The sequence below is a fragment of the Mustela putorius genome, unplaced genomic scaffold (assembly GCF_011764305.1).
Source record: "Mustela putorius furo isolate JIRA1106 unplaced genomic scaffold, ASM1176430v1.1 tig00002044_pilon_pilon_pilon, whole genome shotgun sequence".
NCBI lineage: Eukaryota > Metazoa > Chordata > Mammalia > Carnivora > Mustelidae > Mustela > Mustela putorius.
Window position 1 is genome coordinate 1,144 of NW_025421931.1, and position 118,025 is coordinate 119,168.

The 118,025-nt window shown below is 37.9% G+C and overlaps 2 protein-coding genes and 1 pseudogene across 6 annotated transcripts; 2 read left to right on the plus strand and 1 right to left on the minus strand.

Annotated features, from left to right (window-relative positions):
- The first annotated feature begins 5,342 nt into the window (after window positions 1-5,342).
- Window positions 5,343-73,422, plus strand: LOC123394223 (ankyrin repeat domain-containing protein 26-like). 5 transcript variants are annotated; one of them, XR_006608958.1, is made up of 13 exons: window positions 5,345-7,450; window positions 12,069-12,144; window positions 14,677-14,734; window positions 14,842-15,041; window positions 26,243-26,366; window positions 26,667-26,725; window positions 30,160-30,253; window positions 36,628-36,710; window positions 42,798-42,950; window positions 57,415-57,587; window positions 58,529-58,743; window positions 72,060-72,164; window positions 73,202-73,422. XR_006608958.1 is itself a non-coding variant. In XM_045087983.1 (11 exons), exons 2-10 carry the CDS (start codon window positions 12,139-12,141, stop codon window positions 57,556-57,558), a joined length of 921 nt encoding a protein of 306 aa, XP_044943918.1. In that variant the 5' UTR covers window positions 5,343-7,450; window positions 12,069-12,138; the 3' UTR covers window positions 57,559-57,587; window positions 58,411-58,562. The 5 variants fall into 5 exon arrangements, 2 of the variants coding, with proteins under 2 accessions (XP_044943918.1, XP_044943917.1); XR_006608957.1 differs by having other exon boundaries at window positions 72,060-72,105; XM_045087983.1 differs by lacking the exons at window positions 72,060-72,164; window positions 73,202-73,422 and having other exon boundaries at window positions 5,343-7,450; window positions 58,411-58,562.
- Window positions 7,457-9,183, plus strand: LOC123394224 (annotated as a pseudogene).
- Window positions 73,423-97,821: 24,399 nt separating the features above from the next.
- Window positions 97,822-98,037, minus strand: LOC123394221 (H/ACA ribonucleoprotein complex subunit 3-like). The gene has a single exon (XM_045087980.1). It carries the CDS (start codon window positions 98,035-98,037, stop codon window positions 97,843-97,845), a length of 195 nt encoding a protein of 64 aa, XP_044943915.1. The 3' UTR covers window positions 97,822-97,842.
- Window positions 98,038-118,025: the final 19,988 nt, after the last annotated feature.

Sequence of the window (118,025 nt, forward strand, 5' to 3'; positions counted from 1 at the left end):
GTTAGTATGTTTTATACTTCCTCTTTAAGCATATTAAAACAAATTGAACTTGTTATGAAAATGGATCTTTTAATTTTTACAAGTGGATTACATTTAGTAAATATTATTACATACTGATTTGTCTCATTAAAAAAGGAGCTATCCTTAAAAACTGGGAACTCTACAATACATTCCTGGTACCATAAACAAATGGCAAAAAATACGAACTGCAAAACTTAGCTAGTATGCAGCAATACCAGTGAGACTGTTTTTTTTTTTTTTTTTTTTTTTTTCTTTAAAGGTGACCGTCTATGGTACAGAAATCAGAAAAGAAACGCCTTGAGAAGCATAGGTTTTTTTTACATATTGTTGTATCAACAAGATCTCAACATTAACAACTATTTACTCATTTCTCACTACTGAAAGAGAATGAGATCTGTTGACCTTATTAGAACAATATTTTCTTCTTTTTGTTGCATAATTGTCATGATAGTGTAATTTTTTTAAAAAAGATTTTATTTATTTGACAGAAATCACAGGTAGGCAGAGAGGCAGGCAGAGAGAGGAAGGGAAACAGGCTCCCTGCTGAGCAGAGAGTCCAATGCAGGACTTGATCCCAGGACCCTGGGATCATGACCCGAGCCGAAAGCAGAGGCTTTAACCCACTGAGCCACCCAGGCGCCCCCGGATAGTGTAATTTTGTTAGAACACGATACTCTGTTGCCATTAGTAAAGAGATTATCATAAAAAAATTCAAATGGGGCAGCTGAGGCTCAACAGATTATAATAAAAGCAGAAAAATGGTTCACAATAACAAAAATGCTACCATTGCTCCCTACATGTGGCACCTAGTGTTGTACAATCTGAAATGCATGAAGAAACATTTAATTTAGTAGACTTTTATCAAAGAAAATCTGTAGGTTGGTTCGGTTTTGCAATTTACTCATTTTCATTTGTTCACTTAGCAAATAACTATCAAGTGTCTTTTAGCTACTGTCACTCTGATGTAGAATACAGACATTCAAAAAACACAATCCTTGCCCTCCAGGAGTTTGTTATTATCATTGTCATTTTTATTATCTACTCTATTTTTACTACTTTATTTTAATTATTTAGTTTATTCCATGCTTACTATGTGCCAGAGCCCCTAGTGTTTATAATTCTCATTGTTACGTTTTTATTGTATTTAATATGTAAGTCGATAGTATGCAGACTGAGTAGTAAGTTGGCCAGGTAAATAAGCAGAAGAACCATGTTTAACAGGAGGAACGTCCATCAAGATTACATGTTTTGCAGAGGGAACAGCAGTGCAGACGCTCAGATGTATGAGTGAACTTTGGAGCACTTATGAGCAGTTCAGTTTTGCTGGTGCAAAAAGTGTGCTATGGGAATGGTTGGAATGAGTGAATACTTAGCTAAGGCAAGCTAATGAAAGTTTTTCGGTACCATGGAAAGGTGTAGATCTTACCCTGTAGACCTTGGGAAATGTATCAGGTCGAATGCTTTTAGCTGCAAATAACAGGTGACTTATAACAGTGACTAAAACAGGGCCGCCTGGGTGGCTTAGTCAGTTACACGTTGACTCTTAGTTTTAGCTCAGGTCACAGTCTCATGGGTCATGAGATCAAGCCCCACATCCCACAGGGCTCCATGCTCAGCATGGAGTCTGCTTGACGATTCTCTTCCTCTGCCATTCCTCCCATTTGTGCACTCTCTCTTGCACGCGTTCACTCTCTGTCAAATAAATAAATCTAAAAAAAGCAAACCAAACCAAACAGTGACTAAAACGGTAGGAACCAGTATTGTTTTGATGGTTCAGTGATGTCTCCAGGATCCCAGTTGTCTCTTTTTAGCTTTGAGGTTGGCATTATTTTTTTATATGTCCTTTCCTGATTGGCTAATTAGCAACAATATCCAGTGACTGGAAGGACTGTTTTTCTTTATATATGTTTCTTTTCTTTTTTTTTTTTTTAAGATTTTGTTTATTTATTTGACAGAGAGAGACAGACAGAGAGGGAATACAAGCAGGGGGAAGCGGCAGAGGGAGAAGCAGGCCTCTTGCTGAGCAGGGAGCCTGATGTGGGGCTGGATCCCAGGACCCTGAAATCATGACCCGAGCTGAAGGCTGACGCTTAACAACTGAATCACCCAGGCTCCCCTATATGTTTCTTTTAAATAGGAAGAAAACTCAGAGGCTTGCAGCAACTTTCCTCTAACATCTTATAAGCTAGGTTATATCACATGCTTGTTCCTAAACCAGCCACTGGTAGACCAGGTACTGTGATTAGCTTAGAATAATCTTTTTTTCTTTTGAAGCTGTGGTAAGGCGGCTTCGTGTTTGGGACAATAAATATCCAAATAAAGTTGTGGTTTTCCAGCAAGAATGAAGACTATGGCATGGTTATTGGGGAGGGAGCCAGCAGTACTTGATGGAGCAGTACTTCACTGGAGAATGTGAAGCAGAAGGGTAACAAGATTAGATTTGAATTAGGGTCTTCTGGTTGTGGCACAAAATAGTGATCACCAAGATTTTTCTCTAAAGGGCCAGATAGTGAATATTTTAGGCCCTGTCGTTTTTCAACTACAACTACCACTATAGTGTGAAAGCAGCTGTAGCAATACGTAGGTGAATAGCAAGAGCCAACCATCTGGTTCTGTAAATAAAGTTTTATGGGGGCACAGGCACGTGACTGGTCTGACTTGGCCTGTGGCCATAGTTTGGTCACCCCTCATGTGGAGGATAGATTGGAAAAAAACCATGTAAAGAGACTGGAAGATAAAGGACGCTTATATTTCCTTAGTCTAGTATCAGTCCATTATGAAATGTTCACTCCTCTATACTGAAAAAGTCAGGAGGCTCAATTTATTCAATTTACAATGTTGTTCTTTTTCTAGGCCTTATGTCTTTCTCGTTTTTTAAAAATTTCAAACTTTTCAAAAGATTTTATTTATTTGAGAGAGAGCACAAGTGGGGCAGAGGGGCAGAGGGAGAGGGAGAAGCAGACTCCCCATTGAGCAGGGAGCCTGGTATGGGGCTTGATCCCAGGACCCTGAGACCATGACTTGAGGTGAAGGCAGATGCTTAACTGAGTCACCCAGGTGCCACCTTTCTCATTTGTTTTGCTTAAAAACTTTTTATTCATTTAATAAATAGCAATACTAGTTGGTGGGTTTTTTTCCCCTTCTGGAAGTCATCAATTAAGAGGTCATGTTTGTGTAGGGCAGTGGCAGGGGAAATATAAAGCAATGATAGAAAAGAAGTATAGTTAATACAGTTTCATGATTATTGAATGTAGAAAGAGGAGAGAGGGGGATGCCTGGGTGGCTCAGTCATTAAGTAGCTGCCTTCAGCTCAGGTCATGATCCCAAGGTCCTGGGATAAAGGCCCACATTGGGGTCCCTGCTCCATGGGAAGCCTGCTTCTCCCTCTCCCACTCCCCCTGCTTGTGTTCCCCCTCTCGCTGTCTCTCTGTCAAATAAATAAATAAAATCTTAAAAAAGGGGAGGGGGAAGAAGAAATCGTAGAAGAGTCATATATTTCCAGGTTGTGCACTAACATTTAAACTGGCCATGAAGAATGAGTAGGACTTTATCGGAGCGCAGTGGGAATAGGGAAGACCAGGGATTTTCTGTATATGTTGAATTTGATGGAATATCCATGTAGAATATTTTTAGTAACTGGATAATTGAATACTAGGAGTTTCTAGCTGGAGACAGAGCCTCAAGTTTGTAGGTGCTGATTTGAAATAAACTGATTAGAATTATTAGGCAAAGTCATAGCTTGGACAAAGATTGAGCTTGTCCATGATCGAAAACATAAAGAAACAGACGAAGGCCAGTGAACAAAGCCTGGGAATACCAATATATAAAGTATGGATAGGGGTGTAAGACTTGGTAGAGAAGACTGAGAAGTGGCTGGGGAAACTTAGGAGAGGAATTAGAGGAAATGTTGAAAAATTTGAAAAAAAATATTTCATGGAGTATTAATTGTATCAAAACCACTAAAAAAAGTTGGATTTAACTTTTAAAAGTTCTTTGGTGGTAACCTTTTCAAAAGAACCATTTTTGAGTTGTAAGGTCTGTTATTTATGTGACTGGTATATTCTGTGTTCAAATATGGAAAAATAACACAACAAGTGTTATTTTTTCTAACTGCCGTATCTACCTGGACAGGGTCAAGGGGAAATGGTCTGGCCTGGTGAGTAGACTGGCCAACATTTTTCCATAATTGTCAAAACCTAGGGGTCAAGTGTGAGGAAAAGTGTTGTCTTTCTTACCTGTTTTGTGTAGAGATACTTGAGCTTTTCTTCAAGTCCCTGGTACACTCTCGTGGATGAATACTAGGACAAAAATCTGGAAGCAATAGGCAGGAAGCCACTGTCAGGCCCTATCTCTGAAATGGAATCACGATGCAGCTGTCTTTTGACAGTTTCAAATTTGATCAGAAATACTTTATACAGACCCGCAGTTTGGGAGAAACTGACCTCTGTTAAGTATTTTATTGCAGAAAACTAGTATAATATCAAGGAGGAAATATAAGGTGATATGCTGAATATACCAGTTCTCACTTGCTAGGGATTCTGTGTCAGTAAAAAACGTCAGTACTGGACTATTTTTGTTAGTGCTGTCTCTCTCCATCCTCTTTAATTTGCCTTCTTCTTATATCTTTACTTTTACTGCTTCTTTCTGAATATCATCTGTAAAGAAAGCACTAAGGAAAACTGTCTTGGAATCTATCACTATTGGAACACATTTCTACTATATGTATATTTCCTCCTAAGGTAACAGGCTACCCCATCTAAAATGTATTTCATATTTTGTTGTTTCTTGTGCTTAACTTCTTTGTACCTGTACCACAGAGACAGAGTTATTGATGATGTTTAGCCAAGATTGAAAGCATTTTCTGGATTATCGGAAATTTTTACCTGATAACAGTTTTAATGTGACATGCTTTTGTATTTTTTCAGAAATTGGTAAACTATGGCTTAACAAGAATATGTGGCCAAATAGATTGACAAGTTTTTAACCATCTATGTATATAAGATAACTCACTTTGTTTTTCCCCAAATGAATTCTGTTGATCTCTAACGATCAAATCCACTATTTTCAGGCTGGAGTGGATAACTCATCCTACATTTTGAATGTAGTATTTCTGAGTTTTTGAGCAGATTGTCAACAACTGCCTTTAATAGGTGAACTGTTTCTAATTCTATAAGAAATTAAGAAAATGAGTGGAAACCAAAAACCTCTAGAACCAATAGTGTGTTATTATACTGTGTATGATATATTTTTCTATATATTTTATATATTTTATATATATAAAATATATATATATTTTTCTATAATTATTCCTTACCTTATCGATTCATAACTACAATAGAAGTGAATTAAGCCCTATTTAGTTGCAGAAAATTTATGTGACCTTTTAGTTTTTTTATAGGAACTTTTGTACTGTAGGACATATTGGTAATCATCAGAATTCTCTTTTTTTCCCCAATTAAAATACGATTGTTGCTTGTTTCACATTATTTTCTGACATTATTTCATCTATTCCTTTTATGCCTTTATTCAAATGGATTCAAATACAGCAGTCCCCCAGGCAAATTCTAAGAAAAACAGATTCAAGGAAAGGTATTCTGTGAAATAACCTTCTAACTGTAATCGTGTCTTAAAACATCAACCTTAATCATAAAAATTCCATATGATGCATTGGTATTAGAGACTCCCAAAATGATACCCAGGTTTGGTTATTCACTGGAGGAACTCGCATGTCTCAGCATATTTGTACGCATGCCTGCGGTTTATTACGGTGAAATGATACAAAGCAAAATCAGCAGAGAAAAGGTGCATGGAGTGAAGTCTAGAGGAAGCCAAGTGCAGGCTTCTAAGAATCCTCGGCCTATGGGTGTGCTTAATTCCTCCAGCATTAAATCACGACAACTCGTGTGAGATGTTGTCTGCCAATACAAGAATCTTACAGATACTCAGTGCCTGAAGTTTTCTTTAAGTGATAATCATGTAGGCATCTTCTCCCTAGCATATATCAAAATTATGGTTCCCGGAAGGAAATCAAATAGTAAATGCTTGATAAATCACCTGGTTTGTACCAACACTTAACAGTCTCAATGGATACCTTTTGTTTTTTTCCTTCACAGTAAATAGACCTTATTTTTTACAGCATTTTCAAGTCCTTTGCAAAATATCGCAGAAAGTACAGAGAGTTTCCATTTACCGCATGTTCCTCTACACGTGTAGCCTTCTTGTTGTCAACATCCTGAACCACAGTGGTACATTGTTATATTTATATTAGCTCATCTTTATCCTCCACAGTCCATAATTTACATCAGGGTTCATTCTTGGTGTTGTACATTCTATGGGTTTTAACAAATGTGTGATGACATGTATCTACCATGTGGTATCACATAGAATAGTTTCACTGCCTTAAAAGTTCTCTGTGCTGTGCCTGTTCCCCTTGTCACAACCCTTGTCTCCTAACTTAAAAAGTTTTACTTTTACCAGAATGTCATACAGTTGCAATCATACAGTGGATATCTTCTCCAATGTTTAAAAAATTAAAATTCCGAGGTAATTGAATATAGTGATTCAAGATAATCTTTGTCCTTGGTTATGTTCATCAGTGTAGGATCTGATGACATATGCCTTACAGACTGAAAAAGTGTGATTTCTACAGATGTTTGTCACATAGTGGGGAAGGTTGAGAACAATGACGTCATATCCTGCTACCTAGCACTAATCTTTGGTACCATTCTGGTCTAAGAGGTGGATCCAGATAGACTCTCCAGCAATGAAAGTAGGTCGACTCAAGAGGTTATACTTTATAGAACCAGAATCACTAAAATCGCTAAAAGCTTTCATACTTACCTTGCAATTGGAAATAAGGCCAGAGAGAGTCTGTTTGCTATGTTTTGCCATGCTGCAAAGTAGAGTGGCTGTAGACCAAACTTTGTGATGAGGTGTTTCACCCTAAACTTAACAGCCCCTGCTGGAGATCTGGAGAAATTCTGTTGTGTTACAGCAAAATAATTATAGTCTCTTTTAACTGTACCTCATAGTGAAAGTCCTGAAGAATCCAGAAGAATCCTGACTTTGTCAGTCTATGAGGATGATTCTGCTAATGACACCATTTTCTGTTAGTCTCAAGGGTTTGGTTAAAATTGTGGTCATAATAAACATCCACTTGTAGGTATCAAATTCCAATAAATACCATTCTTTTCTTCCATTTGGTAAATGTAGAGGAGAAAGTAACATATTTAGCGAGTTTCCTGCCTGCCAATAGTATAATTAATATTCACTCCAGTGTGGTTGCCAGGTTTGGTCCCGAAGAATACTTTTTAATACAACATCAGTCTTACAATTTGAATATTCTGTATTTTTCTGTTGTTGATTTAAAATGTACTTTGCTTTTTTCTTTAGTGGCGAATAAGACTTCTGAAGAAGACTCTTTAAGCAGGTAGGATTTTTGTGGATTTTTTTTTAACAAATTCTGTGTTAACAAGGGAATGCAGAGAAAAGCATTTGTTGAGAGTTCTACTGTGTGTTAGGCACTATATTATGTGCTTGACATTTATTATTATATAGTCATTACAATAGCATCACAAACTAGATGTGCTGTTACAGCCTATTTTTTTATTATTTAGTCAGCTGTGGTTCAGAAACATTGATTAATTGACCTATGATTCTATAGTTAAAGAGTAGCAGACCCAGAAACCGCCACTGCTGCTAACAAGAGCTTGAACGCTGTAAATTTTTGGTCTTGGAGGGTGCCATGGTGCCCCCCATGAGGCCTAAGAAACTAGTCAGCTACTCAGTTTGAAAATTCTTCAAATTTTCAAATGTGATGATGACTTTGTTTCTGCAACCTCACCTTTGAATAAGAAGCCCAGAACAATACCAAAGGAGTTAATACTAGAAACTGAAGAATGTCCAGAAAGAAGATATCCTACTACAAGAGAAAACACCTAAAAAAGGATGGCTATAGGTGACGAACTTTACCAGCGAGACTTAGAAGTGGCGCTAGCTTTATCAGTGAAGGAACTTCCAGCGGTCACCATTGATGGGGGAGAGGCTCGAGATACAAGCACCAAAAAAATGTGGCAGCAGCGAAATTGGGATAATGACTAAGGCTCCCCACCTCTCCGATTGCAGTGTACCCAGTGATGATTTAGATTGAGATAAGCTTACCGAGGGAGATGATGTATGCGGTGCTCAAGGGAAAAGAAAAGCAGCATCAAAAGCTGTGGTACACCCCTGGGGATAAAATATATGTTTATCAAAAATAAAAAATTAAAAAAAAAAAACAATAGCAATAGTTAAAAAAAAATTAAAAAAAAAAAAAAAAGCTCTGGTACAGCAGAGGAAGAGTCTTTCGGAAGGCAGTCATGGCAGTAGTGCTGACGACTCTGAACCAACCCACTGGTGGAGAGTCTGAGGATGAGTCTGATTTTAGGGAAAGTGAAGATGATGATGCAAACTTCACTGTGGGAGAAAAAAAGTGGAATAAATTAAAAAGAAAGAAGTGAAAGTAAAATCCCCACTTGAAAAAAAGGAGAAGAAACCTCAATCCAAACGTGATCCAAAGTCACTTTGGAAGTGACTTCAAGAGACCGTGCTCCAGCTGCCCTGAAATCAATCTCAACCTTCACCATAAAAGGCTTTATCAGTGAAGAGGCCATTTGGAAACCATTACAAATATGCAAACCTTCAGCTGGAAGCAGAAAACCTACGTAGATGCCACCAGCGCTGTCTGGAAGTAGCAACAGCAGCAGCAACAGCAGCAGGAGCCCACTGGCAGGGGTGTCTGTTAAGTCTCCAAATCAGAGTCTCTGCTTTGGCTTGTCTAGAGTAGCACAAGTGAAACCTTTGCATCCAAATGCTGCTAGTAGCTAATTGTGGTAGTCAACAAAGGTTTGATTAAGAGAATAAGAGTTTTACAAGTGTGTTTATATTTGAATTGTGTTTCTGTTTAAGAAGTATCATAATATAAACGAATCCTTTAATGTAAAAAAAAAAAAAAAAAAAGAGTAGTAGACCCACGATTTGCCTGTCAGCCTGCATGAGTCCCACATCAATTCTTTTGTCCCTCAGCAGCACTGAGGTTAAGGTACAGATCCTAGTCAGATCAGCTCAGAAAGTCAGATTTAGTTATGTGTTTGCTGATTTAGAGTTTTCCTAAGAAACCAGGTTAGTCCAGCATTTTTGTTCTAATATATTTGACAACTAGTGATAACTAGGGGTAATTAGTGCAGTGGCAACTAGTCTCTTGTTTTTACTGTCAAAGATTTTAGGATGGCTCTCATTACCTATGGCCATAGTACATAGCTTTTACATAAGCATGACCTAATCAGGCAAGTTCTTAGATAAAGAGATGTCTGCTCTCCTTGAGATGAATGCTTTTTCCAGAAGTGATGGATATGTAATCTAGGTGTAGGCCATGATACGTTAATTAATTTTATCATCTATTTAGAGGATATTTCTAAATGATTCCTGTTTACTGACTTCCCCGTCTAGTTTTCCCTTTAGACTTGTCCCTTGACCAGTTCCTTGAAGCCTTTCTTTTTTGTAGATTTTTTTTTCCTTTTCTCTCTTGACTTTTCTACAATCTTTTCTCATTTTTTTCTTTTTTCTTTCTTCTCTGCTTTTCTTGGTGTTTCTTTTGTTCCATCAATTTTTTCCCTTTCTTCCAGGTAAGTATTCTCTGTTTTTCTGTAGACAAAATCAAAAGCACATAGAATTTCATGATTTTAGGGCATCTTAGAGATGAATTAATCAAAATACCCTCTGGTACTACAACCTGTGTTTAACATCCTCACCAAGTGATTATTTAAATGGAGAATTTGAAATGCAAAAGAGATTAAAATGACTTACTTGGATATGATAAGTGACAGAAATGAGATTTACATTCATGTTTTTTCCTTTTTTCCTCATCGTAATAGGTGAATGTTTTAATAATAGAAAGATGGGGAGTGGGTCTAGTGAACACAGTGAAGGTGCGTAAGGAAGGAATTGGCAGGAGAGGTCGAGTTTCAAGAATAACGACACTGGGTTGGATGGGAATAAGAGTTTTAGAAAAGATGTCAGAATATTTGGGCTTATAAGTTAGATCAAGATGGCTTACAGAAATGAGGGACACACACACACAGAAAGGAATGAAGGATACGGGATATTGGGAGTTTAGAAAAGCACATTAAAATAGAGGGTTCAAGAGAATCATGAGCAGTTTTTTTGTTGGTTGGTTGAATTGAATGAACTAGCATACTTCGGGTTTTCTGTTGAGAGGTATTAAAATCATTTGAGCCACAGGGAAGGCTTTTTACAGCATATAGGAATGCTGTACTACTACTACTTCCAGCCCAATCTTGGATTAGATCCTCTCGAGTAATGGGGGAATGGAGATTCTGAACCACACAGATATATGGCCCAAGGTAGGGGTCTCCTCACTCCACCTCTTTTTCTAATACTCTGATGTCCTTCCCATGTACTTGTAGGGTTTGGTGGGCTAGGACTGGCTGTCAAATCAGTAACAGACTTCATTTGGGTAGTTGGTAACATGTCTACATTGAGATGATTACATGGATGACTTTCAGTTTAGCTTGTCATCCAGGAGCAGGAAATGGCTTCTACTCTTGATCATTTGATGCTGTGCTTGTTTTGGGAATCTGCTTTCATAGGCTAAAGATTTAAAAGTTTGGAGGGTACCACTGAGCCCTGCACTTGTTGTAGGGCTATGCTGTACTTGTATCCCTGTGACTTACTGTAACTGGAATCTTGAACCTCCCATTCCCCTTTACCCATTTTGTCCATCTTCCCACCCCATTCTCTTCGGGTGATACAGAATTCTCTGTATTTCTGGGTCTGTTTCTGTTTATTTTTGCTTTTTTTACTGCTCTTGCCTCAGGAGCAGTAAAAGCAAAGCAAACTGTTGGGACTACGTCAAAATCAAAAGCTTTTACACAGTGAAGGGATCAGTCCACACAATGAAAAGGCAACCTATGGAATAGGAGCAGATATTTGCAAATGACATAGCCAATAAAGGGTTAGTATACAAATAAAAAGAACTGATAGAACTCAGCACCAAAAACACAACCCAATTTAAAAATTATCAGAAGACATGAACAGACATTTTTCCAAAGAAAACACACAATGACCAACAGGCACCTAAGAAGATACTCAGCATCACTCAGCTTCAGGGAAATGGAAATCAAAACTACAATGAGATACCACTGCCTACCTGTCAGAATGGCTAAAATAAAAAACATAAATAACAATGTTGGCATGTATGTGGAGAAAAAGGAATCGTCTTGGATTATCGGTGTGAATGCAAACTAATGCAGCCACTGTGGAAACAGTATGGCGTTTCCTCCAAAAGGTAAAAACTGAACTACCCTACAATCCAGTAATCACACTATTGGGTATTTATGCCCCAAAATAGGAAAATACCAATTTGAATGGATACATGTACCCCTATGGTTACTACAGCATTAGTTACAATAGTCAGCCCGAGTGTCCATTGAGAGATGAATGGATAAAGAAGTGGCACATATATATACAATGGAATATTCAGCCATAGAAAAAATGAAATTTTGCCATTTCAGTGAAATAGAGGGAACTAGAGAGTATTGTTCTAAGTGGAGTTAAGTCAGAGAAAGACAAATACCATATGATTTTACTCATATGTAGAATTTAAGAAACAATAGAAATGAGCAAAGAAAAAAAAAAAAAAACAAAAAGCGAGAGACAGACAACCAAGAAACTGACTCTTAACCATAGTGAACAAGTTGATGGTTACCAGAGGGGAGATGGGTAGGGAAACAGGTGAAATAGGAGCTAAGGGTTAAGGAATGCACTTGTCGTGCTGAGCGCTGGGTGATGGAATTACCATATCATTATATTGTATACATGAAACTAATACAGCACTGTGTGATACTGGAATTAAAATAAAAACTTAATAACAAAAACAGAGGCTAAAGTTCAATTACATCAAGAAACTTCATTCAATAAATAAATAGATGACCTTTCACTTGATTTTTTTTTTCATTAACTTGTTTTTGTTGTATATTTTTGCTCTAAAGTATTTCCGTTAAACCTGGTGATGATAATGCTTCATGGCCTACATCAGATGATGAAGACTTAAGTTTCAATATGAAGGTAATATACTCTCTTGTGAAATTAATTTTTCTGCTCTGAATTTAGTCTTGTGTATTATTTTCTCTTAAAACTTAGCAGTGGCCTGCCTATCATCATTTTATGTTTGAAGTGGAAAGTTGGTCAGAACAAACCACTTGATAGAAATATGACAAGTTGAATTTTTTTTAACTCTGTTAAATATCAAAGTTAGAAAAAATGGGCTGGAAATATATAATGACAGGAAAATGATATCGGGAAAAGCTTTCCCATGATGGAGGAAATACGACATTTGGTCAAGGATAAGGATTCTTACTGTGAGTTTTAAATTATCTTATCATGACTTTTCTTTCTTTTCCTTTCTCTTTTTCTCTTTATCTCTCTTTTTCTTTTCTTCTAACATGACTTTTATAATACTCATTCCTAAATGAATCTTTAGTGGACCCAGTTATTTATTACAGATTGTTTTTTCTTGGACATTTTTTATTTTGGTAGCATACAGTTTTATGAAAGTAGGTTTTTTTTTTTTTTTTTTTTTTTTTTTTTTTTTTTTTTTTTTTTGCTATTTCTTTCCCTTGTTCTACATTTAGACCAAAATAAGATTGGAAATTGTGGAAATTTAGAAATTTAAATTCTACTTAACACATTCTACTGTGTTTTCAAAATAATTCCATAAAGAGTTTAGTTAAAACTCTTTATCTAAGTGAAGAATACACGTTTTGCCTAAAAAAATAATTAACACTAGAAGCAGAGGCTTTTCATACCCATATGGTAAAATGTCTAATTTCAGAAATCTTTTATATTACAGTTTTTCAAAAATATCTACTCATAATCTTAGTATCAGATTCTAAGATTCAAACTTTTAGTCACTTTATATTTATTTAAATATTCATGTTAAAGCTCCTGCATCATGGGACGCCTGGGTGGCTCAGTTGGTTAAGCAGCTGCCTTCAGCTCAGATCATGATCCCAGTGTCCTGGGATCGAGTCCCAGATCGGGCTCCTTGCTCCGCAGGGAGCCTGCTTCTCCCTCTGACTCTGCCTGCCATGCTGTCTGCCTGTGCTCGCTCTCGCTCTCTCTCTCTCTCTCTGACAAAAAAATAATAAAATCTTTAAAATAAAATAAAATAAAAAGCTCCTGCATCATTATAAGCTATTGGATTTTAGGAAACATAATTGTGCATCTCCTGGAACACCTAGAATAAAAGCTTGCTTGAAGAAGCAATTTTAATATTTTTTGAATGTGAATTAATGAGCAGACAGATGGAATTCTGTATAATGGAATGTTATATAAATAATGTAATGTGCATAATATGTCATAATTAAATATAAAAAATTTTTGAAATACATAATTTAAAAATTTATATTCCCTCTTCATGTTTAGGATGTATAAGTGCAAATGAATTATGTTGAGGAAATAAATGAGACAGAAGGTTACAATCTATTTTTTACTATTCTTTAATTGTGAGCTTAGAATTTTAGATAGAGAGTCTATCTTTTTTCTCCTGTATATTTTTTTTCATGCTTTGTTGAAGATTATTTGACCATAGAGTTGAGGGTCCATATATGGACTCTATTCTGTTCCACTGGTCTATGTGTCTCTTTTTGTGCCAGTTCCATGTGTTCATCATCATTAGACATCAGAGAGATTCAAAGCAAAAACACATTGAGATACCACCTTACACCAGTTAGAATGGCCAAAATCAACAAGACAGTAAACAACAAGTGTTGGAGAAGATGTGGAGAAAGGGGAAACTTCTTACAGTGTTGGTGGGAATGCAAGTTGGTGCAGCCACATTGGAAAACTGTGCTACCCGATGACCTTGCAGTTGCACTGCTGGATATTTACCCCAAAGATACAGATGTAGTGAACAGAAGGGCCATCTTTACCCCAACGTTCATAGCAGCAATGGCCACAGTTGCCAAACTGTGGAAAGAACCAAGATGCCCTTCAACGGTTGAATGGATAAAGAAGATGTGTGGTCCATATACACTATGGAGTATTATGCCTCCATCAGAAAAGATGTGTACCCAACTTTTGTATGAACATGGATGGGACTAGAGGAGATTATGCTACATGAAATAAATCAAGCAGAGAGAGTCAATTATCATATGGTTTCACTTACTTGTGGAGCATAAGAAATAACATGGAGGACATAGAGAGATGGAGAGGAGAAGGGAGTTGAGAGAAATTGGAAGGGGGAGAAGAACCATGAGAGACTATGGACTCTGAAAAACAATTGGAGGGGTTTTTGTAGGGGCTGGCATGGGAGGTTGGTTGAGCTTGGTGGTGGGTTTTAAGGAGGGCACGTATTGCATGGAGCACTGGGTGTGGTGCATAAACAATGAATTTTGGAACACACACATCTCTCCTAATCCTCACCCCAGGAGAAAATGTAGGCTAGTAAATGGCAGAACTGAGATTTGAATCTACATGTGAATGATTCCAAAACCCATGTTCTTTGTGTAATGGTGCTCATTTGACAATGGTGAATATTATAATTATTTTACCAAATGTGTTATTTGTAATCCTTAATACTATTAATTTCTTTTCTAGAATACCCCAAAACCAAACTTAAGAAAACTAATGAATGCTTCTCAGCTTTTCAAGAAATGTAAGCTGTTTGAAGACTTGTTATGCACTGATTTTTGTCCATTCTTGTGTTAGTAACTTGAAATTACAGATATTTTCATATACTCTTTATTTTGTTTTTTTACTAAGTGGAAATAGAACTTGGCCTTCTATCACCGGGAGATAAAACTTTATCTGAGCATGATAATTCTGAAAACAAATGTGACGATACAGTTGGTGTTTTTTCCAAACCATCTGGTGACATCTGTGACTCTTCTCCTCCTGCTTTGCCATCGCCTGATTCTATTCTAAAACCTCCTTTCACATCGTTAGGCCTTGGTCTTACAAAGGTAAGTTGTTTCATTTTAAACTTTTTCCCTGTTCATATTTTATTGTCTTGATCCTTCTAATGAAAAGAATCTTAGGAAGAAAGGGAAGTCCTCAAGATCATAAGAGAAAGCAGTGTCATACTGGAAGAGAGGTAATTGGATTGAGATTTATAAAGTCTGGTGGGAGTGAACAGTTCTTAGGTATGCCATTATGGGAGGAAAGAATTACAGAGCAACTGGAAAGAACAGCTATAGATGGAATATGAAGATGAGGGAGGAGGTGAAGGGAAAGAATTCATTTAAGAAGGGCTAGATGACTGTAAAGCTTGCAAAGCTCAGAGAGATTATTATAAAAACACAATAGCAGTTGTGGGGCTACGGGAGAGCAGATACTCTACATTATAAAATATGGTAGAAATCGGGGGAGGAGTCAAGATGGCGGAGAAGTAGCAAGCTGAGACTGCTTCAGCTAGCCGGAGATCAGCTAGATAGCTTATCTAAAGATTGCAAACACCTGAAAATCCATCGGCAGATCGAAGAGAAGAAGAACAGCAATTCTGGAAACAGAAAATCAGCCACTTTCTGAAAGGTAGGACCGGCGGAGAAGTGAATCCAAAGCGACGGGAAGATAGACCCCGGGGGGAGGGGCCGGCTCCCGGCAATCTGCGGAGCAACCACGCACAAAATCAGGACTTTTAAAAGTCTGTTCCGCTGAGGGACATCGCTCCAGAGGCTAAACCGGGGCGAAGCCCACGCGGGGTCAGCGTGGCCTCAGGTCCCGCAGGGTCACAGAAGGATCGGGGGTGTCTGAGTGTCGCAGAGCTTGCGGGTATTGGAACGGGAAAGCCGGCTACAGAGACAGAGCCGACAGTAATCTCGCAGCTCCGTGTTACCTTGAACCGGTCGCAGGCTCGGTGAGCTCGGAGCGCGGCCGGAGGTCAGGCAGACGGGAGTAACTGGGCGCTGTTCTCTGAGGGCGCACTGAGGAGTGGGGCCCTGGGCTCTCGGCTCCTCCGGGCCGGAGACCAGGAGGCCGCCATTTGTATTCCCGTCCTCTGGAACTCTACGGAAAGCGCTCAGGGAACAAAAGCTCCTGAAAGCAAACCCGAGCGGATTACTCACCCCGGCCCGGGTAAGGGCGGTGTAATTCCGCCTGGGGCAAAGACACTTGAGAATCACTACAACAGGCCCCTCCCCCAGAAGATCAACAAGAAATCCAGCCGAGACCAAGTTCACCTACCAAGGAGTGCGGTTTCAATACCAAGGAGAGCAGCAGAATTCCAGAGGAGGAGAAAGCCAAGCACGGAACTCATGGCTTTTTTCCTGTGATTTTTTTTAGTCTTGCAGTTAATTTAATTTTTTCTTTTTCATTTTTTTTTTCTCGCCTTCGGGTAAATTTTTTTTTTTTTTTTTTTAACTGTTACCTTTTTTCTTTTTTAACGATTTTTTACTAGTTTATCTAATATATATATATATATATTTTTTACATTTTTCTTAGGTGTTTTCTTTTTTAAAAATTCTTTTCTTTTCTTTTTTTTTTTTTTTTTTTTTTCTTTTTTCTCTCTTCCTTTTTGAACCTCTTTTTTTATCCCCTTTCTCCCCACTCACGATTTTGGATCTCTTCTAATTTGGTTAAAGCATATTTTCCTGGGGTTGTTGCCACCCTTTTAGTATTTTACTTGCCCCTTCATTTACTCTTATCTGGACAAAATGACAAGACGTAAAAATTCAACACAAAAAAAAGAACAAGAGGCAGTACCGAAGGCTAGGGACCTAATCAATACAGACATCGGTAATATGTCAGATCTAGAGTTCAGAATGACAACTCTCAAGGTTCTAGCCGGGCTCGAAAAAGGCATGGAAGATATTAGAGAAAACCCTCTCGAGAGATATAAAAGCCCTCTCTGGAGAAATAAAAGAACTAAAATCTAACCAAGTTGAAATCAAAAAAGCTATTAATGAGGTGCAATCAAAAATGGAGGCTCTCACTGCTAGGATAAATGAGGCAGAAGAAAGAATTAGTGATATAGAAGACCAAATGACAGAGAATAAAGAAGCTGATCAAAAGAGGGACAAACAGCTACTGGACCACGAGGGGAGAATTCGAGAGATAAGTGACACCATAAGACGAAACAACATTAGAATAATTGGGATTCCAGAAGAAGAAGAAAGTGAGAGGGGAGCAGAAGGTATACTGGAGAGAATTATTGGGGAGAATTTCCCCAATATGGCAAAGGGAACGAGCATCAAAATTCAGGAGGTTCAGAGAATGCCCCTCAAAATCAATAAGAATAGGCCCACACCCCGTCACCTAATAGTAAAATTTACAAGTCTCAATGACAAAGAGAAAATCCTGAAAGCAGCCCGGGAAAAGAAGTCTGTAACATACAATGGTAAAAATATTAGATTGGCAGCTGACTTATCCACAGAGACCTGGCAGGCCAGAAAGAGCTGGCATGATATTTTCAGAGCACTAAACGAGAAAAACATGCAGCCAAGAATACTATATCCAGCTAGGCTATCATTGAAAATAGAAGGAGAGATTAAAAGCTTCCAGGACAAACAACAACTGAAAGAATTTGCAAATACCCAAACCAGCTCTACAGGAAATCTTGAAAGGGGTCCTCTAAGCAAAGAGAGAGCCTACAAGTGGTAGATCAGAAAGGAACAGAGACCATATACAGTAACAGTCACCTTACAGGCAATACAATGGCACTAAATTCATATCTCTCAATAGTTACCCTGAATGTGAATGGGCTAAATGCCCCTGTCAAAAGACACAGGGTATCAGAATGGATAAAAAAAACAAAACCCATCTATATGTTGCCTCCAAGAAACACATTTTAAGCCCGAAGACACCTCCAGATTTAAAGTGAGGGGGTGGAAAAGAATTTACCATGCTAATGGACATCAGAAGAAAGCAGGAGTGACAATCCTTATATCAGATCAATTAGATTTTAAGCCAAAGACTATATAATAAGAGATGAGGAAGGACACTATATCATACTCAAAGGGTCTGTCCAACAAGAAGATTTAACAATTTTAAATATCTATGCCCCCAATGTGGGAGCAGCCAACTATATAAACCAATTAATAACAAAATCAAAGAAACACATCAACAATAATACAATGATAGTAGGGGACTTTAACACTCCCCTCACTGAAATGGACAGGTCATCCAAGCAAAAGATCAGCAAGGATATAAAGGCCTTAAATGACACACTGGACCAGATGGACATCACAGATATATTCAGAATATTTCATCCCAAAGCAACAGAATACACATTCTTCTCTAGTGCACATGGAACATTCTCCAGAATAGATCACATCCTCGGTCCTAAATCAGGACTCAACCGGTATCAAAAGATTGGGATCATTCCCTGCATATTTTCAGACCACAATGCTCTAAAGCTAGAACTCAACCACAAAAGGAAGTTTGGAAAGAACCCAAATACATGGAGACTAAACAGTATCCTTCTAAAGAATGAATGGGTCAACCGGGAAATTAAAGAAGAATGAAAAAAAATCATGGAAACAAATGATAATGAAAAAACACAACGGTTCAAAATCTGTGGGACACAACAAAGGCAGTCCTGAGAGGAAAATATATAGCGGTACAAGCCTTTCTCAAGAAACAAGAAAGGTCTCAGGTACACAACCTAACCCTACACCTAAAGGAGCTGGAGAAAGAACAGAGAAAGAAACCCTAAGCCCAGCAGGAGAAGAGAAATCATAAAGATCAGAGCAGAAATCAATGAAATAGAAAACCAAAAAAACAATAGAACAAATCAACGAAACTAGGAGCTGGTTCTTTGAAAGAATTAATAAAATTGATAAACCCCTGGCCCGACTTATCAAAAAGAAAAGAGAAAGGACCCAAATAAATAAAATCATGAATGAAAGAGGAGAGATCACAACTAACACCAAAGAAATACAAACTATTATAAGAACATACTATGAGCAACTCTACGGCAATAAATTTGACAATCTGGAAGAAATGGATGCATTCCTAGAAACATATAAACTACCACAACTGAACCAGGAAGAAATAGAAAGCCTGAACAGACCCATAACCAGTAAGGAGATTGAAACAGTCATTAAAAATCTCCAAACAAACAAAAGCCCAGGGCCAGACGGCTTCCCGGGGGAATTCTACCAAACATTTAAAGAAGAACTAATTCCTATTCTCCTGAAACTGTTCCAAAAAATAGAAATGGAAGGAAAACTTCCAAACTCATTTTATGAGGCCAGCATCACCTTGATCCCAAAACCAGACAAGGATCCCACCAAAAAAGAGAGCTATAGACCGATATCCTTGATGAACACAGATGCGAAAATACTCAACAAAATACTAGCCAATAGGATTCAACAGTACATTAAAAAGATTATTCACCACGACCAAGTGGGATTTATTCCAGGGCTGCAAGGTTGGTTTCAACATCCGCAAATCAGTCAATGTGATACAACACATCAATAAAAGTAAGAACAAGAACCATATGATACTCTCAATAGATGCTGAAAAAGCATTTGACAAAGTACAACATCCCTTCCTGATCAAAACTCTTCAAAGTGTAGGGATAGAGGGCACATACCTCAATATCATCAAAGCCATCTATGAAAAACCCACCGCAAATATCATTCTCAATGGAGAAAAACTGAAAGCTTTTCCGCTAAGGTCAGGAAACACGGCAGGGATGTCCATTATCACCACTGCTATTCAACATCGTACTAGAGGTCCTAGCCTCAGCAATCAGACAACAAAAGGAAATTAAAGGCATCCAAATCGGCAAAGAAGAAGTCAAATTATCACTCTTCGCAGATGATATGATACTATATGTGGAAAACCCAAAAGAATGCACTCCAAAACTGCTAGAACTTATACAGGAATTCAGTAAAGTGTCAGGATATAAAATCAATGCACAGAAATCAGTTGCATTTCTCTACACCAACAGCAAGACAGAAGAAAGAGATATTAAGGAGTCAATCCCATTTACACTTGCATCCAAAACCATAAGATACCTAGGAATAAACCTAACCAAAGAGACACAGAATCTATACTCAGAAAACTATAAAGTACTCATGAACGAAATTGAGGAAGACACAAAGAAATGGAAAAATGTTCCATGCTCCTGGATTGGAAGAATAAATATTGTGAAAATGTCTATGCTACCTAAAGCAATCTACACATTTAATGCAATTCCTATCAAAGTACCATCCATCTTTTTCAAAGAAATGGAACAAATAATGCTAAAATTTATATGGAACCAGAAAAGACCTCGAATAGCCAAAGGGATATTGAAAAAGAAAGCCAACGTTGGTGGCATCACAATTCCGGACTTCAAGCTCTATTACAAAGCTGTCATCATCAAGACAGCATGGTACTGGCACAAAAACAGACACATAGATCAATGGAACAGAATAGAGAGCCCAGAAATAGACCCTCAAATCTATGGTCAACTAATCTTCGACAAAGCAGGAAAGAATGTCCAATGGAAAAAAAAAAGACAGCCTTTTCAATAAATGGTGCTGGGAAAATTGGACAGCCACATGCAGAAAAATGAAATTGGACCATTTCCTTACACCACACACAAAAATAGACTCAAAATGGATGAAGGACCTCAATGTACGAAAGGAATCCATCAAAATCCTTGAGAACACGGGCAGCAACCTCTTCGACCTCTGCCGCAGCAACATCTTCCTAGGAACAACGCAAAAGGCAAGGGAAGCAAGGGAAAAAATGAACTACTGGGATTTCATCAAGATCAAAAGCTTTTGCACAGCAAAGGAAACAGTTAAAAAAATCAAAAGACAACTGACAGAATGGGAGAAGATATTTGCAAACGACATATCAGATAAAGGACTAGTGTCCAGAATCTATAAAGAACTTAGCAAACTCAACACCCAAAGAACAAATAATCCAATCAAGAAATGGGCAGAAGACATGAACAGACATTTCTGCAAAGAAGACATCCAGATGGCCAACAGACACATGAAAAAGTGCTCCATATCACTCGGCATCAGGGAAATACAAATCAAAACCACAATGAGATATCACCTCACACCAGTCAGAATGACTAAAATCAACAAGTCAGGAAATGACAGATGCTGGCGAGGATGCGGAGAAAGGGGAACCCTCCTACACTGTTGGTGGGAATGCAAGCTGGTGCAGCCACTCTGGAAAACAGCATGGAGGTTCCTCAAAATGTTGAAAATAGAACTGCCCTATGACCCAGCAATTGCACTATTGGGTATTTACCCTAAAGATACAAATGTAGTGATCCAAAGGGACACATGCACCCGAATGTTTATAGCAGCAATGTCCACAATAGCCAAACTATGGAAAGAACCTAGATGTCCATCAACAGATGAATGGATCAAGAAGAAGTGGTATATATACACAATGGAATACTATGCAGCCATCAAAAGAAATGAAATCTTGCCATTTGCAACAACATGGATGGAACTAGAGCGTATCATGCTTAGCGAAATAAGTCAAGCAGAGAAAGACAACTATCATATGATCTCCCTGATATGAAGAAGTGGTGATGCAACATGGAGGCTTAAGTGGGTAGAAGAATAAATGAAACAAGATGGGATTGGGAGGGAGACAAACCATAAGTGACTCTTAATCTCACAAAACAAACTGAGGGTTGCTGGGGGGAGGGGGCTTGAGAGAAGGGGGGTGGGGTTATGGACATTGGGGTCGGTGTGTGCTTTGGTGAGTGCTGTGAAGTGTGTAAACCTGGTGATTCACAGACCTGTACCCCTGGGGATAAAAATATATGTTTATAAAAATAAAAAATTAAAAAAATAAAATAAAATAAAATATGGTAGAAATCATTTCAAGTGTCAATTAAGAAAACGGAGTCAGGTAATAAAAAAAATGCTCACTCCTCTGAATGATTACAGCTTATTTCTATGAAGAAGTGGAGGAAAATTTTATTCTTACTTTTCAGTTGATAAAGTGTTATATTGTATATGTAATTTAGCAAATCCTGTGTTTATAGATAATGCAAAGTGAAATCTGTTTTAGGCCTTAATCAGATTTATTATGAATTTTGAATTTTGGCCATTATCCTTTTTTTAAAATTTTTTCAATTTATTTATTTTCAGTAAAACAGTATTCATTATTATTTTTACCAACCCAGTGCTCTATGCTATCCGTGCCCTCTATAATACCCACCACCTGGTAACCCAACCTCCCACACCCCCCTGCCACTTTAATCCCTCAGATTGTTTTTCAGAGTCCATAGTCTCTCATGATTCACCTCCCCTTCCAATTTACCCCAACTCCCTTCTCCTCTCTAACACTCCTTGTCCTCCATGATATTTGTTATGCTCCACAAATAAGTGAAACCATATGATAATTGACTCTCTCTGCTTGACTTATTTCACTCAGCATAATCTCTTCCAGTCCTGTCCATGTTGCTACAAAAGTCGGGTATTCATCCTTTCTGATGGAGGCATAATACTCCATAATGTATATGGACCACATCTTCCTTATCCATTCGTCCTTTGAAGGGCATCTTGGATTTTATTTATTTTTCTGTGTGTGTGAGAGAGAGTACAAGAGCAGGGGGAGGGGCAGTGGAGAAGCAGACTCCCTACTGAGTAGGGAGCCTGATGAAGGACTTGATCCCATGAGCCTGGGATCATGACCTTCATGAGCTGAGGGCAGATGCTTAACCAACTGAGCCAACCAGGTGCTCTTTCTTGTGGCTTCTAATTTATGTACTGTGTGGTGTAATCTTGGAAAGTTTTAGATCTTTTTGAGAATAAAGAGAGGAGAGAAGTAAACACCTTACGTAGTCTTTTCATTACTCAAAACTGAAATTTATGACTATGTAAGTGAGGTTCTTAATCTTTATCCATTAAATGAAATAAATTTTAAGGTGCAACACTCTTAAAGAAAAAATATAATTTTTTTAAAGATTTTATTTATTTATTTGACAGACAGAGATCACAAGTAGGCAGAGAGGCAGGCAGAGAGAGGAGTGGGGGGAATCAGGCTCCCTGCTCAGCAGAGAGCCTGATGTGGGGCTCAATCCCAGGACCCTGGGATCATGAGCTTAGTTGAAGGCATAGGCTTTAACCCACTAAGCCACCCAGGTGCCCCTAACATCTTGTTTTTTGATTCTGATTTATTTTTAATTGTATCTGCAATAGACACATGCACACAGATCAAATGAATAAACTAACAATTTATGGTTTTTTTCCTAATATGAACTAGTTGTCATTATAGAATCATAAGGAAGCAAAGGTTGCTAACAGAGTATACAGAATTATTTCTGGAAGATGATTTTTACTTTTTCAAATATCTCCAACAGTGGATACATTTTATATTATCAGGAAACGTTAGTATTCATAGCTATTAGTTTTGGGGGGTTCTTTTTAAATTTAAAAAATTTTAAGTAATCTCTATACCCAGCATGGAGATCAAGAGTCACACTCTCTTCCCACTGAGCCAGCCAGGAGCTCCATAGTTGTTAAATTTAACATGTGAATTCTTTCATATCTGAAATCCAGAAATGCTGGTGATTTTTTTTTTTAAATTTATTTATGTCCCTTTCTTCTTTCCTCATGTGAATATTGGGTCCTGCTTGATAATGACACATGTATTTGGAGACTTTAAAACCTTCAACTTGGATGATCATAATTATTATTATTTGTTAAAGATTTTATTTATTTATTTGACAGATGGAGATCACAGAGAAGCAGGCAGAGAGAGAGAGAGGAAGGGAACCATGCTCCCTGCCGAGCAGAGAGCCCGATGCGGGGCTCTATCCCAGGACCCTGAGACCATGACCTGAGCCAAAGGCAGAGGCTTAACCCACTGAACCACCCAGGCGCCCCGATCATGATTATTTTTTAATATTAGATTCTTTCTCTGGTCATTACCTACTGGTGAAATATGCTGTTCGCAGTGGAATAAGAAAATGATGTGAATTTTAAAATAGAGTTTTATATTTTTCTCATATATCATAGTAGTACTTAAAAATGCCTCAGAATTTTAAAATCCTATTATTTCTTTTATATAATACAAATCTTTTAAGATTAATTTTCAAAAATGAGTATTCCTACAAAATCTTGGTGTTTTGCAGTTAAATCTTTATTAATCTTTTTAATAAAATGTTATTTATTTATTTGACAGACAGAGATCACAAGTAGGCAGAGAGGCAGGCAGAGAGAGTGGAGGCAGGCTCTCTACTGAGCAGAGAGCACAATGCGAGGCTCGATCCCAGAACCCTGGGCTCGTGACCTGAGCTGAAGGCAGAGGCTCAACCCACTGAGCCACCCAGGCACCCGATATTTATCTTTTTCACATCATGAGTAATGTCATTTTTCCTACTCCAAATGTATTTGTCTAGAAATTTCTTCATAAGTCTTCTGGGTGCTTCAGGATGTCTGGGTGGCTCAGTTAGTTAAGCATCTATCTTTGGTTCAGGTTTTGATCCCAGGGTGCTGGGATTGAGTCCTGCATTGGGCTTCTTGTTCAGCGGGTAGCCTGCTTCTCTCTCTGCCTGCCCCTCCCTCTACTTGTACCCCCTGTCTCCAACAAACAAATAAATAAAATCTTTAAAAAAAAAACAAGGCTCTGGGGTGCTTCAAATTTGGTATGTCCCAGATTGAAGACATTGTTTCTGATGCTTTCTTCTTCCCTGGCTTTTTGTAATCTGCTCTGTCATTTGTTTTCCCCATCCTAGTAGATAGCACCACTGAAACACTGAAGTAGGAAAAATCCTGGACTCCAAACTTCCCTGAAATTACTACATCCAGGGACACTTTGGTGGCTTGCTCGGTTAAGCATCTGACTGTTGGTGTTGCTCAGGTCATGATCTCAGGGTCCTGGTATGAAGCCCCTGGTCGGCCCCCATACTGAGTAGGGAGTCTACTTGAGGATTCTCTCTCTTCCTCTTCCTCTGCCCCTCCACCTGCATGCACACCCTCTCCTTCTAAATATAAATAAATTATATCTTTTAGAAAAAAACATCGCATCTCTACCTTTGAATCCAATAATACATTATATGTTAATTAATTGAATTTAAATTAGAAAAAGGGACACCTGGGTGGCTTAGTCAGTTAAGCGTCTGCCTTCAGCTCAGGTCAGGATCTCGGGGTTCTGGGCTTGAGTCCCTCATTGGGCTCCTTGCTCAGCGAGGAGTCTGCTTCTCTCTCTGCCTGCTTCTCTTCCTGCTTGTGCTCTCTCTCTCTGACAAATAAATATAAAAAACCTTAAAAAAAATATTAAAAAAAAAAAAAAAAAGAAAAAAATCACCACATTCAGTCACTCTCTCCATTCACTATTTTGTATCTGCTTCCCATTTTTCATATCTTAATATAATTCCCTCTCTCTCTGTCCTATAATTTGAAATCCTCTTCTGGCTTGGGTTCCTTTTTTTTAATTCAAAGATTTTATTTATTTACTTGACAGACAGATCACAAAGTAGGCAGAGCGAAGAAGAGAAAGCAGGCTCCTCGCTGAGCAGAAAGCCTGATGCGGGGTTCGATCACCCGCATCAGGGATCATGACCTGATGATCCCTGAGCCAAAGGCAGAGGCTTTAACCCACTGAGCCACCCAGGTGCCCCTTGGGTTCCTTTATGTTCATCTCTACATTGCTATGAGAGTGAGCTTTCTAGAATATATTTGTGGTGATGTAACTCCTCTGCTTCTTTAGTGGATGCCCATTACCTGAAGGAGAAAGTTTATATTCCAGCATCACACTTGCCTTTTTTGTTTCAGTCCTGGTTTTCCAATTCTGTCTCTCTATCCCACTCCCAAAAATTGTGTTCCAGTTTTGCCACCTTCTGTAGTAGCTATAGTCACTTACTGTGTTATTCCATACGTCATCCTTTTGCTCATTCTACCTTTTCTAGAATGCCCTTCACACTGTCTTTGTGTAGTCTCTCTCTCCAGATACAGCCCTACCTTTGCAGCATTTCCTGAGCTTCCCATATACAACTGTTTTCCCCTTTGTGCCTTCACTGTGCTTTATTCACTTCACCTGTAGAACTAGTAAATGATACTCTTCTGTTCTCGTTTTTGTCCATCTCTACCCCTACTAGGATACATGACAGTCTCTTTTATTTATATTTCCAGCTTCTCCCAGGATAGTGCCTATGACTTGATGGACGCATTTGTCTTTCTGAGTGAGTGGGTGAGCACGTGAATTGATGTGATGTTTTCTGAAGTCGGGCTTTTGTTTTGTGTTGTTTTTATAGGAAGGAGAGGAGCGGCCAGCGATTGGAACAAAGGACGATGGTATCACTGAAAGTGTTCCACAAGCACAAACCTTTAATGACTGTTTGACTTCTGCTGACAGGGCAGATAAAAACGATAGACATGGTAAGTTAGTGAACATCTCCACATTTTTTTCTAGGCCTAAATGCTAGTATAAGAAATATCACAGTATGTAGATCTAGTTATATTCCCCCATTTCATTAAGATATTTTCTTTTTCTTTTTGCTGTCTTTCTTTTTATGTATACCAGCTTTTGGTTCCTGAAAATTCTTCAACCCTCTGAAAATCTTTACTGCTTTTACTTTTATTTTATTGAAGTATTCATGAAGGGGGGATAGGCTTGTATATACGTTTAAAATTCATAATACATGTTCTCATTAATTTATCTTTGACTGTATTTTATAGCTACGCTGTCAGCATTAGGATTTGCAGAACAAAATGAAGAATCACCTTGGGATTCTGAGGTACCGTTTTATTATTATTTTAAAAATAAAAGCAAGGAGTGATTTTCAAACGTAAAAGGGATGCTTAGACTTTACTCTCTCATCTCTGCATTTGCCTATAAAAACTATTTCCTTATAATTTTTACCTGTAATTGATAAAATATTTATGTGCTAAATATAATAATCCAGCAAATATAGTTCTATTAATTTACAAACTTAACCTAATGAAAACTGTGTAGTAGTAGTATTGCAGAAAACGGAGGCTTAGACGTGATAAGGAATTAGTTTGTGTTTTGAAATTAAGTTATCTAAATAACCAAAGAATTACTCCAGGCCACTTATGGCCAGATATATGATTCTCTGTGGTGTATATGGATGTGCAAAACTCCTAATGAGATCTAGAAAGAGTTTGGATTTTAGTTTTTCACAAGTTGGAATTTGAAAAGATGATACCTGGGACTTGAAACTGTATCTATCTATCTGTCTGTCTATCTATCTATCTATCTATCTGTATGTATGTATATGCATATGTATATGTATATTTTAAAAATATTTTGTGTATCTATGTAGTTGAGAGAGAGAGTTAGTGAGTGGGAGGGAGAGGGAGAATCTGAAGCAGACTCCAGTCTGAGCACAGAGCTCAACTGAACCATGGGGGGCCCCTGAAACTATTATATTTGGATTGTTAAGTAGATTTACAAGGAGCATTGTGATTATAATAAAAATTATAGTAATATAATGGTATTAGTGGTATTATTACCACTGGTTTAGTGGTGTTTTATTTATTTTTAAAAAGATTTTATTTATTTATTTGAGAGAGAGAGAGAGAAAGGGAGCATGAGTGGGGGGAGGGGCAGAGGGCAAGGGAGAAGCAGGCTCCCCACTCCCCATTTCTGGGGCTCTATCCCAGAAATGCCTAGGCATCCCTGGTTTAGTGGTGCTTTCAATAGGTAAAAACTATTTCAGATAGTTAAAATAGTATGCCTTGAGTATCTTTGTGGCAGCCTTACTTACAGAAACGTAAGTGTAAGGTAACGATGACCTTTTCTAAGGTGACAGACTATGGAGGGAGCTTAAAAGGGCCTGATCTCTTAGGACAGGTAGGTGCTATACAGTACAGCAAGCACTGTGTTTGAAGTCAAAAGATACAGTGGCATCCAGGTTCTGTCACTTGGTAGCTGTGGGATCCCAGAAAAACTTGTTTAACCTGTTTGAATGTCACAGAACTCATTCATAAAAATGGTTCTAATACCTACCTCTCAGGTATGTGTAATGAACAAGTATGAAAACACTTTGTAAACTGTTAAGGGCACTATAGAAACATGAGACAAAAATGATCACAGCAGTATTAGTGATTTACTAAATATCGAGGACCCTTTTTTGAAATGTGAAGATTTCTGAAGGGCAATAAAATAAATAGCAGTAGTGTTAAGAAAAGAAGGGGAAAGTTAGAATGGGCAGGTGGATTTCTAATTTGGGCTATGTTAAATTTCAGTGACATTGTGTAGGTATACAGTTGACCCTTGAACAAGATGGGTTTGAATTGTTTGTCCACTTACACTCAGATTTATTTGATACAGTACAGTACTGTTAATGTATTTTCCTCTTCCTTATGATTTTCTTCATAACCTCTTCTTTAGTTTATATTGTAGGAGTACAGTATATAATATATAGGACATACAAAATGTGTTAATTGACTTTACGTTATTGGTAAGGTCAGCATTAGGTTATAATTTACTCTGACCTTCCGTGCTTAGTTTACAGAGTCAATATTCAAATGAGGATTAAGAAGTAGATGAGATCTACAGATCTAATGATCTCTACTCTAGAGATCTAAGGTCTTCTATTAAATATTTTGGTTTTTAATATACACTTTTTCTATTTTTAAGTCTAATTGCTTTTGAAGTAGGAAGTTCAATAGGAGATGAGTAAAGTTTTGGGGGAATCCAAAGTTACATGTGGAGTTTGGACTGCACGGCTATCAATGCCCTTAACCCTTGCATTGTGCTAGGGTCGATACCTAGTATAGTGACTTGGCACTTGAGACCTTCTCAGTGAGCTTGTTGTTGTTACTTTTAGAGAAAAAAAAAGAGAGAGAGCATGTGAGAGGGGTGGGTGGGGAGGGGCAGAAGAAGAGGGACAGAAAGATTCCCAAGTAGGCTTTGTGCTCATCATGGAGCCCAACATGGGGCTTAATCTCCCAACCCAGAGATCATGAACTGAACTGAAATCAACAGTCAGTTGCTTAACTGACTGAGCCATATAGGTGCCCCCTCAGTGAGATTATTTTAGGTGTTTTGACCTTAAATACATTTGTTATTGAATACCAGCTATATACCAGGCTGTACAAGTTGAGGGGTTAGGCTGTAGTGGTTGATGCAGAAAAATGAGGAATAACAACCCACTGTAAGTCACTGTTAGTGGTTCATATAAAGAAAATGGGAATGTTAGGTTAGGGAACAGTGGGGGAGTTTGCAGTTAGAATGGGGGGATGAGAATGCGAGCGGAATTTTGTTGGTCAGAAAACAATCTCTCTGAGTGTGGCAAGAGCTGCCAAGTAAAGGATGAGAAGGACCAGTTGTGTGAAGGTCTTGGAGACCTTCTAGACATTCTAGACAGACAGAACCGTGGATCACACCTGTTCATCATTTCACTCTAATGTCTTGGAATGACCAGGAAGCAGGAAGATCCACCCCATTGTCGTAACCATTGGTATTATTGTTGTTTGTAGAAAAGAAAATGGGTATACTAAAATAAGTGCCTGGTACCTTTTAGGTAATTAACAAATAAATGTTCTTATTATTCCCTTATGAAAGCTTATTATACTTTTTGGAGAGTTTCATACCTATATCTAAAACTTTTTACTATTATTTAAACATAATTTCATGAAAAGTTTTTCTTCCTACTTTGCCATTGCATTTAACCATTATCCTGTCAATAAAGTTTCCAAGCCTTTGTATACAAATGAAGCAGCAGTTACCACACTGTATTCTTTATACTCAACATGATCTACTCCAAGGTTTCTTATGTCAGGTGTCCTATTTTACATGGAAAAAGGTTCTGCTGTTTGGAACAGTTTAAATTTGTAGCAAATATACTTACTAAAGAATTTATTTAAATACATATTTTTAATATCCTTTTATTTTGGTGGGGAATGCAAAGGAGAGTTAGGTGTTTTGTTAGTTCCTGTGGAAATGTACATATAGGTCAGTGTTCTGTCCAAGAAAATATTTACTCTAGCATTTGATGTTCAGTTTACAGCCGGTGGCCAAATGAAGATTAAAAATTATATTTAATTTAGAAAGCATATATGAGTTTTTAAAATGTTTTGGTTTTCAGTATATGCTTTTCTTATTTGTGAGTCTGATGACTATGAAAGTAGGAAGTTCAGATATTTTCTTAGAAAAGGATTAGGAAATCTTTATGCAACTCATTCTTGTTGTTCATTTTAACAGAGTAATTCTGAGAGTCTCCCAGAGACATACGTTCATCATTTATCTGGGCATGCAGATCAGAAAGGGGCAAGTACATTAAATCAGCAAGTAGAAGGTAAGACTTGTATTTTATTAAAAAGTCATTTGATAAAATATTGGTGTAAAATGGGAGCACTGACATATTTCAATATCCAAAGAAAATCACCTATTGAATTAGAGATAAAGAGAAAGATTGAAAAGGAGATAAGTTGAAGTCTTATCAGGTGTCAGTGTCAGTAACACATGAAATTGAGGGTGCCACAAAGGAGCTTACTTAGTGGTTCCATGTCAAGGTACTCTAAGACCAAAGGAACGCCAGGAAATAAGTGGAAAGGATAAAAAGGGTGACTGACGAGAAAGTCAAGAATACGGGGAGTAAATGAAGGACAATAAGCAGCTCTCAGAGTGGAAGGTGGTAAAGTAGAACAATTCTTTATTTTTTATTTTCTTTTTAAAATTTTTTATTTTTTATTAACATATAATGTGTTCTTAGCTACAGGGGTACAGGTCTGTGAATCTCCAGGTTTACACACTGCACAGCATTGACCAAAGCACATACCCTCCCCAATGTCCATAACTCCACCAAAATAATTCTTTTAAATGAGGAGCAGACTATTTGAAATGCAGGAATAATATCAGGTGAGCTTCCAGTACCAAAACCTGTCAGAGTAGGATACCAAAATTTTCCTGCTCTTACTGCTTTCCTCATGGTTGGGAAGACATTCAGGACTGCCCTGGTTGATGATGCAGAGCTATGTTCTAGTCACCGATAAGTGTGCGTATCTTAATGGCATAAAAATGGTGGTACTTCATAAATAGTCTCATTGAGTGCAAAGTAAGAGTACTGGAAGGAAGAAGGGAGGAGGGTCAGTTCGGGGGAAATCAAGGAAACTTTAGCCATGATAAAAAGTCCATTAGAAAGCTTACGACTTTTAAGACATTTCCAGTTTCGAAGAATTGATAGTGACACTCATAAGGCTTGCTTCTAGAAGGTGAAGTTAAGGTAAAGGAATGTGTGGTAGCAGACACAATATGGACTAGAATTTCTCCAACTTTAGTAATCAGAGACCTTGCTAAAAATGCAGATTGTGAGCAGCAGGTCTGGGATTCTGCATTCTGACCTCTCAGGTGATGCGTGTCTGTGGTCCCTGTGTCATGTGCTCTGTAGCAAGGGTTTTTCTGTAGAGAAGTCTGGAAGGGCCAGTGGATAGTTCAAGACACCATGGGATCAAGGAAAAGCATTATTTTGTTTTTATTTGTGAGCATGTTTTTAGCTAGAGGGGAGCAAGGAGATGCAGAAAGAGAGGTTATAGATGTGAGATACTAGTGCTAAATAGAGGAAAGAAGTGGTGAAGATAAACCCTAGTAAAATGGGTGTAAAATCAGAACAATCAAGACCATAGATCCAGAAATAACTCTGTTTTAAAGATTTCTTTCTTTATTTTATGGAGAGAGAATGAGAGAGACAGTGAGTGATTAGGGGGACGGGCAAAGGGAGAGGGAGAGAGATGCCTCAAACAGGTTCACTTCTGAGACTAGAGCCCGATGCGGGGCTCAATCCCAAGATGGTGCCATCATGACTTGAGCCAAAATCAACAGCTGGATGGCCAATTCACTGCTCCACCCAGGCGCCCCCAGAATTACTTTACTTAATGGCTTTAAAATGGTGGTACTTCCTAAGTAGTATCATTGAGTGCAAAGTAAGAGAATTGGAAGGAGAAAGAGAGCAGGGTCAGTTTGTGGGAATCAGGGAAGCTTAGAAAGTTAATGACTTTTAAGACATTTCCAGTTTTGAAGAATTGATAGTGACGAACATGAGGCTTTCTCTAGAAGTTGAAGTTAAGGTAACAGAATGTGGCAGTGACTCAGTATGGGCCAGAATTTCTCCAATTTTACTGAATCATCGGAGACCTTGTTAAAAATGCACATGGTGAGGGGCGTGTGTGTGGCTCAGTGGGTTAATACTCTGCCTTGGACTCAGGTCATAATCTTAGGATCCTGGGATTGAGCGCCACATCTGGCTCTCTGCTCCGCAGGGAGCCTGCTTTCACCTCTCTCTCTGCCTGCCTCTTTGACTACTTGAGATCTCTGTCTGTCAAATAAATAAATAAAATCTTTCAAAAATATAATGAACAGTATGACCACAGGTCTGGGATCCTGCATTCTGACCTGTCAGGTGATGCGAATGCCAGTGGTCCTTGGGTCATGTGCTCCATCACAAGGGTGTAGACTTCCACCTTCAGACACCTGGAAAGGCCCTGGATACTTCAAAGCACCACAGGATGAAGGAAATCATTATTTTCTTTTTATTTGTAAGCATGTTTTCAGCTTGAGAGGAGCAAGGGGATGTAGAAAGAGTTGTCATAAATGTAAAATATCAGTGCTAAGTAAGGAGGAGAGAAATGGTGGAAGTAATCCATAATAAAAAGGGGTGTAAAAGCAGAAAAATCAATACCATAGTTCCAGCAGTAACTCTGTTGTAAGGATTTCTGTATTTATTCTATGGAGAGAGAATGAGAAAGGCAGAGAGTGATCGGGGGAGGGGCAATGGGAAGGGTAGGGGATTCCTCAAGGAGACTGGCTTCCAAGCCTGGAGGCAGATGTGCGACTCTATCCAGGGACATTTAGATCATGATGGGAGCTGAAATCAAGAGCTGGATGTGCAATCTGAGGCTCGATTCACGTGTCCTCAGAAATTACTTTTTTTTTTTTCTTTTTTTCAGAAATTATTTTTGAGGAAGGGGACAGTGATGGGAAAAGGGAAAAAGAAAGGCACGTTAGCTGAGAAGTTTTGGAGTTGAGCAGGAAACTCCAGAGAATTCACTTAAGATGGTTTAAGGGTATTTGCACTAGAACAGATTTAATCACAGCAGCACCACAAAGAATACTGAAAGCAGATGGAGTGCTAGACATGGGGTAAATCATAGCCACATATTCATCCTCCTCAGGTCTATTGGACATCAAAGATACAGGTTATGTTGGTATTTATTATTCATTGCGATTCGGAAGCTATGGCTTTTTTTCTGTAAAGATATTTAATTTTTTGATAGGATAGCTGTTTCCAAAAAACCTTGAAAGACTGATATGATCTATCAAACCAAACTCCTTTTGGAAACTATAGAATTACAGGATTATTCCCTAAATGTTAAAATTTTTATCATCAGTAAGTGTGACACTAATTCTGAAATACCTATTTTTAAAATTTTAATAAATAGAATATTTTTTAAGAAAAGAATTAGGAGAAAATAATTTCTTTTAGGCTTTTTTTAGCATTCACTTGAGAGTGGGTGGCAGGATTATATTTAGATGTTTGTGCCCAGCTGGGAATACTAGGTAGAGGTCTAAAGATTGCTTATTGAAAACAAAGTTTCTTAGCCTTATTTTTATAGCTTTAAATTTACAAGTATTGGTCAAATTATATTCAATGTTACTACTAGAAAAAGCATCTTCCCAAGCCAAATATTAAAATATTTCCTATATTCTCTACAACTTTATTTAGAGTTGGCTTTCCCAGCAATAATGGGAATCACTGAGAATTTACTATACAGTACCATCTTCTCAACTATGTACGCATTGTCTATCTCCTTGTTTTATTATTTTTTATTTTTTTTTTAGAGAGCAAGAAAGTGGGGAGGGAGGGAGGGAAGGCAGAAAGAGAGGGAGGGAGAGAACCCTAAGCAGCAGGCTTCATGCTTATCATGAGGTCTGATGCAGGGCTCGAGATCATGACCCTGAGATCATGACCTGAGCTGACATCCAGAGTCAGACACTTAACTCACTGAGCCACCCAGATGCCCCTTTATTATTATTGTTGTTGTTGTGTTGTTGTTGTTGTTATTTTTAATTATTTTATTGATTTGAAAGAGATTGAGAGAAAAAGTGGAAGGAGGGGCAGAGGGAGAAGCAGACTCCTCACTGACGTGGGAGCCCGATGCAGGACTCCATCCCAGGACCCAGTCATGACCTGAGCTGAAAGCAGCCGTTTAACTGACTGAGCCACCCAGGTGCCCCCCTTCATTAATTTTGATGAATAGGTGGAATATTGGTTTTCAGGAATACTATATCATTTAAAAATAATATTCTCCTGATATTCTCCTATCGATTAACCATATCTAATTTGTGCTCTACTTAATGTACCAGTAAACTCAGGGCCTTTCATCAGTCATATGATCAGATTGGTACTAATAAATTGTACAGTATTTTTTTCACCCCTGTAGTTTTATGTTCTTTCTTTACTTGTAGAACTAACACTATATTTTCAAAAGATTTTCAATTATCTCCTAGAGTAGTGAATACAGACCATAAATTCAAACTTATTTACTTATACAAGTGACATGCTCCTGTTACATCCTCATGAGCTTTGTGGATCCAAGAAGCAGGACTTTTAAAACAAAGCACCTACAGGAAGATATGGAACAAAAATACTATAAAATAAATACATGCAACTTAAAACAGTTCATGTAGAATAATTCCCACTTGATGCCTTTTGTAAAGTAATGAGCAGAGTTGGTTGCTAGGGACCCAAGATTGTTTGTTTATTCATTTAATATAGATTTATTCTGTACTGGCTCTGATAATTTTATAGCCTCAATATTTCTAGAACGATTCTGTCAGTTCAGGTGTGCTTCATCTTTCTTTTGCATCAGTGCCTTCTTATTCATCTCCCATCATTTATTACAATGCCCCTCAAATTCATCCTTCCCCACAGCATTTAGAGTGATCTGTCGCAAATGCAAATATGACTGTGAACCATTGCTGAAAATATGTTTGTGTCCAGGTATCTTAAAATTACATATAAAGCTTTCCTAATTTTGAGTTCAGCTAAGCTCTCCAACCCTTTCTACTGTCTGCCCTTTTCTCTGGCATTCTGAACTGCTGGTGATGTCTTCCTCTTTGATTCCCATATTTTAGACAGGTATTTACCCTGTTGTGTGCATCTCTCCCTTGTCTTACTATGGGCTTGTATACTCCCCCCATTTCCCGCCCTTTAGCCCCTTTGAATCTGTCTGACCTCAGTGTTGCTGTCTCAGTTCAGGCATTATCTCTACAAAATCCATTCCTGACACCTTTTATCTACATGCTTCTTTAAACCTGGGTACCTAGCACTTACTGGGTACTCAGTAAATAAATAATTACTGAGTAAAATAAAAGAGTGTTTACACAGAGATGATTTATGAGATTATCCCACACAGGGACTCCTGGGGCCTCAATGGGTTGAGTGTCCAACTCTTGATTTTGGCTCAGGTCAGGATTTCAGAGTTGTGAGATCAAGCCCCATGTGGGGCGCAGTGCTGGGCATGGATCCTGGTCAAAATTCTTGCTCCCTCTTCTCTCCCTCCCCCTTAAAAAAAGAGAGAAGAGAGAGATTGTCTCATACAGTCTAGTAACAAAAGGAATATATATACCTAAAGAAGTATCTTACAGTTCATGTGGTGAAGATGCACTAGAAAAATCTGTATAGTACTAATGTAGCCCCCAAAGAAAGTGATCTATCTATCTAAGGAAGGGTAGCCTTAATCAAGGATGACTTTACATAGCAGTCTGTGTCCTATAAGATGTGAAGAAATTTGTCAAGTAGTAGAGGAAAACATTTTAGGAATCTATACATTCATCAGGGAAATACACCCCTAGGAAGGCTGTACACTGATACAGGCATAAAAAATACTAGTAATTTTGGAAACCATGAATAATGTTGTAGTTGAAGCTTAGGGTGTTGTTTAAGAGATACTACAACAAGATAAAGAATAGTCTATTGTGATTTTATATCTTTCTGCTGCATTTTTTAAAAATTTACTTATTTGACAGAGAGAGAGAGATCACAAGTAGACAGAGAGGCAGGCAGAGAGAGGAAGGGAAGCAGGCTCCCTGCTGAGCAGAGAGCCTGTTTTGGGGGCTTGATCCCAGAACCCTGGGATCATGACCTGAGCCAAAGGCAGAGGCTTAACCACTGAGCCACCCAGGTGCCCCTCATTCTGCTGCATTTTAAAAATTTGTTTCTGATTGTTTTGTTTCTTGATATTAGGTGGGCGAATTTGTGAATGATTCTTTGAGATGTTTGTATGCCTTTAACCTAGTGACATTTAGTATTTCCCAAATGGTTTGCTGAAATTTTTTTTAATTAATTTTTTTATTTTTTATAAACATATATTTTTATCCCCAGGGGTACAGGTCTGTTAATCACCAGGTTTATATACTTCACAGCACTCACAAAGCACATACCCTCCCCAATGTCCATAATCCCACCCCCCTTCTCCCATACCCCCTCTACCAGCAACCCTCAGTTTGTTTGGTGTGCTGAATTTTTTGATAATTAAAAGTATTTCTTAAATATTCAGCTAAAGATTAAGTTTAATTTAAACTCTTAATTGATAAGATGTTGTTTTCTATCTTTATGAAAGTTATAGTTTTTATCTAACCATTCTAATTTGTCCATTTTAATAAAATATATAGATTTTTCAGCAGAACTAGACTTAGAAATGACAACAGAAAAAGAGGAAGAAAGTTTTAATGAAAGTGAAAATAAACACCTGCAGGTATATACAAATTTAAATTTAAATTTCCAATTTTATATTGTTTTCCCTGCTTTAAGAATGTAACTTAGTTCAATTGAAATTATCTTCTGAACAGAATGTATTGAAGTTGATAGATTATAACCTAATATTTAGTTTTATGTAAAATTTTACAAGTTACCAAATTTAAAATATTGTTAGAATTTATAGTAGCTTATAGTTAAACTTTATCCTTGGAATTGGACCAAAAAAATTCCTGAATATTGTTTTCCTTCTTCCATTTTTGTAAGTTTTTACATGGTAAAAAGGTAACATCAAATACTGAACCCTATGTTTAAGCAGTTGAAATTATGAGCAGTATAACAATGATGACTACTGACTTAGACTCATGTAGAAGGAGTGGTTCTTGGTGGTTCTTAATGTGCAGTTCTCAGTGGTTCAAAATGTGCAGTTCTGTATTGCCTGTCACTAATGCCAAGATTAAAGATTTATTTTGCCTTGTGATCTCTGTGTAGTTGACTTCAGAGAGTAGGGTCATAAAATCAACACAATTGCCCATTGTAGAATCACACCTTCCAGGATGGGACGTTTGTAGTTGGGTAATAAACAGGCACATTTTCAGTTATTTCATTTCGGTATAGGGAATCTGTAAATATTATTAACATTTTTTCTTATCTACTTTCAGTGGACGTTACAAGAGCTGGATACAGGCAGATAATTTATAGTGATGTATAATACTATCATAGTATATAATTTGAATTAAAATTTAGGAATTTGTTTTTCTTTTCTGATTGATGCTTATTGATTTTGGCTCCTAATATTAAGTTTGCCTATTCTCTAGTTATTAATCTTTAAAAAACATCCTCCAAGGCACTATTGGGGCTCACTGTTTAAGGTATGGTAAGATAAAATGTTTTTAAGTTTGTAACATTGAAAATCATGTAATTCATTTTTTGGTAGATGTAACATGTAATGAATTGTTTAGTTTAAAAAACTGACAAAGTTAAGTTTATGGATTTGTGTTTTTCTTCTGTTTCAGGCTAGGGCAAGTTATTTTGCGCTTCTTAGTTACAATCCAGTGATTTCTTTTTTTATTATGGTATGGTATTCACCATACAGTACATCATTAGTTTTTGATGTAGTATTCTGTGATTTGTTGTTTGTGTATAACACCCAGGGCTCCATGCAACACATGCCCTACTTAATACCCATCATTGGGCTCACTCAACTCCCCCACCTCATTCCCCTTTAAAATCCTCAATTTGTATCCCAGAGTCCATAGTCTCTCATGGTTCATCTCCCCCTCTGATTTCCCCCCCTTCATTTTCCCCTTCCTTCTAATTCCTCCATGCTATTCCTTATGTTCCACAAATAAGTGAAACCATGTTATAATTGTCTCTGTTTGACTTATTTCACTCAGCATAATCTCCTTCAGTTCCATTACATTGATGCAGATGTTGATATTCACCATTTTTGATGGCTGAGGGATATTCCATTGTATATATGCATATTTCCATCACTATTATTTATAATATCACTTTGATTTAATGTATATTACTTAGGTATAAAATAGATAAAAAATTTAGTTTTATACTAATAGTAACTATGATATTTATAGCTAAAATCATTAATTTATTGGAATTCTTGGCTTCTCATATAAACCCTATGTATATTTTCTGAATGAAGGGATGGAGGGTAAATTGAGATAAATATGCATGTTGGCTATTTAAAAAAAAAAATACTTTATTTTTAGAGAGAGAGAGCATGAGTAGGGGAATGTGTAGAGGGGGAGGGAAAAGGAAGGATAAGAATCTCAAGCAGACTCTGAGTGCAGAGCCTGACTCAGGGTTGGATCTTAAAACCTTGAGATCATGACCCGACCTGAAACCAAGAGTAGGACACTTAAGCAACTGAGCTACCCAGGCACCCCAGTTTTGGATCTTTTATGTTAAAATATAGGCTAAATCACCTTGCGACTATGATGGAATTAGTTAAATGATTTGTAAAGAAAGTTTATTTCACATACTATATCTACCTGTATATCTATGACAAATTTAACTGTTATTTAAATTAAAATTTGAGTTATTCATGTAGGATAAAAATCATTGTATTTAAAAAGGCCATTTCTTTTTAAAATTTTTTTTAAGCTCTCTTAAGCTGTTGACTTTTTTTTTTTAACAGAGTCATCCAAAATCCTAATGAAAATATGTCTTTTTTGGTTGTGGAAGAACGGTATTATACTGAAAAACAACTTTGTCGAGAACAGGATGCCAGAATATTTTTCAGAGTCCATAGTCTCTCATGATTCACCTCCCCTTCCAATTTTACTCCAACTCCCTTCTCCTCTCTAACACCCCTTGTCCTCCATGATATTTGTTATGCTCCACAAATAAGTGAAACCATATGATAGTTGACTCTCTCTGCTTGACATTTTTCACTCAGCATAATCTCTTTCAGTCCCGTCCATGTTGCTACAAAAGTTGGGTATTCATCCTTTCTGATGGAGGCATAATACTCCATAGTGTATATGGACCATATCTTCCTTATCCATTCATCCATTGAAGGGCATCTTGTTCTTTCCACAGTTTGGTGACCTTGTCCATTGCTGCTATAAACATTGGGGTACAGATGGCCCTTCTTTTCACTACATACCCAGGAGTGCAATTGCAGGGTCATAGGGAAGTTCTATTTTTAGTTTCCTGAGGAATCTCCACACTGTTCTCCAAAGAGGCTGCACCAACTTGCATTCCCACCAACAGTGGAAGAGGGTTCCCCTTTCTCCACATCCTCTCCAACACATGTTGTTTCCTGTTTTGTTAATTTTGGCCATTCTAACTGGTGTAAGGTGATATCTCAATGTGGTTTTAATTTGAATCTCCCTGAGGGCTAATGATGATGAACATATTTTCATGTGTCTGATAGCCATTTGTATGTCTTCATTGGAGAAGTGTCTGTTCATATCTTCTGCCCATTTTTTTGATATGTTTGCCTGTTTTTGTGTGTGTTGAGTTTCAGGAGTTTTTTATAGATCCTGGATATCAACCTTTTTTTTTTCTTTTTCTTTTTTAAAGATTTTATTTTCCATTGGACAGACAGTAGTAGTAGAAACAAGTAGGCAGAGAGGCATGCAGAGAGAGAGGAAGGGAAGCAGGCTCCCCACTGAGCAGAGAGCCTGACATGGGGCTCCATCCCAGGATCCTGGGATCATGACCTGAGCCGAAGGCAGAGGCTTTAACCCACTGAGCCACCCAGGCGCCCCTGGATATCAACCTTTTGTCTGTATTGTCATTTGCAAATATCTTCTCCCATTCCGTGGGTTGCCTCTTTGTTTTTTTGACTGTTTCCTTTGCTGTGCAGAAGATTTTGATTTTGATGAAGTCCCAAAAGTTTATTTTTGTTTTTGTTTCCTTTGCCTTTGGAGCCATATCTTGAAAGAAGTTGCTGTGGCTGATATCGAAGAGATTACTGCCTATGTTCTCCTCTAGGATTCTGATGGATTCCTGTCTCACGTTGAGGTCTTTTATCCATTTTGAGTTTATCTTTGTGTACGGTGTAAGAGAATGGTCGAGTTTCATTCTTCTACTTATAGCTGTCCAGTTTTCCCAGCACCATTTATTGAAGAGACTGTCTTTTTTCCACTGGATTTTTTTTTCCTGTTTTGTCGAAGATTAATTGACCATAGAGTTGGGGATCCATATCTGGGCTCTCTACTCTGTTCCACTGGTCTATGTGTCTGTTTTTATGCCAGTACCATGCTGTCTTGGTGATCACAGCTTTGTAATAAAGCTTGAAATCAGGTAACGTGATGCCCCCAGCTTTATTTTTCTTATTGTTATTGTTTATTTTTATATTTTGTTTTATATTTCCTTAGTGATTCAGGGTCTTTTCTGATTCCATACAAATTTTTGGATTATTTGCTCCAGCTCTTTGAAGAATACCGGTAGAATTTTGATCAGAATGACATTAAAAGTATAGATTGCTCTAGGCAGTATAGACATTTTAACAATGTTTATTCTTTCCATCCAAGAGCATGGAATGGTCTTCCATCTTTTTGTGTCTTCTTCAGTTTCTTTCATGAATGTTCTGTAGTTCCTCGAGTACAGATCCTTTACCTCTTTGGTTAGGTTTATTCCCAGGTTTCTTATGGTTCTTGGTGCTATAGTAAATGGAATCGATTCTCTAATTTCCCTTTCTGTATTTTCATTATTAGTGTATAAGAAAGCCACTGATTTCTGTACATTGACTTTGTATCCTGCCACGTTGCTTAATTGCTGTATGAGTTCTAGTAGTTTGGGGTGGAGTCTTTCGGGTTTTCCATATAAAGAATTATGTCATCTGCCAAGAGAGAGTTTGACTTCTTCATTGCGAATTTGGATACCTTTTATTTCTCTTTGTTGTCTGATTGCTGTTGCAACGACTTCTAATACCATGTTGAACAAGAGTGGTGAAAGTGGACATCCTTGTCTTGTTCCTGATCTCAACGGGAAGGCTGCAAGCTTTTTCCCATTGAGGATGATATTTGCTGTGGGTCTTTCATAGATAAATTTGATGAAGTTCAGGAATGTTCCCTCTATCCCTATACTTTGAAGCATTTTAATCAGGAACGGATGCTGGATTTTGTCAGATGCTTTTTCTGCATCAATTGAGAGGACCATGTGGTTCTTCTCTCTTCTCATATTAATTTTTTGTATCACATTGATTGATTTGCAAGATGGAATTCTAAAGAATCACCTTTGCAAACAAAAGGAGATAGAAGTGGTAACAAAAGGAGTTCTGGGATATTTTCTTTAGTTATTTTGAAGTACACTTGTGTATGTATTTGTACACATATATTTTATTTTCGGAAATTATTGTTTTATTTATGTGTGTGTGTACATATATATATATCTATACTTCATGTGTATATATATATATGTATACATATATATGTATATATATATATATATATATGTCTTTGTATATATATATTTTCTCCATGTATATATGTATATATATTTTAAAAGCCAACACTGCAAGCATAGAGGATTTTTAAAGCATACATATTTTGAAATTGAGATTCAATTAAGTGAATTAACTTGACAGTTAGCTCCAGATTTCCCAAGTGAACTGAATAAAAAGTACAGTATCTCAGTACTTTTTATATATATATATATAAGTATATATTTATAAGTATAAATATATGTTTATACATATATACTTTTATATATTTATACATTTAGGCAAACTACACATAGTAGCTTTATATACATTTTAGGTTGGCATAATTTTATTCTTATTTATATAAATTTGAATTTTTAGTCTGAAATCATGTATCCTTATGACCTTTTAATCCTTTGCAGGCCCTTCCTTTTCATTAAATCATAATTTGGGCCAATTGTGATGAGCTTTAGCAAAACTATATTTGATTTAATCTTCCCACTGCTATTTATAATTTTGTAAGCGATTTTACAAATAATTTGCTCATTTTAAATCTCAGTTGCTATCATTTGGGCCTAAGTTTATCCAACACAAAGAGAGTTGTATCTCTGTAATTTATTAATTGGGCATTGGATCTCCATTTTCAGATTAATGAGGGGTGGCAGGATTCTTGTGTAGCAGGAATGGAGGTCAGGGAGAGAGGTGAAAGCCAGGTCATCTAGGGTCTTGAAGGCCCTTAGAATGACCTCACTTACATTCTGAGATAGTTATCTATTAAAAGGATTTGAGCAGAGGATTGAACATGTGGGGAATTCTGACATTAATTGAAGCCTCTAATAAAAAAGAAGGAAAACATTTCATACTGTAGAATTTACCAATGTTAGTCCCACCTATATACCCATTTCTTTTTGAGACTTCAGTCGATTGGGAAGCTTTGGGAAAATTCACCCACAAGGAAAGGATAGTGGGGCTGAATTAATTAACTAAGTAACATAATACTGACTAGGCAGAGAACATCTTTTTGTGTCTTTAGCCAAATTCATTAAACAGCCATAATGTGTACATGTTAGGAAAAGGAGATGAATTGATGTTTGTAGTGAAATTTTCCAAGTACATAGGTTCAAGTTATATATTGTTAACATAATTTAATAGTAAGATGATTTTATAAATCCAGTAACAGAAATGTCTCATTAGGTTGCTGTGAGACAACTTCAAGAAGAACTGGCCAATACCCTAAAGAAACTATCTATGTCAGAGGCTTCACTGGAGGTGACATCACGTTGTCGTATGAATTTAGAAGATGAGGTAAAAGACTTAAAGGAAAAACTGACTCAGAGTAGGAGTCAGGTATGTATGAAATGTCACATGTCAAGTTAATCTGTAGGTGGTTAAATAATATGAAGTGTTTTAGGATACTTATTTCCATGGATCACTTCTTCCCTTTTTCATTATAATTAATTTAGTATAATTTTAGTATCTTTACAATGTACTTATTTCTTAAACTTTGACTTTCATTCTGTTATTTGTTTTATATATTTTTTTCTTATAATAGTTACCCTTAGGAAAGTTGAAACTTATACATCATTCTTCACAGAAATTGGGACTTTTTTCCTCCTAATAAATTTTTTTAAAAGACTTACTTATTTATTTGTGGTGGGAGTGGTTGGAGAGGCAGAGGGAGATGGAGAGAATTTCAAGCAGACCCCTGCCCAGCAGAGAGCCCCATGCTGGCTTGATTCCATGACCCATAAGACCATGACCTGAGCTAAAATCCTGAGTTGGATGCTTAACCAGCTGAGCCACCCAGGTGTGCTAAATAATGTTTTTTAATGATCTCTCTGTTACCATCATGAGCTAAGCCATGTAAAAGCAGAAGATAATGTTGAATAGAATGTTTAAGAAAATTGTCTTATTTCTCATCTTCACTTTTTTGAATGGATACAGAATCTGTACTGATTTCAGGATAACTTGTACAGAAAAGTGATTTCACAAACCAGTTGAACTTCGGCATTTTCTTCATTTTCTTTTCCTTTTCAATTAATAAATGCACAGAAATATTTAGTTCATGTATACTATATACACCCAAAAGAGAGAATTAAGAAAATTATCTAGGCCTTCCCATTGGATTTTTTTTAAAGCTGTATTGAGATGGAATGCACATTCCATACAATTCACCCATTTAATATTTGTAGTTCACTGTTTGGGCATATTGATAGAGTTGTGCAACCATTACTGCCATCAAGTAGAACATTTTAATTACCCTGAAAAGAAACTCTTAATCCTTGCCCCCAGGCTCAAGCAACCACAAGTCTACTTTCTGCCTCTATAGAGTTGCCCATTCTGAATATTTCATATATGGGGAATCACACAATGCGTGGTCCTTTGTGACTAGCTTCCCTCGCTTAATGATTTTGGGGTTCATCTGTGTCATAGCATATATCAGTGCTTCATTCCTTATTATCAAACAATACTCCATTGTGGGCTAAAACCATTGTTCATTTATCATTTGATGCACCTTTGGGTTGTTTCCACTTTTTAGCCATTAATAATGCTGCTGTGAACGTTCATTTAGTTATTGTCTGGACATATCTTTTTATTTCCCTGGCATCACATTTTATCCTCTCAGTTAATTGTGTTGATTTCACCATCTCTCAGTTTTTTTTTTTTTTTAATTGACATTCACAGAAACCACTCTCTAGGAACAAAGGAACCAGCTGGTACCATTTCCCTCCAGTGCCCCTCAGCACAAGCACAGAGCCATCTGCGGGATGCAGTACAGCTCTGACACTGGCCGCCTAATCTGCTTACACCAAGCACCATCCCCTCGCACTCCAGTGGAACTGCCCTGCTCAATCATTCATGCCTCAGTTCCACCACAGCAGGCCTTTCCCCCAGAAAATCAGCACAAGCCCCTGCCCACACCTCATCTGACCAGATTCAGGAAGGCCTGAGTTCCAGTGGAGGTTGTGACAGGTCTCATTTCACAAGCACACAAGGGCACACCTAGTTAAAGGTTGCTACATTCAGGCCAGGTACCAAACACTGTCCACAGCAGTGAGGGAGTGCTTCTGCAGATGTCTGGCCTGAAGGATAGAGCAGCCAGAACTCAACAGCAGAGTGCATGCTGCACACACTCTACATACCCCCCCTACGCATGAGACCCTGGGTGCTACATCACGTCTTTTCTCATAAGTCCATTACTTTTGGGAGAAGACGACATAAATGGCTTTTCTAACACAGAGAAGCTAGCAGAGACTTAGATAAAATAAGAAAACAGAGGATTTTATCTCAAATGAGAGAACAGGATAAAGCCACGGGTCCAGAGATTGAAGTGAGACAGATGTAAACATCATGGCTGATGGAGGATTTAAAGCAGTGACCATAGGGACACTCACTGGACTTGAGAAAAGAACTACAACATCAGTGAGACCCTTACAACAGATAAAAGAGTTAAAAAAGAATCATAGTTGAAGAGTGGAATAAATGAGTTAAGAAACACACCTAATGCAATGAACAGTAGGCTGGAAAAAACAGAGGAACAAATTAACAACTAAGAAGTCAAAGTAATGGAAAACAATGAAGCCCAAGAAGGGAGAGAAAGAATTATGCAAAATGAGACCAGACCTAGGGAACTCAGTGACTCCATCGAATGTAATAACATTCATGTTATAGGAGTCCCAGTAGAAGAAGACAGAAAAAATGTGTAAGAAAACTTGTTTCTAGAAATATAGCTGAAAATGTCCCTAATCTAGGGAAGGCAACAGACATCAAGATCCAGGAGACACAGAAAACTATCCAAATCAACAATAGTAGGCTAACACCAAGACCTATTGTAATTCAATTTGCAAAATATACTGATAAAGGAAACATCTTAAAAGCAGGAGAGCAAGTCAGTAACTTTCAGGGGAAACCCCTTAAGGCTAGCAGGAACTTTTTCAGCAGAAACTTGGCAAGCCAGAAGGGAGTGGTATTATCTATTCAACGTGGTGAATGAGAAAAATCTGTAGCCACGAATACTCTATCCAGCAAGCCTATTACTTAGAATAGGAGAGAGAGAGTTTCCCAGATAAAAACTAAAGGAGTTCGGACTACTAAACTAGCCCCACAAGAAATATTAAAGGGGACTCTTTGAGTGGAAAGAAGAGACCAAATGTGACAGTATAAAGGCAGGAAACACAAAAGTAGCCAAAATGAACAATTTATATAAAAAATAAGGTAAGGAACTCAGGAAAAAAGGATATAAAATATAATACTTTACCTAAAGCATGGGGAGAAGAGAAAAGAATGGGCTCAAACTTAAAGACCAGCAGCTTAATATAGACTTCTATATGCAGAAGAGGTTATACACAAATTATATATCAAAACCCACTAATAGTGGTGCCTGTGTGGCTTAGTTGGTTAAACATCTGACTTGATTTCAGCTCAGGTCATAATCTCAGGGTTGTGAGATTGAGCCCTGCACTGTACTCTATTCCGGCCATGGAGTCTGCTTAAGCTTCTCTTTCCCTCTCCCCACTCCACTCATGCCCTCTCTAAAAAGAAAACAAAACCACTGATAAACACTCAAAGAGGAGAAAGAAATCAAATATATCACTAAAGAAAACCAGTAAAATATCAAAGACACAAAAAATGATCAGAGAAAATCTCTAGAAACAACCACAAAGCAAGTAGTAAAAGGACAAATACATGTCTATCAATAATTACTTTGGATATAAATGTGGTAAGTGCTCCAATCAAAATACATAGGATGTCAGAGTGGATTAAAAAGAAGAAGAAGAAGAAGAAGAAGAAGAAGAAGAAGAAGAAGACCCATGTATAAGCCACTTGCAAGAGTTTTATTTTTGTCATAGGGACACCTGCAGATTGGAAGTCAGGGGGGAAAAAAAAACATGTATCCTGCAAATGGATATAAAAAGAAAGCCTGCATAGTAATACTTACATTGGACAAAACAGAGTCTAAAAGAAAGACTGCAGTAAGAGACAAGAGCACTATATCATAATGAAGAGGACAATCTGACAGGAAGAAGAACTATCTATTGTAAATATTTATGCACCCAACATGGGATCACCCAAGTATATAAAACAATTAATGACTAACATAAAAGAACTAATTGATAATAATACAGTAATACTAGGGTCCTTTAATTTTATTATATATGTTTTAAATGAAATTCATTTCTTTTATTCCCAATTGCAAAAGTATCCATGAAGACAATGTACAATTTAGATATTTTAGGAAGGAATAGAAATAATCAATAGTTGGGTACTTTAACTCACCACTTACATCAAAAGACAGGTCAGAAAGTCAACAAAGAGACAGTGGCTTTATATGATGCACTGGACTAGATGGACTAAGGAGATATATTCAAAATATTCCATTCTTAAACAACAGAATACACATTCTGGAACATTCTGTAGAATAGATCACATATTAGGCAACAAAGCAAGTCTTTTTTTTTAAATTTAATTTTTTTTCAGTGTTCCCAAATTCAATGTTTATGCACCACACCCAGTGCTCCATGCAATATGTGCCCTCCATAATACCCACAAAACCGGTCTTAATAAATACAGGAATATTGAAGTCATACCATGCACCTTTTCTGATCACAATACTATTAAATTAGAAGTCAGCCACAGGAAACAGTCTGAAAGACCACAAATACATGTTGGTTAAGTAACATTCTACTAAACAATGAATGGACCAATGAGGAAATAAGAGAATAAATTTTTTAAAATACATGGAAGCAACTGAAAATGAAAACACAATTGCCCAAACTTTTGAGATACAGTAAATATGGTTCTAAGAGGGAAGTATATAGCAATGCAGGCCTACCTCAAGAAATAAGAAAAATCTACAACAACCTAACCATCACCTAAAGAATATAGAAAAAGAACAACAAATGAAGCCTAAGGCAGCAGAAGGAAGGAGATAATAAAAATTAGAGCAGGAGTAGTAGTAGTAGGTAGCTCAGTTGGTTAAGCAGCAGACTCTTGATTTCAGCTCAGGTCATGATCTCAGAGTCCTGGGATTGAGCCCTGCTTCTGTCTCTGTGCTCAGCGGGGAGTCAGCTGGAGGATTCTCTACTCCCTCTCCATTTGACCCTCTCCCCACCTTCTCTCTCTCTCAAATAAATTTTTTAAAAAATTAGAGCAGAAGTAAACACTATAGAAAATTTTAAAAGACAAAAATAGGAGAGACCAATGAAACCAGGAGCTGGTTCTTTGAAAAAATTAATAAAACCAATAAGGGTTTAGCCAGAGTTATCAGAAAGAAGAGAAAAAGGACCCCAATAAAATCACAGAAGAGAGAGTAGAAATAACAATCAACACCACAGAAATGCAGACAATGATAAAAGAATATTATGAATGAATGTATGCCAACAATTTGGACGATGTAGAAGAATGGATAAATTCCTAGAAACATATAAATTACCAGAACTGAAACAAGAATAGAAAATTTGAAGAGACTGAAAACCAGCAAAGAAATGGAATCATTAATCCAAAAACTATGAACAAACACAAGTCCAGGACCAGAGGCAAATTCTACAGAGCATTTTAAAGGAAGAGTTAGTCCTGGATTAGGTCAAGATGGCGGAGAAGTAGCAGGCTGAGACTACTTCAGCTAGCCGGAGATCAGCTAGATAGCTTTTCTAAAGATTGCAAACACCTGAAAATCCATCGGCAGATCGAAGAGAAGAAGAACAGCAATTCTGGAAACAAAAAACAACCACTTTCTGAAAGGTAGGACCGGCGGAGGAGTGAATCCAAAGCGACGGGAAGATAGACCCCGGGGGGAGGGGCCGGCTCCCGGCAAGCGGCGGAGCAACGGCGCACAAAATCAGGACTTTTAAAAGTCTGTTCCGCTAAGGGACATCGCTCCAGAGGTTAAACCGGGGCGAAGCCCACGCGGGGTCAGCGTGGCCTCAGGTCCCGCAGGGTCACAGAAGGATCGGGGGTGTCTGAGTGTCGCAGAGCTTGCGGGTATTGGAATGGGAAAGCCGGCTACAGAGACAGAGCCGACAGTAAGCTCGCAGCTCGGGTTTACCTTGAACCGGTCGCAGGCTCGGTGAGCTCGGAGCGCGGCCGGAGGTCAGGCAGACGGGAGTAACTGGGCGTTGTTCTCTGAGGGCGCACTGAGGAGTGGGGCCCTGGGCTCTCGGCTCCTCCGGGCCGGAGACCAGGAGGCCGCCATTTGTATTCCCGTCCTCCGGAACTCTACGGAAAGCGCTCAGGAAACAAAAGCTCCTGAAAGCAAACCCGAGCGGATTACTCACCCGGGCCCCGGGTAAGGGCGGTGTAATTCCGCCTGGGGCAAAGACACTTGAGAATCACTACAACAGGCCCCTCCCCCAGAAGATCAACAAGAAATCCAGCCGAGACCAAGTTCACCTACCAAGGAGTGCGGTTTCAATACCAAGGAGAGCAGCAGAATTCCAGAGGAGGAGAAAGCAAAGCACGGAACTCATGGCTTTTTCCCTGTGATTTTTTTTAGTCTTGCAGTTAATTTAATTTTTTTCTTTTTCATTTTTTTTTTCTCGCCTTCGGGTAAAATTTTTTTTAACTATAATCTTTTTCTTTTTTAATGATTTTTTACTAGTTTATCTAATATATATATATATTTTCTTTTTTACATTTTTCTTAGGTGTTTTTTTTTTTTTTTTTTTCTTTCTTCCTTTTTGAACCTCTTTTTATCCCCTTACTCCCCCCTCACGATTTTGGATCTCTTCTAATTTGGTTAAAGCACATTTTCCTGGGGTTGTTGCCACCCTTTTAGTATTTTACTTGCCCCTTCATATACTCTTATCTGGACAAAATGACAAGACGGAAAAATTCAACACAAAAAAAAAGAACAAGAGGCAGTACCGAAGGCTCGGGACCTAATCAATACAGACATTGGTAATATGTCAGATCTAGAGTTCAGAATGACAATTCTCAAGGTTCTAGCCGGGCTCGAAAAAGGCATGGAAGATATTAGAGAAACCCTCTCGAGAGATATAAAAGCCCTTTCTGGAGAAATAAAAGAACTAAAATCTAACCAAGTTGAAATCAAAAAAGCTATTAATGAGGTGCAATCAAAAATGGAGGCTCTCACTGCTAGGATAAATGAGGCAGAAGAAAGAATTAGTGATATAGAAGACCAAATGACAGAGAATAAAGAAGCTGAGCAAAAGAGGGACAAACAGCTACTGGACCACAAGGGGAGAATTCGAGAGATAAGTGACACCATAAGACGAAACAACATTAGAATAATTGGCATTCCAGAAGAAGAAGAAAGAGAGAGGGGAGCAGAAGGTATACTGGAGAGAATTATTGGGGAGAATTTCCCTAATATGGCAAAGGGAACGAGCATCAAAATTTAGGAGGTTCAGAGAACGCCCCTCAAAATCAATAAGAATAGGCCCACACCCCGTCACCTAATAGTAAAATTCACAAGTCTCAGTGACAAAGAGAAAATCCTGAAAGCAGCCCGGGAAAAGAAGTCTGTAACATACAAGGGTAAAAATATTAGATTGGCAGCTGACTTATCCACAGAGACCTGGCAGGCCAGAAAGAGCTGGCATGATATTTTCAGAGCACTAAACGAGAAAAACATGCAGCCAAGAATACTATATCCAGCTAGGCTATCCTTGAAAATAGAAGGAGAGATTAAAAGCTTCCAGGACAAACAAAAACTGAAAGAATTTGCAAATACCAAACCAGCTCTACAGGAAATCTTGAAAGGGGTCCTCTAAGCAAAGAGAGAGCCTACAAGTGGTAGATCAGAAAGGAACAGAGACCATATACAGTAACAGTCAACTTACAGGCAATACAATGGCACTAAATTCATATCTCTCAATAGTTACCCTGAATGTTAATGGGCTAAATGCCCCTGTCAAAAAACACAGGGTATAGGAATGGATAAAAAAACAAAACCCATCTAAATGTTGCCTCCAAGAAACTCCTTTTAAGCCCGAAGACACCTCCAGATTTAAAGTGAGGGGGTGGAAAAGAATTTACCATGCTAATGGACATCAGAAGAAAGCAGGAGTGGCAATCCTTATATCAGATCAATTAGATTTTAAGCCAAAGACTATAATAAGAGATGAGGAAGGACACTATATCATACTCAAAGGGTCTGTCCAACAAGAAGATTTAACAATTTTAAATATCTATGCCCCCAACGTGGGACCAGCCAACTATATAAACCAATTAATAACAAAATCAAAGAAACACATCAACAATAATACAATAATAGTAGGGGACTTTAACACTCCCCCCACTGAAATGGACAGATCATCCAAGCAAAAGATCAGCAAGCAAATAAAGGCCTTAAACGACACACTGGACCAGATGGACATCACAGATATATTCAGAACATTTCATCCCAAAGCAACAGAATACACATTCTTCTCTAGTGCACATGGAACATTCTCCAGAATAGATCATATCCTCGGTCCTAAATCAGGACTCAACCGGTATCAAAAGATTGGGATCATTCCCTGCATATTTTCAGACCACAATGCTCTAAAGCTAGAACTCAACCACAAAAGGAAGTTTGGAAAGAACCCAAATGCATGGAGACTAAACAGCATCCTTCTAAAGAATGAATGGGTCAACCGGGAAATTAAAGAAGAATTGAAAAAAATCATGGAAACAAATGATAATGAAAATACAACGGTTCAAAATCTGTGGGACGCAACAAAGGCAGTCCTGAGAGGAAAATATATAGCGGTACAGGCCTTTCTCAAGAAACAAGAAAGGTCTCAGGTACACAACCTAACCCTACACCTACAGGAGCTGGAGAAAGAACAAGAAAGAAACCCTAAGCCCAGCAGGAGAAGAGAAATCATAAAGATCAGAGCAGAAATCAATGAAATGAAATAGAAACAAAAAAAACAATAGAACAAATCAACGAAACTAGGAGCTGGTTCTTTGAAAGAATTAATAAAATTGATAAACCCCTGGCCAGACTTATCAAAAAGAAAAGAGAAAGGACCCAAATAAATAAAATCATGAATGAAAGAGGAGAGATCACAACTAACACCAAAGAAATACAAACTATTATAAGAACATACTATGAGCAACTCTACGCCAACAAATTTGACAATCTGGAAGAAATGGATGCATTCCTAGAAACATATAAACTACCACAACTGAACCAGGAAGAAATAGAAAGCCTGAACAGACCCATAACCAGTAAGGAGATTGAAACAGTCATTAAAAATCTCCAAACAAACAAAAGCCCAGGGCCAGAGGCTTCCCAGGGGAATTCTACCAAACATTTAAAGAAGAGCTAATTCCTATTCTCCTGAAACTGTTCCAAAAAATAGAAATGGAAGGAAAACTTCCAAACTCATTTTATGAGGCCATCATCACCTTGATCCCAAAACCAGACAAGGATCCCACCAAAAAAGAGAGCTATAGACCAATATCCTTGATGAACACAGATGCGAAAATACTCAACAAAGTACTAGCCAGTAGGATTCAACAGTACATTAAAAAGATTATTCACCACGACCAAGTGGGATTTATTCCAGGGCTGCAAGGTTGGTTCAACATCCGCAAATCAGTCAATGTGATACAACACATCAATAAAAGAAAGAACCAGAACCATATGATACTCTCAATAGATGCTGAAAAAGCATTTGACAAAGTACAGCATCCCTTCCTGATCAAAACTCTTCAAAGTGTAGGGATAGAGGGCACATACCTCAATATCATCAAAGTCATCTATGAAAAACCCACTGTAAATATCATTCTCAATGGAGAAAAACTGAAAGCTTTTCGGCTAAGGTCAGGAACACGGCAGGGATGTCCATTATCACCACTGCTATTCGACATAGTACTAGAGGTCCTGGCCTCAGCAATCAGACAACAAAAGGAAATTAAAGGCATCCAAATCGGCAAAGAAGAAGTAAAATTATCACTCTTCACAGATGATATGATACTGTATATGGAAAACCCAAAAGACTCCACTCCAAAACTGCTAGAACTTATACAGGAATTCAGTAAAGTGTCAGGATATAATATCAATGCACAGAAATCAGTTGCATTTCTCTACATCAACAGCAAGACAGAAGAAAGAGAAATTAAGGAGTCAATCCCATTTACAATTGCATCCAAAACCATAAGATACCTAGGAATAAACCTAACCAAAGAGACACAGAAACTATACTCAGAAAACTATAAAGTACTCATGAAAGAAATTGAGGAAGACACAAAGAAATGGAAAAAATGTTCCATGCTCCTGGATTGGAAGAATAAATATTTGAAAATGTCTATGCTACCTAAAGCAATCTACACATTTAATGCAATTCCTATCAAAGTACCATCCATCTTTTTCAAATAAAAGGAACAAATAATGCTAAAATTTATATGGAACCAGAAAAGACCTCGAATAGCCAAAGGGGTATTGAAAAAGAAAGCCAACGTTGGTGGCATCACAATTCCGGACTTCAAGCTCTATTACAAAGCTGTCATCATCAAGACAGCATGGTACTGGCACAAAAACAGACACATATATCAATGGAACAGAATAGAGAGCCCAGAAATAGACCCTCAACTCTATGGCCAACTAATCTTCGACAAAGCAGGAAAGAATGTCCAATGGAAAAAAGACAGCCTCTTCAATAAATGGTGCTGGGAAAATTGGACAGCCACATGCAGAAAAATGAAATTGGACCATTTCCTTACACCACACACAAAAATAGACTCAAAATGGATGAAGGACCTCAATGTGCGAAAGGAATCCATCAAAATCCTTGAGGAGAACACGGGCAGCAACCTCTTCGACCTCTGCCGCAGCAACATCTTCCTAGGAACAACGCAAAAGGCCAGGGAAGCAAGGGCAAAAATGAACTATTGGGATTTCATCAAGATCAAAAGCTTTTGCACAGCAAAGGAAACAGTTAACAAAATCAAAAGACAACTGACAGAATGGGAGAAGATATTTGCAAACGACATATCAGATAAAGGACTAGTGTCCAGAATCGATAAAGAACTTAGCAAACTCAACACCCAAAGAACAAATAATCCAATCAAGAAATGGGCAGAGGACATGAACAGACAATTCTGCAAAGAAGACATCCAGATGGCCAACAGACACATGAAAAAGTGCTCCATATCACTCGGCATCAGGGAAATACAAATCTGAAAACCACAATGAGATATCACCTCACACCAGTCAGAATGGCTAAAATCAACAAGTCAGGAAATGACAGATGCTGGCGAGGATGCGGAGAAAGGGGAACCCTCCTCCACTGTTGGTGGGAATGCAAGCTGGTGCAGCCACTCTGGAAAACAGCATGGAGGTTCCTCAAAATGTTGAAAATAGAACTGCCCTATGACCCAGCAATTGCACTATTGGGTATTTACCCTAAAGATACAAACGTAGTGATCCAAAGGGGCACGTGCACCCGAATGTTTATAGCAGCAATGTCCACAATAGCCAAACTATGGAAAGAACCTAGATGTCCATCAACAGATGAAAGGATCAAGAAGATGTGGTATATATACACAATGGAATACTATGCAGCCATCAAAAGAAATGAAATCTTGCCATTGCGACAACATGGATGGAACTAGAGCATATCATGCTTAGCGAAATAAGTCAAGCAGAGAAAGACAACTATCATATGATCTCCCTGATACGAGGAAGTGGTGATGCAACATGGGGGCTTAAGTGGGTAGGAGAAGAATAAATGAAACAAGATGGGATTGGGAGGGAGACAAACCATAAGTGACTCTTAATCTCACAAAACAAACTGAGGGTTGCTGGGGGGAGGGGGTTTCGGAGAAGGGGTTGGGATTATGGACATTGGGGAGGGTATGTGCTTTGGTGAGTGCTGTGAAGTGTGTAAACCTGGTGATTCACAGGCCTATACCCCTGGGGATAAAAATATATGTTTATAAAAAATAAAAAATTAATTAAAAAAAAAAAAGGAAGAGTTAGTCCTATTCTCAAACTATTCCAAAAACAGAAAAGGAAAGAAAAACTTTAAATTCACTCTATGAGGCCATTATTACCCTGATACCAAAACTAGACAAAGACACCACAAAAAGAACTCTAAGCCAGTATCTTTGGTGAACATGATTGCAAAAATCCTCAACAAAATACTCCAAACTGAATCCAACAATACATTAAAAAAATCATCACCATGATCAACTGGTATTTATTCCTAGGGATGGGGGGGGTGTTTTAATATCTGCAAATCAATCATTGTGATACACCAAATTAATAAAAGGAGAAGAATCATCTGATAATTTCAAAAGATGTAGTTAAAGCATTTGAGGGGTACCTGGGTGGCTCAGTGGGTTAAATCCTCTGCCTTTGGCGCAGGTCATGATTCTGGCATCCTGGGATCTAGCCCCGCATCAAGCTCCCTGATAGGTGGGGGAGCTTCCCCCCCCCTATCTGCCTGACTTGTGATCTCTGTCTGTCAAATAAATAAATAAAATCTTTTAAAAAAAGCATTTGACAAAGTGCAACATCCATTCATGATAAAAGAGTAAAAAAATCCATTCATGATAAAAAGCTTCAAAAAGTAGGTTTAGAAGGAATATAGTTCAACATAATAAAGGTCATATAAAAAAAATGCACAGGTAATGACACCCTAAATGGGAAAAAACAGAACAGAATTTTCCGTGAATACGACTGGATTTCATGCCATTAGAAAATCCATTCTCCCTGGTCTTTTGAGATAAGCTTTCACCTCAGGTTTCCTGTGCAGCTCTCATTTGATAATGCCTTTCAAATTCTCACACTCTTAAGATCCTTAAAGAAATTTGAGGCACACTTAAGTCCTTCTCAAGGACTTATAAAGGGTTTATAGTTTTGGCTTCATCCATAGGCCATGTCTTCCTGGATTTGCTTTTAACCCAGAAGCCATTTCTTTATTTTAGCATTATTTGACAATACAGCATGTGGAGAGGCTGTAAATGAGGAACAGATAGGTGAACCCAGTAAGTCCTGGTTCCTTCATATTGAATCGTCTTTCTTTAGCTTATCTCTCCTACCAGATTTACTGGTACGAGTTCCTTTTCCCTCTAGTGTCATTTTCTTCACTTGTCTAGAAACCTTTGCTGTAAGCCTCTCAAGGGCCATCAGGTTTCCACTCACAGTCTCTTGGAAGCCCTTTTGGTTTTCATTCTTACTCTTCTCTACTTCTCACTCTTACTCTTCTTTCAGGCTCCACCCACCTCCTGGTTCAAAGAAGGTTTAGTTTCAGTTTTTTGGTTTTCTTTTTTAATGGCAGCACCCCATTTTAATATCAGTATCTGTGCCAGTTATTTATTGCTGTATAATAAACAATCTCAAAACCTAGTGGCTCAAAACAGCATTCATCTTGTTCACAAATCTTCGAACAAGGTTGAGTCAGGCCAACTCATTTCTTCTTCATTTGGCATCACCTGGGATGACTGGACGCTGGGAACTAGAATCACCTAAAACCTTGTTCGTGCACGTTTGGCTGTTGAGGCTGGCTTTTGGCTAGGATGTTAGCTAGGGCAGTCTCAGCTAGTATATTTGCATGAAGACTCACTAGGTACCCTGGGCTTTCCCACAACAGCTGGATTCTAAGGGTGAGGTTTTCTAGAAGAAGAAAGTCAGATGGAAGCTATATCACATTTTCTAACCTTGCCTTAAAAATCACACCACAGCTCTGCCATATTCTGTTCACTAGGAACCAGTTACTAAGACCAACACATATGAAGTGGAGGGGTTGTCATGGGAGAAGTGTCAGTTTATAAAACCACCACATCCACTTGTCTTTCCAGTCATATCTAAAGGAAAGGAGATCTTCCCAACTCAGCATCACTGAGCTCCAGCAAGTTTTTTGGTTGTTTTCATTGCTTAGTATATTCTCTTTTTTATGGGAAGTAACAAAGGATTGTAACACTGTCGAGTTAAAGAATTTTTTTTTATCCAAAAATATATGGATAATCTCACTAAATTTTTCCCCACGATTTTTTTTTACTGAGAGATGTGATTTTTTAACCTTGTGAATCATTTCTCTTCAGAATGCAATTGAAATTAGCATAAAACAGTTGTAATTCAGAAAAAGGCTGATGGCAATAGAATCAGTATTTATAGATTCATTAATTAGAGTCTTATTTTCAATGTCTTATTTTGGTAAGCATTTATTGGCTCAGACCTACGTAAGTCAATATGGGATTGCTAAAACGTCTTTAAAAATTATGGAGTACATGGGCACCTGGGTGGCTCAGTTAAGTGCCTTTTGCTTGGGTCGTAATCCTGGGATGCTGGGATTGAGCCCCATGCTGGGCTTCCTGATCAGTGGGGAGTCTGCTTCTCCCTCTCCCTGCTCTTGTGCTCTTGCTGTCTTGCTCTCTCTCCCTCTCAAATAAATAAAATCTTTTAAAAAATTATGGAGTGTTAAGACGAGGGAAGGGTTAAGAGACTTTCTACTAAGATGTGACTTACAGTTATTTTATGGAGGAAAAATCTGAAACAATCAGAAAAGTAAAAGTATAAATATTAAATACAAATGTGTTGCAAAGAGGATGACAGCAGAGATCGATTTTAGCAACTCCTAGTGGTTTGAATTTTGTTCTTCATTTCTTAGTTATTTGAGGTTCTGCATTCCAAGACTGTACTACAATATAGATAACATTTTGTTGAAAATGAACTTATTTTAAAATCTGAGCACCTGCCCGGAGCAGTCAGTAACGTATGTGCCTCTTGATCTTGGGGGTGTGAGTCAAGCCCCATGTTTGGTGCAGAGATTTAAAATCTTTGAAAAAAATTTGGGGTCTTAGTTTTGCAGTAGACTCTTTTCACTCTGCTTCCAACTATATTATTTTATTCATGCAGGTTGATGATCTAACAGCAAAACTGGAAACTATGTCTTCAAGAAACCAGGTTCTTATTCAGGAGTTATCATCTATGAAAGAAACACCGACGAAATGTGAAATTCTAAAGAAGAATAAAAAGAAGTTGGGGAACAACAGGAAGTAAACCTCAGAAGTTGTGTAGAAGTCAACGTGGTAGGATATAGTAAAATAGAACAATATAAATGGGATTTTGAAGAAAGGACAAGATTGAATGTAGAAAAAAAATTAAAAGAAGTCGATCTATTTTTAGAGGTTAATTCATTTGTCTATAAAATGCTTTAATTCATTTTACTCCGAATTACATTTTGGTTATATGCAGTGTAGAGTTTTCCTCTACTTCCTTTATAACAATTTGGTAAATTTCTGAAAGCATTTGTTCCTTCCCTTTAAAAATTTCAGTTTTCATTATTATTCACACTAAATTGATCTTTCAGAATGATTCACAGTAGAAAGTCATTTTATTTTTTAAGACCAGTTAGTATAAAACAAGGCTATTGAGAGGAAAAGAAAAAACTGTGCTTTAAAAATTTTGACCATGGGGACCATGGGTGGCTCAGTCAGTTGCTTGTTTGGGCTCCATTCTGGGAATTCCTACATAAAAGAAATGGTACCGTACTTGGATTATTCCTTTTTTTATATTAAATATCTTATTTATTTATTTGGAAAGCCCAAGTGGGGGATGGACAGGTAGAGAGAAAATTCCAGGCATATTTCATTCTGAGTAGGACACAGGGCTTTCTCCCAGAACCCTGAGATCACTATCTGAGCAGAAACCAAGAGTCAAGCACTCAGATGACTGAGTCAGCCAGGCACCCCAGGTACCTCGATTATTCTGAAGTTGTATTGTTCACTTTTTAAAAATTTAAATGATTTTATTATTCTTTGAATTATCAGATTGCATGAGTTGTAATGTAAGAATGCAAATTATTCACATTTAATTCAGTTTCACATTAATGATAAATATTTTACATTTCAGATTTTTTTCCACTTTAAAAATTGCTCTCTGAATCATTGACACAAAACTAAAAGAAAGAAATATACTGTAATTACCCAGGTTGTAACAATTTTAAAACTATGCTTTTAATTTGCTTTAGACGCAAGTAGCATTTCAAGAAAGCATAGCACAGTTAAGAGAAAATAATAATGCTTCAGGAAGAAGTCAAATGGAACTCAGAATTAAAGATCTGGAATTTGAATTATCCAAAATGAAAAATTCTCAAGACGTTACTAAAACAGAATTGGACAGATACAAGCACCTCTACCTAGAAGAATTAACACATCGAATGTCATTGACAAATGAACTGAACAAGTAAGTTAATACAATCATAGAAAGTAGAGTTAGCTTATTAATTTGCCTCTAAACCATAATTTTTTGGAGCCACGTTCATGAGATCAGTAGTAAGTGAAAGCCAACTAGATAGTATAATTTTGAAAAATGATGTTTGTAAATGAACTTATTGTCAAAATGCTAGTCCAAGTTAGTTTGCATTTCTCTTTTTTTTTTGTTGTTTTAAATGATTTTATTTTTTTCCCTTGAATATTTTCAGTTAATCTGATCTCCTAATCTTTAAACTAATTGTTTGAAGGTTTATAATTTAGACAGCATATTATTATAAAATTTTCAGAATTACCCTAAATAGAAATGAGTTTATTAATATTTATTTATTAATGTTAGTTTATTTTTGGAAGAGTACATCTTTAACCCAAAAGGTCAAGATGGAAATGGTAGATTCCACCTCCAGTACCCTGGTATCTGTGCTATATCCTAATTGCTTCTGGAGCTGTTTCAGTTCTATCTGATCACGACTCTGCCATCTACTTGTCCTCTAGCAATTGTTCGTCTAAATTTTTCCTCAGTGCCAAATGCTCAATCTCTCTGAGGTAATGTGTGAAATATACAAGAGTGGTGAAAGCCAATGCTTGAAAAATGTCTTTGAGGGATTTTTAAAATTTTTATTTTCCTTTAAAGATTTTACATATTTATTTGACAGAGAGAGAGAGAGCGAGCAAGTGAGCACAAGCAGAGGGGAGCAGCAGGCAGAGGGTGAGGGTGAAGCAGGCTTCCCTCTAGCAAGGAGCCCAGTGTTGGTCTCAATTCCAGGACTGTGGGGTCCTGACCTGAGCTGAAGGCAGATGGTTAACCGACTGAGCCACCCAGACCCCAGGCTGGTTTATTTTTGCAGCTCTAAACTGGTTTACTAAATATAAGTATGTATCATGGCGTCCCCAAGAATCTTAAGTACAACCATTCCAGAAGGCATCAGGTATAACCTGTTAGGCCATGGACATCACTGATAGCCATTTCTCTCCCTCCCTAATTTGAATTACTTGTTAGTTAGGAACCCTAGAGATACATGGACTTCTTTAGAACAGTTTTAAACCTATAATTATACATAGTAGGTCTGCTCTGTCACATTTACCATGTTAAAACACTATTTTATGGCACATTTTGTTTACTATTATGGAGATTTAAAAAAATGCAAGTAATTTAGGACTGATTTGGGGAGAAATGAAATACTAAGTATTGTGTTTTGTAATCCTAACAGGACTAGTGAGAGGCTGGCAGAGACCAGTGCTAAACTTCTGGTGGAGAAACAGCAAAAGCAAACTTTGCTTGACACTATTAATATGAGGCCATCCCTAGATCTGCCTTATGGTAGAAATGTTAATAATAGTTCACTATTCAATAGAAACGTTGCTCTCTAGAGAAAACGTGGTGATTCCTACCTCAAACTCATGGCGTTCAAAAATAATGACCTCGAGACTTTCTTGATCAAGGTTGGTTATTTTATCTTACCTTTTTTTCCTTGGGTTTCAGATTTCTGATATAATTTTTGTTTTTAATTTGATAAGATTCTGAGTTGCTTAGCTAACTAATACACACTAAGTAAAAGTCATAATTATTTTTGCTGATAAGAAATGAGACCTAAATTTTGATTTTTTTCTTTGTTCCTGGAGCTCTTATGTTCAAGAGGTACCTATTATTACCTTTATTCAATAATTATAACTAAACTGACATTTATTATTTTTCAGTATTTTATTTATTTTAGAGAGAGAGTGTACAAGAGGGGGAGAGAGTGTGAGATTCTCAAGCAGACTTCCTGCTGAGTGTGGAACCCTACATGGGGCCCAGTCTCACAACCCTTAGATCATAACCCGAGCCAAAAACAAGAGTCAGACACTTGACTAAGTTACCCAGGCACCCCAAACGAACACACATTTTAAATTTCTTGAAAACCTACATCTAAATTCGATTTTAGAAAGTAAATATTATTGCTCACCAATGAAATCTATACTTAGATGCTTTGACTAATTTCCTGTTTGGCAGTTGTTCATAACAATTTTAAAGTTCGCTGTTACCCATTTTTCCCACCCCTATGTATAAGTCAACAATAAGAATCCAAACACTTACTCACATATGGATATTTATTATTTCAAGAATCCATGATAAGTCCTTTTTATTAATTAAATAAACTTGTAATGCTAAAAAGGTTAATTTTTCTTTTTAAGTTGTAATTGTTGTCATTTTATTACCTGAGAGTACATCCTTAATTTTTGTCTTATTTGGAGCATTTTTTTAAAGCTTATAACACTTCTATTTCAATTTTTACAAAATGTCTTGCTGAGCAACTGTAGAGCATTTTCTAAATGGCTAAATCAAGCAAATACTGCATTTTTTTTTAAAGAGAGAGAGAGGGAGAGAGAGTGTGTGTGCAAGCTGGTGGTGGGGGGTGAGGTACAGAGGGTAAGCAGGCTCCATACTCAGTGCAGTGCCTGATGCAGGGCTCAGTCTCAACGATCCTGAGATCATGACCTGAACCAAAGTCAAGATCAGATCCTTAACTGACTGAGCCGTGCAAGTGCCCCACAATTGGAATTTTTAAAATGAAGTTCACATATATCTACCCTGCCATCACTTTAATGATTGATGACTAAGATGGGAATAATAGGGAGTCTTTAAGTAGCAGCTAGTTTCCATTGTATATCATTGTTATTAAAATATCCATTTCAATCAATGTACATGGGTTTATGGTTTTGAAGGTATATTCATGTTCTTACTAATGTAGAGAAAAGTAGCATAGACTCCTGGTAAATGAGGCCTCAATCTTGTTCTTTCATTTGGTTTCCTTATTGTCTTGCTCTCTTCCCTCCTAATTTGAGGACTTTCTTTAGTGTTATGCTTGGTTGCCTTTCTTTTTCTTTTTTGTATATTATAGATTTTTGTGATCACAGTGAAGTTCATATATAACATCCCATATATATATACAAGTCTTTTTAAAGTTGATGGCTACTTAAGTTCAAACACATTTTAAAAACACTACATTTTTCGGCCCCACCTTGTTTTATGTATTTGATGTCTTAGTTTACACCTTTTTATTTTGTGTATCCCTTTACTAATTACTGTAGACACAATTGTTGTTACTACTTTTGTCTTTTAACATTCATACTGGCTTTATAAAAGTGATTGATCTATTACTTTTATTGTATGTTTGCTTTTACCAATAAAACTCTTTCTTTCATAATTTTCTTATTTCTAGTTATGGCCTTGTCTGTCTGTCTTTCTTTCTTTGTTTCCTTCTTTCTTTCTTTTAATCTATTTTTGAGAGCAAGCAAGAGAGAACACAGATGTGAGGGGAGGGCCACAGAGAGAGGGAGAAGCAGACTCCTTGAGCACAGGGCGTGGTGTGGGGCTCGATCCTAGGAGGTCTCTTAACCTGTCCTCATTTTAAAAATTCTTTTATCTTTTTGTTTTTTGGCTTGGATGATTTCTGCTACCCTGTCTTGTAGATCACTGATCTGTTTATCTGCAGCTTTTAATGTGCTGTTGATCCCTCTGGAGTATTTTTCATTTCAGTTGTTTTATTTTTCAGCTCTGATTGGTTCTTCTTTATATTTTCCCTTTCTTGAAGTTCTCACTGAATCCATCCATTCTTCTCCCAAGTTTGCTGAGCATTTTTATGACCATTACTTTGAACTCTTATTCAGGTAGATTACTTATCTCTGTTTCATTTCGCTATTTTTCTGAAGTTTTGTATTGTTCTTTCATTTGGAACATATTCCTCTATCTCCTCATTTTGTCTGACTTTCTGTGTTTATTTCTGAAATTGTTTTCAACGTTTTCCCTCTTTAAAGTATGTCGCTTTGAACAATGAATGTTAGGTATAAAGTCAAGGAAGAAGAAACCGTTTCTAAGTATTGTCTGATCATTTTTCTTGTTGGAGCTGTGGTGGAGTAGGTGGAAGATGACATTGCTCTTCTTTCTGAGTTGAGAACACAGGAGTCAGGCAGATGGAGATAAGCTTAGTAACTGTAATACATACTAACAGATTGGAGGATGTGGCTTAGGTATGTAGCCACTGCCAACTTCCTAATACTTTACTCCTTTACTCCAAATTAGGCACTTCCACACACAGTTGTAAATGGAAGGAAGAGATGTTTGATGCCCATCCCACAAAGATGAAAGCAGACCTCAATTCATGTTACTAGGGCAGGCATAGCTTTTCAAATAAGAGATCTGGAAGCATGTAGGCACTGCTTAGTGCCTTCTCCCAAATTCACCCATTAGGCGAATCTCTCTTCCTGTCATGAAGAAGGTAGAGAAATGTTCTCACATGGAAATGAAGGTTTACCTATAATTTCCGAGTGGATTTAATTTATAATTAAAGTTAATCGTGTCTTTTGTACATGTGAACTAATGGGAAGGCTAGATGGCAAAGAGAAATCTGTTCAGTGTTTTAGATTTTGCAATAAATAGCTCACAACATAGGTAACCATTTGTTGATTGACTTTGATAAACCAAGTTTTATTTGAAGGAAATGAATAATTCTTTTAAGGAAGAATTTCCTCAGTTTCAGGTTCTTTGGTTCAACCAAAGATTTTCTCCTTCAAGTTCCCTGTCCTTTCAAGTTAAAAAAAATTTTGCTTATAAATTCAGCATATTGACTGTTACTAATAGGAGTTAAGATAACTTCTCGTCCTTTATTTTTGTTCATGACTGTAAAAATTTATAGTTTAGTTAGAAAGCTGTTTTCTGTCTAATGCCTTAACTTTATGGAGCCACAGAACAAAGTTTTATGTATTCATTTTCTCTGAGTTCTAGTTAAAAATGCATGTATTTTTCCTGAATATGAGGAAGTAACTAAAATACATTCCTGACCTGCAACTAGGTGGTTTTTTGACCTCAGGCAAACTACAATCTCTCTCTGAGGCCTTTTTGTCTCTTATGTGAAATTAGGGATGTTGACTAAGTTAGTGACTTTTATACCTCTTGGGAAAAATTTGTTTTTTCCAAAGAATAGAACTTATCTTTTTTTTTTTTTTTTTTTTTGCATTAAACTGTAATATATAAAACAGAGACAAGTAGAGCTGTTTAACTAAAGGCGAGATAAGACTACACCTGTAGACTTCCTTGTCCCTCAATCCTGCTGTGTCCCAGGAGACCCTTAGATTTCTATGAGGCATAGTTTGAAAACTAACATTTATGAGAAAATACTTCATTAATAATTCTTTGAATTAAAATTTGCTGATATATTGCATGTTGCTTTTCTGTTTATAATTTTTTTATCCTCCTATTTTTTGGATAAATGGAAAGGTATAAATAAAATTGCAAATGCGTTCTCCTTATTAGTGGACTTCAAGCTATTTCCACCTTCTAAACACAGTTCTCACTTGGAAATAAAGGTCACAGAAGTAAATATTTAGGAAAAGACAATAACATCACATTGGTAATTCCTTAAGTCATGTCATATAACAAAGTGTCTTATATTTTACCTAGTATTTATTAATGCTTTATAAAATTGCTTCAATAAAAGTTTCTCCCATCAAGTGGTATTGAGTTATTAATTTTACAAGGCTATCTAGTAATGTTGTCATATTATTAATTTTACAAGGCCCGAATATAATGTTATTGTCAAAAAGTGTTATGATTCCTCAAAAAATTAAAAATAGAAATGCAGTACCATTCAGCAATTCCACTACTGGGTATTTACCCAAAGAAAATGAAAACACTAATTTGAAAAGTTATGTGCACCCCTATGTCTTTTGAAACATTATTTACATTATTTACAATAACCAAAGTATGGAAGCAACCTCAGTGTCCATCAATAGATGAACAGATAAAGAAGATGTGTGATACAGATACAATGAAATATTCATTCAGCTATAAAAAAAAATGGGATCTTGCCATTTGTGACAACATTGGTAGACCTAGTATTTTGCTAAGTGAAACAATGCAGAGAAAGGCATATACCATATGATTTCACTTCTGCATGGTATCTAAAAAACTAAACTACTAATAGCCTACTAGTGACTGGAAGCCTTACTGATAACATAAATAGTTCATTAATACAGTTTTTTTTTTTTTTTACATTACATGTATTATATACTATATTCTCATAATAAAGCTATATTTTAAAAAGTTATTGAGAAAATACACTAAAATACTGTATCAAAAAAAGTCCATGTGTAAGTAGAGTAGACCTGCACCCTTCAAACCCATGTTGGTCAAGGGTCAGCTGTATATTACAAGTATTCTCATCTAGAATTTTCTTACTTAGAGCTTTCTTATAAAAGGTACCCTCTCATTGAATGTCCAAAATGGGGTCTAATGTAGGGTACTAAGGGGTGCCTGGGTGGCTTAGTTGGTTAAGTGACTGCCTTCAGCTTAGCTCATGATTCCTCTGTCCTGGGATAGAGCCCCATTGCAGGTTGTCTGCTAAGTGGGGAATCTGCTGTTTCCTCCCCCTCTGCCTCTTCTCCCACTCGTGCTCTCTATATCTCATTCTGTCTCAAATAAATAAATCAATAAAATTGCTGATATAAACCTTGGGCTGCAGATGCCTCTTTGGATCAATATATTTATATCTTTGGGGTAAATCCATAGTGGTGCAATTGCTGGGTCATTGGGTAACTCTATTTTCAGCTCCTTGAGGAACCACCATACTGTTTTCCAGAGTGCCTGCACCAGTTTACATTCCCACCAACAGTGTAAGAGGCTTCTGCTTTCTCTGCATGCCTGACAACATCTGTTGTTTCCTGACTTGTTCATTTTAGCCATTCTGACAGGTGTGAGGTGATATCTCATTGTGCTTTTGATTTATATTTATTTCCCTGATGCCAAGTGATGCTGAGCATTTTTTCATATCTGTTGCCCATTTGTGTGTCTTCTTTGAGAAATGTCTGTTCATTTCTTCTACCCATTTCTTGACTGGATTGTTCTTTGGGTGTTGAGTTTGATAAGTCTTTATAGATTTTGGATACTCGCCCCTTATCTGATATGTCAATTACAAATACCATTTTCCATTCTGTAGGTCATCTTTTAGTGTTGTCAGTTGTTTCCTTTGCTATGCAAAACCTTTTTATCTTGATGAAGTCTTTGTTTCCCTTGCTTTTGGAGACGTGTCTAGCAAGAAGTTGCTTTGGCCAAAGCCAGAGAGAATACAACCTGTGTTCTCTTCTAGGATTTTGATGGGTTCCTGTCTCACATTTAGGTCTTACATCCATTTTGAATCTTATTTTTTTTGTGTGTGGTGTAACAAGATGGTCCAGTTTCATTCTCCTGTTTGTGGCTGTCCAGTTTTCCCAACACCATTTGTTGGAATGACTGTCTTTTGTTCCATTGGACATTCTTTTCTGCTTTGCCACAGATTAGTTGACCATAGAGTTGAGGGTCCATTTCTGGGCTCTTTGATCTATGCGTGTGTATTTGTGGCAATACCATACCGTCTTGATGATGACAGCTTGGTCATAGAGCTTGAAGTCTGGAATTGTGATGCCACCAGCTTTGGTGAGCTTTTTCAACATTCCTTTGGCCATTTGGGATCTTTTCTGGTTCCATACAAATTTTAGGAATATTTGTACCAGCTCTGAAAAAATGTTGATGGTATTTTGATAGGGATTGTGTTGAATGTATAGATTGCTCTGGGAAGCATAGACATTTTCACAGTGTTTGTTCTTCCAGTCTATGAGCATGGAAGGTTTTTGCCATTTCTTTGGGTCTTCCTCAGTTTCTCTCATGAGTGTTCTATAGTTTTCAGGGTACCAATCCCTTGCCTCTTTGTTTGGGTTTATTCCTAGGTATCTTAATGGTTTTTGGTGCAATTGTAAGTGGCTTTGACTCCTTAATTTCTCTTTCTTCTATCTCATTGTCGGTGTATAGAAATGCAACTGATTTCTGTGCTGCCACTTTGCTGAATTCCTGTAGAACTTCTAACAATTTTTGGATGGAGTCTTTTGAGTTTTCCATGTAGAGTATCACATAATCTGTGAGGAGTGAGAGTTTGACTTCTTGCTGATTCAGATGCCTTTATTTCTTTTTGTTGTCTGATTGCCGAGGCTAGGATTTCCAGTACTAGTTGAACAACAGTGGTGAGAGTGGTCATCCCTGCCGTGTCCCTGACCTTAAGGGTAAAGCTCTCAGTTTTTCCCCATTGAAAATGATACTCACTGTGGGCTTTTTGTAGATGGCTTTTATGATATTGAGGTATGTTCCCTCTATCCCTGAACCATGAATAGTTTTAATCAAGAAGGGAAGCTGTACTTTGTCGGGGGTGTTTTTTCTGCATCTATTGAGAGTATCATATGGTTCTTATCCTTTCTTTTATTAATGTATTGTGTCACACTGATTGATTTGCAGATGTTGAACCACACTTGCAGACCAGGAATAAATCCTACTTGGTCACGGTGAATAATCCTTTCAATGTACTGTTGGATCCTGTTGGCTAGTATCTTGGTGAGAATTTTTGCATCCGTGTTCATCAGCAATATTGGCCTGTAATTCTCCTTTTTGTTGGGGTTTTGTCTGGTTTGGGGATCAAGGTAATGCTGGCCTCATAGAAAGAGTTTGGAAGTTTTCCGTCGTTTTTATTTTTTGAGACAGCTTCAGAAGAATAGGTATTAATTCCTTTTTAAATGTTTGGTTGAACTGTCCAGGTTTTTCTCTTACCATTTCTTCCAGATTGCCTAATTTGTTGGCAAATAGTTGTTCATTATACATTCTTAAAATTGTTTGTGTTTCCTTGGTGTTGGTTGTGATCTCTCTTCTTTCATTCATGATTTTATTAATTTCGGTCCTTTCTCTTTTCTTTTTGCCAAGTCTTCTCAGGGGTTTATCGATCTTCTTTCTTCTTTCAAAGAGCCAGCTCCTAATTTTGTTGCTATATTTTACTGTACTTTTGGTTTCTATTCCTTTGCTTTCTGCTCTGGTCATTATTAATTCTCTTTTCCTGCCGGATTTAGGCTTTCTTTGCTGTTGTTTCTCCAGTTCCTGTAGGTGGAAGGTTAGGTTGTGTATTTAGGACCTTTCTTGTTTCTTGAGAAAGGCTTGTATCACTCTATACTTCCCTCTTCAGGACTGCCTTGGCTGCATCCCAAAGATTTTGAGCAGTTGTGTATTCATTTTCCTTTGTTTCCATGAATTCTTTTACTTGTTTGTTAATTTCCTGGTTGACCCATGCATTCTTTAATAGGATGCTCTTTAGCGTCCATGTTTTTTATTTTTTCCCAAATTTCCTCTTGTGATTGAGTTCAATTTTCAAGGACTGTGGTCTGGAAATATGCAGGGAATGATCACAGACTTTTGGTACTGGTTGAGACTTGATTTGTGACCCAGTATGTGATCTCTTTTGGAGAAAGCTCCATGTGCACTGGAGAAGAATGTGTATTCTGTGGCTTTAAGATGGAATGCTCTGAATATATCTGTGAAGTCCATCTGGTCCAGTGTGTCATTCAAAGCCCTTGTGCCCTTGTTGATCTGCTTAGATGACCTGTCCATTGCAGTGAGTGAGGTGTACAAGTCCCCTACTATTTATTGTATCATGCTCGATGTGTTTCTTTAATTTTGTTATTAGTTGGCTTATGTAATTGGCTGCTCCCATGTTAGGGGCATAAATCTTGACAATTGTTAGATCTTCTTTTTGGAGAGACCCTTTAATTATGATAGCGTCCTTCCACATCTCTTATGACGGCCTTTGGCTTAAAATCTAATTTGATAAAAGGATTGCCACCCCAGCTTTCTTTTGATGTCCATTAGCACAGTAAATGGTTTTCCACCCCCTCACTTTCAATCTGGAGGTGTTATTGCGTCTAAAATGAGTCTCTTGCAGACACCATATTGATGGGTCTTGCTTTTTTATCCAATCTGATACCTTGTGTCTTTTGATTGGGGAATGTGGCCCATTCACTTTCAGGCTAACTATCGAAAGATATGAATTGAGTGCCATTGTATTACCTGTAATGTCATTGTTTCTGTATATTGTCTCTATTCCTTTCTGGTCTATGACACTTTGGGTCCCTCTCTTTGCTTGCAGGATTCCCGTTAGTATTTCTTGAAGGGCTGGTGTGGTGGTCACAAATTTTTAAATTTCTGTCTGTCCTGGGAACTCTTTATCTCTCCTTCTACTTTGAATGACAGCCTTGCTGGTAACATATTCTTGGCTGCATATTTTTCTGGTTTAGCACCCTGACTATACCATGCCAGTCCTTTCTGGCATGTCCTGAGCTGCTTTCTGGATTTTCTCTTTGTCTCTGAAATTTGCAAACTTCACTACTATATATCAAGGTGTTGGCCTATTCTTATTGAAATTGAAGGGGGTTCTCTGTGCCTCCTGGATTTGAATGACTTTTTTTTCTTCCCCGGATTATGGAGGTTCTCTGCTGTAATTTCTCAGGTACACCTTCTTCCACACCCACTTTCCTCCTCTTCTGGGATCCCTGTTATTCTAATATTGTTTTGCTTTATGGTATTACTCATCTCTTGAATTCTCCCCTCCCCTTGAATTACTGATCCAGTAATTGTTTACCTCTCTTCTTTTCTCAACTTCTTTATTCTCCATCATTTTGTCTTCTTTGTCACTACTTCTCCTTTCTGTGTCATTTATCCTAGCAGTTAGAGCCTCCAATTTTTAAAATTTGAAATAGCTAATATATATTAGTTAATTATAGCTCAGTAAGTCTGTAAAAGATAAGTAGGGTTTTATTTCTCCATTACCCATTATGTACATGATGAATTTTTTAGAATTTCTATTCAATTAGCTGATATATGATATATGTTTCAGATATAGTGTTCAGTTAACCATCTGTTGTATGTAATACCCAGTGCTCTACACATCACATGCCCTCCTTCATGCCCATCACCCAATTACTCCTACCCCCATCCCACCTCCCCTTCAGCAAACGTCTGTTTCCAATAGTTAAGAGTCTCTCATGATTTGTCTCCCTCTTTGATTTCTTCCATTTAGTTTTCCCACCCTTCCACTATGATTCTATGCACTTTTTCTTATATTCCCCATATGTATGAAACCATATGATAATTGCCGTTCTGTGATTGACTTATTTCACTCAGTATAATACCCTCTGTTTCCATCCACTTCAATGTAAATTGTTGAGTTTATCCTTTTTGATGGCTTTGTAATATTCCATTTGCAATATCCCACATCTTCTTAACCCACTGAGCCACCCAGGCGCCTGGTAGCCACATCTTCTTTATCCATTCATCTGTTGATGGACATTTGGGCTGTTTCCACAGTTAGTCTATTGTGGAGATTGCTTCTATAAACATTGCTGTCCAGGTGCCCCTTCAGATCAGTATGTTTGCATCTTTGGGGAAAATACCTTGCAGTACAATTACTGGGTCATATTTTTAACTTCTTGGAGAACCTCCATACTGTTTCCAGAAGTAGAGCTTCCATTTTTTTTATTGCATCCCCTTAATAACCTTTTGATTTCAACTTGGTAATATTTTTGTTCTTTTATTTCTCCAGAAGGGGATTCTCCAGTGTCCTTTGTGTTTTGTTCAAGCCCAGCTAGTATTTTTATACTTGCTATCCTAAACTCTAATTCTGCCATCTTAGTTATATCCATACTGATTAGGTCACTGACAGTCAGTAGTACCTCCTGTTCTCTTATTTCAGGTGAGTTTTTCCATCTAGTCATTCTGTCTAGAGAAGAATAGAAAATGAAGAGAACAAAATACTAAAATAACAACAACAACCCCAGAGAAATATAATCTCTATAAAGCAAATCTCTATAATCTCTATAAACCAAAATAAATAAATAAATAAAATAAAAATTTAAAAAGTGAAAATATAATCAGATGATGAGAACAGAGCAATACACTAGATTTGGGTATATTTTGGTCTGTTTCTTAGAGGAAACTACATCCCAAAATTGTAAAGAAAGAAAAAATATATATATGCAAAAATAAAGTTAAGCACTATGAAAGGACAGAATGTAACTATAAAAATTACAATTAAAAATGTTTAAAAAACCCGAGTTGATAAAATGAGAAATTCGTTGAAATGGAAAAAGATAAAGAAAATTAAACTTGAAAGTTTAAGGAGCCATGGATTCTATATAGTATTTTCCCCCAGCACTAGAGTTTTGCAGTTGTCTGTGATTCCTTAAACTTGATCTTAGCGGGAAGTTCTTGCTGATTTTCTGGGGGAGGGGCCTGTTGCGCTAATTCTCAGAGGTCCTTGCCCTGATGGTATTGCACTGCCCTTGCCAGGGGTCCAGGCTAATTTAGGGCCTCCAGATTCCTCTTTGTGGCTTTCGTTCCCTGACGGTTTTCCACACTGCTTGAGAGGATTAGAATGAAAATGTGAGCCTCCCAGTGTCCAGCCCTAGAGCTGAAAGCAGGCACCCTCCACTCTTCAGTGTGCCCTCACACAGGAGCTATCAATCACTCTCGTCTCCCTGGTTTCTGTATGCACTCTGTGTACACCCAGCCTTTGAACATTTTTATCTGTGGCTGCATTCATGCCAGTCCTCTGGGGGAAGGAGGAGGTCTTGCCCTGGTTCTTCTGCATGTTTGGCCCTGTTCTGAGAGTGGTTACCCAATGGGCTGGGGTTTGTGATTAATGGAAACACTGAGCTGAAAGCCCCCTCCTCTGCTCTTTGATTGCAGCTGGATTCCCTGCTGAAACTCCTGGGAACTCTCCCATACTCAGGCACCCCATTCTGTGTGACCCTGGGGATCCTGAGTTCAGGCAGTTCTACCTAGGATTCTACCCCACTTCTCCACCTGAGTGCTTTTCAAGCAGGGATGTCCGTCACCGGATTAGACTTATAAAAGTTCCTGTTTGCACACCACTGCTGTATCACTTTCTGATAAGCAGTTTATGCATCCCCCCCAACAGTTTATCTTCCCATGTATCCCCTTCGATTCATTTCTCCATCCCACACCTCCTACCTTGCAGAATGTGGTCACTTTTCTATTTGTAGAATTAGAATAGTTCTTTTCTCAGATCTCAGGTTGAGTTCACAGGTGTTTAGAATGATTTGAAAGCTATCTAGCTGAATTCCAGGGACTGGACAAAACTATGGCCCCCTATGCCTCTGCCATATTCCTCTTCTCCCAGAAATTATATATATTTAATAGACCAATATTACTTGTACTTTTTATCAGATTTATCTAAATAGTGTTACATCTCTTTCTTCCATTACCTAAGATTAAAATAAGTAGGGATTTATTTTATTTATGTGATTATCTTTCTATTTAAGCAATCCCTAACTTAGTTTTAGTCTCTAATAGTGCTATTTTAAGTTCACATTTCATAAGCTATATATAATTCCTACAATTATGTGTCTTGTTTAACTTGAACATTATAAATATTTGACTTATTTCAGATGCAGCAGGAGTTGGAAAAAAATATAACTAGAGAACTAGAAGAAGGTATGTTGCCAAATTTCCGAATTAAGATGGTCATTGATTTCTGAAATATCCTATGAATGGTAAATCCATTGTTTTCTCTTGTTTGTATAACAATAGGTACTATATTAATTTTTTAAATATATATCTAATAAAAATAGAAAACATAAACATAATGAGGAACATACTTATTCCTCATTTAGTCATCGTTTTTCAGACTTAAAGAAAAAATCTCCAAATGTCCATTTATCTGTTATTTCAAGCTGTAATCTTCCTTCACTTCTGCCATCCCTCTGGAACTGTCAACCTGAATATGCGGGCTTTCTTAAATCCTTGTTTCTGCTAATGATATAAAACCAAAATTAAAAAAAGAAAAAAGAAAAAAGCAGTCTTGTCTTAGGTGATACTTAGTTAAGCAATTATGGTTCAAATGGCCTTTACTTGACAGGTGACATTTAAACCTCCAGCCGTTGATTTTGTCATTGATTTACCTTTTGCCATTGGGTAAAATTCCAAGCTCCATACATGGAATAAAAACACCCAAATCAGTTTGGTTCTTGTCAGCTTTTTCAGCCTTCTTTACCACTAACATTTACCCTACTCTGCTGCTTTGCTCTTGCACCTCTTCAGCATTGACTTCTTGCAATTCCACAAGTGTTCTTCCTCACTCTCTGTATATGTTCTTTGTATATGCATCTTCCCTCCACCTGGCATGCTTCTTCCCTGTCCTTCAGATATCAGCTTACATATCCCCTCCACCAAAAAGCAGACAATATTCATAGAAAACAAGGATTTTCCTTCTCTGTGTTCTTCTGTTCAACTCTGAAAATTGCCTGTTTGATTTTTCAGTCTGTCGTACATGATTATTCACGGGTGGGCTCTGTTATCATCTTGTAATGAGAAAAACAGAAGCTCTGATATTTATCCACAATAGCAATTACCTCAGTGGGCAACTGTGAGCAAAATATATTTAAAAGTAATCTTGTATTTTATATTGTAGCTGTATTAGATGTTTTTCATTCCTCATAACACTCATAAGGCTTCAACTTTGTTTTTTTTACTAACATTTAGTTAAGAATGAAGTATTTTAGATAAAGACTGTAATTATTTTCCTTTTCAGGTTTTGCTGTATTGGAATCAGGCTCATCTGGTGGGGCCACCTCTTTAGAATCTACTTTTGAAACACATATAAATTGTGATGACGTACTGAAATCACACAGAGAGTACTCAGAGTTTCTGAAGAAAAAGTATAGCATCTGAAACATAAATAGTAGAAATTTATTTTCTGGATGGTTATAAAACATTTTAATAGTTTCCTATTAAATGGATGATATGCACAAATCTTTCTTAAAGGAAAATATTTTTGGATCATGTGTGTAATGAAAGTTTATATAATATTTTAAGCTATGTTTCTTGGTAGCTAATTAACTTTTAAACAGATTTTTTTAATATGGGAATCATCATTATTGGGTTTTACATGCTTCAGGCTCCAAATGCCAGCTTTCTAAACAGCACCCAACCAACCAAGTTTTCATGAATACTTCAGTCATGTTAATTGATAACTTTTTGGTATTTTCCAATGTTTATTACTACATATGAACCTAGAGATTTAGACAGACATTAATTTTAAGACAGAGAGTCTTAAAATTAGAGGAAAAAAAATAACATTTACCCCAGAACCATTTGCAAGACAATTGTTAAATTATGCCTGATTCCCATAGCATTTATATCCTACAAATCAGTACATTCCACATAACTACTGTACAACCTTTTCAATCAGACAATTCTAAAACAGTTGACCCTTGAATAATTGCAGGGGTTAAGGGCACTGACCATTTGCAGTCAATAATATGTGAATAACTTTTGACTTCCCAGGCACTTGAGTACTAATCTGCTATTGACCAGAAATCTAACTTTTACAAAAACAGTTAATTAGCCTGTGTTTTGTTTGTTATATGTATTCCATATTATATTTTTATAATAAGCTAGAAAAGAAAGTGTTATTAAAATCACAAGGAAGGGGGGACAAAATGGCGGGGAAGTAGGAAGAGGTGTCTTTTCAGCCTGTACCCCAAAGTGAGCTGATTACCTAACAAAGAACTCTAATCACCCATGAAATCAGCCTGAGATCAGAATTATACACGTCTGGATCTCTACAGGGGCAGAAGATGCCAGTGGGCAGATAAAGCTGAGTGGGAAAGTTGGACTGATATGGGAAGATAAACAAAAGGGGGAGGGAGCCACCAGAGGTGACTGGTTGGAAAGTAATACCCCAATCAAGCAAGAGTGCCCTGCATCTGGGATCCAGCATTAACTTAGAGACTGGTTGAAAGCACTCCAAAAGAGCAAGGAATTGTGGGGGGAAATTGTCGGAATCGGGGTTGCTAGGGACAGGGGCTTAAGTCCCCAGTCCCAAGACGGCCTCCACTGGTTCTAAGACAGAGAGAGTGGGGAGGAGAAACCAGCTCTTGGTCCCTAAGCCGCCAGCGCACCTGAGAACCATGGGGTCCATTTCCTGTGAGGAGATGGGAGCCACGCTGGGAGGCAGAATGGGGGAGCCCTGCTATAGAGTCTGAGATACTCCCCTGAGAGAGATACAAAGGCCCAGCCAGTGCTCTTTGATACCCGCCATTGTTTCAGACCAAACTCTCCCCCCAGAGAGGTTCACGGAGGGCCCAGCCAGTGCTCTTTGATATGCGCCATTGTTTCAGACCAAACTCTCCCCCCAGAGAGGTTCGTGGAGGGCCCAGCCTGGTGCTTTAGGACCTGCACCCCATTCTCAGAGCCTGAGACCCATGGTCGACCCACAGTCTCCCCTGAAATTGGTGCGTGCAAGCAAGCCGGGCGCTCTTAGACACAGAAAGACCAGGCACTCCCAGCCTGGGCCAGCGGGAAAATTTCAGTGTGCTATTGCTGCTTGGAACCTCTCTGGTGGTCTGGAGCTGCCCAGACAGCTGCCACTGCCTTGGCTTTGGGTACAAGGAAAAGATCTTATATCCCCAGGGACCGCGACTTGGAACCTGCTCTGCCAGCAGCCAAGGGGGAACTTATTTAGGCTCTGCAGCCAGACTGAGGCTTCTCTCTGAGAGGGAGATCAGGGTACGGTTTGCTTTCCTGTAAAACTACAAAAACCATCAAAAGCAGTCAAAGTGAGAGAAAAAAAAAAGTCCACAAACATAAGAACCGCCAGAGAACAAAACAAAAAAAAAAAAAAAAAAAAAACAGTTTCCTCAGAGCCCACCCCCTTGAGGGCAACGGGAGGACTTAACACAAGGAACAACATTGACTGAAAACCCACTTGGCAGACCCTTCCCCCAGAAAACAAACCAAGAAAGAAAAAAAGAGGGGGGAAATAATACAAGAGAACAACCACTAACTCATAGGAAAACTTTTATTTTTCACTTGTTCCCACTATTCTGGTTCATTTTTTTATACATAGGTAATTTTTTTAAACCTATTTACCATCACAGCGAGCTGTACATCAAATTTCATAATAACCTTATAACCTGAACTTTTTGATACATACACCTATGTTTTCCTTTTGCATTTCTATTTTTTGAATTCTTTTTTTTTAATTTTAGTTTAGCTTAGTCTAGTTTATTCCTTTTTACTTTTATCTTCTAATATTCATACAGAGTTAAACTTCAAAGTAAGTTTGAATCAATACTACCTTTCCCCAATCAATACTACCCCTATAGGTAAACCAATTTTTAATCCCCCTTTATCTTAGGAAAGTTGAGTCCTTCAACAAAGATACAGGATACATCCAGGAATAATCAAAACAAACTTCCTCACACACACTGAGAATTTATAACCACTCTCCCATCTTTTTCTTCCACCAGTGTTTCTGTGTTTTTGTGTTTGTCCTGATAGCATATAAATCTTACACTTGGGGTTCCTTTTGATGAGGTTCTTCCTTTATTTGCATATATATTTTTTTTCTCTTGTCATACACTTGTATCAGTCTTTTTGTTTGTCTGTTTTTGTTTGTCTACTTCATAATTCTTACCTTGGGGCCCATTTATGCTGAACCTTCTCTTTCATCTTCCCTTTATTTTCTGTCTCTCTCTCTCTCTTTTTTTGCTTTTCTTCTTTTTTTTTCTTTTTCTTTTCTTTTGTCTCTCATTTGGGTGGGGAATCTTGATTACTCAGAAGTGTTCCAGGGTGCACCTTGACTGCACCACAGTTGATACATCCAGCTACATCTGTTCAGTCATCTCCCACCAAAATGATTAGGAGGAGGAATGCCCAATAGAAGAAAAATACAGAGGATGGACCTTCTGCAACAGAGCCAACGGCTATCAACATAGACAATATGTCGGAAAGAGAATTGAGGCTAACAATTATCCAGGCAATAGCTAGGTTGGAGAAAGCCATGGATGACCAAACGGAATTGATTAGGGCCAAGCTGAAAGCGATGAGAGATGATGTTCACAATGTTAGGGCGGAGCTTAAAGCTACCAGGGAGGAGGTTCACAATGCTCTCAATGAGTTCCAATCTAATCTAAACTCTCTCAAAGCTAGGGTAACTGAGACAGAAGATAGGAATAGTGATCTGGAGTACAAACAGAGAGAAAGGATCAGGAGGAAGCCTGGAACAAACAGCTTAGAAACCATGAAAACTTCATCAGGGAAATAAATGATGCCATGAAGCGTTCCAACGTCAGAATTATTGGAATCCCTGAAGGGAAGGAGAAAGAAAGAAATCTAGAAGATATAGTGGAACAAGTCCTTCGTGAAAATTTTCCCAATTTCGCGAATGGAACCAGCATTCATGTACTAGACGCTGAACAGTCTCCACCCAAGATTATACATTCCAAAAAAAATCACGACACCTGATAGTCAAATTGAGTAATTATAATTGTAGGTATAATCTCTTGAAAACCGCTAGGTCAAAGAGGCTCCTTACTTACAGAGGGAAACCCATCAGAATAACATCAGACCTGTCCACAGAGACCTGGCAAGCCAGAAAAGGCTGGCAAGATATATACAGGGCACTAAATGAGAACATGCAGCCAAGAATACTTTATCCAGAAAGACTGACATTCAAAATAGATGGAAATATAAAGAGTTTCCAAGACTGGCAATGCTTAAAAGACTATGCAACCACCAAGCCGACACTGCAGAAAATATTAAGGGGGGTTTAATAAAAGAGTAAAAATACTAAGAATAGCATTGAACAGAAATATAGAGACAGTCTACAGAAAGAAAGACTTCAAAGGTAACACAATGTCAATAAAAACATATCTATCAATAATCACTCTCAATGTGAATGGCCTAAAGTGCCCCTAAAACAGCACAGGGTTGCAGATTGGATAAAACGACAGGACCCATCTATATGTTGTCTACAAGAGACCCATTTTGAACCTAAAGATATACCCAGACTGAAAGTGAAGGGATGGAGAAGCATTTTTCATGCCAATGGGCCTCAAAAGAAGGCTGGGGTAGCGATTCTCATATCAGAGAAATTAGACTTCAAACTAAAGACTGTAGTCAGAGATAAAGAAGTACACTACATAATCTTTAAAGGGACTATCCACCAGGATGATCTAACAATTGTAAATATCTATGCTTCCAATATGAGAGCAGCCAATTACTTAAGAAAACTGTTAATCAAGATAAAGAGTCATATTGATATGAATACACTAATCGTAGGAAATCTTTTTTTTCTTTTTTTTAAAGATTTTATTTAATTATTTGACAGAGAGAGATCACAAGTAGGCAGAGAGGCAGGCAGAGAGAGGAGGAAGCAGGCTCCCTGCTGAGCAGAGAGCCCAATGCGGGACTTGATCCCAGGACCCTGAGATCACGACCCGAGCCGAAGGCAGCGGCTCAACCCACTGAGCCACCCAGGCGCCCTAATCGTAGGAAATCTTAACATGCCTCTCTCAGAAATAGACAGATCATCGAAGCAGAAAATCAATAAAGAAACAAGAGCATTGAATGACACATTGGACCAAATGGACCTCACAGATATATGCAGAACATTCCACCCTAAAACAACAGAATACTCATTCTTCTCAAGTGCACATGGAACCTTCTCCAGAATAGACCACATACTGGGTCACAAATCATGACTCAACTGATACCAAAAGACTGAGATGATTCCCTGCGTATTCTCAGATCACAATGCTTTGAAACTGCAGCTCAATCACAAGGAAAAAGTTCAGAAGGAACTCAAACACCTGGAAGCTAAAGGCTACCTTGGTTAAGAATGCTTGCATCAACCAGGAGATCAAAGAAGAACCGAAACAATTCATGGAAACCAATGACAATGAAGACACTTTGGTCCAAAACCTATGGGATACAGCAAAGGCAGTCCTAAGGGGGAAATACATAGCCATCCAAGCCTACCTCAAAAAAACAGAAAATCCAGAATACACCAGCTGTCTCTACACCTTAATTGAAGAATCAACAACAAATCAAACCAACTCCACACATAAGAGGGGAAATCATCAAGATTAGAGCTGAGTTTGATGAGGTAGAAACCAGAGATACAGTAGAACATATCAATGAAACTAGAAGCTGGTTTTTTGAAAGAATCAATAAGATCAATAAACCATTGGCCACACTAATCCAAAAGAAAAGAGAGAAAGCCCAAATTCATAAAATTATGAATGAAAAGGGAGAGATCACTACTAAAATCAAGGAAGTGGAAACAACCATCAGAAGTTATTATCAACAGTTATATGCCAATAAGCTTAGCAACCTAGATGAAATGGATGCATTCCTGGAAAACTATAAACTCCCAAAATTGAACCAGGAAGAAATCGACAACCTGAATAGACTGATATCTAGTAACGAGATTGAAGCAGTGATCAAAAACCTCCCAAAGAAAAAGAGCCCAGGACCTGACGGATTCCCTGGGGAATTCTACCAAACTTTCAAAGAAGAAATAACACCTATTCTCCTGAAGCTGTTTCAAAAAATTGAAGCAGAAGGAAAACTTCCAGACTCTTTCTATGAAGCCAGCATTACCTTGATCCCCAAACCAGGCAAAGACCCTACCAAAAAGGAGAATTTCAGACCAATATCACTGATGAATATGGATGCTAAGATTCTCAACAAGATCCTAGCCAACAGGATCCAACAGCACATTAAAAAGAGTATGCACCATGACGAGGTGGGATTCATCCCTGGGCTACAAGTATGGTTCAACATTCGCAAATCAATCATGTGATAGAACAAATTAATATGAGAAGAAAGAAGAACCACATGGTCCTCTCAATTGATGCAGAAAAAAGCATTTGACAAAATCCAGCATCCGTTCCTGATTAAAACGCTTCAAAGAATAGGAATAGAGGGAACATTCCTGAACCTCATCAAATCTATCTATGAAAGACCCACAGCAAATATCATCCTCAATGGGAAAAAGCTTGCAGCCGTCCCGTTGAGATCAGGAACAAGACAAGGATGCCCACTTTCACCACTCTTGTTCAACATAGTATTAGAAGTCCTCGCAAAAGCAATCAGACAACAAAGAGAAATAAAAGGTATCCAAATTGGCAATGAAGAAGTCAAACTCTCTCTCTTCACAGATGACAGGATTATATGGAAAACCCAAAAGACTCCACCCACAAACTACTAGAACTCATACAGCAATTCAGCAACGTGGCAGGATACAAAGTCAATGTGCAGAAATCAGTGGCTTTCTTATACACTAACAATGAAAATATAAAAAGGGAAATTAGAGAATCTATTCCATTTCCTATAGCACAAAGAACCATAAGATACCTGGGAATAAACCTAACCAAAGAGGTAAAGGATCTGTACTTGAGGAACTACAGAACACTCATGAAAGAAATTGAAGACACAAAAAGATGGAAGACCATTCCATGCTCTTGGATCAGAAGAATAAACATTGTTAAAATGTCTATACTGCCTAGAGCAATCTATACTTTTAATGTCATTCTGATCAAAATTCTACCAGTATTCTTCAAAGAGCTGGAGCAAATAATCCTAAAAATTTGTATGGAATCAGAAGAGACCCCGAATCACTAAGGAAATGTTGAAAAACAAAAATAAAGCTGGGGGCATCATGTTACCTGATTTCAAGCTTTATTACAAAGCTGTGATCACCAAGACAGCATGGTACTAGCATAAAAACAGACAGACAGACCAGTGGAACAGAGTAGAGAGCCCAGCTATGGACCCTCAACTCTATGGTCAATTAATCTTCGACAAAGCAGGAAAAAATATACAGTGGAAAAAAGACAGTCTCTTCAATAAATGGTGCTGGGAAAACAGGACAGCTATATGTAGAAGAATGAAACTCGACCATTCTCTTACACCGTACACAAAGATAAACTCAAAATGGATAAAAGACCTCAATGTGAGACAGGAATCCATCAGAATCCTAGAGGAGAATATAGGCTGTAATCTCTTCTTTATCAGCCACAGCAACTTCTTTCAAGATATGTCTCCAAAGGCAAAGAAAACAAAAGCGAAAATAAACTTTTGGGACTTCATCAAAATCAAAAGCTTCTGCACAGCAAAGGAAACAGTCAACAAAACAAAGAGGCAACCCACGGAATGGGAGAAGATATTTGCAAATGACATTACAGACAAAAGTTTGATATCCAGGATCTATAATGAACTCCTCAAACTCAACACACCTGAAACAGGCAAACATATCAAAAAATGGGCAGAAGATATGAGCAGACACTTCTCCAGTCAAGACATACAAATGGCTATCAGACACATGAAAAAGGGTTCATCATCACCAGCCCTCAGGGAGATCCAAATTAAAACCACATTGAAATTTCACCTTACACCAGTTAGAATGGTCAAAATTAACAAAACAGGAAATAACATGTGTTGGAGAGGATGTGGAGAAAGTGAAACCCTCTTCCACTGTTGGTGGGAATGCAAGTTGGTGCAGCCTCTTTGGAGAACAGTGTGGAGATTCCTCAAGAAATTAAAAATAGAACTTCCCTATGACCCTGCAATTGCACTCCTGGGTATTTACCCCAAAGATACAGATGTCGTGAAAAGAAGGGCCATCTGTACCCCAATGTGTATAGCAACAATGGCCACGGTCGCCAAACTGTGGAAAGAACCAAGATGCCCTTCAACGGATGAATGGATAAGGAAGATGTGGTCCATATACACTATGGAGTATTATTCTTCCATCAGAAAGGATGAATACCCAACTTTTGTAGCAACATGGACGGGACTGGAAGAGATGATGCTGAGTGAAATAAGTCAAGAGGTACCAAATGCTGCTGAGAATGTGGAGGAAAGGAACCCTAATTTATTGTTGGTGGGAATGTAAACTGTTACAGTTACCACTGGAAACCATACGGAGGTTCCTCAAGAAATTAAAAACAGAACTAACATAGGATCCATGAGTCCCACTTCTGGTATATGTACCCAAAGAAAATTCAATTATCTCAAAAAGATATCTATTCTCCTATGTTCACAGCAGTATTCACAACAGCAGTATTCACAACAGCCAAGGTACAGGAAAAAGCCTGTTTTCATTAATGGATGAATGGATAATATATATATATATATATATATATATATATATATATATATATATATATATATGGAATATTAGCCTTTGAATAAAGGAAATCCTACCATTTGCAAGAACATGAATAGATTCGAAGGCATTATGCTAAATAAAGCAAGTGAGAGAAAGACAAATACTGCATGATACCATGTATATGTGGAACCTACAAAAGTTTTTTTTAAGTTGAACTCATATAAAAAGAGCAGAATGGTGGTTGAAGGGGCTGGAGAGTGGGGAAAATGTGTAGAGGTTTGAGAGAAGGACACAAGCTTTTAGTTGCAACATGAATGCAGTTTGAAGATCTAATGTGTAACATGGTGGCTATAGTTGATAATTCTGTGTTGTTTAATTGAAATTTGCTACGAAACTAAAACAACTGTTCTCACTAAATAAATAAATAAGTAAATATGTGGGGGGGCAGAATGTATTAATTAGATTGTGAGAATCCTTTCAATAGTATACATATATCAATCTGTCACACTGCACATTTTATTTTTTTTTAGAGTTTTTGTTTGAATTCTAGTCAGTTAACATGCAGTGCAATATTAATTTCAGGAGTAGAATTCAGTGATTTATCACTTACATAAAACACCCAGCGCTCATCACACCAAGTGCTCTCTTTAATACCCACCATCCATCTAGCTCATCCTCTATGCACCTCCCTCCATCACCACTGTGTTTGTTCTCTATAGTTAAGAGTCTCTTATTGTTTGAGGCACACCTGGGTGGCTCAGTTGGTTAAGCACTTGCCTTTAGCTCCAGTCATGATCTCAGGGTCCTGGGATGGAGCCCCACATTGGGCTCCCTGCCCAGCTGGGAGCCTGCTTCTCCTTGTCCCCTTGCCTCCTCCCCCCTGCTCATGCTCTGTCTCTCTCTCTCAAAGAAATAAATAAAATCTTTAAAAAAAAAATAGAGTCTCTTATGGTTTGGTTCCCTCTCTTCTTTCCCCTCCCATATGTTCATCTGTTTTGTTTCCTAAATTCCACATATGAGTGGAATCACATGGTATGTCTTTTTCTGACTGATTTATTTTGATTATCATAATACACTCTAGTTCCAACCACATCTGTGCAAATGGTAAGATTTTATTCTATTTGATGGCTGAGTAATATTCCATTATACATATATACTACATCTTCTCTATCCATTCATCAGGCAATGGACATAGTTTGACTATTGTTGATAAAGCTGCTATAAACATCAGGAGAACTCTACCTCTTTGAATCTGTAGTTTTGTATCCTTTGGGTAAATAACAAGTAGTACAATTGCTAGATCATAGGGTAGCTCTATTTTTAACTTTCTGAAGAAACTCCATACTGTTTTCCAGAGTAGCTGCACCAGTTTTCATTCCCACCAAAAGTGTAAGGGGTTTCCCCATTCTCCACATCCTTGTCCATTGTTAATTTTAGCCATTCTGGCAGGCATGAGGTGGTATCTCAATATGGTTTTGATTTGCAATTCCCTGATGGAGAATGATCTTGAATATCTTTTCATGTGTCTGTTAGTCATCCAGATGTCTTCTTTGTAAAGGTGTCTATTCATATCTTCCTCCCATTTCTTAGCTGGATTATTTGTTTTCTGGGTGTTTAGTTTGGTAAATTCCTTATAGATTTTAGATACTACCCCTGTATCAGATATGCCATTTGCAAATATCTTCTCCCATTCCATAGGCTGCCTTTTAGTTTCATTGTTTCCTTCACTGTGCACAAGCTTTTTATCTTGGTGAAGTCCCAATAGTTCATTTTTGGTTTTGTTTACCTTGCCTCTGGTGCCAAGGTCAAAGAGGTTCCTGCCTATGTTCTCCGCCAGGAGTTTGATGGTTTCCTATTTCACATTTCAGTCCTTCAACCATTTTGAATTAACTTTTATGTATGGTGTAAGAAAGTGCTCCAGTTTCATTCTTCTGCATGTTGTTATCCAGTTTTTCCAAGCCATTTGTTGAATATCCATTGGATATTCTTTCCGGCATTATTTAAGATTAGTTCACCATGTAGTTGGGGATCCATTTCCAGGTTATCTCTTCTGTTCTATTGATCTACATATCTGTTTTTGTGCCTGTAGTATACGGTCTTGATGACTACAGCTCTGTAATGTAGCTTGATATCTAGAATCACAATGCCTTCAGTTTTGCTTTTCCTTGTTCAGGAGTGCTTTGGTTACTCAAGGTCTTTTGTAGTTTCATATGAATTTTAAGATTATTTGTTCTAGTTCTATGAAAAACACAGGTGGTATTTTGATAGGGATTGTGTTAAATGTGTAGATTGCTTTTGGTAGCATAGACATTTTAACAACATTGTTTCCAATCCATGAGCATGGAAAGTTTTTCCAATTATTTTTGTCTTCTTCAATTTAATTCATAAGTTTTCTGTAATTTTCTGTGTACAGTCTCTAGTTTTCTGTATACAGTCTGTAGTTTTCTGAACACAGACCTTTTCCCTCTTTGTTTAGATTTATTCCTAAGTATCTATTTTTTATGCAATTGCAAATGGTATCAATTCCTTAATTTCTTTTTCTGCTGCTTTATTGGTGTATAGAAATATAACAGGTTTCTGTATATTGATTTTATGTCCTGTGACTTTGCTGAATTCATGTATTAGTTATAGCAAATTTTTTTGGTGGAGTCTTTTCGGTTTTCTTTTTTTCAGATTTTATTTATTTATTTGACAGACAGAGATCACAAGTAGACAGAGAGGCAGGCAGAGAGAGAGGAGGAAGCAAGTTCCCTGCTGAGCAGAGAGCCTGATGTGGGGCTCGATCCCAGGACTCTGGGATCATGACCTGAGTCAAAGGCAGAGGCTTTAACCCACTGAGCCACCCATGCGCCCCTCTTTCAGATTTTCTACATAGGGTATCATGTAATCTTCAAATAGTGAAGCTTGATTTCTTCCTTGACAATTTGGATGCATTTTATTTCTTTTTGTTGTCTGATTGCTGAGGCTAAGACTGCCAGTACTATGTCAAATAGTAATGGTGAGAGTGAATATCCATCTTGTTCCTGACCATAGGGGGAAAGCTCTCAGTTTTTCCCAGTTCAGGTTGATATTAGCTGAGCGTCTTTCTTATATGACTACTATGATATTGTGGTATGATCCATCTAATATCTACTTCGTTGAGGGTTTTTATAAAGAACAGATGCTGGGGGCGCCTGAGTGGCTCAGTGGGTTAAAGCCTCTGCTTTTGGCTCAGGTCATGATTTCAGGGTCCTGGGATGGAGCCCCGCATTGGGCTCTCTGCTCAGCAGGGAGCCTGCTTCCCCCTCTCTCTCTGCCTGCCTCTCTGCCTACTTGTGATCTCTGTCTGTCAAATAAATAAAATCTAAAAAAAAAAAAAGAACAGATGCTGTATTTTGTCAAGTGTTTTTTTTTTCTGCCTCCATTCAGAGAATCATGTGGTTCTTATCCTTTTATTAATGTGGTGTATTATATTGATTTGTGAATATTGAACCATTCCTGCAACACAGGAATAAACCCACTTGATTATGGTGAACACTTCTTTTAATGTATTATTCAATTTTTTTGCTAGTCATGTTCATCAGAGACACTGGACTGTAGTTCTCCTTTTTAGTGGGGTGTTTGGCTTTCACATTGTACATTTTAAAGATAAAAAAATTTTTTAAAAAGAACAAAAATGTAGTCATTCCCATTGTCTGCTTAGTGGTCCCTACCCTTAACCTTTATTTCTTTTTAAAAGCAGATCCTCAGGCACCTGGGTGGCTAGTCTTGAGCACCTGCCTTCAGCTCAGGTCATGATCCCAGGGTCCTGGGATCAAGTCCCACAACAGGCTCCGCATTCTGTGGGAAGCCCCACTTCTTCTCCCACTCCTCCTGCTGTGTTCCCTCTCTCACTGTGTCTCTGTCAAATAAATATATAAAATCTTAAAAAAAACCCTCAGTTAATGAACTAAAAAAAACATATTCTCAAATAATGAAAAACTAATTATTTTAATAGATTTTTTAAAAACCCAAAGAAAATGTATTTTAAAATACAATTACCCCAATTTAAATTCCTATTCATAGGTCAGACAGTAGCCTGGATACATCAGAGTGACAACTAGGAAAATGGAAGAAATAATTGAGAATATAAGGAGAAAGACCAAAAACAACCGTGGAAACATGAAAAAGAGGTTAAGAGATATGAAGTTTAGATTAAGTCTAAATATCTTTTGAGACACCAAATCATAGATTCAAAAAGCCAAATGAAATTTATCATGTTGTTAGACAGGATACAGTATATCATAAATTTTTGTTGTACTGTTCAATGATTTATTAGTTGCACATAACAGCCAGTGCTCATCCCAACACATGCCCGCCTTAATACCAATCACCCAGTTTTTCCCTCGTTTGTTTCCCGGAGTCCAGAGTCTCTCATGGTTTGTCTCCCTCTCTGATTTCATCCCATTCCATTTTCCCTCCCTTCCCTGTGGTCCTCAACTCTATTCTTTATCTTCCACATATGAGTGAAACCATATGGTAATTGTCTTTCTCTGCCTGACTGATTTCACTTAGCACAATCCCCTCCAGTTCCATGTCAATGCAAAAGTAGGTATTCATCCTTTCTGATGGCTGAGTAATAGTCCATTGTATATATAAACCACATCTTTATCCATTCATCTGTTGAAGGGCATCATGGTTCCTTCCACTGTTTGGCTCTTATGGACATTGCAGTTATGAACATTGGGGTGCTGTGCCCCTTCATTTTTCTACATCCTTATCTTTGGGGTAAAGACTTGGTGGTGCAATTGGTGGGTCACAGGGTAGCTCTACTTTAAACGTCTTGAGGAACCTCCACACTGTTTTCCAGAGTGGCTGTACCAGCTTGCATTTCCACCAACAGCACAAGAGGATTCCCCTTTCTCCATAACCTCACCAACACTTGTTTCCTATCTTGTTAATTCTGGCCATTCTAACCGGTGTAAGGTGGCATCTCATTGTGGTTTTTGATATGAATTTCCCTGATGGCTAGTGAAGTTGAATATTTTTTCATGTGTCTGTTAGCCATTTGGATGTCTTCTTTGCAGAAGTGTCTGTTCATGTCTTCTGCTCATTTCTTGACTGGATTGTTTGGTTTTTGGGTGTTGAATTTGAGAAGTTCTTTATAGATCTAGGATATCAGCCCTTAATCCAAAATGCCATTTGCAAAGATCTTCTCCCATTCTGTGGATTGTCTCTTAGTTTTGTTGACTGTTTTCTTTGCTGTGCAAAAAGTTATCTTGGTGCAAGTCCCAAAAGTGCATTTTGCTTCTGTTTCCCCTACCTTTAGAGAGGCATCTTGAAAGAAGTTGTGGCCAGTGTCAAAGAGGTTACTGCCTATGTTCTCCTCTAGGATTTTGGTGGATTCCTGTCTCATGTTGAGGTCTTTCATCCATTTTATCCTTGTGTACGCTGTAAGAGAATGGTCTAATTTCATTCTTCTGCATGTTGTTGTAGAGTTTTCCCAGCACCATTTATTGAAGAAAATATCTTTTTTCCATTGGATGTTCTTTCTTGCTTTGTCGAAGATTAGTTGATCATAAAGTCCATTTCTTGGCTCTCTATTCTTCTCTTTTGAGCTGTGTGTCTGCTTTTGTGCCAATACCATACTGTCTTGATGACAATGGCTTTGTAATATAGCTTGAAGTCAGGCATTGTGATGCCTCAGTTTTGGTTTTCTTTTTCAACATTCCTTTGACTATTTGGGTTTTTTTCTGGTTCCACACAGATTTTAGAATTATTTGTTTTAGCTCTGTGAAAAATGTGTATGATATTTTGATAGGGATTGTATTGAAAGTGTAAATTGTGCTCTGGGAAGCACAAACATTTTAAAGATGTTTGTTCTTCCAATCCATGAGTATAGGATGTGATTTCATCTCCTCAATTTCCTTCAAAAATGTTCTGTAGTTTCTAGAGTATAGATCCTTTGCCTCTTTGGTTAGGCTTATTCCTAGGTATATCATGGTTTTTGGAGCTGTTTTAAATGAAATTCTAATTGGATCATTATTAAGATAAATAATAAGACACCCAAATCTAGACACATAAGAGCATACCTGCAGTAAACAAACAAAAAAAAATTTTCCCCATAAGTAAAATCTTTAAAGTAACCAAAAATTGTGGGAAAAAGGAGCAGAGTGGGGAATAGATTATGTGCAAAGGAGAAACAGGTAGACACCTGATTTCTAAAGAGCAATTATGAAAGACAAAGGGCAGTGTAATGACATTTTCTGTATGATTAAAGAAAATAACTATTCACCTAGGATTTTCTATGTAGTGAAAATGTATATTGAAACTAAGAGGAAATAAAGACATATACTTATTTTTAAAAATATTTTATTCATTTGTAAGAGAATGAGAGAAGAAAAGAGAAAGAGGGAGCACAAGTGGTGGGGAGGGGTAGTCAGAGAGGAAGAAGACTCCAGGCTGAGCAGTGGGCCTGAAGTGGGGCTCAAACCCAGGACACTGAGATCATGACTTGAGCCAAAGCCAGACATTTAATCAACTGAGCCATCCAGATGCCCAATAAAGACATTTTTAAGCAGAGGTTCATTACCTGGCAGTTCTCATTATGAAAATTTTAAAGTATGTATATGATGTATGTACCTAAAGTATGTACATAAAGTATGTATATAATCCCAAATAGAAATTCTGAGATGTAAGAAAAAAGAAAAAAACTAAATACATAGTTCAACTTAAATGAACATTGAGAGTATCATATAAAAGTTATAAAAATGGTCGATTATTTTTTAAAGATACAAGACAGAAAACACAAAGCAACAATACACATAAGTTTGAAGCCAAGTAAATTGAGTTAAATGTATTCAAAATTCCTTGTATTAACATTATCCATGGACAGGAGAAATTCCTCACTAGGATATTAGCATATCATATCAATAGTAGCAATATATGAAACAAATGAATGAAATCACAATGAAATGAATGAAATTCAGTTTCCCTGAGAAATGCAAGGTTGGTTTAACATGAGCACATAATGTAATTCAACACATTGACAAATTAAAACAATTATCTCAATATATGCAAAAGAAACATTCATTCAACATTCATCCATTATAAAACTTAGAAAACTAGTAGTATAAGGGATTTGTTAATATAATTATAAAATAAAGACCCTCGGTGACCCCATAATAAATGCTCTTTGGTGTTCTCACCTTTTATAATCCTTTTCCCTTAAGTGTAGCCAAGATCTGTGACTTGACTCTAGTCATCAGAACATGGCAACTGTAAAGAAATCTTGCAGATATAATTAATTGTTAATTTTGAGTTAATCAAAAAGGGATTTTTCTATGTAAGCCTGATTCAAGCAGGTGAAATCCTTAAAAGACCACTGAGCCCTCTCTGCAGGGGAATTCTCATTACTGGCCTCACGAGTTAAAAAGCCATATTGGAGAGGTCTACCTGGCAAAGAACAAGGAACAGCCTTGCTACAGACTGAATATTTCTGTCCCCCCAGCTCCCAAATTAGTGTGTTAAATCTTAGTGTTCAATGTAATTGTATTTAGAGGTGGAGACTTTGGGAAATGATTACTCGTGAAGGTGGAACCCTCATGAATGGGATTAGTGCACTCATAAAGGAGTCCTGAGAGAGCTCCCTCGGCCCTGTGCAGTACAAAGAAACAGGAGGAAGGCCACCATCCATGAACCAGGAAACAGGCCCTCACTGGACACTGAATCTGCTACTGCCTTGAATTTGGACTTCCCAGCCTCCAGAACTGTGAGAAACAATGTCATAAGATAGTTTAGCAAGATAGGTGAATCTAAGCTCAATATGCAAAATAATTTTATTTCTATAACATAGCAACAGGAAATGAAATTGACTTTTTAAAATAATATTTATAATAGGATCAAAAGTATTAAATAACTGGGAATAAATCTAAAAAATATCTGCAAGATCCTTATAGGAAATATTTTAAACATTGAGAGTTAATCAATTAAAATAGTATTTGGAAAACTCAGTATTATTAGAGAGAAAACACAAGCAGGGGGAGCAGCAGGCAGAGGGAGAAGCAGGCTCCTCAGTGAGCTCAGAGCTCGATGCAAGACTCAATCTCAGAACCCTGGGATCATGATCTGAACCACCCAGGCATCCCTAATCTCAATTTTATCATAAGGAAACATAAGAAAAACCTGCACTGAAAGACATTCTACATTACTGGAATTAACACTTCAAAAAATTAAATGTCATGAAAATCTGGGAAAGACTGACTAAGGAACTGTTCAAAACTGAAAGAGACTAAGAGACACAACATCGGAAGTAAATACATGGCTCTGAACGGGACCTTCCTTGCTGTAAAGGATATTACAGACAAGTGACAAAAGTTAAAAGAGCATGAGAATTAAATGATTAAATGATAGAACATAAAGAATGCTTAGGTGGCTCAGTCAGCTAAGCAACTTCCTTGGGCTCACGTCATGATCCCAGGGTCCTGGGATGGTGTTCTGTATCAGTCTCTGTTTTCAGCAAGGAGCTCGCTTCTCCATCTCCCTTTGCCTGCCATTCTGCCTACTTGCACTCTGTCTCTCTCTCTGTCAAATAAATAAATAAAATCTTAAAAATTGTATAGTTAACACAGTTTGAATGGGTGGAGCTATATGTAGATTTTTTCAATAAATACATGACAGTATTGTCAGTGTATTTTCTCTTCCTTATGATTTTTTTCTTTTTTTATTAAATTATTTATTTTAAGAAAAACAGTATTCATTATTTTTTCACCACACCCAGTGCTCCATGCAATCCGTGCCCTCTCCAATATCCACCACCTGGTACCCCAACCTTCCATCCCCCCGCCACTTCAAACCCCTCAGATTGTTTTTCAGAGTCCATAGTCTCTCATGATTCACCTCCCCTTCCGATTTACCCCAACTCCCTTCTCCTCTCTAACACCCCTTGTCCTCCATGCTATTTGTTATGCTCCACAAATAAGTGAAACCATATGATAATTGACTCTCTCTGCTTGACTTATTTCACTCAACATAATCTCTTCCAGTCCCATCCATGTTGCTACAGAAGTTGGGTATTCATCCTTTCTGATGGAGGCATAATACTCCATAGTGTATATGGACCACATCTTCCTTATCCATCCGTCCGTTGAAGGGCATCTTGGTTCTTTCCACAGTTTGGCGACCATGGCCATTGCTGCTATACACATTGGGATACAGATGGCCCTTCTTTTCACGACATCTGTATCTTTGGGGTAAATACCCAGTAGTGCAATTGCAGGGTCATAGGGAAGCTCCATTTTTAATTTCTTGAGGAATCTCCACACTGTTTTCCAAAGTGGCTGCACCCACTTGCATTCCCACCAACAGTGGAAGAGGGTTTCCCTTTCTCCACATCCTCTCCAACACATATTGTTTCCTGTCTTACTAATTTTGGCCATTCTAACTGGTGAAAGGTGATATCTTAATGTGGTTTTAATTTGAATCTCCCTGATGGCTAGTGATGATGAACAAGGGCCCTCTTTAATTCCCATCACCTATTTCACCCACTTCCCCACCTACCTCCCCTCTGGTAACGATCAGATTCTTTTCTATATTTAGGAGTCTGTTTCTTGGTTTGTCTGTCTCTCTTTTTTTCCCTCTTTGTTCATTTGTTTTGTTTCTTAAGTTCCAAAAATCATATGGTATTTGTCTTTCTTTGACTGACTTAATTCACTTAGCCTTATACTCTCTAGGTTTTTTTTTTTTTTTTCTGTTTGTTTTTGTTTGTGTTTTTCTTTTTTACATATAATATAGTATTTGCTTCAGGGGTACAGGTCTGTGAATCATCAGTCTTATGTAATTCACAGCACTCACCATAGGACATACCCTCACCCATGTCCATAACTAAGCTACTCTATCCCTCCCCTCCTCCCCCCCCCAGCGAACCTCAGTTTGTTTCCTGAGATTAAGAGTCTCTTATGTTTTGTCTCCCTCCGAGTCCCATCTTGTTTCTTTTTTTTCCCTTCCCACCCCCCATAAACCCCTGCCCTGCCTCTCAAATTTCTCATATCAGATAGATCATATAATAATTCTTTCTCTGATGGGCTAATTTTGCTTAACCTAAACTCTCTAGTTCCATCCACAACATTGTAAATGGCAGGATTTGGGGCTTTTGATGGTTGCATAGTATTCCATTGTATATACCTCATCTTCTTTATCCATTCGTCTGTTGATGGACATCTAGTCTCTTCCCATAGTTTGGCTATTTTGGACATTGCTGCTATAAATATTTGGGTGTGTGTGCCTCTTCAGATCACTACACTTGTACCTTTAGGGTAAATACCCAGTAGTGCAATTGCTGGGTCATAGTATAGCTCTATTTTCAACTTTTTGAGGAATCTCCATGCTGTTTTCCAGAGTGGTTGCACCAGCTTGCATTCCCACCAATAGTGTAGGAGGGTTCCCCTTTCTCCACATCCTCCCAATGTCTGTCATTTCTTGACTTGTTAATTTTAGCCATTCTGACTAAATGAGGTGGTACCTCATTGTGGTTTTGATTTGTATTTCCCTGATGCTGAGCAACTAAAAAAAAAAGATAATTGATAAGACAAGTTGGTTAAAAAAAAAATAGGAAAGAATGTGAGCAGGCTGGAGACTAAAAAAAAATCCATGCACTAGATTTAAGGTATATTTTGATCTGTTAGAAGAAACTGTATCCCTGAAGAAAGAAAAGCCTATATGTATACAAAAAGTAAGGTTAAATACAACGAAGGGATAGAATATAACAATGAAAATTTAAAAAGATTTTTAAAAAAGGTATAGATAAGATAGAATAGTTAAAAAGTTTAAAATAGGAAAGAGGAACAATTTTAAAAACTGAATAAGAAGAAAATAAAATGAAAAATATTTAACTTTGAAAGATTAAAGAATCATGGAGGAAAATCCATGAATTCTATGTGTTGCATTCCAGATTTCTGCAGTTCTCACTGATCTGTTAACATGGTCTTGGCTGGATTTTCTTGCTGATCTTCTGCGGGAGGGGCCTGTAGCCAGGATTCTCAAATATCTTTGCCCAAGCCGGAATTGCACTGCCTTTGCCAGGGGCCAGGCTAACTAATCTGCACAATTTTGGTCTCGGGAGATTTTGTTCCCCGAATGCTTTCTGTAGAGCTCTGGAGGACAGGAATAATGATACCAGTCTCCCAATCTCTGGCTGGAGGAACCAAGAGCTCAGGGTCCCACTCCTCAGTGTGCCCTGAGAGAAAAGCAGTCAATCTCTCATATCTCTCTGGTCTCCAACCTGTGTCCAAGCATTTCTATCTCTGACGCAGGGCTTTGTTTGGAGTCTCCAAACCCAGCAGATTCCTGCCATCCTGTTCCTCCCAGAAGAGGAAGGTGAGTCTCTCTGGGTCAGCGACTTGTGGGGTCCATGCTCTTTGAGATCACAGTTTAAGGTAACCCCAAGCTGAGAGCCCCCTCCTTGGCTTCATCTCTGCTGCCAGCTTCCCTGCTCTGATACCTTGGAGCTCTGCCACACTCAGACACCCCTGTTCTTTCTGTGACCACACTGTTCCTGCGAGGGCTCTAACTCCTGCTTAACCTCTGGAGTGAGGTCCCTCAGTGGAGCCAACTTCTAAAAGTTCTGATTTTGTGCTCTGTTGCTCCACCGTTTGTTGGGAGCCAGCCCCTCCCCCCACAGTCTATTCCTGTATATTGCCTCAGATTCACTTCTCCATACATCCTAACTTGCAGAAAGTGGTTGCTCTTCTGTTCCTAGAATTGTTGCTCTTCTTCTATTCGATCTCCTGTTGAGTTTGTAGGTGTTCAGAATGGTTTGATAACTATCTAACTGAACTCCTGGGACCTGATGATTTTAGGTCTCCTCCTCCTCTGTCATCTTGTTTCTTCTCCCTCTATACACCCTTATACTCTCTAGTTTTAACCACGTTTGTTCTTTTTTTTATGGCTGAAAAATATTCCATTTTATATATACCACATCTTCTTTATCCATTCCTCTATCAATGGTCACTTGGGTTGCTTCCATATCTTGGCTATTGTTAAGTAATTCTGCAGTAAATATAAGGGTGCATGGTCCCTTTGAGTTAGTGTTTTTGTAATCTTTGGTTAAAAACTCAGTAGTGCAAAAACAAAAACAAGAACAACCCCCCCCCCCCAAAAAAAACAAACCCCAGTAGCGCAATTACTAGATTGTGGCATATTTCTATTTTTAACTTTTTGAGGAACCTCCATAGTGTTTTCCACAGTGGCTGTACCAGTTTGAATTCCTACCACCAACATTGCAAGACTTCCTTTTTTTCCACATCCTCACCACTCCTGATATCTGGTGTTTTTTTTATCTTGGCCATTCTGACAGGTATGAGGTGATATCTCATTGTAGTTTTGATTCACATTTCCCTGATGATATATGATAATGAGCATCTTTTCAAATGTGTGTGTTGATCATCTGTAAGTCTTCTCTGGACAAATGTCTGTGTCTTCTGCACATTTTAAAATAGCAGCAATGTCCACAATAGCCAAACTATGGAAAGAACCTAGATGTCCATCAACAGATGAATGGATCAAGAAGATGTGGTATATATACACAATGGAATACTATGCACCATCAAAAGAAATGAAATCTTGCCATTTATGACAACATGGATGGAACTAGAGCGTATCATGCTTAGCGAAATAAGTCAAGTGGAGAAAGACAACTATCATATGATCTCCCTGATATGAGGAAGTGGTGATGCAACATGGGGGCTTAAGTGGGTACGAGAAGAATAAATGAAAGAAAATGGGATTGGGAGGGAGACAAACCATAAGTGACTCTTAATCTCACAAAACAAACTGAGGGTTGCTGGGGGGAGGAGGTTTGGGAGAAAGGGGGGTGAGATTATGGACATTGGGGAGGGTATGTGCTTTGGTGAGTGCTGTGAAGTGTGTAAACCTGGTGATTCACAGACCTGTACCCCTGGGGATAAAAATATATGTTTATAAAAAATAAAAAATTATATAAAAAAATTGATTATTCATTTTGTGTGTGTTCAGCTTTGAAATTTCTTTATAGATTTTGGATTCTAACTCTTTTTTACGTATGTCAACCCTTTATCAGGTGTGTTATTTGTAAATTTCTCCTATTCCATAGTTTGCCATTTAGTTTTGTTGATTGTTTCTGTCACTGCACAAATGCTTTTTATTTTGATGTAGTTCCCATAGTTTATTTTTGCTTTTGTTTCCTTTGTTTCAGGGACCTATCTAGAAAAAAAGTTGCTATAGCCAATGCCAGAGGAATTATTGTCTTTGTTCTTTTCTATGATTTTTGTGGTTTCGGGTCTCACATTTAGGTCTTTAATCCATTTTGAATTTGAATTTATTTTTGTGTATGTTGAAAGAAAGTAGTCTAATTTCATTCTTTTGCATGTTGCTGTCCAGTTTTGGACCCCATTTGTTGAAAGGACTTTTACCCATGGGTATTCTTTCCTGATTTGTCAGAGATAATTTAATTGGCCATATAATTGTGGGTTTATTTCTGTGTTTTCTACTCTGTTCAGTTGATCTCTATGTCTATTTTTGTGCCAATACCATACTGTTTGGATTACTACAGCTTTGTAATATAACTTGCATTTCAGAATTGTGATGCCTCCAGATTTGCTTTCCTTTTTCAGGATTGCTTTAGCTATTTGAGGTCTTTTGTGATCCCATACAAATTTTAAACCTGTTTGTTCTGGTTCTGTGAAAAATCATATTGTGGGTTTTTTTTGATAGGATTGTATTAAATGTGTAGATTGTTTTGGGTATCAAAGGAATTTTAACAATATTTCTTTTTCCAATCCATGAGCATGGACTGTCTTTCCATTTCTTTGTGTCATCCTCAATTTCTTTCATCAGTTCTTTTTATAGTTTTCAGAGTACAAGCTTTTCATCTCTTTGGTTTATTTCTAGGTATCTTATTATTTTCATTGCATTCATGAATGGGATTTAAAAAAAAATTCTCTTTCTGTTGCTTCTTTTTTGGTATATAGAGACACAACAGATTATGGTGCATTAATTTTGTATCCTGCAACTTTACTGAATTTGTTTATCAGTGCTAGCAGCTTTGTGCGGAGTCTTTTTTGTTTTCTACCTACATTATCATGCCATCTCCAAATAGTGAATGTTTTACTTTTCCCTTACCAATTTGGATACCTTTTATATGTTTTTGTTGTCTGATTGCTGTAGGTAGAACTTCCAGTAATATGAAGAATAAAGGTGGTGACTGGACATCCTTGTCATGTTTCATAGCTTGCCTTTTGCTTTTGTTGTGGTTTTCTCTGCTGCATAGAGCTTTTTCTTTTTTAATTTTTTAGAAAAGATTTTTTTTAAGTAATCTCTATACTCAAAATGAGGCTCAAACCTACAAACCCAAGATCAAGAGTTGCATGCTTTACTGACCAAGCCAGCAAGGCACCCTTGCACAGAGTTTTTTAGTGTGATGCTGTCCCATACATGTATTTTTCATTCATTGCCTTTGTTTTTGGTATTAAAAAAAAAAGTCATTGCCAAGACATTAAAGAGTATATAAAATATACTTCTTATATTTTCTTCCATGAATTTTGTTGTTTAAGGTCTTACCTTCAAGTCCTCAATATATTTTGAATTGATTTTTTTTGTGTATGATGAAAGGAGTCTAGTTTATTCTTTTGCATATGGATATATAGTTTCCCAAGTATCATTTTTTTGAAGAGACCATTTTTCCCTATTTTATATTCTTGATGTTTTGTCAAAAGTTAGTTGACTTTAACTGTATGGGTTTATTTCTAGGATCTCTTTTCTGTTTATTTAAATGCCTGCTTTTATGAACAATAGTACACTGTGTGATTACTATAGCTCTATTACTACATATAGTTTAAAATCAGAAAGTATGATGTCTCCAGCTTTGTTCTTTCTCTGGATTGCTTTGGCTATTCACAATCTTTTCACCTCCTTAGTTAAATATATTTTTAAGAATTTTATTGTGTTTGATGTTATTGTTAATGGATTTTTAATTTCTTTTTCAGGTAATTTGTTGTTATTGTATAGAAACACTACTGATATCAGTATGTTGATATTGTATCCTGCAACTTTCCTGAATTTGTTAATTACATCTAACAGTTTTTTGGTGGAATGTTTAGGATTTTCCATATATAAAATCATGTCATCTGCAAATAGACAGAACTTACTTTTTCCTTCTGATTTAGAAAACTTTTAGTTTTTTTTTCCTAGCCTGATTGCACTGAGTTGGTGTGGTAAGAGTGGGCATCCTTGTCTTGTTCCTGATATTAGAGGAAAAGCTGTTAAGCTTTTGTCATTCAGTATGAAGTATGGGTGCTTATCCAGTATGGCTTTTATTATTATGTTGTGGTATGTTTCTTTATCTAGTTTGTTGAGGGCGTTTATCGTGAATGGATGTTGAATTCTGTCAATTGCTTTTTATGAATCTACTGAGATTATCATATGATTTTTATCTTTTATTCTATTAAAGATGTTATTTATTATTATTATTATGTCCTTCTTCTTATGATTGTTCTTATTATTATTATGTTTTTTATTGATTTGTATATATTGAACCATCCCTGTGTCACAAGGATGAATCCTGCCTGATCATAGTGTATGGTACTTTTATTGTGATTTGAATTTTGTTTGCTAATATTTATTGTGAATTTTTCATCTATGTTCAGAGAAGATATTGGTCTGTGGTTTTTTGTCTTGTTTTGTTTTGTTTTCCCTTGTAGTGTCTCTTTTTTTAAAAGATTTTATTTATTTATTTATTTGACAGAGAGAGATCACAAGTAGGCAGAGAGGCAGGCAGAGAGAGAGGAGGGGAAGCAGGTTCCCCGCTGAGCAGAGAGCCCAATGCGGGGCTCAATCCCAGAACCCCGGGACCATGACCTGAGCCGAAGACAGAGGCTTTAACCCACTGAGCCACCCAGGCACCCACCTTGTAGTGTCTTTATCTGGCTTTGGTATCAGGACAATGCTGGACATGGAAAATGAATTTGGGAGTATTCCTTCCTCTTCAGTTTTTTTGGAAGAGTTTGATAAGTATTGATGTTAATGCTTCTTTAATTTTTTTAGCGTTTTCAAATCATTTTAATAACCTAGCAGTGATTCAAAATAGGGAAAGAAAATTCAAACTTGTTCCCTTAAGAGGGAGGCTACCATAACTGCTCTGCACAAGCACGACCAAGGGAAACGATGAAACCGGATTCCAAACAGCAAGGGTGGTAAGAAGGCTTCAAGGCTCACAGTTTGAAGAGCTTGGTTTGGGAAAGTCTCTGAGGGGTAGCAGAAGAAACGTGAAGCTTAAGAGACCCTCAGAGGACAGGGCGCTGTTGCTGGGTCATGAGCACCTTGAAGCATTTCTTGACGGTGATTCGGTGTTGAGAATATTTGTCATCTGGGGAGAACAAAGCAGGATGCGCTGAGCAGGTCTGTTGTCTCATAGGGTCAAGCTTCTTCAGAGTATAGACTTGGTCTCCCTGCTCATTGAGGTAATACTGGAGAAACATGACAACGCTGAAAGGAGATGTTCCCAATGCTTCTTTAATGTTTGGTAGAATTCAACCAATATAATTATCTGGTGCTGGGCTTCTTGTCATTGAGAGGTCTTTGATTAATGATTCAGTGTCTTTACTCATTCTTGGTGTGTTCATATTTTCTATTTCTTCATGATTCAGTCTTTATAGGTTATATGTTTCTATGAATTTATATATTTCTTTTTGGTTTCCGATTATTGCCATATAATGGTTCACAGGGATCTGTTACGATATTTCTATAGTTGTGGTGTCAGTTATGTCTCCTTTTTCATTCTGATTTTATTTAATTGTTTTTTTCTGTTTGAGTAGAGTTAACACAATGTTTCATTAGTTTCAGGTGTACAACGTCATTCAATTTCTCTATATGTTATGCTATGCTCGCCACAAATGTCGCTACCATGTTTTTTTTAAACCACTCAAAAAAGAAAAGATTATTTATTTGAGAGAGAGAGAGAGAGAGGGCACAAGCCAAGAGGGAGGGGCAGAGGGAGAGAGGGAGGGAGATTCCCTGCTGAGAAGGGACCCAATGCAGGTCTCAGTCCCAGGACCCTGAGATCATGATCTGAGGTGAAGACAGAGGCTTAACTGATCAAGTCACTTTGGTGCTCCTGTAGTTTTCATGTTTAACTATACGATGCATAAAATTCTATTTTCCCTATGCTGTGGCTTTTATTTCCATGACTTATTTGTTCCATAGCTAGAAGTTTATATCTTCCACTCCCCTTCATACGTTTTCGCCCATCCCTTCACTCCTACTCCCCTGGCAGCCATCAGGTTATTCTCTGTATTTATAGGTCTAATTCTGCATTTTTTCTGTTTATTCATTTGAGTTTTTTAGATCCCATATTTGTCTTTCTCAGTATGACTTAATTCACTGGGCATATTACCATCCAGGTCCATCCATTTTGTTGTATATGGCAGGATCTCATCCTTTTTAAGGCTGCATAAAAGTCCATTTTTTTCTTTCTTTCTTCCTCCCTCCCTTTCTTTCTTCCTCCCTCCCTTCCTTCCTTCTTCTCTTCTTTCCTCCCTCCCTCCCTCTCTTTCTTTCTTCCTTCCCTCCTTTCTCCCTTCCTTTCTTTTATGTTGTGTTAGTCACCATGCAGTACATCATTAGTTTTGATGTAGTGTCCCATGATGCACTGTTTGTGTATAACACCCATTGTCCTCCTTAATACCCATCACCATCCCCTCACCCTCCTCTCCTCTAAAACCCTCAGTTTGTTCCATTTTCTATTTCTTCCCTATCCATTTGTCTACTGATAGAAATGTAGGTTGCTTTCATATCTTGGCTATTGTCAATAGTGCTGTAATAAATATAGGGATGTATATGTCTGTTCAAAATTAGCATTTTCATTTTCTTGGGTAAATAGTCGTGAAATTCCTGGGTCATATGGTATTTCTATTTTTAATTTTTTGTGGAACCTCCATATTGTTTTCCACAGTGTCTGTAGCAGCGTGCACTCTCACCAACACTGCACAAGAATTCCTTTTTTTTTTTTTTTTTTTCACATCCTTGCCAACACTTGGTATTGCTTGTGGTTTTGATTATAGCAATTCTGACAAGTATAAGATGATATGTCATTGTTATTTTGATTTGCATTTCCCTGATGATGAATGATGTTGAGCATCTTTTCATGATCTTTCGTCATCTGTATGTCTTCTTTGAGAAACTCCTTTTCAAGTCTTTTGCCCATTTTGAAACTGGAATTTTTTTAAGTGTTGAGTTATAGAAGTTCAATATGTATTTTAGATATTAACCGTTTATTGGATATGTCTCTTGGAAACATCTTCTCTTATTCTGTAGGTTGTCTTTTTGTTTTGTTTATGGTTTACTTTGCTGTACAAAAGCTCTTTATTTTGATGTAGTCCCAAAAGTTTATTTTTGCTTTTGTTTCCCTTGCCCTAGGGAACATATCTAAAGCATATCTAAAAAAATGTTGATATGACTGATATCAGAGAAGTTACTGCCTGTGTTCTTTTCTAGGATTTTTATGGATTCAGGTTTCATATCTAGGTATTTAAGCCATTCTGAGTTTATTTTTGTGTATGGTTTTGGAAGGTGGTCCATTTTTATTCTTTTACATGGCTGTCCTGTTTTCCTATACCATTTATTTAAGAGACTGTCTTTTCCCCATTTTGTAGTCTTGCCTCCTTTATCATAGATTAATTGAGCTAATGAGTATAGGCCTATTTCTGAGCTCTCTTCTGTTCCACTGATCTTTTTGTGACAGTACCATAATGTTTTGATTATGGAAATCTGGAATAGTGATATCTCCAGCTTTGTTTTTCTTTCTCAAGATTGCTATGTCTATTTGAGATATTTTGTGACCAAGAAAAAAAAAGAGAAAGGACCCAAATAAACAAAAACAGAAATGGAAGAGGAGAAGTAACAACTGATGCCACATAAATACAAAGTATTATAAGAGAATACTGTGAAAAATAATATGCCAACAAATTGGAAATGGATAAAATCCTAGGAACATATAATCTTCCAAAACTGGATCAGGAAGGAATAGAAGATCATTTCTGATTTTATTTATTTGAGTCTTCTTTCTCTTTTCTTCTAATGTAGCTGAAGTTTTGTTTGGATTTTTTATTCTTATTTTTTTTTTTTTTTGAAAGATTTAATTTATTTTATAGAGAGAGATCACAAGTAGACAGAGAGGCAGGCAGAGAGAGAGAGAGGGAAGCAGGCTCCATGCCAAGCAGAGAGCCTGATGCTGGACTTGATCCCAGGACCCTGAGATCATGACCTGAGCTGAAGGCAGTGGCCCAACCCACTGAGCCACCCAGGAACCCTGTTTTTTTTTTTTTTTTTTTTTTTTTTTTTTTTTTTTTTTTTTTTTTTACAGAGAAAGATGACAAGCAGGCAGAGAGGCAGTCAGAGAGCAGGGGTGGGGGCAGGGGGGACAGGAGCAGACTCCCTGCTGAGCAGAGGGCTGGATGCAAGGCTTGATCCCAGGACCTTAGGATCATGACCTGAGTGGAAGGCAGATGCCTAACCCACTGAGCCACCGAGGTGCCCCTATTTTAGTTTTGTTAATCTTCTTTATTATATTTCTTGTCTCTGTTTTATTTATTTCTGCTCTGGTATTTACTATTGCCCATTTTACCCCAACATTTATTCATTTGTTGGTTTTCTGTCTGGATGGTTTATCTACTATTGAAAATAGGGTATTAAAGTCTTCCACTCTTATGGTATTGTCTGTTTCTCTCTTCATACTTTTTAAAAAAGATTTATTTATTTTTTTAAGATTTTATTTACTTATTTATTTCACAGACAGAGATTACAAGTAGGCAGAGAGGCAGACAGAGAGAGGAGGAAGCAGGCTCCCTGCTGAGCAGACAGCCTGATGCGGGGCTCTATCCCAGGACCTGAGATCATGACCTGAGCTGAAGGCAGAGGCTTTAACCCACTGAGCCACCCAGGTGCCCCAAGATTTATTTATTTTAGAGAGAGAGCATGGGGTAGGGGCAAAGGCAGAGGGGACGGAGGTCTTAAGCAGGCTCTGCATTGAGTACAGAACCTGATGCAGGGCTCCATCTCATGACCCTGATCATGACCTATGCCCAAAACCCAAATCTGGATGCTCTACCAACTGTGCCAGCCAGGTGCCCCTCTCTTCAGATCTAGTAGTATTTGCTTAATATATTTCGGTGCTCTCGTGTTGGATGCATATATGTATTTATGATTGTTATATCTTCTTGATCAGTAGATTCTTGCATCATTCTATGATGGCCTTCTTAGTCTTTTGTTACTATTTTTGGCTTAAAGTCTCTTTTGTCTAATGTAAGTAAAGCTACTCCTGCTCTCTTTTGGTTTCCACTTGCATGGAATATCTTTTTCCATCCATTCACTTTTAGCCTATGTGTATTAAAGCTGAGGTGAGTCTTTTGTAGGAAGCATATATGTGGGTCTTATATATTTTATCTGTTCAGCCACTCTGTGTTTTGTTCCTGGAAGAATTCAGTGCATTTTCATTTACAGTAATTATTGATAGGTAAAGACTTACTTATGCCATCTCATTGTTTCCTAGCTGTTTTATAGTTCCCTTATACTTTTCTTTGTCTTTGACTTCCTTCCTTTCTGAATTGATAATTTTCCATAGTGGAAGCTTTTTTTTTTTTTTAAGATTTTTATTTATTTATTTGATAGACAGAGAGAGATCACAAGTAGGCAGAGAGGCAGGCAGAGAGAGAGGGGGAAGCAGGCTCCCCGCTGAGCAGAGAGTCCGATGTGAGGCTCGATCCCAGGACCCTGAGATCATGACCTGAGCCAAAGGCAGAGGATTAAACCACTGAGCCACCCAGGCACCCCAATAGTGGAAGCTTTGATTCTCTTTTACGTATCATTTGTGAATTTATCATAGGTTTCTGCTTTTTGCTTACCATGGGGATTACAAGAAACTTCTATATGTATAGCAGTCTATTTCATACTGATAACAATTAAACTTCAATCACATGTGAAAACTCTACACTTTTGCTCCCCTTTTGTATTTTTAAGGTCACAGTTTACTTCTTTTTATATTGTGTATCCATTAATAAATCATTGTAGCTGTAGTTTTTAATTTCATTTCATTTTGTTTTTTTAGTGTTCCAAAATTCATGGTTTATACACCATACCCAGTGCTCCAGGCAATACGTAGCTCTAGTTATTTTTAAAAACTTTTGTCCTTTAACTGTTAAACTAGAGTTAAATGGTTAACATACCAGTGTTGCGTATTTATGTGCTTTCATGCTACTAATTATCATACATTCACTTCAGTTTCAAGTACTCCTTTCAGCATTTCTTCTAAGGCAGTTCTAGTGGTAGTGAGCTCCATCAGCTTTTGTTTTTTAGGCTAAGTCTTCATTTTGCCTTCCTTTCTGAAGGCAACTTTGCCAGGTTAAGTATTATTGGTTAGCAGTTTCTTCCTCACAGGATTTTGAATATATCATCCCATTCTCTCCTGGCCTGCAAGGTCCCTGCTCAGAAATCTGCTGTAGCCTTATGCAGCTTACCTTGTATGATAGAGTTTTTTCCTCTTCTTGCTTTTGAAATTTCTTTCTTTGTCTTTGATTTAGTGAGTTACATTATAACACATCTTGTAGATCATTTTGGGTTGAAATTTTGTGGTGACTTATTATTACCTTCATTAACTTGGATCTCCAAATCTCTCCCCCCAGGTTTGGGAAGTTCTCAGCCATTATTTCTTTAACTAAGCTCTTTACCACATTTTTCTCTCCTCCTTCTGGGACTCCAGTGATCCTTACATTGTTTTTTGCTTTGTTTTGTTTTGATGGTGCCCCATAATTTTCATAGGTTTTCTTTATTCTTTTTCATTCTTTTTCCTTTTTGCTCCCCTATTTGGATAATTTCAGTTAATCTCTCTTTTATGTCACTGATTCCTTATGCTGCTTTGTCAAGTCTGATATTGTAGCTCTCTATTGAACTATTCAGTTACTGTATTCTTCAGGTCCAAAATTTCTCCTTGGTGTTTTTAAAAAATGTTCTCTCTTTTCTGAGCTTTCCATTTTTTTCTTGTATTTTGTTGTTAATATGTGTTTTTTTAATAGTTTCCTGAACATCTTTAGAACAACTGTTTTGAATTATTTGTTGTGCAATTGTTGGATCTCCATTTCTTTGGGACCGGTTACAGGACATTTACTCTATTCCTTTGGTGGAGTCATGTTTTCCTAATTTTTTGTTATTCCAATAGCCTTTTGAAGTAGTCACCTGAACTTTATGGCCTGACTTGGGTAATATAGGACGTTGACCTCAGAGGGGGGCATGCTGATGCAGGGCACCAAGTGTGGGGTGTGGGTGGCATGGTTCTCTTTGGCTAAGGCTATGAGAGTCCACAGCATTGACAACACTGTTGTCCTTGGTAAGCCTTGAAGGGATCCATAGTGGTTTCAGCGGCACCTAGGGCCCTCAGTGACACTTCCTGGTACAATGGTTAGGGACTAGGCATGTAGTGGTTGTGGCCAGAACTTGTGGTGGCATACTTGGCTGCAGAGTCCAGATGCAGGTGCCTGTGTCATGTCATGTGTCAGTTGGGCATGTCATGCAGTGGTGAGGTCATGGAAGGCAGCAAAGGACAGGCCCAGCTACAGGCTCCCTGGCATGCACTACTGTGGCTGTTGGGTATTACCATGGGTGTACAGCAATGTAGACTCTTGACAGGATTCAAACCTGGGATGTGTGGGTGCACAGCTGGTGGGGCTAGTGACAGAACACAGGGCCTAGTCCAGGCCCACAAGCAATTACAGAATCCCTGGCTGTTGGTGTGCTCCCCTATGTCTCCACAATCGTACTCCAAGGCCTGAAAGCTTCAGCAGAGGCCAGTGACAATTATCAGGCTTGTCAGGGTTGCAGTGTGCAAGTGCACAGCTAGATAGGCTGGCCCTAAGTGCACACATGTTGGTGGGGTCAGTGTCGGGGGTCTAGACTGGCATCTTACACTTGTGCAACAACAGAGGCCTGGGCTGCCTGCTGGTGCGGTTTCCAGGCTCTTTTCACAGCCAAAGAGGGGAATTAATGGGAAGAGACATTACTTCCATGGAGGCTAAGCTGGCAATTGATTTTTTCACTGGCTAAACCTGCCTGGCTTCTCTGCAGTGGGTCCTTCTATGTGGCTGCTATTAGTAGCTACTGTTTCTTCTTGTTCCTAGTCATCTCTGTATATCTTACTTTTGTTGGTCTCTGGGTGGGGTAAAACTGAATCGGGACCTTTGTGTAGTACCCTGAAAGCCTGGAGAAGCTGGTCACTCACTCTGCTTTTCCTTTTTTGGTAAGTGGAACTCTCTCTGCCTGGGGCCCTTGGCACTGAGCAGTTCCAACTTGAGGGGTGAGATGATGCAGGCAAAATGAAACGTTCTTCTTTTCTTGTGTAATTATTCTCAAGTGTTTTTGCTTTACTATGTTACTAAAATTTTTTAAGAGGACACCTGAGCTCTCCAAGAGCCATTTATATTCATGGATAGCTTTATGATTATTGATCTTTGTGCAGTGATGGAGGTCTCCTATATTGATATTTTGGTGATGTCACTCCCAACTTTCCCAGATTTTTAAATTCACTCCAAAATTTGTGAATCATTGTGCTATATAGTAACAGAGGGAGAAGTCAAGAACCATGTTTTATTGATCCTGAGTTAGCACAATACCTTATATTGACAGTCATTAAAAATTTACATTATTTACTTATTATCACTGTTACCATTATAATTAATTTTGGAAATAAAAGCTATAATATTTTTATTATTTCCTTTATCAAGCTCTAGAAGGCCATACCACAGTCTGAGGAGTCATCAGTGGCATCGCTGTCCATCAAAGTCAGGTAGCTTATCACCAGACCATCTCAGAAGAGCAAGAGAGGCCCCTGAAGAGCATCTATTTGACTCATGTTGACCCATTAAGAGTACAGTACAAGACTCACAGCATGGGGATGTCTGCTGGAGATCCCACTGAAGTGGAGACCTTGGCAAACACCATTGGAAGAAATAAGCAACAGGGGACTCCTGTTCTGAAGGTGGTTCAGTGAAAGGCAGCAGTGGCCACACCGAATCTGCATTGGGAATAGTGGGCCTCATTAAGCTGCACTATGTAAAGATCCTTCCATATTTGCACTATTTAGACAGTGCCAGCAGCATAAACACTAAGAGTTTGAATCTGTCCATTCCAGCAAGACTGGAGGCTTGCAAAGAGTCCCAAGAATTTATCAGGGGAGCTAGGGTTAACAATTTTAGATTTGGGGGGAACCAATGTTCATGTTGTCATTAGATGGTTGAAGCAGTAATCTTACGAAGCTAAATGAAACATTTCTACTGTCTATAGGTTCAAGGAAGTCCCTATAGCTCCCAATGGAAGACATGGCCAAAGAATTTGGATAGATCCTTAATTGGCCATACTTTTATGAAGGTTTTGAAAACAACTCCCATAGGTTATCTAAAGTATTGGTTTGGTCAAAAGAATCTCAAGACTTATTTAAAAATTCTTCAGTTGTAGCACAAAAGTAAAAGGGGAAAGTGCAAAGATCTGAGGTAACAAAGAAATATATTTAAAAAATCAAATATATGGATATATAGTAGAAAATGAAATTGTAAACTAGATCATACAGGGTGCTTTGTAGACTATCTTTAATAATTTGTGTTTTAAGTATGATAGGACATCACTCAAAGATTATTTTAAGATTTTATTTATTTTTATTGAGAGAGAGAGAGAGAGATCATGAGAGCACAAGCAGAAAGGAGAGTAAGAAGCAGGAAGCCAGAAGTGTGGCTCCATCCCAGGACCTTGGGATCATGACTTGAGCTGAAGTTACACTCTTAATTGACTAAGCCACCCAGTCGCCTGTCATTGAAAGATTTTAAGCAATAGAGTGGCATTATCTAAAGTTATGTTTTCAAACTTTGCCTTTTGGAACATAAGGAGGCCAGAATGTAAAGTGAAAGATCTTTTAGAAGACAATTGGAATTTTCCAGGTAAGGTATGTTGATAGCTTGGACTAGGGTAGAGATAAGATATCTTTTCAGGTCTGAGTCAACTAGACAGTGCTAGATTGGACTGGGAGGCCCAGGAAAGGGGGAATCAAAGATGACTCCTAGGTTGGGGCTTGAATAGCTGAATATGTAATGGTATCATTTGCTGAGGTGGTGAGGAATAGAAAGGAACATATTGAAATGGGAAAGGGAAAGAGAAAGGGAGTGTTCCATTAGGGACGTAGGAAATTTGAAATGCTCGATAGACAGCCAGTTGGGGGTGTTGAGTAGTTTGGTCCATGAGACTGGAACTTGGATGAAAGTCTGACCCAGAAATATAAGTCAGTGTCTGTATATGGTCTTCCAAGATATGCAACTAGATGAAGTCATTTGCAGAGAATTTGTATAGGGAAGAGGACCAGAACTGAGCCCTGAATCCCTGAAGCCCTGAAACATTCATTGTTTCGGCAGTAGGGAAGCCAGCCAAGGAGCCAGGAAGAAATTTTCCAAAAGGGAGGAGGAAACCAGGACTATGTGGTGGCAGAAAGACAGTGGGGTCAACATTGAATACAGTTGAGGGCAAGAAAGTCCCCATTGAATCTGGTAACCAGGAGGGCAAAAGCAGTTTCAGTGGCTTGTTGGGGAAAGCTAAGGAGGGACAAGGGAGATGAAGAAGAGACAGTGGGGTTGGAGGCAGGCCCGTGCCTCTCTCCTCTCCTTCAGGACGCTTACAGAAGAGGGAGGGCTGGTTTACCCATCAGTGGAGGGAAGGGAATTTCAAATTATTACTTCAACTGCTTTTCTTACTAGGTGATGGGGAGATGACTCAATTTTTTTTTTAATCCATACATTGATAAACATTGAATGGGGCTGTGTATGTGCATATACCGCATGTTGTACATCATGCTGAGTTCGATTTAGTTTGACCAAATATTCTTTTAACTTTAAAATGTATCTTTATAGACTTCACCATGACAGTAAACATCTATTTAGTGCCTGCTGAGATTTCTTCTAGTTCAGCTAATGCTCTAAATTGAAATTGATCATAGCCCCATCTTGTGAACTTGTTTAGCGAGTGAAGGTACAACTGTGTCCTGTTCTCTGTTCTCTATCACTCTCTCTGGAAGACAGTCAAGGCTTTAGTGAGCTTACTGGCTATCTGGTAAATGAAGACAAATCCAAACATTTGGCCACTTTGCTTTATTTTTGTTTGGCTTATAATTTCAGAGATTCTATGTTAAACCCATAATTTCGTGGGAGAAATAGAGGCTCCTGAGCTAGCGGTGATACAGTGTGAAATCCAGACTCATTCCAATGTCAGGAGGCTGTAGCAGTTTCTAGGAAGTGTCAGAATTCTAATCATCCCTTGGTTTCTGAAGGTAGAAGCAGGAGGTGTGGCCCTTCCATGACACAGTCAGTTAGGGAATTTTCTGATTGTGTAAATGATTGAAACTTTTATAGAAAAATTTTAGAGATTAAAATTAGAAAATAGAAATCATTCACCATCCAATCACTTGAAGACAGTTGTTCTTATCATTTTTGTATATTCTGTTTTGGAGCATAGGATTTTGGTGCTTATTTTTAAAGCCATTGAGATCATTATATAGAGAGAGCTATGTGTTTGATTAAGATTTGAGGGCTTTGAGGTTATGTAGGAAGTTAGAGATAATCTATCCATTTCTGTTTGTGAATCAGGAACACAATGATATTCAGACCGGTTTCTCTAAAGCCAGACCATGAGGATTCATATCCTTAGGAGTTTGCAGTGGCCTATTTTGTGCAGTGAGATTGTAATAAGTTTTTGCTTTCTAACTTCTCATGGACCCTGGCAAACACTTAAAGTCTTAGGCAACCTGAGATTTTGACTTTGATGAGTCACTGTAATTTATGGCCACTCTGACCACAGGGAAGTGGTTGTTTTAGATGTTGGTCTTGAACTAACTGGTGGGTGGTCATGGTGTCTAGCAGGGGCTGGCTTTAGAATTTGAATTACAACAGTTTTATTTTGAATGACACTGGTATTTAATAGCTTTACATGGTCTCACTGCCTGCAGACAGGGGGCCATCAGAACCTCAGTAACAAGTGCATCTGAGGCAAGGATTCACTCAAAAGGACAAGGGCATCTTGATTGGGGATAATTATTTGCTGCTTTTACAATCTGATCTTCAACCAGTACCACAGGCCAAGAATTTAATGCAGCTAAATCATGTGTATGAGCTTGATAACTAGCAAGCAAAGGGCTTGTGCAGGTGTGGGTTGCTGCTGCTCTCCTTTTGTGCTTTTTTTTTTCCCTTTAGATTGTATTTGCTAAGATTTTATTTATCTGACAGATGGAGAGCACAAGCAGGTGGAGCTGCAGGCAGAGGGGAAGGGAGGGGGAGAAGCTGGCCCTCAGCTGAGCAGGGACTCAATCTAAGGACCCTGGGATCCTGACCTGAGCCAAAGGCAAAATGCATAACCAACTGAGCCACCCAGGCGCCCCAGTTAATAGTGTTTGAACTGAATTCAGAGCCAAGGGAGGAATCTATGGAGGGACTAAGCCATGGATATGCATGGTTTATAAAAGCCTTTAAGATTCATTCCCCACTTTGACATCTAGAGCCTGTAACATCTCAAACCCTAGAATGCGCGGTCTCCAGTAGAAATGACACAGGGATTTGTCCCACAAGGCCTCTAGAGGCACACTTCACCAATAGCCCCTTTATTTCAGGAACTTGCTGAAAGTGGTTCTCCTGCTGAAATAGTTCTGGCCATGAACATTCCCTGGGAAGCTGAGTTCACAGACCTAAGATGTTCCATACCAAGGGGCAGTCTCCACTGTGGCTCGGGACTAAAAATACTGGTTCCTGGGAGAGAGTGCAGGCCCTGTCACCACGTGGGAGCCCACACTGATGCAGAAAGATGGCCCTCAAGGGGGAAGTGGAAACTGAATGGGAAGAGCTGCTTCTCAGGGTCTGATGCCAACTGCTTCCCTTGCCAGTTTAAAGGAAAAAAGAGAGAGAGAGAGGATTATCTCAAATGACAATCCCTGAGAAAAGAAATGAGTGACTCCCAGCCCCTACCACATCCTTGTCCCACAAAAGTGGTAAATCTCATAGAATCAAATCTAACCTCTTTTGAGATATTCTCTCAAGAGTTTTAAAAATTGAGATATAAAAGGACTCGCTTACAAAAACCAGGCTCTGAACTGTAGAGAGCAGATGGTTACCAGAGGGGGGATGGGTGGGGGCATGGGTGAAATAGATGAAGGGGATACGAGTACATTTATAAAATTAAAACAAAAAAAGAAAAGAGAGAGTGCACTTATGATGAGCACTGAGTAATGTATGGAAGTGTTGTATCATTATCTTATACACCTGAAACTAATTTAACATTATGTTAATTACACTGGAATTAAAATTAAAAAAATAAAATGTTTGAAATTAAAAATGACTGAGCCACCCAGGCTCCCCAATTAAAAATGAATGAATGAATAAATAAATAAATATAAATAAAATTCATGGTTTAAAAATGCACATATCAGTAATTTTTAGTATATTAACTATCACTATTGCCAGTTTACCATTAACTAAAACCAGTAACAAATTCCAGAATATTTCCATCACACCAAAAAGAAACCCCACATCTATTAGCAGTCAGTCATAGTTCTCTCTACCTCCACCACCTGGTAATCATTAATCTACTTTTTATCTCTACAGATTTGCCAATTCTGGAGAGTTCATATAAATGGAATCATACAGGGTGTAGCCTTTGTGACTGACTTCTTTCACTTCAGCATAATGTTTTCAAAGTTCATCCATACTGTAACATGGAGCAACTCCCATTGGTTTTTTTTAGCAGAATAATTTTTTGTTGCATAGATGAGCCACATTTGTTTATCCATTCATCAGTCGATGGCATTGGATTGTTTACATTTATTTTTAGACATTTATTTATTTATTTATTTGAGAAAAAGAGAGACTGCAGTGGGGAGGTACAGAGGGCAAAGGGGAAGGAGAGAAGCAGACTCCCTGCTGAGCACTGAGCCTAGCTGAGCTCAGTGTAGTGACCCTGAGACCAGGACCTTAGGTGAAAGCAAGAGTTGGGTACTCAACTGAGCCACCCAGGTACCCCTGTATTGTTTGCATTTTTTTTGGATGTTATGCATAATGTTATGAACATTCTTTTTTTTCAAAGATATCATTTATTTATTTGAGAGAGAGAGAGAGAGAGAGAACGAACGAGAGAGAGAGAGAGAGCAGGAGAGGAAAGAGGTCAGCAGGAGTATCACACTCCCCACCGAGCTGTGAGCCCAATGTGGGACTCAATTCTGGTGTTCCAGGATCATGACCTGAGCCAAATGCAGTCGCCCAACAAACTGAGCTACCCAGGGGCCCTGCTATGAACATTCTTGTGCAATCCTAATTGGTTTTTAGGGTCATAATCATGGGCCTCAGACAAACAACATAGGTTGACTAGTAAAGTTGAAAGAAATATTTTTCAGCTCATTTTGAGGTTCTATTATGACTTTCGATGACACTAGGTGCTGAGATTTGGAGCATAATTATGTTTGGGTTAACTATCCTAAGATTTGGGGATTGTTTTATTTTTGTTAATGTGTAGGTATGAAAAACAATTGCTGTGTAATTTTATATGCTTTAGATCCTTCATAGTGAGGCTGCTGAGCTGTGTGGCAAGCAAACAGACACAAAATCTGAGGTCCTGAAGTGCAGCCAGTCTAGAGAAGGACAGTCCAGGCTGCAGCGGCTTAAAGAATGAAGACATGGAAAATTCATCTAACCGAAATTGAGCAAATGAGCAGTTAAAGAGAATGATTACTTAGACTTTAAACTGAAATTGGGGACTTTAATTTTTGGATTCGTAATGCACATGGACAGCAGAATTTTTTCACACTTTACCCCTTTGGGACTTCAACTAAAAGATTTTGGATTTTAATTTTTTAAGATTTATATCTTTTAATTATATCACTGTGAAATTAACAATGGGAGGTTTTTTTAAATTGAATTTAGGAGTATCACGGTATGTTGATATATGATTTTTGGAATATTTTAATTCAATTTGGAATATTTGATTTCATTTTAATGTTTTAGTGCTGTTATCTGACCTCATTGCAGAAACTCTGAGAGGCTACATTGGACCATATAGCTGGGCAAAATTTGGAATAGGAAAAATAGAAAAGAAGTGAGCATTCATGTTTAAATTCAGAACAGCCACTGAGATCATTCAATTAATATACCATTCTGTCCCATTTCAGAGCCTAGAGAAAAATCCAATTCTATTAGCAGTAAGAAAGGTCCTAGAAAGTCCCAGAGAGATCCACAAATGAGTATGGAAGGGCAGTTATTTATTTTCTTATAACAAATATTTTTCTTCACTATGATAACTGCGTATTAGTTCTATGCTAATAATGCCTCATTGACTAATTTTTAGAAGAAAAAAAAAAAAAAAAATCAGAGAACTACATTTAGAATACAATTTTTTAAAAAACACAGCGAAGTTAACTCTTCTATCCAAAGGTAAAGGAAAACTACAAGGAATGATGATTGTATTATCACTTACTCTTCCATCTGGGAAATGGAAATTTTCTTTTGCTGTAGTTTTTAAGCAGTTAGATTACAGAGACATTCAAATGTGAAAAAAATAGTTCTAGATTTTCCTCTCCTAGCTGAATCACTGCTACTTCCACTGCCAGGAGTGTAAAAACAGTGATTGGACTTTGGCCCTTCAGTTTTTTCTTCTTGGGCCAAAGTGGAAGGTAAATTTGGCCATTCTTACAATCATAGGCCTTGAGCCCTTTCCTGCCAGCATGGGAAAGAGGATGGAAACCAGCTATGCTCTTTCTGCCCCTGAGCTTTAGCACTGTGGGTTTTCCAGAATTTTCCCATTTACTGCTACTTTGCATACTCTTCTCTGGAAAAGAAGTCGGTTTTCCATTCCTGACATTATATCTTAATTTGGTGCAAGGTTGTGGTATAAGATTGGACCTTTTGTTTGTTTGTTTGTTTCATCATGAAAGAACTTTTATTTACTGTTTTTATTTTTTAACTTCATGTCATTCACTTTTGAGAGTGATTTTGAAAGGGATTTCAAGAAGGGCACCTGGGTGGCTCAGCTGGTTAAGCACCTGACTCTTGATTTCGGCTCAGGTGGTCATCACATGGGTCGTGATCTCATGGGTTGTGGAATTGGACCCCATGTCAGGCTCCTTGCTCAGTGGGAAGTCTTCTTGAGATTCACTCTCTCCTTCCCTCTCCTTCTGCCCCCCCCTCTTGCATGCCTGCTTGCTCTCTCTCTATTTATTATTAAATAAATAAATTTTAAAGAAAGAGAGAGATTTCAAAAATGTGTGCGTATATGGCCATTTTATCCTGAACTTAGGACACTTAAAAATGTTTCAAATCTCCTTTAAAAAAAGTCTGGAATATTTGTTTAGTTAATGTATGGACACCATGCAAGGTTCTGAAGCAGAATGTCATATACATTAAAAGCCATCTCTGGAATTTTGAAGTTAGAGAAAAATTCTGCAAAATATCCCACGTAGCTGTCTAATTCTTGTAGTGTTAGGAAGCTCACCTACTTTTTTTTTTCTTTTTCAAAGATGATTAAATATTACACAGTCAGAATTTCACATTCTACCTGGCATATGGTGAGTGTTCAACAAATGTTGGCTTTTATTGTTACTACTCTTTAATTTGCTCAGACACATGTGATCATCACACAACAATTTTACCCTATGCTTATGTAATACTTTTTTGCTTTCCTTCACTCTCCCCAACCTGGCTCTTTCATTCTTCACTTTTTTTTCTTTTCTTCTTGCTCTGGTCAGTTCCACAATCATCCTCTACGTCTGCTACTATTTCTATTCTCATTATTCCTGTCAATAACTCCCATCAGGCAAATAGTGCAGATTTTTTTACTTAAAAAAAATTCTACTTATTTATTTGAGAGAGAGAAAGAGAGCACATGAGTGGTGGGGGTTGTTCAAGGGAGAGGGAGAAGCAGGCTCCTGTACTTTATAGAAGCTAGTCCTATAAAGTACAAATGTGTTTCTTTTTTTTTTTTTTTAAGATTTCATTTATTTATTTATTTGACTGAGAGAGACAGCAAGAGCAGGAACACAAGCTGGCAAAGTAGCAGAGGGAGAAGCAGGCTTCCCAAAGAGCAGGGAGCCCGAAGAGGGACTCCATTCCAGGACCCTGGATTCATGACCTGAGCCAAAGGCAGATGCATAATGACTGAGCCACCCAGGCACCTGCAAACATGTTGAGGTATATTATTAAATTTAAACATGAACTATTTAAATTACTGTATCAACTTATACTAGGAGGTCCTATAAGTTTAAATGCAGGCCACCCAAATATTATTGCTTATGGGGATATCCCTTTAGTCTTCATGGACAGATGTGAAGTAGCAGAATGCCTTTACAATGCAAAAGGTCTGCTTCTGCTTTCCATGGCACATTTTGTATTCAAAGTAAGGATGCTTGTTAGTTAGCTCATGGCATTTTCCTTTAGTCTATAAGATGTGCAGCATTTGGGAGGACGTCTTAGCTCATGCTCATCTTATTTCTTTGGTCAACCCAGACATTTCTGGGAAAAGGGATTTTAACACTTTTTATAGCATTATGTTTTCTGGAAGTCAACCTATACTTTCATGGACTCTTAAAAAATCCAGTCATGTGTTGTTTCCAGTGCTTGGAATCATCTCTCAAAGACATTTGCTGATTACCATGTTAATGCCTAAAAAATGTCTTAGAGCTCTTTTCCATGAATGCATTACCTTAACATTCAGAATTAAGATCTGTCTCTGATTCAAAATTCAAAGTATAATCATGGAAACTATTTTTTCCAGGAAATTAGATTTTCCTGGCTGAGATAGCAATAAGTCTGATTGACAAGGAAACTCTCCACATGAACAATTTTCTAAAGGAGGAATAAGAGGTTTTATCTGGGAATTTCAGAACACTGAGAGAAATGATTGTTTAAGGTGGGCCTGATTTTGGCAATGATTCTTTAATATATTGAAAAAGTGAGATAAAATTTTTATTTTTGCTTCTTTGTAACCACAATATGGCACCAGTTTCCTATTTTTAAACGTTTGGCATTGCTATTTTTCATTTTTTTCTTACGTTTTTTAAAGATTACAAGCTGTTTAGGGACATTTGGTTATAACTTTCCCTCAAATACGGGCTCATAGACTATAAGGCTAGAGTTATGGTATTAAATAAGAATTTGAAGGTAGAATAAGGTTTATAATATGCATCACATATGCATGGGATTAATTGGTTTAAATGGTTGAAATCTCAGCCCAAGGGAAGGGAGTTTCTCTGGGGGTTTTGTAAGTGAAAGGGCATTGGGCAACTTAAACTGGGTTACACCACGAGAAGTCAGATGTAAAAGGTCTTGGCCAGGAGTTCCCTGTCTGGTCCAAGGGTATGGCTCAGAGAATATAGGCAGGAGGAGAAGGAGGCTAAGTTCAGCCTCTCTAGTCGAAGGGAGTATGAGTTTGGCAGAGATCAGTGTGCCTAAGCGTGCCTAAAGCAGAAGCAAAAAATAGAAGGCAATTCCACTCACTTTTCAGCTCTGACCTAACTCTGTTAACATATTCTGGTTTAGCAAAGAATGTCAAAAGCTGAAGGGAACCAATGGGGAACCAGCTACCTTCCTGTCATAAATGCTGTTGTAAGGCTGTTGTCTAGCTATAGTTCTAAGACCTTCCTGTCCTCACCGTCCCTTCATTCCCTGTTTTCCTTCTCTTCATAAGTCCAATTCCTTTTGGTTATAAGTTTTAGAAACCCAGTGCAAAGTAGCGTAAAACACAAGGGAATTTATCCACACATGAGACTTAAAAGTTCAGGGTTTGAATAACTTCAAACAGCTGCATATAGATGTTCCACTGTTGGTTCTGTTGTTGTTGATTTCCCCCTGTTGAGGCATGCAGACTGCCCCAGCTGCACTAGACGTTCACGATTTTCATAGCCATCAATCTCAGAAGCCATTAGTTTCTCTCCCAGTATTCCTACAAAGAACCTCATCGATGGGTCTGGGTTGTGTGTCCACTTGGCACAAGAATCATATGGACCACACAAGGTGCAATACTCAAAAGAAAACGTTTATGGACAGATTTTAAATGTAAACCCATGCCCATTATATCGTCCTAAGAAAGTATCTGGATAGTAACATGGCCCCAGGCCAATGTTCCCAATGTAGTTAGAACTAATCTACTAAATGCAGGGAAAACGCACAGCTTATAATTATGGATAAGGACCAGATCTAAGTTTGGAGATCTTCAACCTAGGAGGAAAGTCTCTTAGAGAGAATTAAAGGTTTGATCTGTTGTTACCCTCTAGTATTTCCTGTTCTTTTTAGTCACTTACTTCTCTGGTAAGCGTAATGGTGGGCAGGTTGACTTGAGAAGAATTTCTGGTCTCAGAGTCTCTGAAACTAAAATCAGTCTTTTTTCCCCTCTCCCTCCTTCTATCCCTCCCTCTGTACCTTCCCACCCCATCACCAAATGTGACTGGATTTCCTTTGACCCATTGTATGTAGGACTTGTTCGGAATCCTGGAATGAGACATCCAACAGGAATCTTGGGACTAAAATTTTTGTGTTCAAAGCAGGGAATTGGAGATGTTTCCTTATACTGATGTGTGGTCATGTAATTGTGCCAATAATGAAAGCTCTAGGTGTAGTTACTTTCATTAATTTTCCATCTCAAAAAGTTGTGTAATAAGTGTTCTGTAGTGAGTGTCTGGGAAGATGGCTCTTGCCAAATCTGGAGAATATAAGAAAAGAAGTGTTCTTCTGGGTAAACATTCTTAGTGCCGGGTATTAGAAGCTTTTGTAGAGCTCAACAGAATACTGAGAAGTTTTTAATTATAAGTCATATATTTTAGGTTAAGTTTATTTTATAATGGGTTGACCCATTATATTAACATGATGACTGTGTTTTCTTGTGGAAAACTTGGAAACAGACTTATAATAAAATGTCCCCCTGCCTCCCCCTCACTATGAAAACTAGATTGCTTAGTTTGAAAGAATTGATCATAGTCTTACAATGATAGTTTCTACACTATTTTACACAGCATTCTCAGAGTATTTAACATTTACTCTGACAGCAAAGCTGTGGAAAGGTTCTATCTGAGTGGTATGAACCAAAAACCAGGTAAGAAGCCTGACTTTAAGGGACTAATTTCTACCCTGTTAATTGTCCTATTGGTCTTAAGGAAATGAGATAGACAATCATCCATTTTTAGTGACTAAGAAGGCACAATGTCTGAAACGTTGGCATGTATATTAGAAATTCCTTCATTAGGAATGATGTCCAACATCTTTTCAAGTACCTGTTGGCCATCTGTATGTCTTCTTTGGAAAAATGTCTATTCAGAGCCTCTACTCATTGTAAAATCAGACTGTGTTTTGTTTTGTTTGGCTATTGAGTTGTATGAGATCTTCATGTATTTTTGATATCCGCTCTACTCCAAGTCCTGTTTCTATGTTCCCTTTTCATTGACTGGCACCACCATTCATTTGGACAGGCTAGTTTTTTTTTCACTCATCCTATCGAAGACGTAATTCTATAATTTTTTACTTTCGAAACATCTTTTGAATTCTTCTGTCAGTTTCTACCATAGTCTAAATAACATTTTTTTTTTAATGTGGAATACTGCATTATTAGCCTTAAAAAATGGCTTTCTTGGATGCAATCTGACCTTCACCCTGGCAGAATAACCCTTTCAAATATGAATCTGTTGATACCACCGTTTAGAATTTCCCCTTTACATTGAAGATAAAGACTCAGTTCTAAACATAAGTCACCAGTGCCTATATGATCTGGCTCCTCCCTTACACTCTGGCTTTCTCCGGCACCACCTCCCTCACTCCTCTATGCTCCAACCTCTCTGGCCATGCTCTCTCTTGCCAGAGAGTCTTCTCACATGAGGCTTTTTCTGTCTGGATCACTCTTCTACCTCTCCACTACTTACCAGGTGGATTCCTATCTTTCCGTGATATAAGCTCAAGCTTTAGCTCCTCAAGTCTGCCTTTGTGGACCTGCCTTGCAGCTCTTTCTTGGTGCTTATCACTGATAATTTTTACATTTGCTTCTATTATTGTTGTTGGCCAATAATGCCTGTCTTCCCTACTCAATTCAAGCTCTACAAGGTCATGACTTATGTCTGCCAATCATTAATTCCATAGTCCCAGGCAAGAGAATGTAATAGGAGCCCAATAAATAGTTGGATGAAAGATTTCTTATATTGCTTTACAAACTTACTTTTCTATCTAAAAGAAAGCAGTGTGTGATTACTGTTAGGTTTGGGCTGTCTTGAGCATTGTTGTGAAGTGGTCAGCAGAACCTTCAATGGCATACATGAAAGGGATGTAGCAGGCTCCTAGGTATGTTCTTCCAGAAGAGGTTGTGGATAGAGTAGCCCAATTTCTCAGAAGAATAAATAGATGTTGCTCCCACCTTATTTCCTCTCTAGCCACGTTAAAAA

Coding starts and splice junctions, on each gene's coding strand:
- LOC123394223 (XM_045087983.1), top strand. Junction 15,042..26,242: donor TAGGCCTTGGTCTTACAAAG/GTAAGTTGTTTC, acceptor TTGTTTTTATAG/GAAGGAGAGGAGCGGCCAGC. Junction 26,726..30,159: donor AATCACCTTGGGATTCTGAG/GTACCGTTTTAT, acceptor TCATTTTAACAG/AGTAATTCTGAGAGTCTCCC.
- LOC123394221 (XM_045087980.1), bottom strand. CDS start 98,037: ATGTTTCTCCAGTATTACCTCAATGAGCAGGGAGACCAAGTCTATACT.